This window comes from Mytilus californianus, unplaced genomic scaffold, assembly GCF_021869535.1.
Source record: "Mytilus californianus isolate M0D057914Y unplaced genomic scaffold, xbMytCali1.0.p SCAF_7, whole genome shotgun sequence".
NCBI classification, from domain to species: Eukaryota; Metazoa; Mollusca; class Bivalvia; order Mytilida; family Mytilidae; genus Mytilus; species Mytilus californianus.
In genome coordinates this window covers 61,636,438-61,780,616 of record NW_026262723.1, presented here as the reverse complement: position 1 = coordinate 61,780,616, position 144,179 = coordinate 61,636,438, and the positions used below count along the sequence as shown (strand labels likewise).

The following is a 144,179-nucleotide window of genomic DNA, read 5'->3' as shown; positions in this document are numbered from 1 at the left end:
TACGGATTTAATAAGGTCGAATTATCCACTTGCAAGTGAATAATTCATTTGCGATGTTTCTTTGCTTATTTTGACAAAACTGAACCAAACTGGCTGCTAAAAGCGAATTATTATTTCATTATTTTACTTTCATTAATGATTGAACAAAAATAAATCTACTTTTTTTTCTATATCTCGTAGCTAATGCCCCTTTAACGAGAACACGAATCATAAAATAATAAAAGTATTTGTACTTTTAAAACTTTGCAAAATTCGTTTAGATTTAATTGAATATAGCTAAATCACTAAATGAAATCGTCCACAATGGACAACTGAGAATGAGTATTCAGTCAAATTTTTGAGTTTTTTAAACTAGGCAGTGGCTATTTTGCATCCGCAGGCAAAATAGAAAATATGCTATTTTGTCGTCTTTGATTAAAATATCTTCATTAAAACAAGCAAAATAGAATATTTCGATAGCAATGACTATTTTGCCGGCGCCGGCAATATAGTGAATTTGTTATTTTGCCAGTTCTTTGTAAAGAGTGAATTTTGATATTTACTTGTGAAAAATACTACAAAAATGTGCATTGGCAACATAAAAGAATCAAATTATTATTCGTCATATAGTTGAATAAGATAAATGAGGAGGGTCGGAGGGGTCCTGATCCCGAAATCCCGGGCTTAAAAACATGAAATCCCGAGGTCCCGAATTTAAAGAAATTTAAATCCCGACATCCCGAAAATTTGAAAAAAGAATTCCCAGATCCCGAAAGGATCAATCCCGAAATCCCGAGCTTAAAAACACCCTATCCCGAAGTCCCGATAAAGGTCCTACCCCCTCATAAATGTCAAAATATTTGAGATACATATAATCGTTTAAAAACATTTATGAGTCCAAGCGAAAATAAGAATTTGTAAAAAGGAATAAAGATAAAAACTATTGAGCATCCATTTGTAGAAATGAAATCATATCAAAACATGTAGTTGAAAAAATACTTCTAAAATCAGTCTAACTAGAACTAGAAATCGCGGGCATTTAGAGCTTGGTTGAAAGTATGAAAACTGTTGTAGGGTGAATTTGTGTAAAAGATTTTATGACTGGAGAATTTAAGGAAATGTATCAAAAGTCAAAGGTACTTGGTGGCAGAGCAATTTATTTTAGCCCTCCCCCTTTTTTAAGTTGGATCAAATAAACATATAATAACAGAGACATATATATGTCTCTGATAATAAGTAGCCAAAAAGAAAGTAAAAGTTAAGCATGTAATATATGACCGCCGTTGATGAATGATGGTAAACTTGGAATTGATAGTAAATAGCAAATACAATGTACTCTTTATTTATAGTATATGTATGTTCATAGTATACAGATAAAGCGAAAAAAGATATGTCCTGTCCCCCAAGCACCTATGAACTTGAAGATTCATGAAAACTATGTGTAATTTTAAACGGAAGTCTAGTCTATTACTTAAAAGTCCAACCGATGTCGGAAACAATATCCGGACGCCTTTATTGTCGTTTTTCTCCCAAAATAACCCTAACGGAATAATCATAAGCGAGGATGACAAATGCGACTATGCATGGTACCTATTGGAAACAAAGGCATGATGATTAATTTATTGTGGAAGGAAGAGAAGCGACACACAAAATGAGGTCTTCTCGTTTAATAGTATAGATGCTACATGTATCTGAATGTTGATTTGAGAGTAAGCATGTAATCCTCCGGAATGAGAATGATGTTTATGAGTGCACGTGTGGTTCTGGTGTCTGATGACTTTTGTACAATTATAATGTGTTCTATGATTATTGAAGTACATATAATGATATGTACTGTCTATACACAATGTTTATCTTTATCTGTGTTTTCATCTTTTACTTCTTTACTAGAAAAAAAAATTTCTGTGTTTAAGTGAATCACGGTTTTCTTTCCATATACAAATAAGATGATGTGGTGTGATCAACTATCCTCATACTTTTTTACGACTGTACTTCGCTCGCCAAGATATTTTACAGCTTTCAATCTAAATTCCTTCTACCCAATAGAAGACATTCATTGCTTATGTTTTAAAATCCTTTATGACTTTTAATTTAATCTATGCTATAGAATTATCTTTGTTTACATAGTCTCTGCAACTTCTCTTTTGTGAATATCAATACAGAAAACGAGTATTCGGGCCACTTATACAAAATTTAATTGAAGCGCTTATGTGCAGCTTAAACCTTAATATGAGTAAGTTTCTGTTAATAGAGTTAAAAAAAAACAAGATATATGGACGAGATTCAAGAAATATTTTGTAAAAGAACTCTTGTGGTAAAATGATTATAAAGTTACTAGAACGTTAATGAAAACAATTTTAACGTTACGCGCAAACGGCTAAAATACCATTGTACCTTGGTCTTTTCTGACGCCCTGGAAAATTATACAAACACAGTTACAAGTCTATTGGTTATCGTTTTATGAACTACACTAGTTAGTGATCCTTCTGCAGTAATTTCGTCAATTTCTGGGACAGGGCCGTTTTTAACCCTTCGTGGCCCTACTCCTTTGATTATCTCTCGTTCACTAGAAATATCTCTTAGTAAAAAATAACTCAAATATTCCATCGCCAGTTTAACCCGAATAATACAGTCGTTATATAACGCCCACTATCGATCACTTAATTCCTCGAAAGGCGAAGAGAATGGGAGACGGTAAGGGCTTGAATTATTCGAGTTATCGCCAGTTACAAATTCATTGTTAGTAAGTCTGAAAGGTCTGCTACATAGGTAAAATGATAAATAATGTCGAAAGTCTAGACGTCTCTACTAATTTATCTATTAGTAGCAATCATACAAACAATTTTAAAGAACTTATTATTTTTGGTGTATACATTTTTTGTCTTTCTATATAAAAGTTTTGAATATAAGAGACAAAAAAAAACCGCTAAAATGAGTCAATATCTATCATTATTCAAAATAAACAATTCCAACAAGAAGTCGATAATATGGTTGTAGTCATAGGCCATATTTGTAGTAACAACATTTACATTACCGGCGTCAAATGTTATTGCGCCAGATGCAATGACCCATCAGTGGAGGTCGCCCCGCCTTTTCGACACTCCATTGATCCGACGCCCCATAAGTCCGTTATCCCATTTGTCCGACACCCCATTAGTCCGACACCCCAATAGTCCGACACAAGTCGTAAGGGATTTTACAGCCGGTCGGAAAAAGACCAAAAGTGAGCATACTTCTATACCACTATCACACTAGGGGTGGAGATAATTTGAAGAGCAGTATCTCGTCGTAAAAGAAAATGTCCAGACCGCATTATACTCCCGAAAACGGTAAAAACTGAAAAGATTTAATTTACAATGGAAAGAAACTTATTTTATCTAAGCATGTTGGTTTCCATGTACGTACACTGAACTTGAATTTAAAAATCAAAACCTTTAAACAAAAGATGAAAGTCAAAATATCCATAATAAAATAGTAGACATGTATGTAATATTAATATTATTGATAATATTTTTTTTTTTTTATTGAATACTTTATTAAGGTTTTTAAAATCAATTAAAAAGGATGGCATTTGCCGTCAGAATTGACTTACAGTAAATATATACTTACTATACATTTGCAACTGGACGTTAAGAAAACCAAAAATTATCAATCGTGTAAGAATAGCTGGGAATTTATTCTGAAACATAAAAAAGAACAAAAACAATTTAGCGTAAAACAATATCTTTTTCCATGTCTGAATAGAAGACATACATGACTATCTGTTTAGGGTTTCTCTGCTGGCTATCTTGTCCTATTTATTTGGATTTTCGAACAGAATTATTTTCACAAATCGTGTTTGCTTATGCTATTCAACCGATTAAAATGTTGGCCGTTAATCGATAATTTGTTTAGATGGAAAGAACACCGATACATATTATTTTGTTTTTAAGAGTTTGAGTTTTATTGAATATGCAATACAAAGTCTAAATCACTGCTTTCAGAGTTCACTACCAGCTATTCTTTTACGATTGATAATTTTGTGTTTTCTTAACGTCCAGTTGCAAATGTATAGTAAGGATAAAATTATTTACTGTAAGTCAATTCTGACGGCAAATGCCATCTTTTTCAATTGACTTTAAATTTAACAACCTTAATAAAGTATTCAATAAAAAAACCAAATATTATCAATTTTTTTTAATATATATTAATATAACATATACAATTTTACTATCAATGGATATTTTGACTTTCATTCCTTGTTTAAAGATTTAGATTATTTCAAGTTCGGTGTATATACATGGAAACCAACATGCTTGGATAAAATAAGTTTCTTTCCATTGTAAATGAAATCTTTTCAGTTTTGACGGTTTCTGGAGAATATTGCGGTCTGGACATTTTCCTTTACGACGAGTTTGTTCTTCAAATTATCTTAACCCCTAGTGTGATAGTGGTATAGAAATATGTTTACTTTTGGTCTTTTTCCGACCGACTGTAAAACCTCTTACCACTTGCGTCGGACTATTGGGGTGTCAGACTAATGGGGTGTCTGACAAATGGGTTGTCGGGCTATTAGGGTGTCGGACTTATAGGGCGTCGGACCAATGTGATGTCGGAATAGCGGGGCGACCCCCACTGGGGGTGGGGGCCATTGCATCTGGCGCAATAAATTTGGTGCCGTTAATGTAATTGTTATCATTACAAATATGGCCTATGACTGAAACCATATAATCGACTTCTTGTTATGGCACCCTCAAAGGAGTTGGGGTGACGTATTGTTATTCTACGTTTCTTTTTTTCCTTATTTTTATTCTACTTCCACACATTTTGTCCGCGCTAGTTCTCGGAATTGAATGAACAAATGTTGATGGAACTATGCTATAATGTTGACCACCATGTGAAGTTGTGCACCTGACTTTTGAATGTGCAAGATGGCCACGGTTACCATGGAAACTAAAAAAATGTAAAAAAAAATCAAAATTCTAAATCCTTTATTCTAAGACCCAATCTGATGAAACTTTATGGAAATGTTACCTTGTATGCCTAGATGTGCAGACAGTATTTAGAAGTACCAAAATGGCTGCCATTGTCATGGAAACAGGGCGAAAGTTTAACATTGACCCTATGGGAAAATACATTAAAGTAGCATTTTCTTAAAAAATATTAGATCAAATCCAATAAAACTTTATGGATATGTAACATGGCATGTGCCAATGTAGCATCTGTATTGGGAACTTTGGAAATGGACACAGTTACCATGGAAACAGTAAAAATGACAAAAACTTCAAAATACTCCAAACTTTCTGAAAATTTACAGAAATGTTAACTGGCGTGTCAAGAGTTGATATTTGGCTTTGGAATTTTCCAAATGGCCGCCGTTACCATGACAACAGCAAAAATGTCAAAATTTTCAAAATGCTCCAAACTTAATGCAATTTTACAAAAATGTTAAGTGGCATGTGTAGATGCGTTGTTTGACCTTGGAATTTTTTAAATGGCTGCTGTTATCATGGCAATGGGGGGGACGAGGGTGCCATCCGTTATTGCTAGCAATTACAAATCTAGTTGGAATTGTTTCTTTTAAATGATGATTAATATTGACTCATTTAGCGTGGTTTTTTTGTCTCTTATATTGAAAACTTTTATATAGAAAGACAAAAAATGCATACACCAAAAATAATAAGATATTTAATATTGTTTGTATGATTGCTACTAATAGATGAATTAGTAGAGACGTCTAGACTTTCGACATTATTTATCATTTTACCTATGTAGCAGACCTTTCAGACATACTAACAATGAATTTGTAACTGGCAGTAACTCGAATAATTCAAGCCAAGTGATGGATAGTGAGCGTAATATAACGACTGTATTATTCGGGTTAAACTGGCGATGGAATATTTGAGTTATTTTTCACTAGAGATATTTCTAGTGAAGGGGAAATATCAAATTTAAATACTTTTGCAGTCGCCCTTGCAAATCCATAACATTATATATATCAAGACGTCCGTTACTATAGATTTACTGTATACCGCCATCTTGGATTGTAAAATAGCAGTACACAATCGGTCTAATTATTTGCTTATATCTGCAAATTTTGAGACAGATAGGCAATTAATGTGTAAGACTGTTTAATAAGATAAAGAAAAATAAGTGATTTATTGCATTATTCAGACTGTTTTAACAAATACCAAATATTTGTGTTTATGTGAACTAATTTTTCAACTTAACCATTTAAGGGAGATAACCCAATTAATAAATTTTTTATAAAGGAATGTTATAGAAATTTACATTTTTTACTTTTAGTAAGAAAAAAAGTTCGGTGGCACCATTTTTTCTTGTTATTTTCTTAAAGCACATTATAAAACTTATCCTTTTATATTTAACTTCAAAATTCTATCGATTTCTTTTTATTCACCAAAAAGTGTATTTTCATGAATAATCTATGCAAATTTGGGCAATTTTGCGCGACTTGTAGTTTGAAAAATAGCAAGGTAACCAATACTATTTATCATATTTATGAAAAAAAGCTTGGTAAAATTGACATCTTGGTAAAGTATAAGAAAATTCTGAGGAAATATATATCGTTGATCTACCTTAAATGACGATTTTCGACTCGCTTTAGCAGTTTTGACATCTTTTTACCACCCTCAGAATATGTTATTCAGTCAATATGACTGAAACAATTAATCGACCCATTGTAGCAGTAATAGCCTATTAATAATAGATGATAACAAAATATTTAAAAAGAAACAATGATCAGCAATACATGTACAAGTTGCAAAAATGCCAAAAATGATGAGGGGATGGTGTGGGGATCTTGATAATAATTTTTTATTACGATTTTTATGCAATAAAATTGAGAATGGAAATGGGGAATGTGTCAAAGAGACAACAACCCGACCAAAGACAAAAAGCTTATTTTTCAGATGAGCTATTCAGGCACATTGAGACATATCATTTCATTTAAATATATTTTAACTGTGCATGTTCGAGGAGTATTTCATTTCATTTATATATATTTTTACTGTGCATAATCGAGGAGCACTTCATTATTTTCACTGTGCATATTCGAAAGGCTTTGTCCTTTCACATTACCACTTTGCAAAAATGTTTTTATTAAAAAATTACTGTATGAATTCATCGCTAAATTATATTTTAATTAGTCGAAAGGTTGTTAGTATTAATTAAGTGCAGACTAATATAAAATATGCCTACCATCCAAATCCAGGTATTTACTTCTGTTTAGGCTTAAAGACATTTAATTTTTTACACCGAGTTACGAGGAACACTACTTTAAAAAATGTGACTTTGATCTTTCATTTTCCATCATATTAACAGTTTATAAAAAAAGAGCCTGAAGGGTGCATCCAAAACTCATAAGTCGAAGAGAAACTGACAACCCAATGGCAAAAAAACGAAAGACGACGAAAGTAAAACAAGTGCATAAAACACCACATAGAAAAAAAAGACGGAGTGATACGAATCCCAAAGAAAACTAGGGATTATCTCAGATGCATTCGAATGATAAGCAGATTCTGCTCCACTGGTGGCATCCGTCATGTTACTCATGGTAAGTACAAATTCAATTATTGACCTTCAGCATCTCCGTTAAGAGAATAACGACAGGAAAAGCAAGCTCTGGTACAACGTACCAACTTGGAGATATGCATTCCATATGCAGGCGCTGCCGAATTGTTGTCACACAGAAATAGAAAGTTCACAACTGAGAAGCCGACACCACACCCTTATCGTAAAGAGTGGTTCTCAACCGACCCCCGTTTTTACTATCCAGGTGCAAGTCTAAACACGAGGAAGACACAACTGCGGTATCCCTTTTTAAAGTTCGATGGGACAGATGCGTTCCACAAAACTTTGAATTATTTAGTGAGAGCACACCATCTTTATAGTGAATTTATAAATAATGCTAGCTTTTTTTATTCTTCCTGAGAAGATCCTGCATGAAGTGTGCCTCATATTGATAAAGCAACAAGTCGGCAAGATGAGGATCAGCGTTGGCTCCCATAAATATTGCATGCTGGAAAACACGTCCTCCAAACGTAACAAATATGTTGTCAATGTAAGTAATTTGTTTTTAAACATTGTTTTCATATTTATTAAATTATTATCATGTATTCTGAAGAGATCATAGAAAGTTATTTTTAAATGAGAGAATTTAAAAAAAAAATGAAGAAAACATGATATTAAAAGGACACAATCAAGTTTTGTGTAGCACCGAAATTACGTGTCATTGATTCTGCAGTAAATCAAGTATAAGTATACAGTTTTCTCATCTTATTATATCAGTGGATAACACTTACTGATAAATATACCAAAAAATATTCAAATTACAAGTACACGATAAATTTTTGTTAGAAAACACTTCAACTGGTCAATTAAACAATGATTAGAATTAAGTACTTATAAAATTTCATTATGACAGAAATCCTTAATCAGTATTCCTTCTCTTTCAGTAGGTATTCAAAATGTCCCATTTCACGATACAGATTGTTTTTTTTTTACCTATAGCGACCTTGAAGGAGCATTTAACGAAACTAATTTTTTTACAAGTTGATCAGTTTGTAAAGTTAAATTTAAACTATTATTTAGTGAAATATTTTAGCAAAAAAGTATAACAAACAAATTCAAGGCAAATTCAAAAAGGGAAAGTCCATAAAAACTGACCAAATCAAATGCTATCAATCAACGGAACAAGTGAAAAACAACTGTCATATTCCTGACTTGGTATAGGCATTTCCCGAAGAAAATGGTGGGTTTAACCTGGAACCAAATTGGTTTAATGAAACTTTAAGACTATGTCTTTTGAATATATGCACATTAAATCATATTTTTAAAATTATTAATTCAAGTTGATTTGTTTCAACCATATTTTCAAAATTTAAGAAGTTCTTGTGTATAGTTTTCGTATCTTTTAAATAATTATCTCGACATTTTGTATATTTTTAAAGAATGTATTTCAAAATTTACAGAGCCGCTGGTTTCATGGAATCTGATAATGTCTGCCTTATTCTATTAAAAAAAACATGTTCATTCAGTTTACATTTAGTTATTAGATTTCTAAAAAAAAATGTATTGTGATTTAGGTAAATTTGTCTGCTTAAATTAATCTCTTTGGCTTCAAATAAATAAATTGTATTCCTTTCATTCAAGTTATGTATTGTTTTCTCTATTAATATTTAATTCATTACAGCATGATTTGATAAACCCTTTTTACATGTTTTAATTGCATTTATATTTAAATCTGTAATTTGCGATTCTGAAATTTTATATAATTAAAAAAAAAAGTATTAGAAAGGTACGTTTTCCAGGCCTTATATTCCATCTGAATGTATTTTTACTACGTTTATATATTGGCTCTTTTAATATAGGGTTTGTGTTTTCAGTTTTCTAAATGTGAATGATATTGTAAAATTTGAACAAATATATGCATTATTCCACAGGAAGTATATTAAGCTTTACGCGTGCGCCCAGGGTTGAGGATTTGTCTTACCCTAAAAAGGTGTTTACAGAATGTTAAGTGAACTTTTTCACAAGGGATTTAACGACCTTGACTGGCTGTTTCACAAGGGCATTTATCAATAAATGTTACAAATCACTAATTTGCACAACATTTTGTATTATTAAGACAAGCAACTTATTTTCATTTTTGTGGATTTAATGATGAGGGGTTTACAACGTAAAAAAGAGGCGATAGATACCAAAGGAACAATCAAACTCATAAGTCGAAAATAAACAACGCCATGGTAAAAAAAGAAAAATACAAACAACAGTACACAAAACACAACATAGAAAACTAAAGAATGAGCAACACGAAACCCACCAAAAACTTGGGGTGATCTCAGGTGCTCCGGAATCTTCGCTGGGAACGTCATCACTGAACACATTGATCCACAATGAGGACACTAAGGAGAGATAACTGTGTCTGTATTATATATTTAAGATGTGTCATAGTTATCTCACTCGAGATTAGGTCAGGTCATAGATATAATATATTTTAAAAGTCTTATAATAGTCATACTAGTAATGCATTCCAAACGACTTGCTCTCGGATAAACTCTGATATTCATTATAAAGTCTTATAATAGTCATACAAGTAATGCATTCCCAACGTCCTGGTCGTGGATAAACTCTGATATTCATTATAAAGTCTTATAATAGTCCTACAAGTAATGCACTCCCAACGTCCTGGCCGTTGATAAACTCTGATATTCATTATAAAGTCTTATAATAGTCATTCAAGTAATGCATTCCCAACGTCCTGGTCGTGGTAAACTCTGATATTCATTATAAATTCTTATAATAGTCATACAAGTAATGCATTCCAAACGTCTTGGTCGTGGATACACTCTGATATTCATTATAAATCTTATAATAGTCATACAAGTAATACATTCCCAACGTCCTGGTCGTGTATAAACTCTGATATCCATTATAAAGTCTTATAATAGTCATACAAGTAACGCATTCCCACCGTCCAGAGTGTGGATCAACCCTGATGTTCACTATAAAATCTTATAATAGTCATATAAGGTATGCATTTCCACCGTCCTGATTGTGGATCAACTCTGATGTTCACTATAAAGTCTTATAAAAGAGATACAAGTAATTCATTCCCCAAGTCCTGGTCGTGGATCGGATAAACTCTGATGTTCACTATAAAGTCTTACAATAGTCATACAAGTAATGCATTCCAAACGTCTTGTGTGTGGAATCAACTCTGATGTCCACTTAAAGGTCAAGAAAAATTCATACATGGTATACATTCCCAACTTCCTAAGTGTGGATAAACTCTGATGTCCACTAAAAAATCATTTATAGTCATACATGGTAACTTTAATAATATAGAAACTATGGATATTAATCCAGATCCACCAACCAAAGAATGAAGATTCAAGGAGGCACCCAACGATGCTGAAATTAAAACATAAGCTTTATCCAATGAAGACTAAGCAATAACAACAACAATAAAACATAAAAAACAAAAAAACAAAAAAAAAAACCAACATATCTTTTATGATTTTTTACTACCATTCTTACATGTAGCAATTTAATTACAAAATGTGGGTTTCGGAGAGATAACTGTTTTTGTGGTTGTCTCCATTAAAAAGACTTAATATCTTAAATACAAACCGTTAAAAAAAATATAGAAAATCAATGAAAAACATAAATGAAGATAACATATATAATAGATATTTTCAGGTTGGCTTACTGAAAATTGATACTACATTTTACATGTAGCAGTAATTTTGAAAATCTTGAAACTTCCACTTAAATTACAGCTTGAGCTTTAAAAATTTCTTTGGCATTTTGTAGACTAAAATATTGATTTAATCCATACCTGTTAATATCAGGGATATAATCTGAACATTTAACTAAGTTGCCCAAATTTTTTTTTCTAAACAATGGTTGGTTCCATGTTGATGAGTACCTGGTTTGTTTTAAACAGTAGGACATATGTTTTGTATTCATTATGAGTTCTTTCAAGGTATTTTATTCGATGATTATAGGATGTAGCATTACAATGTATATGTTGTGTTGAAATAACTGATTGGATAACAAGTTAGATAATCAAATACCTTTACTTTTGATCAGTTGATGTTTTACAAGCGGATCAATTTATAGTACTCCGAAGATATATTCTATATTTTGTGTCAATGATTTAGGGTGAACAAAATGTGGGCTATCTTTCTGGCACTTGGTAAGTTAGCTTTTTTTCATCGTATAACTTATGAATTGTTTTATGATATTATTGTATCAAACAGAAACTATTTTTTAAAAACGATTTAGTATTAATAATTTGTATCAGCATACAATTTCGAAAGAAATAAAATAGATATCTTAATTTCAAAATATAAAAAATGTGGTTGATTAATTTTTTGGGGGTTTAATTGAAACTAATAGATTTATTGGAGGAAAATTAGCTACTGAATTTAAAAAAAACAGAATGACGGTGTGTTTCACAATCATCTGACATCTATTGACATTACAGTTAGGATCATGTGAAATTTTCTATAATTAAGTGCACAGCTAATGGTTACAGGTCCTCTAACCCGGCGGAGGACATTTTAGCGAAATAAATCTGACGTTTTAGCGCCAAAGTAAAGCCCATTTTAGCGCAAGTAGTTTTACCCATTTTACCGAAAATTGAAATTCTTATTTTAATATAATGTTGTTGTTTGTAATTTGATGATAAACATTAAACCAGCATAAATTACTGTTCATGGTTTTAGTCACAATGGTGAGTTTTATTCAACCAGGAAAGTTTTCGCTGAAATGGGCTATCGAAAATACATACGAACGGGTTAATCCATCGCTAAAATGGGCTATAATGTCTGTGCTAAAATGTCCCTAAGTAGTTTTAAATGTTTCGCTAAAATATCCTGCGCCCAGTCTTTTAAACATAAAATATTACTTTTCTAATTTTCGTTTGTTTAAGAAATGTCTCATTGATATTTAAACCGGGTCGGGACGTTTGCGCTTTTTGATAGGAACTTTGGGCTTTTTCAATGAACATTTGCTCGTCAATTTTTAGGACATTTGCTCTTTAAAAAAGAGATATTTCAATTTTAGAAAAAAATCGCTTTGTCTGCATGTAAGTTAAAATTTCAGTTCTTTGGACAAAAAAGGAATTGTAAGAACAGGCGAATCAATTATCAGAAAATAATGATATTGAAACGATTTTAATACTTTCTAAAAAAATAAAAGTGCACTTATAAACATTCTTTTATCACGGTGAATAAGTAGTCATTATGTACTTGTCAACACAAAAACTGATTCTTTGAATCCAGAAAGTCTGAGCTATAATTTACAACGCACACAAAATATTTCGACTCGCATCCCTCAAATAGATGTTGGAATGAAAGAATTGAGATTTTTTTTTTTCGGAAAACTTTTTAGATTTTACAGAAATATTTGAGGAGTAACAATAAATTTAAAATTCAATTGCCAGAATAAGATATTTACAATCCCTGGAGGGAGGGGATTCAAATTCAAATAATTTGCTTCACGTGATCTAAGCATTTTATTTTACTGATTTATATTAGTGAACAGCTTTTTCCGGATCATATGGAATTTTCAACAACAATTTTATGATTTTGTTTCAGTACAATATAAAAATAGGGAGATGTGGTATGATTGCCAATGAGACAATTATAAACCAAAGTTCAAATAAAGTGGATGTAAGCAATAAAAGGGAACCGTACGGCCTTCAACAATAAGAAAATCCCATACCGTATAGTCGTCTTTAAAAGGCCCCGACATGAAAAATATGAAACAACTCAATTGAGAAGATTAACGGCATAATTTATAACAAAACAATTTACGAAAAACAAATATGACAGACGTGAACCTTAGACAAACACTGAACTACAGGCTCCTGACTTAGGATAGTCACATTTATGAGACATATTTACCAAATAATTCACATTTATATGTGCATAACATTTACCTTGTTGATAAATATTCCGTATCAACGTCACAAATAATACATGATGGTCTTGACGTATAGATTCTAGGTACTGACATTGTTTATCATCTTAATTACATGTTATAGTGTTATTTTATTTGTCTTTGTAAATTATTAAACTTTACTGTTGAGTCCATTTTTTTGGTAATATCCTTTTGGCGGGGCTCGGTACTTATGCATCCCGCCAATGTGTTGTTGTGCTGCGGTCATTTTTTGTATTCTTGTCTTTCATTTTGCTGATGTGATATATATGCTATTTTGTTTTTCTTTGTTAAAATTTTTGTTTGTTTGTTTTTATAGTGATTAAGATTATAACACAATGTTGACTGCTGTACCCCTTTTTTTGACATTTTTACCTATTATAAAATTGAGAATGGAAATGGGGAATGTGTCAAAGAGACAACAACCCGACCATAGAACAGACAACAGCAGAAGGTCACCAACAGGTCTTCAATGCAGCGAGAAATTCCCGCACCCGGAGGCTGGCCCCTTAACAAATATATTTACTAGTTCAGTGATAATGAACGCCATACTAAACTCCAAATTGTACACAAGAAACTAAAATTAAAAATAATACAAGACTAACAAAGGCTAGAGGCTCCTGACTTGGGACAGGCGCAAAAATGCGGCGGGGTTAAACATGTTTATGAGATCTCAACCCTCCCCCTATACCTCTAGCCAATGTAGAAAAGTAAACGCATAACAATACGCACATTAAAATTCAGTTCAAGAGAAGTCCGAGTCTGATGTCAGAAGATGTAACCAAAGAAAATAAACAAAATGACAATAATACATAAATAACAACAGACTACTAGCAGTTAACTGACATGCCAGCTCCAGACTTCAATTAAACTGATTGAAAGATTATGTCTTCATCATATGAATATCAGGCACAATCCTTCCCGTTAGGGGTTTAGTATCATACATCATAACACATATGAGAAGAACATAACCCGTGTCATGCCAACAACTGGTTTTTAAATAAATGTGTTTAGTGTCGATGCAAAGACCCTATAAGTGAATCAATATTAACGCCAAAATATGCAATCTTTAATGACCTGACAACAGTATCATAACTATATTCCTTCTTAATAAGTCTATTTAAAGGTTTTGTTAGCTTCAGAGGTGAATACTGACATTTTTGTGCTTTATAAAGAATATTTCCATAAAAAATTGGATGTGAAATACCTGAACGTATAAGAAGTCTGCATGTTGAGCTATATTTACGAATGATGTCCTGATACCGATGATAAAATTTAGTAAATGTTTAGACTAGTTTGTGATATCGAAATCCCTGGTGTAATAATTTTTCAGTAATACATAAATTTCTCTCGTTAAAATCTAAAACATTGTTACATACACGAGCAAATCGTACAAGTTGAGATATATAAACACCGTAAGATGGTGACAAGGGAACGTCACCATCTAAAAATGGATAATTAACGATAGGAAATGAAAAATCATCTCTTTTATCATATATTTTAGTATTAAGCTTTCCGTTAATGATATAGATATCAATATCATATTATGTCTGTTTGTTTTGTTCACACATTGCTATCAATATAAGGAATATAATGCGACTGCCATACTGTACACATGTAAAATTTGCATGTGTATCAATTTCAGCATTTACAAATGTAACATTTTCTGTCATTGTGAAAGCCCGAAATGATAACAATATGAAATTTAAAGAAAGAAGAAATATTTTTTTAGATAGTAAAAGGTCTACGTTTCAAATGGAAGTTTCCAAAGTAGCGATAGGATTAAAATACAAAAATATAGAACTATAGAAAAGTAATGATCTTTTTTTTGTTTGTTATGAATAACCCACTGGCCAGGTAGCCATGTGATTTGCATTTGAACCCCAACACACATTATGTAACTATTGAAAATATAACATGTACCTGAATTTAGTAAGCTTATGCGTTTTTTATTTTCTGTATTCCGTTTTCCTGTAATCACCATGTTAGCTTGTATATTCATTCTACTGCACTTATAAAATAAAATAAGTATGACCATGATTAGATTCTGAAATGATGCAGCAAGCCCATTTTAGCATCTGAACAAAGCATAATACCACAATTTGGTTTTAATGCTGGAAAAACGTTAAAAACTCTTTGAATAGAAAACGAATTTCAACAACTTAACATAAAAATGATTTATAAGGATGCATATGAATCGAATTGGAACAGAGTATTCCTAATGAAGAGAAGCCAAACAAAAACTTATCAGATCTTGCGGTTTCTTTTATTTACAAACAAAAGGAACTGAACCAAAATTTATGGTTTTACCATCTTTCCCAAAACTGTAATACATGTACAACTTAAATCTATTACAAGATATACAAATCTACAAGAAATCTAGCGAATTACCCATAATCAATTTTTTTTCATCATGAATATATAAAAGGAGATGAAGGGCATACCTTAATAAGACAGCAGTCTACCGACACACAGAACAAAAAGACATCTAGAGGTAAACAAATAGTTTTCAATATTTGACAGGTGTCAACAAAGTGCCAAGCTCTAAATCGAATAACAGTGAGAGGTTTAGGTAGCTATAAAACCAGGTTTAATCCACCATTTTCTACATAAGGAAATGCCTGTACCAAGTCAGGAATATGACAGTTGTTTTCCATTCGTTTTTTATGTGTTTGAGCTTTTTATTTTGCCATTTGATAAGGGACTTTCCGATTTGAATTTTTCTCGGAGTACGGTATTTTTGTTATTTTACTTTTTACTTAAATTTGTTTTTCGAACAATTTTGAAAAGATTTATCATTTACATAAATACAAATTTAGTTGATAAATTAAAATAATTAATTATATAGATAGAAATTTATTATTATTATTTATTTCATTTAAATATCACATTACTTTAAAAGTAGTAAAGTTAAAAAGGTTACTGAAAACTATAAAAATTAGTATCTTAAACTAAAAATAACATTTGTCTAGTAAAAAAATTAAAAATACTTTTTCTTAAAAAAGTTTGAATTTCATGACAATTCATAATTTCAACTAAGTTTTGATCATCGTCTAAATTTACAAAATATTCACTATAATATGAAGATTCAGAAAATAAAACACATCTCAAGTCGTCATAAAGAGAGCAATTTAAAAGAAAATGATTTTCAGATTCAACACAATTGTTTGTACAAAACATACAAAGTCTGTTATGAACTGAAATTGGTGGCCTGACATACCTTCCGGTTTCGATGGCAAGCGGTAGCGATCCGGCGCGGAACAGAGCCATAACGCGTTTATGTTGTCTATCATGTATTAACAGTGAGACATACGGTTTAGTATTTCGTTCCTCTTTAAACTGTCTCTACGTTCGTAGTTTATTACCGTTTTGGTTTCCACGGCCATTAAAAAGTTCATTATACCATTCATCATTGTCAAGAATGTTGATCTTCTCGGTTACAGTTTTCATAACGTGTTTTATATTCAAAATTACATTAATCACTTCTTCCTTTACATTCAATAAAGTAACAGTTTTATTGACTTCATTTTTTTCATCTTGATGCCCAATGCCAAACCTTAAATATTTTTCTCTTTTGGTCCATTCGTGTTAATTTACATAAACGTCTTATACAAGAAATACGTTGCTTACTGAGACAAGATAGCCATCCCATATCACCACGTGTGGAAATGTTTGACGTAATTATACCAACGGACAAAAAGTATTTACATGCTTTATTTTGGACAGTGTTAATAACGGTATATGATTTTGTTCCCCATATGGCACTTCCGTACATCAATACTGGCTCCATCATGGAATTATACAGTTTTGTAAACCTATTGTACGACATACCGCCTAATGAAATAAATTTTCCGAAAACACTTACGAGAGCACTACTAGCCGATTCTGATAGTTCTTTGGTGGTTTTATCAAACGTTAAATAATCGTCCAACCACATTCCTAAATATTTATACGAATCAGTCATAAGAATGTCGTTGTTTGGACATTTGTATTGGAAAGACGTCAAGTTTAAACGATTTTGGTCTAAAATGTACCAGTTTAGTCTTTTATGGATTCATGGACAATTTTCAAGACGAGCACCAGTCTGTTAAAGTGTCTAGAATTCGTTGCAGGCTCTGTTCGTCGGGCGCTATAAGTGCAATATCGTCTCGTCCATATAAAATAGAATGTTTGCTCTTTGCACGTTAAGAACCCTTGCAACAACTCTTCGAGGGGTCTGTAAGTGACCTATTGCAAGGCTAAATTTCTGTCCCTAACCAATATACCCTCATTTCCCGTGGCAGTCTAAAGTTCTCCGACCTTAATCCCGGACGGCTCTATTACAGTACCTACCTATTGTATTTATTGTTAATTTGTTCTCGTCCTGAATATGCATGAAATATTTGCCACTGAACGTTAAGCAACCAACAATCAATCAATCCTAATTTTCCTATCATTTAGAGTAGACTATAAAGAAAATATATGTTCGTTGCATAGACATTCATTGTCTTCTATCCATTTTCGCAAACGGTTATTTAGAACGGTACAATATATCGTGCATGGTACAGATATAAGGGTGATTCCACGATAATTTAGTGGACACCTGTTGTAGTTCATTCCAGGTTTCGGAATAGGGTTGGTAATACCATTTGTCCACTGTTCTGGAACATGACCTTACTCAAAACAGCCACTGATAATATTGTATAACAATTCAACTGCAACCTAGTTTTTCAAAACTTCGGCGGGAATGTCATCAATTCCTACGGCCTTTCTATCTTTTGCATGGGCGATAGCTTATATGATTTGTGACTAAAACAAACAAAACATAGTGTAATATTAATGACAACAAGAAAGCATGTATAATTATAATAAACAAACTAATTAATACATATAATTATATAGTATAATAGTTAATGATTCAATTATGAGTCCCCTACCCTTAGTCCTAATGACTACTTTATAAAGAATGAATACTTTTAATGAAGGATCCTATGCTTTCTACTTGTTTTTGGGTTGATGGGCAGAGAATAAATTTCATTTTAGCATCATCATTTAGGTCATTAAAATTTTCAATACAATTTGCCATTTTGACATTTCTCAATATGCTTAAAATCAGCATGTGCTTCCTTTGCAATACTTTTTACATAAGTAAACCATTTGTAACATCTGGATGAGTAAAGATTCTTTGATAGTATGAATGCCTCATGTTTCCGCTCAAACAAATGCTAACACAAAAAAAAATATTAAGTGGTCAGTTGGAATATTTAACGAGTGGAGGTCAGCAAGAGCTAAACACGACGACATTGGACAACATTCCGGATTTGCATCTCATGGATGAGGAGAGTATGGATTTCTGCCTTCAGCGGTTTATTATGGAAGTTAATAGGAAGAAGGCAGCCGATTACCCACCCAAATCTCTATATTATATCGTTTGTGGTCTACTCAGACACCCCAGAGACATGAATGTTAACGAAAAAAACTTTCTTGAAGGAAAGAATTGTCGCTTTGCTCCGTTTAGACGTGTATTCGATGCAGCAAAAAATGAAAGATTTGCTGTCAAAAGGACTAGGAACGAAAACACGCAGAGCCGATCCAATATCACATAAGGAAGAAGAACGCTTGTAGGTTAATGCTGTTTTTTGAAATAGCAGTGCCCCAATTTTACCGTTTTCTTTTATAACTGCAATGTATTTGGATAAACGGGCTGCGACGAGCACAGAAATCTTGATTGTGATCAGTTGAAATTGGTATTGATTCTACAGGAAAGTTTCTTAGTTTCATCGGTAGAAATAACAAGACATTCAAAGGTGGCTTTGCAATTAGCGAATAAAGATACATGTTTAAAGCACTATTCAGAGGGCGGTAAGTTGTTTAATTTATACATAATCACAAATTCAAACACGAATGATTATTTGAATAAATTATTTTACGCGTGTATTAGTTGTATATATACTTTTATCAATTTATGTTTCATTCTGAAAAGAAATATTGTTTTTATATTATTTTATTCAACCCCGGCACTCCTGTGTCATCCACCAATAAAAAACGGACCGCCACGATGTAGCCAATAGTACTGAAAGTGGCGTTAAACAGCAAAAATCAATCAATCATTTTCAAATAAAAAGCTGATATGAAAGAGTGTAAGCTTTTTATAACATTGCACGAGATAGCCAATAGTGCTGAAAGTGTCGTTAAGCACAACAATCAATCATTTTCAAATCAAAGGCTCCTATACGAAATTATAATATACACGATAAGTATTGCTGAATACAAATGTTATGAATTTTTTTTTAATAGAAGCAAGGGGAAAACTCTTTTTTAATTTTTTGTAGGTCCAAGATGCATTATTGCTTACTTTGAAGAGTTCTTGAAAGCTGTAGGCTCCGGAATATTTTCGAAAACCGCTCAACATGGATGGGAAAGATCGTTTTCGTTATGGAAAATCAGCACTTGGAGTAAATAAATTACACGGACTAATGCGCGAGATATGTAAAAAAAGTGGACTTATAGGGAACTACTCGACTCATTCCGGGAAACGCACATGTGCAACCGCCCTATACCAGGCAGTAATAGATGAACAAGTAATCATGGCAAGAACGGGTCACCGCTCCACGGCATCAGTAAGAGCTTACAAAACGAGCAATAGGCGCATTCAAAAGAATGTGTCAAAATTCTTGAATCCATCAGTTTTTCGAACGAAGATGAAAACGCAACGGTTGCCAACACAGTAGAACGTGATGAATTGTGTACAAATGATGCATACCAAATGCAAAATGTCAAGAACCACTGTTTTTCAAATTGTAACTTTAACTTCAATTAAGAAAATCGGACAGTATCGTGTCGGTTTATTGACAATGTAGACGGAATTTCCTTTTTTCTTTTTTTTTGTTTGTTTATTCCAGGAGAAAAGGAATGTATTTCTATTCTAACGCCATTTGTATTTTGTGAGAGTTCACAGAAAACTGACATGTAAAGCCTTTTATTATCTTTTAAAAAATAAATAATTCTGTCACCATATTTTCAGCATTAAAAATGATTAGGCTTTATATTTTAATGTGAATGCATGTATTTCACGAGATTTAAAAACTCAACTTGGTATCCTTCGTCTGTCCGTCATAACTTTGTTTTTTAATCTGATATTGCTGTCACTTGGCGTCTATTTTAGTACATTAGTCGCATTAAGCATTGTTCGAGAACATTGCATCTTCAATCTACCAAATATACGACTATTGCATCTGCAGCCCTACAAAATATGATACTTGAAATAAAGAGTGTCAAATTGTTACAATCTCTTTATAATAATCCACAAAATATTAGATTGAAAACAATTAGATTAAGCAATACGACCCCCGTCAAAAAACGGGGTGAAATCAGAAGTTAAGATGTGCAGAACCACTAGCTGAGCCCATCGTGTGACTTATTGCAAATAAAAGTTTGACGAGAAGTCACATACAAAAATGTCTTTCTGCTTTTTTGGAATTTAAGGAAAAGAATAAAAAAAATATGAAAACAAAACAAAAACAAAATTGTCGACATTATATCCAACATTTCGTTTTCTTTATATAAGTTCCAGCTTGTTTGTGTTTACACGTTTGTTGTTTCGAATTTGCCATATCAACAGCTTTTCTGTTGCGTTTGTTGCGTTATGCTTATAACAATTGTTTGACAATGTAATTTCTTAAAGTCAATACTATGTTTAGAATTAAGTGCATGTAAATTGAAGACTTACAGAAGTACTAATATAAAAATAAAAGAAGAAATGAAATGATTTCTAATAAGGCAAATATCCTATAAAAAGGAAAATAGCAAAAATACCGAACTCCAAGGAAAATTCAAAACGGAAAGTCCTTTATCAAATGGCAAAATCAAAAGCTCAAACACATCAAACGAATGGAAAACAGCTGTCATATTCCTGACTTGGTTCAGACATTTCCTTATGTAGAAAATAGTGGATTAAACCTGGAAAAGAATAAAAGAAGCCTACAGATCAACGTAAGGATTTCAGCAATGATGAAAACCATTGGATAGTAACCATAAAAAGCCGTGAATAACAAAATTTGAAACAATCACAAGAGAAAACTAACGGCTTGATCTAAACTAAAACAATTAAACGAAGAAAAAAACAACACATTATGGTTAACGGCAACATACGACCAACCACTTGACCTCAGTCCCAAACTTGAAATATGCTCGTAAAGAATGTGGCTCGCTTCCACATGTTTGTGAGCACTCAACATTTCCAATTGGGACAGTGGGGTAACAGTTCAATATGGCATAAGAACAAATTATAAACATCAGCTGGTTTTCGTAGGATTTAACAGACCGGTTCGTAAGTTGGTTTTAGGTTGGTAAGGCAAATGAATATCAAGTTTAATTAATAAGTTCCAGTATTCTGAATCATTAAAACAAGAAAATATATTTTATATAAACAATAATCTCAATTTATAGGGGCATTAGCTGTCAAATTTATGTTAATCGATTTGACTCAAATTCTCATATTTGTTTTATAACATACTTAAACGTATATCCAAATTACAAAAAGTATAAAGTAAACCATTAACAATGCATGGACTCGATACTATGTATCAACATTTGGTATGTATTTTTGTCTAGACGTCATCTAATTAACAATCGAGATTACCTCCGAAGACTGCCAACGGTCATATAACCCAATACAAACAGAAAACATAATTATAAACAGATATCGTCCACGTGCAATTGGATTTTTCTTGATCTGTTTTATTTCGCATTGTAGGTGAAAAAGTATGTTTATCATCGGTTTTACCTGTATAAGAATGATTTTTTGGTGGATCGAATCAGTCAACCAAATGGTTCATCCTTGCTCTACTTTCTATGTTGACATTCTTTTCCTTTTAATAGCTGAATACATGCGTAATCTATCTCCAGCCAAGGGGTTAAATTGAAGGTCACACAAATACGGATTAAATGAGCTCGAATTATTCACTTGCAAGTGAATAATTCATCAGCGATGTTTCTTAGTTTATTTTGCCAAATTGGACTAAATTGGCTGTTAAAAGCGAATTATTATTTCACTATATCACTTTCATTAATGATGTAACAAAAAGGAATCTTATTTAATGGGTGTTTCTATCTCGTAGCTAAGGCCCTTTTAAGGGGCTGATTTCTCCTAAATTATAGATAACTATTCAGAAAAACCATTATTATAAGTTGAGGGCTTCTGTTTTTCATGATTTTTAAGTTGCATGATTCTAGAACATTAATGTTATTACTGTCATCATATATATCTTTTTTTGTTGCAGTGAAAACTTTGGCATTCGATATTTCCCACGCATTAGCACCTCCAGATTTTATTAGTACCTGGAAACCAATAAAAGCCTACTGTAATCCAGAAGTAAACATTTCGCATGGTTTAAACGAGCTACCTCTTAAGGTTGAAGTACAGGTCAAAGTGTTTGATACGTTCTTAAATAAGGACATATGGTTTTTAGCAACAGGATCTGCACAGAGAGGAAATGATAATGCTTTGCCATTTGGGGGGGTTCTGTACGTATATGATAATGAAACAATAAAGATAATGGCACCAGGACCAAAATATTGTGAAAACCGGTATTATAACGGTTCACTAGTGTATTTGGGTAAGTATGTTTACTAACAGCTTGGATTTACGTACTTTCAAAACAATTTACATATCAGTTAATGCGTATTTTTGGGTCTCAGGTTTTATATTTTACTTGCTGTTCAAAGATCACACACATTTATGTGACTAGCCACGAGATTTCCAGGCATTTCGAGGTATCTAGGCTAAATTGAGTTTATTGCACATTATTAAAGTATAGAGCGAAAGAAAATACCCTGTCACATTTGTCTCCTTTTTTACGGGTCTCTTTGTATTTCACCATGAATGGGATTTTCGAACACATTTATTTATAAAACATTTCTATCGGATTCTTATGAACTTCAAACAACGCATTTTTTTTCATTATTTCAAAAGAATATGATAGTTGTCGCCGACAAATAACAGTTTGCATTATTTACTAGTTCGCATTGCTCCGTTTCGTTAAATGCAATGTATACTAGTTTAGGATGGCTTTCGGTATTTCTGTGTCGTTGTGTTGCCGGCTTATTGATGTATACCTGACGTCTCCTTTTAAAATTATTCGTATAGGATTTTAAACATAATAATGTTGATGTAGATGATGTCTCTGTCATGCCTGCCATGTGTTAGATTTCGAAACCTCTGTCCTGGAACTAAAGCATATTACTATTATTTTTTTGTGTACATTCATTTTCTATCGTAAAGACATTGTTTCTTTTTTTTTTTCTGATTTCATATGTATCAATTTCAGCACCGTACACGTGTAGAATTTTCTTATGTATCAATTTCAGCACTGTGCAAATGTCAAATTTTCATGTGTATCAATTTCAGCACTGTACAAATGTAATATTTGCATGTGTATCAGTTTCAGCATTTACAAATGTAACATTTTCTGTCATTATGAAAGCCCGAAATGATAACACTATAAAATTTACAGAAATAATTATTTTTAGATAGTAAAAGGACTACCTTTCAAATTGAAGTTTCAAAAGTAGCGATAAGATTAAAATACAAAAATATAGAACTATAGAATAGTAATGATATTTTATTATGTTATGAATAACTCACTGGCCAGGTAGCCATATAATTCGCATTTGAACCCCAAACCACATTATCTAACTATTGAAAATAAAACATGTAACTGAATTTAATAAAATTATACGTTTTTATTTACTGTATTCCTGTAATCACCATGTTAGCTTTTATGTTCATTCTACTCTACTTATAAAATAAAATCAGTATGACATTGATTAGATTCTGAAATGATGCACCAAACCCTTTTTAGCATCTGTACAAAGCATAATACCACAATTTTGTTTAAATGCTGGAAAAACATTAAAAACTCTTTGAATAGAAAACGAATTTCAACAACTTAACACAAGAAATGATTTATAAGGATGCATATGAATTGAACAGGAACAGAGTATTCCTAATAAAGAGAAACCAAACAAAAACTTATCAGATCTTCCGTTTGTTTTTTTAATTTACAAACAAAAGGAAATGAACCAAGATTTATGATTTAACCATCTTTCCCAAAACTGTAATACATGTACGACTAAAATCAATTACAAGATATATAAAGCTACAAGAAATCTAGCAAAATACCCATACACAATTTTTTTTTCATCATGAATATATAAAAGGAGATGAAGGGCATACCTTAATAAGACAGTAGTCTACCGACAAACAGAACCAAAAGACATCTAGAAGTTTACAAATAGTTTTCAATATTTGACAGGTGTCAAAAAAGAGCCAAGCTCAAATCGAATGACAGTGAGCGGTTTAGCTAGCTATAAAACCAGGTTTAATCCATAATTTTCTATATAAGGAAACACTTGTTTCATGTCAGGACAGTTGTTTTTCTTCGGTTTGACGTGTTTGAGCTTTTGAATTTGCCATTTGATAAGGGACTTTCCGTTTTGAATTTTCATTGGAGTTCGGTATTTTTGTTATCTTACTTTTTTTTCGTCACGAGTCAATAAAAGTATAGTTTCAAATTTTACTCCTTACAACCAGAAAATTAAAAGACAATTTCAATGTGTCTTTTATTGGTTCTGTTTTGTTACTTAAAATATCCAAATATTTCTTAAATTTGGTGTTCTTTTGAATGCCTATCTTTAACATAAAACACCTCTTGTCCTGATAAATTAAAGACAAAGACTTCGAAATATTTACAGTTCATTTTTGTATTCCAGAAATTTTTTTTTTAAATATGAGAAACGATGTGATGATAAATCAATGTTAAAGTAGTGGTGAATTACTAAATTATTATATACAATATCAAATCATATCGACGTTTTGCGTAAATAAGAATAAATTATTTACTGTATTCCTGTAATCACCATGTTAGCTTTTATATTCGTTCTACTCTACTTATAAAATAAAATCAGTATGACATTGATTAGATTCTGAAATGATGCACCAAACCCTTTTTAGCATCTGTACAAAGCATAATACCACAATTTTGTTTAAATGCTGGAAAAACATTAAAAACTCTTTGAATAGAAAACGAATTTCAACAACTTAACACAAGAAATGATTTATAAGGATGCATATGAATTGAACGGGAACAGAGTATTCCTAATAAAGAGAAACCAAACAAAAACTTATCAGATCTTCCGTTTGTTTTTTTTTAATTTACAAACAAAAGGAAATGAACCAAGATTTATGATTTAACCATCTTTCCCAAAACTGTAATACATGTACGACTAAAATCAATTACAAGATATATAAAGCTACAAGAAATCTAGCGAAATACCCATACACAATTTTTTTTTTCATCATGAATATATAAAAGGAGATGAAGGGCATACCTTAATAAGACAGTAGTCTACCGACAAACAGAACCAAAAGACATCTAGAAGTTTACAAATAGTTTTCAATATTTGACAGGTGTCAAAAAAGAGCCAAGCTCAAATCGAATGACAGTGAGCGGTTTAGCTAGCTATAAAACCAGGTTTAATCCATAATTTTCTATATAAGGAAACACTTGTTTCATGTCAGGACAGTTGTTTTTCTTCGGTTTGACGTGTTTGAGCTTTTGAATTTGCCATTTGATAAGGGACTTTCCGTTTTGAATTTTCATTGGAGTTCGGTATTTTTGTTATCTTACTTTTTTTTCGTCACGAGTCAATAAAAGTATAGTTTCAAATTTTACTCCTTACAACCAGAAAATTAAAAGACAATTTCAATGTGTCTTTTATTGGTTCTGTTTTGTTACTTAAAATATCCAAATATTTCTTAAATTTGGTGTTCTTTTGAATGCCTATCTTTAACATAAAACACCTCTTGTCCTGATAAATTAAAGACAAAGACTTCGAAATATTTACAGTTCATTTTTGTATTCCAGAGATTTAATTTTTTAAATATGAGAAACGATGTGATGATAAATCAATGTTGAAGTAGTGGTGAATTACTAAATTATTATATACAATATCAAATCATATCGACGTTTTGCGTAAATAAGAATAAAAAGCTATAATATAATTGAAAAAAGCTTTAAAATGAATGAAAGCTAATTTTAAGTAATTTTATTATGATTCATTGTAACTTGTTCCTTGCCTTTATTCAGTCGGAGTTCGAACTAATGACCTGCGTCACTCGATGCAAGCAAGACCACTACATAATGTATTTCATTCAATGGAATAACGAACTATACAGAGAAATCGCATGTTAATATCGGTATAAGTTTAAAAACACTTAATTAATAAATTGGTACAGTAAGGATCGGTTCTAATTTCAAAGGCCAAAAGCATCGGAGTCGGAATAATAGGTCAAGGTTACTGTAAACCTATGTTTATCTATGATCAAAGGTGACAAACAGCAATTAATTGAAGTGTCAGGTATTTGTGTGTAAAAAAATAATCTATAATCAAAATGTGTTGCTGGAGTTCTGGATATCATCGAATGATATTACAGGTTTTATAAGATAATTTATTAAATATTCACATTACGCTGATATTCTCACAAATACAATGAAAACAAAATTTCCAAGAAGAGACGGCAGTAGTTGTTGTAAAGTGCTTTTTTTCAGGCTTATAAAGAATGTAAATTATAAGATAACGTTGGATGTGACTGTCAAGTAATCATTTTTACTTGGACAATTGTACAATGGAATAGGCAGAACTTAAACAATTCTGAAAGATGAACATGTTGAAAAATACTTACCCTTAGAGTTTGTTATATTCAAAAATGTATTTGTTAAAGAAAAATAATTGACTATTATCAAGAATTTTGTAGTGAGAAAATGTTTTATATACCTTGGAATAAACTCCAATTGCTTGAAAATAGAGAGATGTCAAGGTAAAGAAAATTTATGTCGGCGGAAAATGTAATACTATGTAAAACTGATGGCGTGCAGATGAGCCCATGGATAGAGTTTACATACAGTATGGATTTTGCTCGTGGATGAAGGCCATTCGATGATAAGCAGTTGTTTTCAACACTGTCCTTTCATGAAGGTAGAGGGTTGTGCCATTGGCAGTCATACAACGTGTCTGTATTCAAATTTTTCTGTTTTTGAATGTTCGACACACGCTAATATTTCTGTCCTTTTAAAATTTGTTAAAAAATAACAAGCAATACTGTTTGTTTAAACATACACTCCTGAACATATTTCTTTTTTTTTTGTAGAAAGTGTACTTACGTTTCGCATCACTTATTGACATCGGAAAAGAGTGCTCTCCGACTCGTCCGCGTTCTAATGTTTTTTTTAGGAGACACATACGTTAAAAATGTGCACTGTTAAAGTGTCGAGCCCACCCAAAATATGTTTGGAACTGTCACGAGAACTGTTCTCCTGCTACCTTTAAAATTGTTTCTGACATAAACTGTTCTCCATGCAACACTTTTGGACAGTTCTAACCTAGAACAGATTCTAACAGTTTTACGCTAGAACAGACTCCGATCGTTCTGTTCCCGGATCACTTCTGGACAGGTTTCTTTCTTTCTTTTTTTTTTATTATCTTTTATCTTATTTGAAACAAATGCAGGATATCGTAATTTATCATAATTATTATTTAGTATTGTTCATCCTTTTAAATTGTTATAAGTTTTTGTTTTATTTATTAACTTTATGAACTATTGGTATCAGCGAATATCAAAATTAGCATACATGTATTATATCTAAACACATTCGGAAAGTTATCATTCGTATTCGTTTTTATTCTGTAGTTAGTCACCACTTCGGTGTTAACATGTATATAAATTATATGGTCATTTTCATATTTACATTTAGTTTATATTTTATAAATTTACTGTTTGCAAAAATATGAATCATTCTAAACACTAAATATTTTCTTATCCCAGGCAGATAACCTAGCCGTATTTGGCACAACTTTTTTTGGAATTTTGGGTCATCAATGCTCTTCATCTTTAGGCCTGGCACCTTTGATAACTATTAGCTTGTCGTAATGTTCTATTGTATTGTTTATTTGTGTGTTTCTATGTCCTGTGTGTTCTTCCATTTATTTGTATTGTAGTCTTATATCTATATCATTAACGGAAAGCTTAATACTAAAATATATGATAAAAGAGATGATTTTTCATTTCCTATCGTTAATTATCCATTTTTAGATGGTGACGTTCCCTTGTCACCATCTTACGGTGTTTATATATCTCAACTTGTACGATTCGCTCGTGTATGTAACAATGTTTTAGATTTTAACGAGAGAAATTTATGTATTACTGAAAAATTATTACACCAGGGTTTTCGATATCACAAACTAGTCAAAACATTTACTAAATTTTATTATCGGTATAAAGACATCATTCGTAAATATAGCTCAACATGCAGACTTCTTATACGTTCAGGTATTTCACATCAATTTTTTTATGGAAATATTCTTTATAAAGCACAAAAATGTCAGTATTCACCTCTGAAGCTAACAAAACCTTTAAATAGACTTATTAAGAAGGGATATAGTTACGATACTGTTGTCAGGTCATTAAAGATTGCATATTTTGGCGTTAATATTGATTCACTTATAGGGTCTTTGCATCGGCACTAAACACATTTATTTAAAAACCAGTTGTTGGCATGACACGGGTTATGTTTGTCTCATATATGTTATGATGGTATGATACTAAACCCCTAACGGGAAGGATTGTGCCTGATATTCATATGATGAAGACATAATCTTTCAATCAGTTTAATTGAAGTCTGGAGCTGGCATGTCAGTTAACTGCTAGTAGTCTGTTGTTATTTATGTATTATTGTCATTTTGTTTATTTTCTTTGGTTACATCTCCTGACATCAGACTCGGACTTCTCTTGAACTGAATTTTAATGTGCGTATTGTTATGCGTTTACTTTTCTACATTGGCTAGAGGTATAGGGGGAGGGTTGAGATCTCATAAACATGTTTAACCCCGCCGCATTTTTGCGCCTGTCCCAAGTCAGGAGCCTCTAGCCTTTGTCAGTCTTGTATTATTTTAAATTTTAGTTTCTTGTGTACAATTTGGAGTTTAGTATGGCGTTCATTATCACTGAACTAGTATATATATTTGTTTAGGGGCCAGCTGAAGGACGCCTCCGGGTGCGGGAATTTCTCGCTGCATTGAAGACCTGTTGGTGAACTTCTGCTGTTGTCTGTTCTATGGTCGGGTTGTTGTCTCTTTGACACATTCCCCATTTCCATTCTCAATTTTATTGTCATGTAATGTTGTCATTTTAGTGTTAAATTTAACATTGCCTTTAAAGCGGGAGGTTTGTCTAGCCACAAAACTAGGTTCAACCCACCATCTTTTTCTTAAAATGTCATGTACCAAGTCAGGAAAATGGCTATTGCTATCTTATTGTTCTTTTCTGTGTGTGTTGCATTTTTTGTGTTCTGTTGTGTCTTTGTTCTCCTCTTATATTTGATGTGTTTCCCTCAGTTTTAGTCTGTAACCCGGATTTGTTTTTTCTCTATCGATTTATGAAGTTCGAACAGCGGTATACTACTGTTGCCTTTATTTATACCCTAGAAATGCTCCTTACAATTCTACCCACGAACAATTTCTATCAGTTCTAATCTTGAACAGTTCTGGGATATTTCCCTTACAGTTCTGATAAGAGGTTAGAAGGTTAGATAGCAGTTCCAAATAAAAGAGAGACAAAATCAGACAAAATAAAACTATATCATAGGAGGAAGCGAGTTCAAAGTCAATTTCTGTAAATTAATATCGGAAAAAAACAATGTCAATTTTGTTCAAAAATAAATTTAAAAAAATCAAATGGACCCATCTCTTGGTATAAGCCATTTTTGAAGAAAGTTATCTAATATAATCTCTCAGACATATATTTGCCCAATATTAGATTTTTTAGGCAAAATGTTCAAAGTAAAAAAAAGATATATTATAATAGCTTCTATTTTCTTAGACTGTCCATGTAACAAAGTACATAGTACATACAGATATTTATATCCCTTTACAATAACCAAATTAATCTTAATCAGAAACGGTTATAATAAAAAAAATTATACAACCAAATTTTGGGGTCTGAGCGTTCCTGATGAAGTTATATCCAGAAAAATGATTCGAAATGCTGTTGGGTTTTAACCAGTTTAACATGCGTAGAATATATATCGTGAGGTAAAATATACACTTAAAAGTGCTGTTTTGATCATTAATCGACATCAGCAAAACGTAAGGGACATACAAAGGACGCAACAACAACCGAAAACTGTCTAAAGTCTGCTTGCAATCAGCTTTTGTCCATTAACCCCACTCACATTCCTAATGGTACCCTCGTACCGATGGGCTAAGTTCGTAGGAAACGAGTTTGCGTTAAATCTTGTATCTTTGACATTTTTCAACGTACAACAGTTGTTAGGGGCTCATATCAATACTCTATATAACAGCGTTGTGATTCATTGTGCCTTAAACTTCCATTATGTACTGTTTATTATCGAATCCCCTCTTACTGACAAGATTTTCTCCTGTGAAAACAGTTTTTTTTAAAATAATTTTAATACAATATTTCAATAGAGTATTGTAAAGTATTTGATTTTGGGGGTACTATGACTTTTTTTATTAACTCTACCGTGTTTTTTGGAATAATACTATTAAAACTATGAATAAAACTTATACACAAGTTCATACTGTACCAACGAAATTATAAACTTGATATGCACTCAAAATTCTTCGTCATTTCTTACAGAATTTATTGAAAAAAAGACAAAACATCCAAAAATATCATGAAAGTATTTAGCGAAGTTGAAATAGATGTAAACAAAACGTTGCTTCTTGAGTGATTGCTTATAGTAATGTTGAAAACAGCTTTGTTTAAATGAAGGAACATGTATGTGTTAAGAAAAAATGGCAGAATAAGATATCATATCCTCCTATTTTTGCTTAAAATGATGGGATTGGCAACAATTAAATATCATCTCAACACTTAACTTTTAAACGAAAACAGGCTGGATTTTTTTCTCTCACTTCTTTGGCGGTAGACGTTACTACTAAAATTTCAACAATTTCTCCAATGATCCCAGTGGTATAGTGGAAACATGATCCAATGCAAAGCATGAAGATTGCGTGTTCGAATCTCTAGCCGGAGGTGAAAAAACTATTTCCTATATTAAATGTATTTTAACTTAACTTTACTTTCATTTTCAAAAAGAATCCTCAATATATGCAAAAGTCAGATTAAGAAAGATTTGTGTTTGTTTCAAAAGAATTTGTGTGCCTAATTGAACCCGCTCTTTTTCTCCACTGCTACGGGCCAGAAAAATAAGTTATTATTGGTAATTCATTGAATTGAAAGGCTAAATTTTGTTTTCTGCTTGAATGAACATGATTTAGCCAGAAATTTTTGTCAGGGATTAGATTATCACTAAAAAACCTTCTGAAGTCCGTTATTGTTCATGTTACGGGCATCTACATTTGGAGGCATATATCACGTATTTCCTCTTTCTATACCATTGTGGCAACCTCTTAGTTTCAAACAGACTTGGGTCATTGCTTTTACACCAAGACTATACCCTATTATCGCAAAAATATGTCTCTCCACGACTTTTCCGCAAGAATTGTGTATTTTATCCCACATTTTTCCCGCAAGACAAGTGACTTTTGGAGAGATACCACGTGACCAGAAAAGACAGTTTTTTTTCAAATTAAATTTTCTGAAATGTCCTATTAATTATTTTTCAAATGAGTCCAATATGGCCTTTGTATGAATGTTCTATTCAATTGAACTTGGAAAGTATATTTTCCATAAATAAAGGTCTAAATTGCCTTAACGTGAAAAGGGTTAAGGTGGCTCGGCCCTTTTACAATGCGCATCTTTCAACGCATGTTTGTAACGACGAGCGCGTGGTAAAAAATTGCTATAAGGGGTATTCTCAAAAATAATTTTGACGACATCGGAACGCGGGCGTGTCTGGGAGCACCCTTACTCGATGTCAACAAGCGATGCAAAACTTATGATCATGACGTATCCACCAATAAAATGTACTGCCTTATACTGTAGGGGTTCTAATTCACATTAGGCCATTTATACTCTTGTCAACAAATTCAACAATCATACTTTTTGGCACCGATATTTACCACCAGGTATATACTAGTCCAAATAATTATGACGTTTTGAAAGGCTATTTTATTTTTTTGCTTTGACGCCTTCCTGGCGTCATAATTATTCGAACTAGATATATACATGTTTACAATTTGTCGTTTTAAGGTCAAATAATATGAACTAATATGAAAGATAGTCAGCCATTACGAATAAACCATGTAAAACAAGGAAAATACATTTAGAATACGTTGGGCAAACACCATGTTTTAACCCATGGTAGTTTTCAGCCGCAGATATTTTCTTGAGCAGCGATTATTTTGAGATAACCCCCCTATTTGTATTTTTCGTGATACTGATAACATTTGGCTGCCTTAAATATCAACTTCCATGTTTTAATATGCAATAACTCTACCTTCAACTTTGTATATTCGCCACTATGTCTGTTATTCAAGTACATGGTCGTATTCACCAGAAGTGTATGCTGCACGACAATGGCGACCCTGAAATATTTGTTGTTCGATTTTGGCGCCAAAATTAATGGAAACAACTCGCGCCTGATAAAATTACCGTATTTCACCAAAATAATCAAAATTTCGCTTTGTCGTTACTAACAATCGTACGTTAAATAAATTTATATAATTCAGATATCGTCCATTAATATAATTGCAAACACTATTTTCTTAAAGCAATCAATAAAGAATTTACAACAAAGTAATAAATGGTGTGCATTGAAATTAGACCTTATGGGATAGAGGGGTAAAACAAAAGCCCGTAACGTTTTTAAAAGTCTGGTGACCCCCATTTTATTTTTACCTTAAAATCCTCGAAAAGTTCATAGCTTTGATATATCCGTTTTTTTTTCTAAATCTACCGGGGAAATTAACGAAAAATCGATTTAACCAATATTTTTAGCCTTAAACTGAAATAAGAATATGGCAAAATTTGAACATAAATCTATAATTAAAAGGAATTTTAAGTCTAAAGCAACCAAGGGAAATGTTTACATTTAGAATTTTAATGTTTTTGCACATAGTAATCATACTGACTTAGTTCTATAAGTCTTTGAAATTGATGTAGCTCTTATTGTTGACAGGCTGGAAATGTTTGAAAATAGGGTCAAAATCGCACAATTCGCTTTCGTTTGAGGAAACTACGAGCCTGGTGACCCGCTTTTTTCTTTGCATTTTTGGATTCAGCATACAAAGATCTACAAAATATGTGAAAATAAAAAGATTCTACCGGGTGTCCTTATTGGGGTGATCCACCTTAAGGGTTCTACTTAGGTATCTTTTAAAAGTGAAGTAATATTATGAAGTGTCAAATTGATTTGAAAATTGTTAGACAATGACGTACTGATTGTATGGAAAAAATCGATTACTGACATTCAAAGTTACTACATGTACGTATACTTTACATTTGATACCAAAGCAATATTACAAGAAAAAACACCTGTTCGGTCAAATCTTTTGAAAATGAATTGTTGCAAAAGCTGATCGCTTGACATTTAACTGGAGTTTCCAAAACAAAAAGAGAAAAGTTGAGAAAAAAAGTGTTTTCTGTGTTTTCTTTATGATTGCAACACCATTTGTAAGATAATTCTGAGACAAATTAATTAAAATGAAAACACAATATCTATGTGTGATTTTTGTCTAAAGTTATTGCAGTTTTTGTCTGTTTCAGGAAAGAGCAGTACATTTGGTGGTTATGATTCAATAGCTAGATCGTTTTCAGAAGGATTTGTGAGAGCAAGAGTTTGGAGAGCATGCTCACTTCCGAGACCTCAGTTCATCTCTGAAGAACTTCAAATGAGCTCAGGTTTAGTATATAAGATATGAAAACTTTTTAAGATTTATCAAATGCATAGACATTTATTTAGAATTTTGACTGAACAATTTTCTCTTTTTCGAATAATCCCCAATCAAATAAAACATATTAACAGAATATTAACTCTTTTTGATACATAGTACATACACGACATGTATCTCAAGTGACTGAAATCAAAATTTCTTCTTATTTCAAAACAATTACCAATCAATCTTGATACTGAGATATTGACATTTTCAGACTCACTAGCATCAGCCAAATAAAGTGCCTCGTTTTGAACATGTTAAAATATGAAGGATTTTTATTTTTACATTCAGTACATGCTTCCTCAAGAAAAAAAATACTTTCCTTTTCATATGCAGTGCATTCCAACAAAATATGAAACTCGTCTTCAACCTGCATTACACAGCCTTAATAACACAAAAAAATTATTTATCTTTATCGATTCTTTTATATCGATTTTTGTCAATTTTTAACTGATGAACCTTTATTCTAAGTTCGCTTTTGAGCTTTTGAAGATGATTTTAAATTTAAAATGAGTATGCAAATTTTTTTTTAATGTTTGCATTATCGTCTGTAGTACTAAATTAAAAGATTTTAACCTTTTCAACGTCATTATTTTCTATATCAACATCAATAAATCTTTAAAAAATTACAATTCTAGAATACCAAAATTTTTTCAGTTTGATACCTTAGCCTATATTCAAAGATCTTATCCTCTAAAAAAAGTATTTATATAAAAAAAATGCAGTTTCGATAACAATATTTCATAGTAGTCTGTATTATTAACCTTATTTCGTGGCGAATAGGAGGAGGCATAGAGACATTTTAACCATAATGGAAATTTAGGTTCCTGTAGCCGTCCCTGTTGTTTATTGCATTTCTCCAAAGATGCATGTGATGAGGACTATTTCATGCTTCTATGTAGTGTTGTGAATAATCGTATGATACCTAATTCCATAGTCACCTTCTTCAATTATGGGTCATAGATGCCTTGGGCATGAACCCACTTTTAAGTTAAATTTTCTTTAATATTTCAACTTTTTTCGCTTATTTATGTGTTCTTGCTCCCATCAATACAATCTCACAATAACAAAATATGATCGAGTCCATGGGCGGCATGTATGAACTAGATTTATTGTAAGAGTGTTTACAAGTCGAAGAAAAAGAGATAACACCATAACCAAAACGAAAACAACAACGAAAAGAAAAAAGTCCACAAAACACTGCACTGAAAACTAAGATTAAGCAACACGAACCCATCTTAAATCGGGTACAAACTAATGTACTCTGGTAGTTCCTACTACAAAAAATTGGCAATCACATGGCAAGTGAAAAACCCGGCGACAGCATGCATTCGGTTATGTCACAATTAGGTAAAAGATGACGGGACTACGCCTACAACAAGTGGAACATAGACGTGCTCATTTGTGACACATTTATTTCTAATGCTCTCAAACGTTATATATTTTGAGTTTCCAATCTGTTTGTCACGATCGTACCTTTGACGGAGATTGACAGTTTGACCAATTTGAAAATTTACAAAAAATGCCCAAATGTATATATTATGAGTTGCATACTTTTACTAATACTTACATTCCCGAAATTTTGAGGCCCCTTGGTTATAACCAGGAATTAATTGCACAAAATTTAAAGCATATTTTCTATGCCTCCCCGACAATCATGATAATTTGAAATGAATGTAACCTGGTACAAAATTAGTCTAGAAAGGGCACTTATGGTAGATCAGATGTCTTTTGCCTTCTTGGATTGTAAAAAAGCAGAACACAATCGGTCTAGATCTTTAATAAAATATGCAAATTTTTTGAGAGAAATGCAGTTCATTTGTAAGACTTCATCTAAATGAAGAAACTTATATCTTTAACAATATTATTTTGACTGATTTTACAAATACAGAATTTTTTGTTTGATTCAATTTTTCAAACTTAGGCCTTACTTTGTGCATAGCTGCTAACCTTTACGTCATTTTGGCTCTGCATGAAAGTTGTCTCATTGGAAATCATACCATATAATTTGTATTCTAATAAAGCCATATAAGAGGAAATAACTCAGATAATCTAACTTTTAGCGTCACTGGTGACATATTTTGTTTTATAGCAAAATCAAAAGTCCCGTGGCCCCAATTTTTCTGTTTATTTTCTGAAAGTACATAATAACAGTTATCAACGAAAAAGATCAACATATATTTGAACCTACCGCAATCGACTGTTTTTTAAAGAAATTTGTCTTTTATTTAAAAGTGTATAAATATGTCGAAGCTCCATACTAGGATTTAAGTAAAAACACGTATATAGGATGCATAAAATTCTAAATTATGCATCTAAATTAAACTTTTATAAAGCCCATAGAAACAGATACAAAACATTTCAAATATTCCAATTCAAACAGGCCTTTCTTACCTTCTCTAATACAGAGTTCCATTTCTTTTGGATAATTTCATAATAAGCATGAATCTTTTTATACGTGAGATCGCAATCTTTATTTATGTGTTATTCTTATTTTACATAAGGTGACTTCAAATCTGTAACAAATGGACATAACACAACGTGGGTTATTGTAAGAGTACATATTGAGCAAGGCTGGGTTTATGAGGCACAAGGTAATGTATTGTCATTGATAAGTATCATATTGTCACATCATACATGTACATGTACATCTATTATAAATGTTTTCGCCATCTTGTCTAGTTATTGATACATTTGTCGACAAGATGTCATCGCACTGAAACCGGAAGCACGTTTTCCAACAACATAAGGATCATAAGCGCTACAAGTTGTGAACTCATTGATTCTTGCAGGTTAATTGTTTGTATTGCGGGGGAAATATTGGCCTGGCAGTCCTATTATGCTTTACCAGCAAATACCATAGCATAGCTCAACCAAAAACTAAGAATGATGAAGTTCTAAATTTTTTGTATTGTTTGTACATTTAATAAATATATACCACCGACTTATAACAATCAGTGTAACCACAATATCGACAATGTCGATGTCAATGCATACATATATTGTAAAGTTTGGCAGTGTCTATAGAATATGATTATAAACATAACATTAGGATCGATGCAAACAAACGTGTTCCCTCTTTTAATTTTGTTGTTGTATGAAGTGTTTATAAATGAATGAATAAGCAGCAATAGAAACTAGCTTGTCTGGCTAAGTTAAATTTTTAATAACTTGTTATTAGGTATATAAAAATCCAATAAAAGCTGTTTTTCGTGTTGTATTATATATAATAATTGATTGTCCTGTGAGGGTATTTCTATAGCCTGTCAACACTGAGGTTGTGAGTTCGAACCCTGCATGTGGCAGGTGCGCTCGACTCCAATCTTAATTGACAATGATTGTCAGTTTTCCTGTCGAAGGGCGATGGTTCTCTCCGGGCACTCTGGATTCCCCACCAATAAAAACTGACCACTGCGAAATAACCAGTATTGTTGAAAGTGGCGTTACACACCAATCAATCAATGTTAAGGTACTTATTAAGGTAATCTTTTCTTCTAAACAACAGGTAGCGTCTTTTATGAAACATCCAGTCATCCCTTTGGAGGAGTCGTTTTTGCATTTAGTGATAGTCAAATCAGATTATGGGTTCCAAAAAGAGGAGCAGGATCGTCGAATGCTAATGGTAGGAATTATTGTTGATAAGTCAAATAATAAACTATCTCTCTTTTGAACGAATTAAATCAATAGCATTCCGTTAACAGCCATTCAAAAAGATTCGTTTATATGGTCATAACAATGGCATAGGAAAAATCCAAGCATGCAGACGTTAGATAATCCTAAAAAACAGCCTTCTTTTTTTTTACATTTTCTTGTCTAAATCTGTAATAAGTTTATTTCATACTTCAATTGGTTTATTCCAATAGGGATTGACTAATAAGGAACAATTTTCACTTACTCAAAACAGTACCGATTAAACATCTACACTTTTTCAGAGTATGAACAATATTTGATTTCTCAACATGTAAAATAGAATAAAAAAAACAAATATATATATTAGCTGGAAACAAAGTCGATGGACTCTATCCATGCCGAATCAAACACAAGACCTCAAAATTAGTATTTGCTTCTTCTCTAGCACATAGCATTTGTGAGTAAGATCAAACGGTGGGCTCGATGTGTGTATATTGTTTCCGGATTGGGTCACATGCTTTTGAGGACTCCTTATTCGTAATCTAACACATAGAATATAAAAATAAGGGGATGAAGTTTGAATTAGAAGTTTGCATTAGAAGTCCGGTTAAGAATGTCAGACTAGTTCACAGCAGGTTTTACATACATTTTAATATCATATCAACCTGTTTTCGTACTTGAGGTGAAACACCAATCCATCTATAGAGAGCGTATCACCAGATTTTCTACATAAGAAAATGCCTGTACCAAATCAGGAATACGACAGTTGTTTGATGCGTTTGAGCTTCTGATTTTGCCATTTGATTGGGGACTTTCCGTTTGAAATTTCCTCGGAGTTCGGTATTTTAGTGATTTTACTTTTTATCATACTTTACCTTGAAGAGTATGACGAAATACAAAATGTTTACACGAGGTTTTATCGCAACTTTTTTTATATGTACTTGACAAAACCGAAGTAAAACAATAGCGCTTTTATTTATTTTCTTTACCTTCAAGCCACAGTTAGGAAAAAGCTATCACCACAAGACGAGTTCCAAGTCAATGAGTCAAAGTCATTACCACAAGTGAAAATCTCATATACATTTGTATATAATTCTTTATCAGTAAATTGTTTTTATGTTAATGATAAATTACTTGTATGCTTTACGTTTTAAATGCAGGTGTTCCGTTTAATGCTATGCATGGTTGGGGAGAATTTGGTGATTTCGGATACAGCAAGACAGTTAGAGTGAGGGCATTTGTATGGGATTTTAAAAGTTTTGACCATAATCCAATCGTCCTGGAGCAAACTTCTTACATAACAAATGACAACTTTATATCTGTTCCACCTGCGTACTCTTTTCATGATAACAACTTACTTCTGTTTTCGGTAAGCGAAAATAAACTATTTCTTTACCTATTCGATTTTCTAAAACATAATTTGTACTTACGGGTGCCATATGTGAAGCAGGATCTGTTTACCCTTCCGGGGCACTCTGATCAACCCCGGTTTTTGGTTGGGTTCGTGTTCCCCAGTCTTTTGTTTTCTATGTTGTGTTTGCAAGTTTGTCTTCGACTTATGAGTTAAAATATATTAGTATCTTCCTTTTCTTTTTTATTAACGGAACATTCTGTATTATTTACGTATACATTGAGACTAGCTCTTTTAATTTTATTTTTGGAAACAAAGTTTTTACCTTCAGTTTCGGTATTGATTGGGTTTTTATGAACGAATTTTAGTTTTCATTGTAATGATTTGTGTACACCTTATTGTTTCTTGGTCTTGCAGTTTTGCTAACTCTTGTCGTCCGTCGTAAAACAATTTCAAAGACGTGGTCTCAAACTACTGAACCAATTTCAACCAAAGTTAAAGTGAATATTTCTTATGGTATTTAGTATGAAGTTTATGATTTTTATTCCGGTTATTCAACAAATATTGTCGCCATGGCTGAAAATAACATACAGGTAAAATGCATTCATTATCTTATCTTGAACACCATAAGAAATAGAGAAAACTAATAGGGTAAAAATCCTAAAAATGTCCATGACTTTATTGTTTACTTTCTCAAAAAATTATCAGATGACTCCATCAAGGAGTTATTGCCCTCAATTGACGTTTTTTGCCAATTTTTGTCTTTTATCTTTTTATAACTTTTAATGGCAACAATGATCATCAATATAAGACCTACACAAATACCAATATGACCGAAACCATTGTCTTGAAATGACAATTTTTTATTAATTTTCTCCCGTCGTCCGGCTTAAACTGCTTTAAAGATCTTCTCCTTTGAAATTATTATTAATACTAATTTCAACCAATGTGTTTATGAATGATCTTTAGGGTGTCCAGAACACAATTTAAGAATTTGATCCGTGCTGACCAACCCACATGACCGGAATGGCTAAAATTAGAAATAGGGGTAAAATATAAATAAGAAGATGTGGTATGAGTGCCAATGAGACAACTCTCCATCCAAGTCACAATGTATAAAAAGTAAACAATTATAGGTCAAAGAACGGCCTTAAAAATGCACGTTTTGTATATCATCTTTAAAACCTTTTCAATAGAGAAAATCTAACAAATGCAGATATTTTCAAAACGTCAAGATCTATCTATGTCTATTTTGACTAAAACTGTCAGACGACTCCTTTAGTAAAAAGTTTGGCTTTGTATTGCACTTAAATGGCTATTTTGACCATTTTTTATGTTTGCCTATAATCTTGTTTTAACAATTATAGATACAGGAAAATGTAATAGCAAAAAGCAGGACAAGATCTACGAAAAAGTCAACATGGCCGAAATTGTCAGCCGACTCCTTATTGAAGTTGTTGCTGTCCTTAATGACGATTTTTACCCTTTTAACGTTTTTGGAAAAACCATAGTCGAATGATAGAAACAGTAAACTTATAAGTCAACATAGTCGTAGGCTCCTTATAGGCGTTATTGCCTTTTTGTTATGAATTTTTCCAATGTTTGCATTTTGTGACCAATTTTGACCAGCAAAGAAATAAAAATAAGGAGATTTGGTTTGATTGCCAATAAGACAACTCTCCACAAGAGACCAAATGACTTATAAGTTAACAACTATAGGTCACCGTACGGCCTTCAACAATGAGCAAACCCATACCGCATAGTCAGCTATAAAAGGTCCCGAAATGACAAATGTAAAACAATTCAAACGAGAAAACTAACACCCTGATTTATGTACAAAATAATGAACGTAAAACAAATATGATATACAGCAACAAACGAAAACCACTCAATCACAAGACTCCTGACTTGGGACAGGCACATACAGAATGTGGCGGGCTTAAACTAGTTTGAAAGCGCAAACTCTCCCCCTAACCTTAGACAGTGGTGATACAGTACGATATAAGAACAAATTATAAAAATCAGTTGAAAAGGGCTAAACTCATCAGATCGATACAAAGCAGAAAGACATCTAACAAAAACACAGACCGGGCGTCTGTCAAACATGTTTAGATGGATAAGATTTGCAAACAGGTCAACATAGCCAAAATTGTCAGTTGACTCCTTATAGGAGTTATTGTTCTTGCATGACGATGCTTACCCATTCTTTGCGTTTAAGGCTAAAACCATATAATAGATATTTTTTCCTAAGTTCGCGCTTACTGAGGCATGTTAATAATACAGTTATTTATTTACCCGGAAAAGAGGTGATAAAACTGCAGACATGAAAAGGCTAACTTATCTGTTTCAGATAAAAGCAGAAAGTGGAAATAATCAAGGCTACCAGTTCTATCCAGCAGGTTCCTCCATGACAGACGGGACAACAGACAGTAATAATACAAAGTTTGGGTCATTTGTTTATGGCTTTACTGATGACAAACTTTACTATTGGACACCTAATGTCAACGCATCAGGGTGTGTTTTGTTATTGGATGGTTTATGGGGTTCACAGAATCAACAACACTGTCTGAGTGAAAGTTCAAATGACGTGGCACTGATGATAACGTTCAATGTGCTCACATTAGGAGGTATGATAAACGATTTGTAGCAATGAGTTCTCTCTTTCGGTGCTATGCATTTGAGCCAATTGGCATTTTTTGGCACCACAACCCGTATTTCATTTGCACAAAGTTATACAGTACATTACGATTGTTCCAAAAATACAAGTTAATAGTAGATTCAATATAAATATAGTTTAACAAATCAGGTTATATTTATATCAAAATGATTGCATTAATCTCTTCCGTTTGCCTATATTACATATAGCACCATATCTAGGCCCGAGTACAGGGTAATTCTGTAGTGCATTTCTTTAGAACAATAAATACAAAAAAAATTACAAAAGTCCTTCGGCTGGTGCGTTTTCTCAATTAGAATTTTTACAGTGTAGTGTGGTGTAGTGTTTGGGACAAATTAAATCAAAATTACAGAAAATTCTACCAGTTCTATCTTAAAAAATAGACAATTTTATGTTAAAATGGTCATTAATTCAGTTTGACAGATTAAGACATACATGGACTTTTTTTTTTAACTGGACCAAAATCTTGAAATTTATAACCCAAATTTTTATAAATTATGAATAAAAAATTTTGGAAGGTGTTTGCAAATAAATGCAAGTAAAACAATGTCCAATATATATAGATATATAATCGCCAATGGCAGTCAGCAGGGTTTAAGAACATCAGTTGTTCGACCTGTTAGTCAAATGCGTTTTGTTAAAATATACTTTTTCACTTTTTTGTTCTTATGGAAAATGTTGTTTGTGCTGTATTTAGACCCTTCTACTAAGAAATTTGTTTTGCATGCACACGTATAAAAATTGCGGTTTTTATCCAACGCAATCATAGGTTTGAACGTTGTTTTCAATTTAGACTTGTTTTTATTTTTTCGTTTTGGCTTGTATTATATTTGCCTTCGGGTTTATATGATCCGTTCATCCTATTTCGACTCTTTCAAAATTCAAGAGTCTATCCTAAATTGAGGTAAATTATATGGCCTTCCAAATACCGTTTCGATTCCTAACATCACTGAAGAGACATTAATTGTCGAAATCTGGATATGGTGTACAAATGTTTGCACCTCATGTTTGCGGTATACCATCTTTTCCGCAAGTTTAGTGTTTTCTGTTTGGTAATAAATTAATTATAAGATCCATTTTGTTATATCTTGTGATCCGTTTATTTGGCAATCGCCAATGGCAGTCAGCAGGGTTTAAGAACATCAGTTGTTCGACCTGCTAGTCAAATGCGTTTTGTTAAAATATACTTTTTCACTTTTTTGGTCTTTTGGAAAATGTTGTTTGTGCTGTAATTAGACCCCTCTATTTAGAAATTTGCTTTGCATGCACACGTATAAAAATTGCGGTTTTTATCCAACGCAATCATAGGTTTGAACGTAATTAATAATTCAATACCAAACGGAAAACAATAAACTTGCGTAGAAGATGGTATACCGCAAACATGAGGTGCAAAAATTTGTTCACCATATCCGGATTTCGACAATTAATGTCTCTTCAGTGATGTTAGGGATCGAAACGGTATTTGGAAGGCCATATAATTTACCTCAATTTAGGATAGACTCTTGAATTTTAAAGAGTCGAAATAGGATGAACAGATCATATAAACCCGAAGGCAAATATAATACAAGCCCAAACGAGAAAATATAAACAAGTCTTAATTGAAAACAACGTTCAAACCTATGATTGCGTTGGATAAAAACCGCAATTTTTATACGTGTGCATGCAAAACAAATTTCTCAGTAGAGGGGTCTAAATACAGCACAAAAAACATTTTCCAAAAGACCAAAAAAGTGAAAAGTATATTTTAACAAAACACATTTGACTAGCTGGTCGAACAACTGATGTTCTTAAACCCTGCTGACTGCCATTGGCGATTGCTAAATAAATTGATCACCAGATGTAAAAAATGGATCTAACATATTAATTTAAAACCAAACAGAAAACAATAAACTTGCGGAAAAGATGGTATACCGCAAGCATGAGGTGCAAACATTTGTACACCATATCCGGATTTCGACAATTAATGTCTCTTCAGTGATGTTAGGGATCGAAACGGTATTTGGAAGGCCATATAATTTACCTCAATTGAGAATAGACTCTTGCATTTTAAAGAGTCGAAATAGGATGAACGGATCATATAAACCCGAAGGAAAATATAATACAAGCCCAAACGAAAAAATATAAATAAGTCTAAATTGAAAACAACGTTCAAACCTATGATTGCGTTGGATAAAAGCCGCAATTTTTATACATGTGCATGTAAAACAAATGTCTTGGTAGAGTGGTCTAAATACAGCACAAATTTTCCAAAAGACCAAAAAGTTAAAAAGTATATTTTGACAAAACGCATTTGACTAACAGGTCGAACAACTGGTGTTCTTAAACCCTGCTGACTGCCATTGGCGATTGCCAAATAAATTGATCACCAGATGTAAAAAATGGATCTTACATATTAATTTATTACCAAACAGAAAACAATAAACTTGCGGAAAAGATGGTATACCGCAAACATGTAGGTGCAAAAATTTGTACACCATATCCGGATTTCGACAATTAATGTCTCTTCAGTGATGTTAGGAATCGAAACGGTATTTTGAAGGCCATTTAATTTACCTCAATTTATATATATATATATATATATATAGACAACGAAAATCAAAGGTCGATTACTGCTTTCACGGACCATCACCACGGCGACAAAATGTTTTATTACCTCAAAGTATGAATATGGAGCATTGTATCAGAATAGGTGACCATTGATAAAGTGTAGATGTCTTTTTTTTTTATTTTTTATTTAATATTAGATATGCATCCTAACAATTTCTTATTGTGTCTGTAAGTCTGTGTTCTCATGGAATCGATCGAAAATTCTGTTTTGAATAAACACCAATACTTGTAAATGAACATATTGATGAAAAGTTGCAACTTACGAGGACTAAATTTTTTCAAAACTGAAAAATAAAAATATGGTTCTGTAGAAAAATTGTTCCGTTTTCATTAATGTGTTTTCAGCTATTTATGTTCTTCATTTTAATAAGTCAGCCCTAATTGAGAATTGTTACTTTATATAAGGAACTGTTCTCCATTTGATTGGATGGACTGCCACAAATTTATCATTTTCAATAATATACTACTTCGTTTCCATCACTTCGTCTTTAAAATGTATATATCATATTCTCCATGGACACTTTTCGGAAGTGCCATAAGTAGTAGTACAATATGATGATTATTTTCATTATTTATTTTTATGTTCTTTGGTATAGAAATCTTTCGCCTTTTCACCTATAGTACGTGCGATTATCTAGATTGAAATCCTCTATATTACTGTGTCACTAATTAACCAATTCTTCCTTTCAGCATCCCATTATCGTCCACTTGAATGACCTTTTTTAACTAAGGGCGTATTTGTTGCCTAGAAACTGATTTCGGTTTCTGATAGGTTTGATAAACCTCCTACATGTATTTGATGTTCCATACCGGTTCCAAACTAGTTCGAAGCTGAAACTGGTCTTGAAGTTACATTTGTTTCTTGAAAACCAAAACAAGTTTTCGAAACTTATCAAACCTCCTCGTGTGATTTGAACAGTTTGACAACCCAATATCACACACACACACACACACACATGCACACACACACACACACACACACACACACACACACACACACACACATATATATATATATATCATGCTGCACTTAACAAAAATGAAGTTGAAATATTCCATAACTTATCTAAAATTGTCTAATTAAATGTTAATACTTTACGTAAATAATAATCATAATTATCCTGTAAATAATTAATAGCTTCCTTTTGGAGAAAACTATTCTATATCATATTCGGATGTGGGTATTATCCATATATGTTGAACGCTCATTTATTTTTTAAATATAAGGAAATATGCGGCTCCTAAATAGATGACAACGTATACACCATTGTGAGCAATCAATGTGTTTTCTATTTCAATGTTCTCCATCGATGCATAGTTCATTTCATTATTTTGATTTTACTGAAAAGAATTATGATATTAGATGATACACTTCTCCAGTGACAATAATATGTATAAAAAATGTATGATTCATTTATATGTAATAATGAGTATCAACTCTACTAAACTATTCTTAGGACAGATCAATAAAATACTATAATCTATATATATAGCCGATATCCCAACAAGACTATACTATCGAACTTTTAGTAATTGTAAATATCTAGGGGTATCGAAATTCGATTATGTTGTGCTTAGACAATCCATAAATAACTTCGGTCGGATTTATGACTTGAACTTTTCCTTCTACCATTCAGTTGTTGATTATTAGTTCTCGTCTTGTATATGCATGAACTAGTTCTACAACTAGGAGTGAATCGACACCCATTATGCATTAGATAATCATATACAGGTGTTGGCTTTTCAAAAGATTTGTCTGATCTCAGAATCTGCGTTGCTAGAACGAAGTGCGGAGTCCGGTAGCCTACCGTTTGATATATATTAATGCATTCTTTAAAGATCAATCTCCGCTACGTTTCACAAATATCCGGCCAAGGAAATGTTTTCCTACACAAACCTACACAAACACACCGACAAAAAGAAAATATACATTAACATTAACAAAAAATAAACCCGAAAGAAAAACCGAACACATATGTATTGGTACCAAATCTTAACCTAAATTAGAAAAGATTTAACACACCGGTGATTTAGAAAACGCCTCATTTCGAAGGTTTATATAATATATCGCCGCAAACAAATCCTCAAAAATACATCAATCGTTTTGCTTAGCCTTCTTTTATGACTCGACTTCAATTTATTTGCGGCATTGACTACTTAGTATTCTGAATGGATGAAAAACCAATGCCAAAAATACCCCAAATAAACTGTAGATATATAATTAAATGTAATATTTTCAGTAATTGGTATAATTGCTTGTCCTAATATTACAAGTTCCTTTTGGGAAGCTTTACAACATGACCCACATTTTTACTGCTTTTTACTGGACAGACACCCTGAGTTAAAGTTTTAACGTGCTATTTCACAATGAAGACATTTTATCCTACACATTTTCTGAAATCGAGCGAACCAATCTTTGCCCTTTCTTCTTTGCCACGTGCTTAGCTGGGAAGCAGCAATTACCAAATATACGACTTTGGTTCAACCCGGTCGGAGACTGAACTCACGATCGACCTTCGGCACTCATGGCGAGCACGCAACCTACGAACCATCAAGACGGTACAATACCTATCAAAATATTAAAGTTATGACTCCTGAATTCCCCCCTAACAAATGTAGTTTTTATCATGTTTTTTTTCAAAAATATAATAAAAAGTATGGGTCACGGGACTCTTTTTACGCTACAGGTTGTGCAAAATTGTCAGATTATGCATGGAAAATCCAATTTTGTGGGATAAAAAGAAAATTAAACCATAGAATTTTAAGATAAAATATGCTTTTAGATAAGAAAAAGAAAAAAATGGGGTCACCGGACTCGTTTGGTTGCTTCATAGTAAAAAATGGTAAATTCATAACACATTCTATTATAACAGTTACTTTATCTGAGTTATCTCCCCTTATATGGCAAATTGAAAAACAAAAAGGAATCAAAAAAAATATTCTGTTTTTCGTAAAACACAGCCGAAAAATATGATAAAACACTTACTTTTCTATATTAACATGAAAAGTCTTACACCTGAATTACATACTTATCTCGAAATTTGCACATTTCATTTAAGATCTAGACCGATTGTTTTTTGCTTTTTCAAAATCCAAGATGAAGGAAGACACCCCAGCTACATTAAAAAGAAATGAACGTTCATAACTTAATATTTTAAAGTGTTCATTCCGACTCATAAAGATTTTCTTGTTTTCATAATTTGTTTTATTCAGAAGAAATAATATGCAAAAATGCTGACATCTTATAAATTATATATGGTCCGTCCTTTGACCTTTGATAATAATGATTTGACGGAAATTGCAACGTTCGAATATTTGAAGACCTGGCAATTATCATCCAGCTATAGCTCTCATTTACATGGTGGAAATAACGAATACGTAGATTTCAGTTACAAATCAGCATCTTACAATTCTTCGAGTTAACTTCAAACATATATAACTGTATACAAAATAATCATACAGTTATTTTTTTCGGTTCATTCAAAAGGTCAAACATTGAACAGAAACATAACGGGTACCATCACGGAACTTTGCGTAAAGTTGTAGTAACTATTGTAATGGTTTATTATTTTTAGATGGAGAGGGTTGATTACAGTATCTCTGCATTTCAACAGTTCAATCAAACTTACCGTAAAAGTATTTAGAGTGCATCATTTTTAAGTTCCCTTTAATAGATTATATACAATTGATATGTACAGTTGAATATGTAAATGTCTCCATTGGTTTCACGTTTCTCTGTAGAACCAGCATGTGGAGTGTTTCCATGTTCAGGTACATCAGACAGAGGACAAGAATGCAACTGTACGGGAAGTGAAAAGGGAGAACAGTTCTGTGATAACGGTAATGATATTATAAATCTATATAGAACACTTTTAATCATTCTTTAAATGTCAAAAATTCAAACAAGATAAAAAGGAATTCGTAACTAGTTATCATGCAAAAACTCAGATTATTTAACAAAGCAAATCAAACCATACAAAATCATTTTAAGCATGCACATTCAATGATAAAGGTATTATTAGATCTAACAATTTCAGATATTAATAAAACAAAAACGGGAGTGAAAAAATCGGATTTAAATGAACATCTAAAATTTCCCCAGAGACAATTATTTGTACTCATTTACAACATATATTTTTATACTTAAAACAGAAAATACAAAATGTCCGATTGAAAAAGGATAGGCTCATATAAATATTTGGCGACAAATAAACAAAAGTATATTTTTCATGCACATTACGTCTGAAAACATAATTATATCTGAAACGTTGACCTTTTTCAATGCAAGGATGACCTGCAGTCGTTTCTTTTGGGACATTTTGAGAACGTGCGTAACAATCACTTGTTTTCCCCATATCTAAGATACAACAAATTTTACAACAGTGGAAAGGTTGTCATCACCAACCATATCACAAAGTGACGGTATGTTCGATTTCATATATGCTGATTTGAAATCAAAATACTGTTTTGTAGTCACACTAGACTAAATATGGACAAAGGCCTTTCTTTAGTGTAAAATGTACTTGCTCGAAATTTTGTTAGCTTTCAGAACAGATCCCGCCTTTCATCATTGTAGTATAAATTGTCCCCTTCGGGGCTCAAACTTATTTCGGTGCTTTGTGACAATATGACGGAGAAATAAAACAATCGATATATGCATCAACCAATTAGTGTTTAGCGGCGAAACTGAAAAGCTGCGTACAAGCGACAATTTTATAGATTTGAATGTGATACACATAAAAAAAATTTAAAAAAATTTGATGACTGACCAAAAGCATCAGGTGGTACTATAAATAGAACCATATTCCTCTACAATGATATACAAAGGGGATGCCCAAAGGCCTTTCTGTTATATTTATCAAATTTAACAAACGGAAATGACCTGAAGTCAATTTGTGTTACTAGTCCTGAACATGTTAAACAAAGGAGATGACCTCTGGTCAGTGAGGTCTGCTTAGGTATACAAATGTATACCGGAAGACATTGTTTTCGCAATGAAGGCCAAAGGGTATTTAAACAAGTTTGACACTATTTTAAAATTTATACTGAGGCTGGTTTTGGGTTTTTGTGTTTAAGCAATTTATTATTTTATACCAATTTTATACTACTAGTACTTATTTTCAACTTTTCTTAATAGCCTTTTTTCAACTCCCTTTAACGTCGATTAAAAAAGGATAGGCTCATATCAATATTTGGCGACAAATAAACAAAAGTATTTTTCTCATGCGCATTACGTCTGAAAACATAAATTATATCTGAATCGTAGACCTTTTCAATGCTTGGATGACCTGCGGTCGTTTCTTTTGGGGCATTTTGAGAACGTGCGTAACAATTAATCACTTGTTTTCCCCATATTTCAGAAGCAACAAACTTTACAACAGTGGAAAGGTTGTCATCATCAACTTCATCACAAAGTGACGGTATGTTCGATTTCATATATGCTGATTTGAAATTTAAATACTGTTTTGTAGTCACACTAGACTAAATATGAACAAAGACCTTTCTTTAGTGTAAATAGTTATCAAAGGTACCAGGAATATAATTTAATACGCCGCGTTGCGTCTACGTAAGACTCATCAGTGCCGCTCAGATACAATATACTTGCTCGAAATTTTGTTAGCTATCAGAACAGATCCCACCTTTCATCACTGTAGTATACATTGTCCCCTCCGGTGCTCAAACTCATTTCGGTAATATGTGACAATAGGAAGGAGAAATAAAACAATCGGTATATGCATCTACCAATTAGTGTTAAGCGGCGAAACTGAAAAGCTGCGTACATGCGACAATTTTATAGATTTGAATGTGATACACGTAAAAAAAATTAAAAAAAAAAATTGGATGACTGATGAAAAGCATCAGGTGGTACTTAAAATAGAACCATATTCCTCTACAAAGATATACAAAGGGGGATGCCCACAGGCCATTCTGTTATACTTATCAAATTTAACAAACGGAAATGACCAGAAGTCAATTTGTTTTACTAGTCCTGAACATGTTGAACAAAGGAGATGACCTCTGGTCATTATGGTCTGCATTGATATACAAAGATATACCGGAAGACATTGTTTTGGCAATGAAGACCAAAGGGTGTTTAAACATGTTTGACACTATTTCAAAATCTATACCGAGGCTGGCCTTGGGATTTTGTGTTTAAGCTATTTATTATTTCATACCAATTTTAGACTACTAGTACTTATTTTCAAATTTTCTTAAACACTTTTTTTCAACTCCCTTTAACGTCGATTAAAAAAGGATAGGCTCATATCAATATTTGGCGACAAATAAACAAAAGTATTTTTCTCATGCGCATTACGTCTGAAAACATAAATTATATCTGAATCGTAGACCTTTTCAATGCTTGGATGACCTGCGGTCGTTTCTTTTGGGGCATTTTGAGAACGTGCGTAACAATTAATCACTTGTTTTCCCCATATTTCAGAAGCAACAAACTTTACAACAGTGGAAAGGTTGTCATCATCAACTTCATCACAAAGTGACGGTATGTTCGATTTCATATATGCTGATTTGAAATTTAAATACTGTTTTGTAGTCACACTAGACTAAATATGAACAAAGACCTTTCTTTAGTGTAAATAGTTATCAAAGTTACCAGGATTATAATTTAATACACCAGACGCGCGTTTCGTCTACATAAGACTCATCAGTGACGCTCAGATACAATATACTTGCTCGAAATTTTGTTAGCTATAAGAACAGATCCCACCTTTCATCACTGCGATATACATTGTCCCCTCTGGGGCTCAAACTCATTTCGGTACTTTGTGCCAATAGAAAGGAGAAATTAAACAATCGATATATGCATCTTCCAAATTGTGTTTAGCGGCGAAACTGAGAAGCTGCGTACATACGACAATTTTATAGATTTGAATGTGATATATGTAAAAAAAATTAAAAAATTTGATGACGGATGAAAAGCATCAGGTGGTATTTTAAATAGAACCATATTCCTCTACAATGATGTCATTATGGTCTGCATTGGTATACAAAGGTATACCGGGAGACATTGTTTTGGCAATGAAGACCAAAAGGTGTTAAAACATGTTAGACACTATTTCAAAATTTATACCGAGGCTGGCCTTGGGATTTTGTGTTTAAGCAATTTATTATTTCATACCAATTTTAGACTACTCCTACTTATTTTCAACTTTTCTTAAAAACTTTTTTTCAACTCCCTTTAACTCCGATTAAAAAAAAAATAGGCTCCTATCAATATTTGGCGACAAATAAACAAAAGTGTTTTTGTCATGCGCATTACGTCTAAAAACATAATTATATCTGAAACGTAGACCTTTTCAATGCTTGGATGACCTGCGGTCGTTTCTTTTTGGGCATTTTGAGAACGTGCGAAACAATTAATCACTTGTTTTCCCCATATTTCAGAAGCAACACACTTTACAACAGTGGAAAGGTTGTCATCATCAACTTCATCACAAAGTGACGGTATGTTCGATTTCATATATGCTGATTTGAAATTTAAATAGTGTTTTGTAGTCACACTAGACTAAATATGGACACAGGCCTTTCTTTTGTGTAAAATATACTTGCTCAAAATTTTGTTAGCTATCAGAACAGATCCCGCCTTTCATCACTGCGGTATACATTGTGCCCTCCGTGGCTCAAACTCATTCCGGTACTTTGTGACAATAGAAAAGAGAAATAAAACAATCGATATATGCATCTACCAAATTCTGTTTAGCGGCAAAACTGAAAAGCTTCGTACATGCAACAATTTTACAGATTTAAATGTGAAACACCTAAAAAAAAATTAAATACTGTTTTGTAGTCACACTAGACTAAATATGAACAAAGACCTTTCTTTAGTGTAAATAGTTATCAAAGGTACCAGGATTATAATTTAATACGCCAGACGCGCGTTTCGTCTACATAAGACTCATCAGTGACGCTCAGATACAATATACTTGCTCGAAATTTGTTAGCTAAAAGAACAGATCCCACCTTTCATCACTGCGGTATACATTGTCCTCTCCGGGGCTCAAACTCATTTTGGTACTTTGTGACAATAGGAAGGAGAAATTAAACAATCGATATATGCATCTACCAAATTGTGTTTAGCGGCGAAACTGAGAAGCTGCGTACATGCGACGATTTTATAGATTTGAATGTGATACATATAAAAAAAAAAAAAAAAAATTTGATGACGGATGAAAAGCATCAAATGGTACTTTAAAAAGAACCACATTCCATTACAATGATGTCATTATGGTCTGTATTGGTATACATAGGTATACCGGAAGACATTGTTTTGGCAATGAAGACCAAAGGGTGTTAAAACATGTTCGACACTATTTCAAAATTTATACCGAGGCTGGCCTTGGGTTTTTGTGTTTAAGCAATTTATTATGTTATACCAATTTTAGACTACTCGTGCTTATTTTCAAATTTGCTTAAAAACTTTTTTTCAACTCCCTTTAACTCTGATTAAAAAAAAAAAGGCTCATATCAATATTTGGCGACAAATAAACAAAAATATTTTTGTCATGCGCATTACGTCAGAAAACATAATTATATCTGAAACGTAGACCTTTTCAATGCTTGGATGATCTGCGGTCGTTTCTTTTGGGGCATTTTGAGAACGTGCATAACAATTAATCACTTGTTTTCCCCATATTTCAGAAGCAACAAACTTTACAACAGTGGAAAGGCTGTCATCGTCAACTTCATCACAAAGTGACGGTATGTTCGATTTCATATATGCTGATTTGAAATTTAAATCTGTTTTGTAGTCACACTAGACTAAATATGAACAAAGACCTTTCTTTAGTGTAAATAGTTATCAAAGTTACCAGGATTATAATTTAATACACCAGACGCGCGTTTCGTCTACATAAGACTCATCAGTAACGCTTAGATACAATATACTTGCTCGAAATTTTGTTAGCTATCAGAACAGATCCCACCTTTCATCACTGCGGTATACATTGTCCCCTCTGGGGCTCAAACTCATTTCGGTACTTTGTGACAATAGGAATTGAAATTAAACAATCGATATATGCATCTTCCAAATTGTGTTTAGCGGCGAAACTGAGAAGCTGCGTACATGCGACAATTTTATAGATTTGAATGTGAAACATGTAAAAAAAATTAAAAAAATTTGATGACGGATGAAAAGCATCAGGTGGTACTTTAAATAGAACCATATTCCTGTAAAATGATGTCATTATGGTCTGCATTGGTATACAAAGGTATACCGGAAGACATTGTTTTGGCAATAAAGACCAAAGGGTGTTAAAACATGTTCGACACTATTTCAAAATTTATACCGAGGCTGGTCTTGATTTTTTGTGTTTAAGCAATTTATTATGTTATACCAATTTTAGACTACTCGTACTTATTTTCAACTTTTCTTAAAAACGTTTTTTCAACTCCCTTTAACTCCGATTTAAAAACAAATAGGCTCATATCAATATTTGGCGACAAATAAACAAAAGTATTTTTGTCATGCGCATTACGTCTGAAAACATAATTATATCTGAAACGTTGACCTTTTTGAATGCTAGGATGACCTGCAGTCGTTTCTTTTGGGACATTTTGAGAACGTGTGTAACAATCACTTGTTTTCTCCATATCTAAGATACAACAAATTTTACAACAGTGGAAAGGTTGTCATCATCAACTTCATTACAAAGTGATGGTATGTCCGATTTCATATATGCTGATTTGAAATTAAAATACTGTTTTGTAGTCACACTAGACTAAATATGGACAAAGGCCTTTCTTTAGTGTAAAATATACTTGTTCGAAATTTTGTTAGCTATCAGAACAGATCTCGCCTTTCATCACTGCGGTATAAATTGTGCCCTTCGGGGCTCAAACTTATTTCGGTACTTTGTATCAATATAACGGAGAAATAAAACAATCGATATATGCATCAACCAATTAGTGTTTAGCGGCGAAACTGAAAAGCTGCGTACATGCGACAATTTCATAGATTTGAATGTGATAGACATAAAAGATAAAAAAAAAGCATCAGGTGGTACTATAAATAGAACCATATTCCTCTACAATGATATACAAAGGGGGATTCCAAAAGGCCTTTCTGTTATATTCATAAAAATTTAACAAACGGATATGACCTAAAGTCAATTTGTGTTATTAGTCCTGAAGATGTTAAACAAGGGAGATGACCTCTGGTTAGTGAGGTCTGCATTGGTTTTCAAAGGTATACCGAATGACATTTTTTTCGCAATGAAGGCCAAAGGGTATTTAAACATGTTCGACACTATTTTAAAATTTATACTGAGGCTGGTTTTGGGTTGTTGTGTTTATGCAATTTATTATTTTATACCAATTTTAATCTCTGCTAGTGGACAATCTGTCCCCGAGGATTCTACCAGTCCGGTAGCCTAACAGCATGAAAACTAGTAGAATAAAAATTATTATACTGGATGACACGCTGCCCAGGATAAAAAGGTGTCAATCGGATGTTGTCAAGGACACAACAACACCGATTTTATCAGGTGTCCCCAGGATCATCTTAAATGATGTAATGAAAATGACACATGTGCAGTCTTCTGAATCCTCATTGTACTATAAAAATTCAGACAAGTTTGTTTATATTCGGCCCTGTACTGTTCAACTTTCAGATATTTTAGATTTCAATGACAACCACCAATATTGCTCTATTTCCAAATGCAACCGTAAAAATTGTAAAACCTGTGATATACTAATATCTGATACCCACTTTCAAAGTAATTTAACCACCAAAAGTTACAATACACACAGTCATGAGGATTTGAATTGCACTGTTTCCAATATTGTGTACGGTATTGAATGTACTCTTTGTGGATTGATCCACGTCGGGGAAACTCGACAAAGACTCAATTTTAGAATGAATGATCATTGGTCTAATGTAAATGATCCTAATAACAACAAATTTCTCTATAAACATTTCAATCAGCCTGACCATTCTATTGTTTCAATGAAAGTCCGGATTATAGAGAAAATATATCATTCAACAAATGACCCCATATTGAGTACACCATATTGTTTACAAAGAGATGACTTTTGGATAAGAGAGTTGGGAACAGCCATTCCCTATGAATGCAATGACAAAATTGATGTTGTAGGTATTTTGTCTAGTCCCAGGTGTAGTACTGTCAATACATTACAATTATTTAATACTTCTGCTCGACGAAATAGAAGTCATGGTCACAGAAAATATATACCACCTGCTGTGCACACCGTGACAATTGATAGTCTGTTAACGTTTGTTCAAAAACCTTTCGGAATTCATCATATCAGAACTAAATTATACTCCATTCCATTGTCAAAACTTTTTTTACTATTTCAAGCGGCCCAAAATACTTCCGTTACTAATTCTCGTTCTGTTTTGTATAGATTAGTTGCAATAATCATGGACATTGCTAGCCATAGACTATTCAAACCCGTATCGACTACATCCAAAAATGAGGAAAAACGTAATTTTTTAAGGTAGAATTCGCCAATAAAGGTTTAGATGCTGTAAAAATAAGCAATATTTTCCACCAGAAATCTGTACAAAAAACTATACCTGGTTACTTCAAAACTTAAAGCTACACCTGTTATTTCTTATACTTACACCAAGTCTATTGCATCCAAGATTTTCAACCACAAGAGGGTTTTAGAGGCCTTTAACCTCAAAGATGTGAAATCCAAGCCCTCGGATTGCTCATGTGCATCGTCGCAATACAATTATAGTCCAGCTGGTCATGTTATTACTGGCGACCTTGGCATCGTTACCAATGAACAACTAAGAGGGTTGTTAGCCAAGGGACCAAAATATAGAATTCCCTAGCCCATCAACTGGAAAAAGAACTTCAGGTTACTGATGGATGCAGTTGAGGACTATGCAAGAGAATGGGTAAAGCGCAAACCAGACGAACCAGAACTGGACACTCTGTCTGAATGGATCAAAGCTATTCGATCATGCATTCAGAAGCGCATTCAAAAACTACGATGTACTATGAGCACAAGAGTTATTAACCCTTTCAAGAATCCGGATGTTGTGGATGCTTTATCCTCTTTGCATGACAAATATGTCGTTGTTCCAGCAAATAAAGCCTCCAATAATATTGTCTTCATATGTAAAAACCATTATTTGCAATGTCTCACAACAGAGCTTGGAATAAATAGAACTACTGGTAATCCTACATATTCTTTAACATCATTTACCAAGGAAGAAATTTTACAAAATCACAAATCTGTCCTTCTTTCTTTTGGTATCAACATCAAAGAAAACGAGGAAAATTTACCATCATTATACTGGATACCAAAACTTCACAAAACTCCATATAAAGAACGATACATAGCTGGGTCATCAATATGTTCGACTAAACATCTTTCTAAAGTACTGACTACTATTCTTTCTACAGTTAAAGATGGGCTTCAAAAATATCGTGATGAGATATATTCTTCCAGTGGTGTTAACCAGATTTGGATTCTCAAAAATTCGAAAGATCTACTGCTTAATCTTCGATCACAATCTTTGCAATTTTGCAGCAACATAAAGACTTTTGATTTTTCTACGCTTTACACTACTATTCCCCATGCTCAGTTGAAAGATCGACTTCACCATCTCATTAAACAGAGCTTTTGCTTTAAAAAATGGGAATCGTAGATACAAATTTCCTGTTTTGTATTACAATAATTCATATTTTGTGAAGAACAACACTGAATCTACCAGAAAATATACTGAAGATGATATAATCAAAATGCTGGACTTTTTGATCGACAATATATTTGTTGAGTTTGGAGGATTTATATTTCAACAGACAGTCGGTATTTCAATGGGTACTAATTGTGCACCCCTACTGGCCGATTTGTTTTTGTACTCGTATGAAGCAGAATTCATTCAGAACCTTCTAAAAGACAAAAAGAAAAAGCACCTTGCGAAATTCTTTAATTTTACTCTCCGATATATTGATGATGTCCTATCATTGAATAACCCATATTTCAGCCAATACTTACATCTCATATATCCCAGTGAACTAGAAATTAAGGATACTACTGATACTAGAAGGACTGCTTCATACCTTGATCTTTTCCTTAATATTGACACAGATGGACGACTTCACACGAAAATCTATGATAAACGGGACGATTTCAACTTCCCAATTATCAATTTCCCATTTCTCAGCAGTAACATACCCTCTGCCCCTTCGTATGGTGTTTACATATCTCAGTTGATATGTTATGCTCGTGCATGTTCACACTATACGGACTTCATATACAGGAGTGTGTTCCCAAAGCAGAAACTGCTCCAACAAAGTTATGAGGAGTAAAGATTAAAAATGACTCTCCGAAAATTTTACGGACACCATCACGAATTGGTCGATCCATACGATGTGTCTTTGTCCAAACTAAGGACTTTTTTCCACGTGTTAGATTGTGGTTTGACATTACGTCGTCTGATCTTTTAATTACCGAACGTGACTTATTCCCGATTGTGACTGTTTTGCTGAGTGTGAATTCGCATTGCTATAAGACGTGTCACGGTACTTTTCTATCCAAAATTCATGTATTTAGTTTTGATGTTATATTTGTTATTCTCATCGGATTTTGTCAAATGTCCTATCGTTTGTAGTTGTAAATCTTATTTTTTTCTGTTGTATTCGTGTGTTATGGTAAAGGTAATTAATCACCCAGTTCATTAATTAGATTTAATTTGGGTCAACTAAATTTATACGATATATTTGGTTTACAGTTTGATTTAGAAGAAACACCGACATAGCTAGATTATACTATTAATTATCTAATTACTACCACATTTTATTTTAATAAGTATTGTAATTTTCATTGTTATTAATAAATGTTATATGAGTATTTTAAATCAAATCTTGAATTCTATCCTAATTCTATCCTATTTTGGGGAAATTTCAGAAATTCAAATGTGACGTCACCTTTTTTTTGTGCGTTGATCTCTTTGGCTAACTCGGCTGTGAATTTTTATGTGCTGGTTTATGTTGTTTTATGTATTCGTTTTTATTCTGTAGTTAGTCACCACTTCGGTGTTATCATGTATATCTATTATATAGTCATTTGTATAAATTTACTGTTTGCAAAAGTATGAATTATTCTAAATACTAAGGATTTTCTTATCCCAGACATATAACCTTACCCGTACTTGGCACAACTTTTTGGAACTTTTGGTCCTCAATGCTCTTCAACTTTGTACTTGTTTTGGCTTTCGAATTTTTTTTATCTTAGCGTCATTGGTTAGTCTTGTGTGAACGAAACGCGCGTCTTAAATTTTAAACCTGTTACCTTTTGTTAGCTATTATTCGTATGTTTCTCAGTCCTATATGTTCTCCCATTTATTTGTATTGTAGTCCTGTCATGTAATGTTGTCATTTTAATGTTATATTTAACATTGCCATAAAAGCGGGAGGTTTGGCTAGCCACAAAACTAGGTTCAACCCACCATTTTATCTTAAAATGTCCTGTACCAAGTCAGAAAAATGGCCACTGTTATATTATAGTTCGTTTCTGTGTGTGTTACATTTTAATGTTGTGTTTCTGTTGTGTCTTTGTTCTCCTCTTATATTTGATGTGTTTCCCTCAGTTTTAGTTTGTAAACCGGATTTGTTTTTTCCTCAATCGATTTCTGAATTTCGAACAGCGGTATACTACTGTTGCCTTTATTTAGACTACTAGTTCTTATTTCCAACTTTTCTTAAAAACTTTTTTTCAACTCCCTTTAACTCCGATTAAAAAAGGATAGGCTCATATCAATATTTGGCGACAAATAAACAAAAGTATTTTTGTCATGCGCATTACGTCTGAAAACATAATTATATCTGAAACGTAGACCTTTTCAATGCTTTGATGATATGCGGTCGTTTCTTTTGAGGCATTTTGAGAACGTGCGTAACAATTAATCACTTGTTTTCCCCATATTTCAGAAGCAACAAACTTTACAACAGTGGAAAGGTGGTCGACATCAACTTCACCTCAAAGTGACGGTATGTTCGATTTCATATATGCTGATTTGAAATTTAAATAGTGTTTTGTAGTCACACTAGACTAAATATGGACACAGGCCTTTCTTTTGTTAAAATATACTTGCTCAAAATTTTGTTAGCTATCAGAACAGATCCCGCCTTTCATCACTGCGGTATACATTGTGCCCTCCGTGGCTCAAACTCATTCCGGTACTTTGTAACAATAGGAAAGAGAAATAAAACAATCGATATATGCATCTACCAAATTGTGTTTAGCGGCAAAACTGAAAAGCTGCGTACATGCAACAATTTTATAGATTTGAATGTGAAACACCTAAAAAAAAATTAACAAATTTTGATGACTGATGTTAAGCATCAGGTGGTTTTATAAATATAACCATATTCCTCTACAATGATATACAAAGTAGGATGCCCACAGGCCATTCTGTTAAACTTATCAAATTTAACAAACGGAAATGACCTGAAGTCAATTTGTTTTACTAGTCACGAACATGATAAACAACCTTTTCAATGCTTGGATGACCTGCGGTCGTTTCTTTTGGGACATTTTGAGAACGTGCGTAACAATTAATTACTTGTTTTCCCCATATTTCAGAAGCAACAAATTTTACAACAGTGGAAAGGTTGTCATCATCAACTTCATCACAAAGTGACGGTATGTTCGATTTCATATATGCTGATTTGAAATTTAGATAGTGTTTTGTAGTCACATCAGACTAAATATGGACACACGCCTTTCTTAACTATAAAATATACTTGCTCGAAATTTTGTTACCTATCAGAACAGCTCCCGCCTTTCATCACTGCGGTATACATTGTACCCTCCGGGGCTCAAACTCATTTCGGTACTCTGTGACAATAGGAAGGAGAAATAAAACAATCGATATATGCATCTACCAAATTGTGTTTAGCGGCGAAACTGAAAGGCTGCATACATGCGACAATTTTATAGACTTGAATGTGATACATGTAAAAAAAAATTAAAAAAAATTGATGACTGATGAAAAGCATCAGGTGGTATTTTAAATATAACCATATCCCTCTACAATGATATTCAAAGGGGGATGCCCTCAGGCCATTTTGTTATACTTATCAAATTTAACAAACGGAAATAACCTGAAGTCAATTTGTTTTACTAGTCCTGAACATGTTAAACAAAGTAAATGACCTCTGGTTATTATGGTCTGCATTGGTATACAAAGGTATACCGGAAGACATTGTTTTTGCAATGAAGACCAAAGGGTGTTAAAACATGTTCGCCACTATTTCAAAATTTATACTGAGGCTGGCCTTGGGTTTTTGTGTTTAAGCAATTTATTATGTTATACCAATTTTATACAACTCGTACTTATTTTCAACTTTTCTTAAAAACTTTTTACCAACTCCCTTTAACTCCGATTAAAAAAATTGGCTCATATCAATATTTGGCGACAAATAAACAAAAGTATTTTTCTCATGCGTATTACGTCTAAAGACATAATTATATCTGAAACGTAGACCTTTTCAATGCTTGGATAGCCTGCGGTCGTTTCTTTTGGGACATTTTGAGAACGTGCGTAACAATTAATCACTTGTTTTCCCCATATTTCAGAAGCAACAAACTTTACAACAGTGGAAAGGTGGTCGACATCAACTTCACCTCAAAGTGACGGTATGTTCGATTTCATATATGCTGATTTGAAATTTAAATAGTGTTTTGTAGTCACACTAGACTAAATATGGACACAGGCCTTTCTTTTGTTAAAATATACTTGCTCAAAATTTTGTTAGCTATCAGAACAGATCCCGCCTTTCATCACTGCGGTATACATTGTGCCCTCCGTGGCTCAAACTCATTCCGGTACTTTGTGACAATAGGAAAGAGAAATAAAACAATCGATATATGCATCTACCAAATTGTGTTTAGCGGCAAAACTGAAAAGCTGCGTACATGCAACAATTTTATAGATTTGAATGTGAAACACCTAAAACAAAATTAACAAATTTTGATGACTGATGTTAAGCATCAGGTGGTTTTATAAATATAACCATATTCCTCTACAATGATATACAAAGTAGGATGCCCACAGGCCATTCTGTTAAACTTATCAAATTTAACAAACGGAAATGACCTGAAGTCAATTTGTTTTACTAGTCACGAACATGATAAACAACCTTTTCAATGCTTGGATGACCTGCGGTCGTTTCTTTTGGGACATTTTGAGAACGTGCGTAACAATTAATTACTTGTTTTCCCCATATTTCAGAAGCAACAAATTTTACAACAGTAGAAAGGTGGTCGACATCAACTTCAACTCAAAGTGACGGTATGTTCGATTTCATATATGCTGATTTGAATTTGAATAGTGTTTTGTAGTCACACTAGACTAAATATGGACACAGGCCTTTCTTTAGTGTAAAATATACTTGCTCGAAATTTTGTTAGCTATCAGAACAGACCCCGCCTTTCATCGCTGCGGTAAACATTGTGCCCTCCGGGGCTCAAACTAATTTCGGTACTCTGTGACAATAGGAAGGAGAAATAAAACAATCGATATATGCATACCAAACTGTGTTAAGGGACAAAACTGAAAAGCTGCGTAAATGCGACAATTTTATAGATTTGAATGTGATACACGTAAAAAAAAATAAACAAATTTGATGACTGATGTAAAGCATCAAGTGGTACTATAAATATAATCATATTCCTCTACACTGATAAACAAAGGGGGATGCCCACAGGCCATTCTGTTATAATTATCAAATTTAACAAACGGAAATGACATGAGGTCAATTTGTTTTACTAGTCCTGAACATGTTAAAAAAACTGGTTAGTGAGGTCTGCATTGGAATACAAAGGTATACCGGAAGACATTGTTTTTGCAATGAAGGGCAAAGGGTATTTAAACATGTTCGACACTATTTTAAAATTTATAACGAGGCTGGCCTTGGGTTTTTGTGTTTAAGCAATTTATTATTTTATACCAATTTTAGACTACTAGTACTTATTTTCAACTTTTCCTAAACACTTTTTTTCAACTTCATTTAACTCTGATTAAAAAAAGATAGGCTTATATCAATATTTGGCGACAAATAAACAAAAGTATTTTTGTCATGCGCATTACGTCAGAAAACATATTATATCTGAAACGTTGACCTTTCAATGCTTGGATGACCTGCGGTCGTTTCTTTTGGGGCATTTTGAGAACGTGTATAACAATTAATCACTTGTTTTTTCCATATTTCAGATGCAACAAACTTTACAACAGTGGAAAGGTTGTCATCATCAACTTCATCACAAAGTGACGGTATGTTCGATTTCATATATGCTGATTTGAAATTTAAATAGTGTTTTGTAGTCACACTAGACTAAATATGGACACAGGCCTTTCTTTAGTATAAAATATACTTCCTCGAAATTTTGTTAGATATTAGAACACATCCCGTCTTTCAGCACTGCGGTATACATTGTGCCCTCCGGGGCTCAAACTCATTTCGGTACTTTGTGACAATAGGAAGGAGAAATAAAACAATCGATATATGCATACCAAACTGTGTTTAGCGACGAAACTGAAAAGCTGCGTACATGCGACAATTTTATAGATTTGTATGTGATACATGTAAAAAAAAAAAATTTGATGACTGATGTTAAGCATTAGGTGGTACTATAAATATAATCATATTCCTCTACACTGATATACAAAGGGGAATGCCCACAGGCCATTCTGTTATACTTATCAAATTTAACAAACGGAAATGACCTGAAGTCAACTTCTTTTACTAGTCCTGAACATGTTAAACAAAGGAGATGACCTCTGGTCATTATGGTTTGTATTGGTATACAAAGGTATACCGGAACATTGTTTTGGCAATGAAGACCAAGTTTAAACATGTTCGACACTATTTCAAAATTTATACCGAGGCTGGCCTTGGGTTTTTGTGTTTAAGCAATTTATTATTTATACCAATTTTAGACTACTAGTACTTATTTTAAACTTTTTTTCGACTCCCTTTAACTCTGATTAAAAAAAATAGGCTCATATCAATATTTGGCGACAAATAAAAACAAAAGTATTTTTGTCATGCGCATTACATCAGAAAACATAACTATATCTGAAACGTAGACCTTTTCAATGCTTGGATGGCCTACGGTCGTTAACTTTGGGGCATTTTGATAACGTGCATAACAATTAATCAATTGTTTTCCCCATATTTCAGAAGCAACAAACTTTACAACAGTAGAAAGATGGTCGACATCAACTTCACCTCAAAGTGACGGTATGTTCGATTTCATATATGCTGATTTGAAATTTAAATACTGTTTTGTAGTCACACTAGACTAAATATGGACACAGGCCTTTCTTTAAATTAAAATATATTCAGTGTAAACAATATTTTATTATGAATTAAACAATTACAACATAAGTTTACATTCACAAAAGGATTCAGAAACAAGCTACAAGTGCTTATGTCAATCTGTCTTTTTTTAAATTAGATACAATATACACAGATAAATCAAATATACATGCTCTGTTACATAATAAAAATAGTAATAATGTCAGCTGAGTTACGTAACATAATGAACTGAAAAAGAAAAGAAAAATGCAACTGATAAGATGAAATGCTTACAGGTATATTGTGTGAATTATTAGTTTGTAAACCTTTTAGATTTAATAATGAACCTTTGTACCATGAGAACTAAACTAATGCTTTCTTCATTTGAAATCATATTTGAGCATTTAAATAGTAATTCGGTGTCAATTGGTACTGTTAATTGTAGGCTACCAAATAATATTATCATTTCTTGTCTTATGTCCGAATATAATGGGCAAAAGAATAAAAAAAATGTAAAATTAGTTTCCAAGTCACCACAGCGACAGTGAGGAGAAGAAACTAAGTTTCTAGGAAACAAGTGACAGTTTAAAGAACTACTATTCATTCTTAGTCGCGCATGAAGAATTTGGCCTTTTCGACATCCAGCATAAAAGTATAAAGGGACTCGATCGTTTTGAAACAAATATGTTTCTTAAATACAGAGAGAGATTCACAATTTCTTACACCTAATGGTAAATGATTCCATAATTTGATGGAAGATGGAAGATACTAATCTGAATAAAGTTTTGTACGGGTTTTCACCTCTAATAGATCATTACTTTGTCTTGTACTGTGGTCGTATCTACCACTGACATAGCCAGGCAATAACTCTTGCAAATATTTTGGGGTTTTGTTATTGACAATTTTATGAAACAGTATTGATTTGTGGCTACTTCTTCGATCTGAAAGTTTCTCCCATTGGGTTTCTTTATATAACATCGAAGTACTTGTGAGTTTGGTCCCCCTGTAACTATACGAGCGGCGTCCAACTGGATGTTTTCGAATTTATTCATTAAAGTTTTTTGATTTCCTGAATCCCAGATAATATCAGCATAATTAATGATAGGTCTTATAAACGATATATGTGTTTTTTCCAAGGTCATTCTATCTAAAGTGTGTTTTATTTTCCTTAAAATATTAAGTCTTATGTAAATTTTCTGTACAATATAATCAACATGTACAGTCCATGAACCATTATTAGAAAATAATACTCCTAAATGCTTGTGCTTTTCGACCAAGTGTAATTCTTCGTTATTCATTTTTAAAGGTGGGTGATAAGTTGTTGCATTTTATTTGAGAAATAATCATGGTTTCAGTTTTGTTAGGGTTGAATTTTACAAGCCATTTCTGGGATCAAATTTTGTTCAAATCGCTATTGAGAATTTCAGCAGCTCCTACTGGATTATCAACAGTTAAAATTGACTTAATTTGGGCTTTGATATCAGGTACTATGTCATTAATAAATACCAAAAACAAAAGAGGACGTAATATAGAACCTTGTGGAACGCCAGCATTAGTGGACAACCAGTCAGAATTTGAACCAATTTTCTATCCATTTAAGTAAGTTTCCAGATATATCATATCTCTGTAATTTAATGAGAAGACCTTTATGCCAAACTCTATCAAATGCCTTACTTATGTCACAGAACACAACACGTATTTCTTTGCCACTATCCAAAGCTTTTCCAAAATCATTCGAAATATCTAATAACTGATTTACAGCAGAGTCCCCCCTGGTGAAGCCGGACTCGTTTGGCCTTAGAAATTTATTCTGTCTTAAATAATTATAAATATGTTTATACATACAGCGTTCCATGCATTTTGATAAAACACTAAGAAGAGAGATAGGTCGGTAATTTTTAACTTCGTTTGGTGAACTATGTTTAAGGACAGGTATGACATTAGCTTTTTTCCATTGACTCGGAAATTCAGCTTTCATTAACGACATATTAAATAATTTACAAAGAGGATATTTTATAACTAATGAAGTATCTTTTAATAACCTTGGATTTAACATGTCAAATCCAGATGCTTTAGAAGGATTTAGAACATTCAAGGCATCCTCAATTTCTGTTTCATTTAATTCAATTTCGTTTAAGTTGTTAACAGCATCGTTAAGGTTACTTAGGTTATCGGCCTCTATATGTCGTCTAAATTAGATTGTGAAGCAAAGTAAGAGTTAAATTCATTTGCCTTTTCAATATCATCAAACATTAATGTTCCGTTTCTTTGAATGGGTGCTATACCAGTATTGCTAGCCTTAATACCAGAAAATTGTTTAACTGTTTTCCACCAGTTAGTGCTAGACAGATTACCATTCATAATTTTGTTTATAAGGTTATTATTGTAATCTTCTTTAGATTTCCTAACTAGTCCAGTGACTTTGATTCTTATTTTTTAAAATTTATTCCAGTCAGAATGTTTATTAATTTTTTTTTTGCCTTTCTGTGAATTCTATTCTTTTTCCTAACAATGTTTTAAATATCATTGTTTTGCCATACAGGACTGTTTTTCGAACTGTGGTAATTTTATTGGGGATACTTATAGCAGCTGCTTGAAGTATCGTATTAGTTATGTTCTCGGTTACTACGTCTACACTGTCAGATGCAATTAGCGTGTCCCAGTCCGCTTCACCTAGAGTATTTCTAGATATATCATAATCGCCTTTGTCATATCACCATATTTTACGTTTAAAAGCCTTAAGTGGAGTTTTTAAGAAATTCAAAAAGCCAATAACTGGGCAGTGATACCGAATTTAGTCAGTCAACGGTGGACCAACACAATAATACGAAATCTCAATTACGTTACTTGTCATTGTTAGATCTATCAGTGAAGTGGAATTTTCGGTAAAACGTGTTGGTTCATCTATTTAAGTTAGGCTGAACTGGTTTAGTAGAGCTTTGACTCTAGAATTAGAGATGTTAAGTTGGTTCTCGTTAAAATCCCATGAGACTATAATGTTGTCTTTGTTGTCATTTAAGGCCATATCTATGCTTGTTTCAACTGTATCCCTTGTTTCGTGTCCGTTATTCGGGGGAATGTAAAAAATACCAAATATTTTTTGTTTTGTTTTGTAATTTAAGCTCTAACCAAATGGCTTCAAGCTCGTTAATTTTTAAATCAGGGCGGCGTCGTACATTCAAGTTATTTTTGACACACACTACCACTCCCCCTCTTGGGTTTTGAGGACCTCTGTCACGACGGAAAGGACTATGAAAGGTTAACAAGTTTATTGAATCGTCAGTATGACTAATATTTAACCAAGACTCAGCAAATGCTAATATATCGAATTCTTCATATTCAGCAATTAGATCTAACTTAGGAGCTTAACTCTGGATGTTTAGATGCAGGAAAGATAATGATTTCGGGAACAAATCGTAAAAGTTAGACAAGTCGTTCGAGTTGATAGAACTATCTGGCGAGGCTTCGTAGTCGGACGGACCTGGATTTGTTTCAATGCCACCAAAAATCAGTAATATTTGTAACACTAGTAATATAAAAGAAATGCCGAGTATTTGTGCGCTTTGTTGGCAAGTTTCAACAATATATTTTGTATTATTAGATTTAGGTTGTTTCCCTTGCGGTACTTCAAAAACGAGATGAATTAATAAAACGAGTGCTAACGCTTGGGGTTTGTTCTTCCTGGTAGCTATCAGCATGACACAAAAAATGTCAAGTAAAGAGAGTTTTCCTTTTAGGCCTATACTATTATTGAAATTGCCGATTCGCATGCGATACTACTCCATGCTCACTGTCATGGTTCTGTGTTACTTCTGTATCAGGGATTGTGTCGCAATGAGAACGACAAAGTCGTGAGAATATACCTATCTGCATTTCATCTTTAAAAAAATATATGTACGAAATAGAGGACAAAATTTAACAAAACTGTGAGAAATAAAAAATACAACAAAGCAAGGTAATGTTATATACAGGTACATGATATGTAGGGGAAATGGGTTATATTGAAGGAGGTTTAATTATTATACAGCGGTATTTAATTAGTTTATGACATTGTACAGTTAATCAATACTATTCAGTGTTTTACCTTGAAATTGTTGATAAATAAAATTGAGAATGGAAATGGGGAATGTGTTAAAGAGACAACAACCCGACCATAGAACAGACAACAGCAGAAGGTCAAAATGTTTCGTCTGGTTGATGTGTTTTACTACATTGGATTGTAGTATATAGTAGATATACAGAGTGAACAGTATAAAACCTACATGAAATATATTTGCTAGAAATTTCATTAGCTATCAGAGCAGATCCCGCCTTTCATCACTGCGGTATACATTGCGACAATTTTATAGATTTGAATGTGATACACGTAAAAAAAAACACAAAATTTGATGACTGATGAAAAGCATCAGGTGATGCTATAAATAGAACCATATTCCGCTACAATCATATACAAAGGGGGATGCCCACAAACCATTCTGTTATACTTTTTTACTAGTCCTGAAAATGTTAAACAAAGGAGATGTCCTTTGGTCAGTGCGGTCTGCATTAACGGAAGACATTGTTTTTGGCATTGAAGGCCAATGGGGATTTAAACATGTTCGACACTATTTTGAAATTGATAACGAGGCTGGCCTTGGGTTTTTGTGTTTTAGCGATTTATTATTTTATACCAATTTTAGACTACTAGTACTTATTTTCAACTTTTCTTAAAAACTTTTTTTCAACTCCATTTAACTCCGATTAAAAAGGATAGGCTCATATCAATATTTGGCGACAAATAAACAAAAGTATTTTTGTCATACGCATTACGTCTGAAAACATAATTATATCTGAAACGTAGACCTTTCAATGCTTGGATGACCTACGGTCGTTTCTTTTGGGACATTTTGAGAACGTGCGTAACAATTAATCACTTGTTTTCCCCATATTTCAGATACAACAAACTTTACAACAGTGGAAAGGTTGTCATCATCAACTTCATCACAAAGTGACGGTATGTTCGATTTCATCTATGCTGATTTGAAATTTAAATACTGTTTAATAGTCACACAAGACTCAATATGCACACAGGCCTTATCTTTAGAATAAAATGAATTTGCTCGAAATTTGATAGCTATCAAAACAGATCCCGCCTTTCATTACTGCAGTTTAAATTATCCCCTCTGGGGCTCAAACTCATTTCGGTACTTTGTGACAATGGGAAGGAGCAATGAAACAATCGATATATGCATCTACCAAAATTGTGTTTTGCAGCGAACTGAAAAGCTGCGTACATGCGACATTTTTATAGATTTGAATGTGATACACGTTAAAAAAAATAATTTTTTTATGATCGATGAAAAACAGTTGTTCTGATATTAGCCAATATAATTCTCATCTTAGTTCTTGATGTACTGCGGCTCTTTTCACAAAAAACCTTAAGAGTAAACATACTCGTAAGTTATGCACATTTTAGTATGACTTACGATCCATTTTAATCGTAAGATTTTTGGTGAAAAGAGTCGCTGTATTGTAGTGACTATTTATTTCAACGAAAGGTCAGCAGTGTTTACATTTCCATAAAAATATAAAAAATAAATATTATTATGAATTAATGTTAGGATATATTCTATCAAGTGAAAACATTTGGAAATTTATATGCAGAAAATGATAAATTTGGAAAAAAACGTAAGATGGCAAAAATAAACATATACCACACTAACACAAATTGCAAGACTTAGTGTAAAAGTAATTATCATACTTTCAAATAATAAATTTTATAGTTGTTTATGCCACTTTAACATAAGTTAGTTCTATTTTGTGGGAAACCTTTGTTAAGCACCTAAGGTGTCCACATTTGTCTATAGGTATTTCTTCTATAAAATCGGATGTCGGTGTGTGTGCTGATCTAACGGTGAAAGTCTTATCGCATTGTACATTTTTGAAATGTCACCATCTAAAGCTATAGATTCTTGTCTGAATTGAATTAAGACAGCAAACAAGTCATTGATCACATTTGACCCTTTCGCCCAATAGTCATTAAGAGTGTGTCACATATAAGATGACGAAGAGTTAAATACAATCCTTAATAGTGTCGATTTTGATTCGTGTTTAAACACATCGGAGTGTGGTATGTAATGCACCGGACCACCATGTTTCTCCATCTCCTCCAACGTCAATTTCCTTGCTATGCCATGTTTCACCATATCCCTAATCTGTTCATTGTAGGCACTTATATTCTAATGAATTTCAAAGTAGTTGTTTTTCAGTAGATCCAAGTCTTGATACCGCTCAGTTGACGTTGTTTGGAAGGTTGTTTGGATTTTTTTATCCAGGGGTAATGTACTATCCATTCCTGCGTTTTTTCATCATGTGTCATGCCTGATTTAATTATATTTAATTCCCTCTCATCTCTTATACTGTGTTTCGATTGTCTTATAGCATATTTGCCACATTGACAAGAGCCACATTTAAAGGTGGTTTGTTTCTCAGGCCCTTCTATGTGAAAAAGTGAATCCAATTTGTCCTTTAATACTGTCTCTGTCCAATACTTAATTATCATTTAACGGAATTATATGCCCGGAAGCCCAGTAAATACGGACATGGTTTGACGATTTTGGCACTTCTAGCAGTGGAAGGCTGCCACGTATGCAGTACTCAAACTGATTTCTCATCAACTGTAGATTTCCAATTTGTTCTTCTTAATTGGGCATCAACATGCAACAATCTGTGCCGATCAATATGTCCACTTGGCCAGTTGGTCTTTTAATGTCCTTTTTACAAATGTATACCTTTGAACAGTTGTTCGACCCTACTCATATCAACTCTCGCAACCTCGGTTGTAACTTCCTCCATGCCATATGCTTTTATTGTTCATATTTTACCTTCAAGGTCAGTCAATGTTAGTACATACTCTTTACTTTGTACGTGTTTGTTTACATTTCTCACCTTCGTCACAGATAATGTTATTATATCTTGTCCAGATAATCCTAATCTTTTAGCAGTTTTGTGCGTAATCAATGACATATTCGCTCCAGGGTCCCTAAGTGTTGTCAATGATCGGTCCTTACACTGAACTGAACTGATCATTGATAGTTCTCCATTCTTGCTTTTATCGTCGTTGATCACCTGTGTAGAGTTATGAAAGGATATGCCATCCATGTGTGCAGTGTGAAATTTTTGTGATGCATTTTCCCACATGTTTGATGAAGCTCATTTTGTATGTCACAAGGTTTACGGCTGAGGCAATGCCTTGACAAATGTCCTATCTTTAAACAACTAAAACATCCACCATTTTTTCTCACCAAATCAACCTTTGTCTGACTATCTAGTCTCGCAAGTATAGAACAATCCCTTATTTCATGATTATCAGATTTGTGATACCAACACTTAAACTTCCCTTCTGTATTTCTATTGTTCCGGTATATTTGTCTAGATTGTATCGGTTTGTCGGTTTTTTCGACATGGCTTGCGCTACCTGTGCAAGACCTTCAACAACCTGTTTCATCACTTGCTGGTTCTCTTGTAATTGTACTTGTAAAGGATTTACAGCCACATCATTTTAATTCTCGTCATTTTTGGATTCATTTGCTTCACAAGTATGTATCTTTCCCTTTGCGGTTTCATAATCACGCAAATCAGACTCCATGTACTCTAAAGCACTTTTGTCCTCTAACAAAAACAACTTTGGGGAATACTTTTCGATTCTGTCTTATGTTTACATAAGCCCATTCACGTTTTTGTATAGGCGGTAGTAGCTTTTCAATCTGACTAACATTGTTGGTGTGTTCATCTCTGCTTCGACGTTCATACGTTTTAAATCAAGCCAACATTTCTCGACAGTTTCTACCACCGAAATAAACTTTATGTTGTTACCTTCTTGAACTTTCTTTAGTCTTTTCAATTCATTTAATATGTGATCGACCAATTTCTCTGCTCTGCCATATTTCATATCCAGACGCCGAAACATTTCTTCGAAATCATTGTCAACACCTTTCACGACAGTTAGGGCTTCACCACTAAAACATTGCTTGAGAGCATATGGATCGTTATCGTATGACGATAGCATGTGTCTTTCATAATCAACTTTGAAACTATGATAATCACGAATGCTGCCAGCAAAAATAGGAGCCTCTAATTTTTTCACCCTTATTGTCATGTTCATGTTTTATCTTTTGTCTTAGATTCTCACATAATGATCATGATTTACAAAGTTCTCTGTACATGCCAGTCAGATCATGATTAAGTTCATTTATCTTTGGTTTGTCGTCTTCACTTTCAGAATCGAATGTTTTTAAATATACCTCATGTATTGCCTTTAGTTCTGTATATGCTGTTTCCAAATCTTGAAGTATATTTTCAACCACAACTCTCCCTAACTCATCCTGTATTCCTTCTAGTAAACGACCATATATTCTATGAAATGTCCCTTTGGCTGTACTTCTTTTCTTCTGTGTTACCTTTATGTTATCTGCATCAACAGACATCTTGCCTTGCGTTGAAATGTATGAATATAATTCGTCAAAGGCTGTAAACTTTTATTGTAACTGATGTTGAAACCTAAAATGCACAATATGACAATATTCAAATAACATACAAGTCACAAGTTTCATATGTTGACATCTCGATTGATAATAGTTAATTAGACACAGTAAGCAGTTCAAACATCCACGAATCAATAATGTTACATATCTGTTACGCATTGACGGCCTATTTTATATCAGTCATTCGCTATTAACTTGGTTTTCCAGGATGAACAAAGCCAGTTCAAAAACCAGTCCAGGGTTAATCGAGAAAGGGGAAAGAAACATGTGTATATAATGTACTTTTTTCATATAATTTTATCCCCATTATTTGGAGTACCACTGCTTTTTATGTAGACGAAACGCGCGACGAAACGCGCGTCTAGAGTATAAAATTATAATCCTGGTACCTTTGATAACTATTTACACCACTGGGTCGATGCCACTGCTGGTGGACGTTTCGTCCCCGAGGGTATCACCAGCCCGGTAGTCAGCACTTCGGTGTTGACATGAATATCAATTGTATGGTCATTTTTATTAATTCCCTGTTACAAAAATTTGAATTTTTCGAAAAACTAAGGATTTTCTTATCCCAGGAATAGATTACCTTAGCCGTATTTGGCACAATTTTTTTGATTTTTGGGTCCTCAATGCTCTTCAACTTTGTGCTTGTTTGGCTTTATAACTATTTTGATCTGAGCGTCACTGATGAGTCTAATGTAGACGAAACGCGCGTCTGGCGTAATTATTTATAATCCTGGTACCTTTAAAATTAATGCTAATATCGGAAAACGTTATCAGATTAAAATAAATCGCCGTACAATCCAAAATTAGTTATCAATCAAAGTTGTAATGTTTATTGATCCGATACAAGGGATATGGAATTATTTTCCAGGAAAGAAGTATTTTACAAAATATTACATAATATTAGTTTTGAATGTTTGATTGAAGAAAAGTTAGGGATAAACTTCTACAAATTGATCATTGGATGGGAGAATTGTGAATGTATATATATTTGTTATTGTTGGGGGATGGTACATGTACGAAGCTTTCAATATAATACATGTGTAGATAGATAACTCCTGTGGTCCATCGTTATTATTTGATTAACTTTTTTTCAAATATATTCTTCCTTGAAACATCTTGGTTTTAGCATATTCTTCTTTGAAACAACTTTGTTGCAGCAAACTATGTTGTAGATGCAGATTTGGGATATACTACTACATCCTTTTATATGGAACCTGATTGTTTTGATATCAAAACTTTATTCGGTACTAGTTATAAAGATGAAAACAGTCCATTACCCATGCTGATAACTAATGATAATACGGTATGTACAATTTATCTTTATTCGCATTTAGTTAGGATCAGTTTATGGTTAATATTTTGTTAGTCTAATCTATACGATTAATATGCATATAATCTACCACGGTTGATATTCTACCTCTAATCTATGACTTACCAAATAAATAAGGTCCTGGTCTGCAGAAAGATGCTTCCTGTTTGTATTTCAAGTGGTCTTTTATTGTTGGAAGAGAAAAATATAATGAAGTTATTAGTCCCCTCCCCCCAACCACCACAACAAAAAAGAGATTTGAATCTAATATCTGTCTTAAAAAGTAACCTGCAAAAATAAAAATTTTCAAATTATACATTTTAAATCATATATACATAATTTATGTTTGAAAAAATTTTCTCTAATTTTCTACAATTTACCAAAATAATCAATTATTATTTATCATCACTGATTTTTTATCAGGTCATTTGAAAGCAAGGGGCTGTCACATAAAACCAAACGCCACTAAATCGTCAAGATCAGACTTGACCTCGGGTAATCCATTTTGTCCAATATTGAAATTAGAATAGCAATGTTTGAACGGTTCTCAAGTTATTGAAACAGTTGGTATTTACAGGTACTCCGTCAACCCACTCATCATTCTGTTACTAGTTACTACCTTAACATATTGTTAAGTGCTCAAGGCTCAAACGATCTCTTGATTGGTTTTATTCAAGAATTAGATTCAGTATCAGTGCAATGTTTATAATAAAGGCATAACTTCCTTTTTTAGGCATTTCATTTATATGATAGTCTTAGTGATGTAATGGCCCCAAGGGTGACTGGGGAATAGAAGTATGGTCACCATTGATCTTCCTCCGACCGGCAGTAAAACCCTTGCTAAAGTGGGGCGTCCGTTTGGCTGTTCTGGATGTACAAATTTGCAGCCACGTCCGGTCAGAATGGGGACGTTAAATCCGATGATTCGTGTAAAGAGAGTGCCACGCTCTTTGCACGTTAAGAACCCTTGCAACAACTCTTTAAGGCCTGTTGCAAGGCTAAATTGCTGTCCCTATCCAATATACCCTCATTTCCCGTGGCAGTCTCTCCGACCTTAATCTCGAACGCCCCTATTACAGAACCTACCTATTGTATTCATTGTTATTTTGTTCTCGTCCTGAATGTGCATGAAATATTTGCCACTGAATGTTAAGCAACTAACAATCAATCAATAGTGATGTAATGAATCACTATAATTTGGGAAGATTTAATAAATTTTGTTGTAGACATTAGCTGTCAACACTGAGGTTGTCAGTTCGAATCCCGCAAGTAGCAGGTGCGCTCTACTCCAATCTTAATTGACTAGGATTGTCAATTTTCCTACCAAAGATCGGTAGTTCTCTCGCGGCAATTCGGCTTCCTTCTATAATAGAAACTGACTGCCACCAACTAGCACAATAGTGTTCAACAATCAATAACGATCAATTGTTGACATTAGATGACACAACAGTACGATGAGATGGTAGGAATTGTATAAGTTTGCTATTGTGAGTATGAATGTATATCATGTAATATTTAAGTGAGTAATTGTCGTTTTGTTAATTTACAGTTCAAATTTATAAATTTAAAATTTGAGTTACAACTAAATTGTTTTCCTCAGCCAACATTTTATCTTATCTCATTACATCAAATACTTCTTCATTGTGTGGGGTATTTAACTTTAATTTAAATGTTCAAATAAAATGCCTTCATGTAAAATTCAAAAGTTAATTTTAACTACCTACTATGATTGTATCAGAATATTGAAAATGTAATTTTCTTACCAACTACAGATCCATTAATCTGAGTTTTGGTAAGGTACTATCTGAACATTTAGGTTATATTCAATTTTAAAACTTTTTCTTTTTTTCAACATTTTGATCAAGTTTATTTTTTTTAGCAATTTTGAAGTAATTTATATTCACAAAATAATATGAATGGTACCCACTGGTAAACTTTTCGTTTGTTTCAAAATTCAACTGTTAGTCAGTTTGAATCAGAAATCATTTCAAGCTGATAAATGTGCTTCGTGGCAGTTGTAACTCATTTATAGAAATTCTGTGTTTGGATCTGTAAGTAGTCCTTAACAATAGTAAAATCCCGTACTGAGAACATGAATTACATTCATTCTTCACAATAACAAAATATCAAATCCTACAATTTCATTGGTCGAGAGCACTTTGCTATATTCTAAATATTTTTGTTTATTAGGTAGAATATCGTAAACACATATCAAAAAGTTTTTGACACAATATGTGGTTTTCAGTGCATTATTATTATATGTATTCAAACGCGTCTTGTGCACTTAAATCGGTATCATTCATTCATAAATTGACAGACTCGTTTCGATTGAGAGCTTGACATTGCTCATTGTTTAGAATGTAGCTTGTCCTCCAGAATGTATCTGCAAAAGGTTACAAAGAAAATGTGTATCATACGTTAATCTAAATATACAATTGATCTTTAGGAAAATATCTATCATTGTTTTCTAACTGTATATTTTTAAGAAAAATGGGGTGTTGCCAATAGTGCAACTGCTTTAAAAGAATTTGTCAGTTCAGATTTGCAGTCGGTTTCTTTGGTCACCTTTATGAATTGGTTGACAGTTATCATATTTTTGTCTAGCAAAAGACCCCGAACAGAAAAGTTTGTCAAATTTTCGGTTTTCATCTTTCTAAGAAAGATAAAGTTTACTCGAGTAAATCTAACTATTATCGTGATTAATGTACAACTGAAATTGTCAAGATTCGGAGGCATTTTAAGTTTTTAAGTTTGTAATCGTAACTCTGAATGTCTTTATATCTTCTTTACATCTCTACATATGGAAATTCCTGTACCAAGTCAGGAATATGACAGTTGTTTTCCATTCGTTGGATGTGTTTGAGCTTGATTTTGATATTTGATAAGGGACTTTCCGTTTTGAATTTTCCTTGGAGATTGGTATTTTTTTATTTCACTCTTTAAAATTTAAAAGAACAATATGTACGTATGTATGTATGTATGTTTAGGATGGATGGATGGAAGGGAAAAAAGGTGCATGGATGGATGGATGGATGAAAGGAAAAATATGGATGGATGGGTGAATGAATGGACGAACGGACGGACGACTGGATGGATTAATAGATGGAAAAATGGATGGATGGATGGATAGATAGATGGCAGAATGAATGGATGAATTGAAGGATGGAATGATGGATGAACAACATTGCAACAAATAGTCCTTCGACTACTGTTTTTTTTTCGAAGAAACACACTTTGGTAATTTTCGTAAGAATCCTATTGTTTTTAAAAAGTGAGAAGCAAATTTTTATTATTGGACTGACCATTTTAGATATTCTTCATGGTTCGAAGAGGGTCTTTTTGTGCTTTTAGATAACAAGCAAAGTGGTTGTAACAAAAACCTGTCAAAACAGTCAAAGGAACTACTACTGGGAGTTAAGGCAACAACTTCAAAAAGCAACCAACAATCAATCAATCAATCAAAAAGGGACATATTTTAAAAACCAATATCATACTAATCCTGTAAATCAACCAAAATCCGCTGCAATTTTCTTTGGAAAAGAGTCAATAGCAGAGGGAAAATATTTGATTCGAATGGTTGTTAATCTAACAGATTCAGATGAATGGTTGGAGGACGAAATGTATGTTGAATTTAGATTACCGCCTATTGTAACAAGTATTCAAGGAGGCTCAGTTAGATATATAAACAAAAATAACGATTTGGTTATAGACGCTGGTCCTGTAACATATGATAAAGTACAAAAATACAAAAGTGTACCTTTTACCTATGAATGGTTGTGTCGCAAAGGTCTTAACCAGTCACAAGTGGACACAGTTCTTGGGAAATTTGGTTTACCCGGAGCTCCTGACATCATAACTATTGGAACAAGTTGCAATGAACCTTCATCAGGAGCAAAGTGGACAATACCATCTGAAAACCTTAGTGTAGATACGTGGTATTTATTACAGGTAAAAACCAAGAAAATAACAAACATAATGGATGAAAAATTATTAGGAATTGCAGACACTATCAGATCAGCAACTGCTCTTCAAGCTGTAAAAGTGCATATTGGGGACACCCCAACGATTAACATACTGTAAGTATTAAAGGTTATATTAGAGTGTCTATATGCCATTTTGTTTTTCTTTGATGATATAGTTGTTTGTTTTTACAGTGATTAAGATTAATATAAGACAGTGTTGACTGCTGTACACCAATTTTTGACATTTGTACCTATTATGTCTGTTTGTTTTGCTTACACATTGTTGTCAATATAATGGAATTATATGCGACTGTCATACAAGTGAGAGGTTTATCTTGCTATAAAACCAGGTTTAATCCACCATTGTCTACATAAGGAAATGTCTGTACTTAGTCAAGAATATGACAGTTGTTTTTCATTCCTTTGACGTGTTTGAGCTTTTGATTTTGCCATTTGATAAGGGACTTAGTCACTTCTCCGTTTTGAATTTTCCTTGGAATTCTGGTGATATTTTACTTTTTGATACATATAAACTTTGCAATTTACGATAAAATTTCACTTTTTCTTGTTCTGTTGTCTTCAGGTACACATGTCTTAATAATTTGAAATAGTTTGTTATGAAAATAATTTTATATAAAAAAAAGAAATGCGGCATGATTACCAATTAGACAATCATCCAACAGAGACCAAAGGACATGGGTGTAAGCAATTATAGGTCACCGTATGCCCTTCGACAATGAGCAAAACCCATACCATATACATGTAGTAAGCTATAAAAGGCCCCGACATGACGAAATCTGAAAAACATCAAATGAATAAACCAACAACCTCAATTACTTCAAATTTTTTTAAAGTTGAATAAATATGACAGACAAAAACAAACAACTACTACTGAATTACAGGATCTTGACCTCGTATAGACACATAAAGAATGTGGTGGTTTTAATATGTGTCTGAGCTCTCTCCCTTTACTTTGGACAATAGTGTAAGAGCACAACATAAGACAAAACTGTTTTGAAAAGCTTGACTCATTAGATACGAAGTACAATAAAAAAAACAACAGACAACAACCAACAAAAGAGAAAACAGAAAAGACACAAAAGTACATGTACCAAATTAAAAGAGAGGCGAAAGATACCAAAGGGATATTCAAACTCATAAGTCGAAAATGAACTGACAACGCCATGGCTTAAAAAAAGACGAACAGACAAACAACAGTACACAAAACACAACATAGAAAACTAAAGACTGAGCAACATGAACCCCACCAAACATTGGGGGTGATCTCAGGTGCTCCGGATGGGTAAGCAGATCCTACTCCACATGTGGCTCCTATCTTGTTGCTCATGTTAGTAGAAACCCGGTAATAAGTCTAATTCGGTAGGTAACATTCAAGGCAAAGGGGACGGAATTGTAGTTACGACATTTGGAACATATCAGCTATCAGTTGTGAAACAGATATTCCATAACGGCCAACCAACTCGTGATGGCGTCCGTAAAATTTACAAATGGATGATTTCAACTTCACCACTTGGGTCTCTTGGTTTAATTTAAGAATACTTGCAGTTACAGAAACTAGTTTAATGCCAATTACAATAAAAATAATCATGTTTACACAGAATTATATATCATTCAGTTACTGTACACAACCAACGGATTTAATGTACAGACGTCATAAACAGTCTGAGAAAATCAGAATATTGTACAATTCCGAATACACGTATAAGTGCAATGTATGAAAAGAATATGGGACCATACGATTACATAATTGTATAGTAATACATAGTTATTTTTTAATTTATCAAAGACAACATAATTGTTAGTACCGATAAAGAAAATATTCAAAAATCTCAAACAGTGTTAAATTGATAACCTTAAAGGATAAGTTTATTTAATAGGATCAACAAGTTAGTATTGATCGAATCTAAATTTACGGGCTCAATAAACAAAATTCTCGTATAACCAAAATTCTAACTAAAAATTAAATCTTTGTACTTTTGGAGGGGTCTTCTTTAAAAGGATTTTAAATGATTTGTTGCAATAAAACCCCTGGCTTAATTATTTATCAGTTATATCTACATAAGTTTCATTGAATTCATAAACGTAACTGTATATGTAGTAACAAGCAAAGCGAGCGAGTTAAAAGACGCAATGGAATGAAAGCGTAACACTTTGCCTAGCGGACATAGCTACGAATTTATACATCATTGGCAGCAAACGACCGACCCTTACGATGATGGATAATTTGGGAATTTCGGAATTTCTATAAGATAGAGTACCTTCTGAAGTTTTATTTCAGGTGCAGAAAAAACTGTCTCCCAAAGTTGTCCCTCAATTCTTTACTGATCCTTAATGCAGATTGTCCAGAATGTAGTTTATCAGACATCAATTACGAGTGGTCAATACTCGTGTACAATTCCACAACAGAAGTATTCGACAGTTTGAATTCTGTACCAAGAATCAACCAGTCACGACTTATAGTAACCAGTAAGTGATTATGTATTATGTTTGTAAAAACTTATTGCATTACAGACATGCAAAAACATGTTCGTTGTGCTAATTTATAGTACAAAATGTAATGAAATTTAAAATAAATTGTACTTATTTACAACCAATTACGCTTTGAATCATCCTACATTTCTTCGTTTTGTTTAACGGTTCTATCTTGTTGCCATTTACACGTGCTCGATGTTTAAACTGTGTTAGCGCTTGATACTTGTACAGACTAATGAGCTGAATATACATCATATAACATCATGCTATAGCTTATCAAGTCGTTAGTCGTTACAGTTGTACAATAAACTCTTCTTGTAGTATTATCGATTGTCATATGCAATTTTATAAAGCACAAGCCTTTTGCGATTTCTCATTTAACTTGCATTGGGTGAACATGTGATTGTTTCTACTAATTAGTTTGAGGAACTATTCAAAAGATAATCCTATACGACCAGAATTATTTTAACTGTAAACGACAATTTCGAATTATACTATATAAGAAGGACGAAAGATACCAGAGGGACAGTCAAACTCATAGATCGAAAACAAACTGACAACGCCATGGCCCAAAAATAAAAAGAGAAACAGACAAATAATAGTACAGATGACAGAACATATAAAACTAAAGACTAAACAACACGAACCCCACCAAAAACTGGGGGTGGTCTCAGGTGTTCCGGAAGAGTATGCTTGTCAACAAATTTTTGAGAAATATACAATCCCTTTGCAACTGTTGTTAGAGGTTAAAATAACATCGGAGGCAAGAAAACATGTTGGTCAGAGAAATACAAAAAAAGAATAATAATCAAAAACACAACAGTACACAAACTACACATGAAACAATATTTTGAACACCATAAACCCCAAAAATGCTCCGGAAGGCATTACGCTTCAAGTGATTGTTTTTATTGTTATCTGTACCACCACCTTTAAGTAATGCAACGTAATCAAAATTTTAAGCAAAGCTGTATAATTATAATGTATGCATGAATACAGTGATGATCAGTGAGTTGTATTTATACTCTAGGGAAATAAAATAAATTGAAATACACATGTTTCTATCTAAAACTATTGGTAACCGGACGAATTATTTCAAACAAGACACAGGCTAAAAAGATCAGCTTCTTTTGATTTAAAAGTTTTCGTTTTGATAACCGCACACTATTTAATAAATCATAAGCTACACATGTACACACACACACACACACACACACACACACACACACACACGACATTGCATTATTACAACATTTAGTACATCACTATCAGATCTGAAAAGTTGCGGTTGCCAATTTGTTTGTTTCCGTCAGCGGGAGTTTAACCTATGCACCCAAGATAACATGGCAACTCCTTCTGAACTGTATCCAGAAACGCATAAGTAGAACCTTGACTTCATCAAGGGCAATACATGATGAAAAATGAGTTTAGTCGGCAAGTTTGTAGTTATTTTGAGTAATTAAAGATTTTTCATGGTAGGCATTAATTGATTCAATACTAGGACTCAAGAATAAGCCACTGCCGTTCGGCGAGCTATGTCCTGAGTAAAATGTAGTTGAGTTACGATAAGTTGTAAACAAAATTGTATATTAACAGTGTTTTAGCGCTTAATGATTATTTTAGAACTAGTCATACTGTTTTATAAATAAAGGCAACAGTAGTATACCGCTGTTCAAAAGTCAGCGATTGAGAGAAAACAAATCTGGTTTACAAACTAAAACCGAGGGAAACACATTAACTATAAAAGGATAACAACGGAACCACAGAAACATAGAAACACTGATGTGCAACAAAAACAAATGCCAAAAACATCGAAACCGGTTGTAAAAAGATTCCTTACATTCTAAGTGTTTTTGCCATTACGAATTTACCACACATTAGCTACATCAGGTAGATTAGCAATATGCTGGTTTAGTAGCCGGCGACCTTAGAATTTTCCGAATAAGGATACTGTAAACCAACTTATTTTCGCGGATACTTTATTTCGCTTTTAGCCCTTATTAGCCCATTTCGCGGCGATTCAATTTCGCGATTTTCAAATTTGATTGATGCAGTTAAATAAGGAAACATCCAAGTTTTACATATTCGCGACGATTTATATTCGCGTTATTTTACTACTCGCGAAAGTCGCGAAAATAAACCGCTCGCAAAAATTAGTTAACAGTATATAAGCCGTTTTAAGGTTCAGCAAATAGTGGTTTATTTAACTTGTTCTTTTGTTAGGGGATACGTGTTATAACCTAATCCACGATAAACCACACACAAATAAAAAGAAAAATTACGATTATGAATTATGATACTTCAAAGCACCAAAGAGCTTTGTAGAAGGCTAGCAGCTTTCCCAAACTTTGGGTTTATCTTATTTCAATGATCTGTTACCTGCAACATGTGCAAAGAGGAATATAAATAGCATATGACTTTTGACACTCGAATAGCAAAATTATAAACCGGTTACTTTAAATGAATTTAAGTCATAAAAGGTCATTTTGATCTTAACATCACCTAAAAAGTCTGTACCATAAATTATTCAGCTATGTTAAGTCTTTTGGTCATTTTTCAAACTTATCCAATGTTGTTAATTCAGTATGATGTTTATGCGAAGAGTTAAATAACAACTACTGAACAATTTGAACATAGATTGAACAGGTCTTAACTGACTGCAATCAAATTGTATGAACAGTACAGTTCAGTCTTTTAAGAGGTGTTTAAACCATAATGACCTTTCAGATCAAAATTTTATACTAATGGGTGTCGTTTGGCATTTGGTTTGTATACATAGACAATAACTGTTTAGTGTCTTTAGATATCAGCTGTATTTGTACGAGGCTAAGAAACATGTGTAATGCGAGCTTCAGCGAGCTATTACTCCTGTTGCGAGCCGAGTACAAATACAGCTGATATTTAAAGACACTAAACAGTTATTGTCTTCATCCTGTAATTAATTTTGTACATTTTTATTCCATCCAAATCGTTGAATTTGTTTATGAAGGGGAATCGACACGACTTAAACGCGGACCGCAATGAGGACCCCAAATTGAACTGTGACGTAAACAGTAATTTGACATAACCGTTCGCTCACAACAGAAGCAAGATACCAGGAGACTATATACGTCTAGTATACGTATATCGCTTCATGTTATCTGTACACCTGTATTAGTATAGAAGAAAGGTCGATTGCAGGATACATTCATATAAAAAAACTTTTTTCAAGTCTACTGATTTCTCATAGTACACAGTTATCAAAAATGTTCGTCACAATATATTTCAAAGACGTTTGCGAGAACAACATTTTATCTCTGTTCATTTTCCTGCTTATCATTAGAATGAGCATATTGTTAGTAAGAAATAGTTCAAAACTCATTGGTACCAATTTGACTGCACCAGATCAGCCTTTCGACAATTATTGTCTCTTCGGTGATACTCGATAATCGAGGCCAAAATATTTGAAAATCTAAAACTTATTCAAAAATTGAAGATCTGAGAAACTAAAAAGGACTAAAATGTAAAGCCAAAGTCGGGCAAGTACACAAATAATTGGCGGTACCTTCCGTCCCAGATAGAATTTGGCACATACAATTATTAAAAAGAACACTCTACACTTTTAACTAACCACGATATTTTTTTTTCTTGCTTCGAAGTCGCAATCCCATGTCATACATATTAGTAGCTAACAATCCACATTCGGCGTTCTACACGATGCTTCACGTAATGACATACTACACGCAGGCAAACTTCAAACAGGTTTAAGATGAATTGAATTACGTAAGTTACAATAACAATGACCAGTCCGTATCATGTTAAGTGGTAAATTGGGTCAAAGCAAAATGGCAGATTTATGAGTTTCGAACAGCGGTATACTACTGTTGCCTTTATTTATAAGATCGTGTCATTTTATTACAACCAAACAGTTATCACATATATAAAAAAATAAAACAAATGTTGTATGATTGCCAATGATTGATCGACGGATTGATTTATGTTTGCTTTACGCCCATCAGCGCAAATAAATGCAATATTGCAGCAAGAACTACTTTAAAAATTATTCGACAAAAGGCAGTGTTAAAAATCAGACAAAAGGTCTATCAATATACTAAAACTTTAGTTTAAAGCAAAATTACTTAATTACAAATAAAATTCATCAATGAGATAAATGAGACAAATTTCCAACAGAAACCTAATGACGAAGAACCTATAGATCACGTTACGAACTAAAACAATGAGAACAATCCGTACCGTTTAGCAGTCTAAATACATGTCTGTAATGGTTAAATATTTTTTTTATCTCTCATAGGATAATTGCAATCAATAGTAAGTGTGGATTTCAAAGGTCTACACATTTTATTTATTTTATTCATCAAATGTGCGAAATACTAGGTATATTTCTTAAAACACGGTAAACAAATCTCATTGTAGTTAATTCAGTAATATTGTCATAAAATCGTAAAAGTGAACCGTGGATCAGCGAACATCCAATTCTATTATAAACCCAATCACATACTATAGTATTGAATGTTATTTGTATATTAGTAATTTTGTTTTAAATGTAAGTAAATGATTTATTGTTGAAGTTTGAATAATAGAAATAATATAGGGCACAATTTGTAATCGCTCGTCCCCTACTCCAGTATCGAAATCAGCGCATTTAACTATAATTAAGAACCCAAACTTACAATTCTATTTTTTTAGGTCTTACTGCTAATGAGATAGGTATCAGACCCGACGCCCTTCGAGAAATGGATAGAATAAGATTTCATCTATTGCTCAGAACTCCCGGTAGATCTCATTCACAGGCAGAGTATATCGTGTCTGTGAATGCTCCACCATATGGTGGTTCCTGTTCCATAACTCCTTCTACAGGTATGAATATATTTGTATAATTTAAAGGTTGCTTGAATTGAAATTTACAATATTCAGATAAAAGGATATGAGAGTTTTGCATGGGAAAATTTGAAAAAAAACACTTTGGTTACTCACCACAGTCGAACCATTGATCACACAAGAATTCATGGTAAAAAAAAAGATAATACTGCTCTCTTGACAATAGAAATATTCAATGTTTCCTTTTTAGGTATTACAGTTAAGACTAAGTTTACTATAGCTTGTAAAAACTGGTTTGATGAAGGAGAAAGATATGTACAAAACAGAGCAGATGATGGAAATGAATTGTTAACATATTCTATCTATCATGTGAGAAACACCACGACTGGTATACTTGAATCTTTGTTGTCCACGACAGGTTTGTACTAGTGTATACGTACTCAGAATATATATTCCTTGAATCATGGAAAAAATAATAATTAAAATTTATAAATTCAGTTATCTCTGATCAGTTTTGACTTTTTGCTGGATCTTGTAAAAGCGAGATTAAAAATAGATTTATCTTCGTCGAACTGTATTTTAGTAATAACAATATTCTTTATTTTAGGAGACAGTAGTATTGTTACAACATTAGCAGTAGGAGATCCAGGAAATAATTTCCATAGCATCATAAGGGTCAACATCATAGATTTCTACAACGGATACACTGAAGTGGATTTACAAGTAACGGTAACTGTCACCTTTTGAAAATGATCTTACCAAATATATAATCAACCTTTTTAAGACTAACTATATAACAGATATTATTTAGAAATGTTGTTCAGTGGAATAATGAATCAGTTCGGAAAAATGACGTTTACCAATCTAGAGTTATATTCTTGTTTTTTTATTTGTGGTGAAAAAAATTTGAAATACCCTGTCTCTTATGATTTTCAGATTAACAATGTAATCAGTACTGATAGAACTACACAATCAGATACAGAACTGATTAAAACTATTACAGAACTGGTTAATGACGGCATGGATGAAGCACGAATCAGCAATGATCCTAAACAGGTCATTCATCAGGCTTCAACTATCGTGGCTTCTATTACATTAACAGTAAGTAGAAGACACACTCACGGTCATCATAACGCTTAACATATGAGCTGCGTCGGATTAATATCAATATATCTGTTAACCTATCTCGGGATGAAAAATCTCTACGGAAAGTCTGTTACTGTTTGAAAATTGAGTTGTTATAAGTACCCTACAAAACAGACTGACATTTATCTTTTATTTCGTATTTGAATGTTTCATAATTAATCAAATGTATCAAATTAATGTACACGTATATGTGTACTTGCATAAGGTCGATTTCTATCCGACGCAGCTCATATATAAAAGACAACTGTCCTTACCGAAATTCAAATATCGAATACCGGATATATTAATGATTTTATGTATTTGGAACATAGAAAAATATTACTAAATAACTAAATTGTAATTGATGGAAAGAAAATGCTGATCATGGTAATAATTTTTGTGGTATCTGAAGATACGGGATGAAACACAACTATAGTTTTCGGCGATAAGACATCTAATTTTGTATCTCATTAACAAAACTATACCAAATCGATTCGAATTCTGTATTTGTAGAATTGTATAATTAAACTAGGTCATAATTTAATTATTATTGGTTGTTTCCTTTGAATTATCCTGGCGATACCAAACTGTCACCTCATAAAATGCATAAACAAACAAGACTAAAACAGAAAGCAAATAACAAACACCCAAACGTTATGAAATGAAATGTAAAAAATCAACTGTATTGAATGAATGTTTTGGGGTTTTTTTTCATCGAGCAATGTCAGAATTTTTCGTGTATATGTACCAAAGCAAGACATTTCGTTTCCACTAATTACTTTAATCCTTTTCTAAATTCTTTCATTAATACAAAAATTGTGTTTGGAAGAAAACTTGTTCCAAACGGGATATTTCATCCTAATTTTTCCGGTAGTTTATATAGTGCCCGTAAATTAAGATACCATTCATGGTAACTTATCGATTCTTTAGATAAACTTATTTCAAAAAGTTATCAATTTAACACTGTTATTATATCTTTGAATAGTTTTTATGGGTACAGACATTGATTTTGTTATCAAATATTTAAAACATTACTAAATATTATTGATGTACAGCTATTACGATCCTGCATTCTGTCGATTCTTATATTTTGGCATTGCAAAAGATCATATATGTTTTTCTCTGACTGTTTATGAAGTCTATAAACTTATTCAATTGGATGTGTACTGATTGATATTTAAGTCTTGGATACATGATATGTTTACTAGTTATTATTGTCTTTGAACTAGCTTTCAGTAACCGCGAGTACTCTTAGATTGATACTTTGTAACTTAAGTCTTTTTTGTTAGTTGTTTTTTTTTTTTGTATCGATCTGATGAGTCAAGTCTTTTTTTGTGTTTTTTTATCGATCAGATGAGTCAAGTCTTTTTCAATTAATTTTTATAAATCGTTCTTATGCTGTGCTATTTCATCACTGTTTCAGGTAAGGTGACCTGAACTCATGTTTAACCCCGCCACATTCTGTACGTGCCTCTCCCAAGTCTGGAGCCTGTTATTCAGTGCTTTTAGTTTATTGCTGTATATCATACATGTTTTCGTTTGTTGTTATGTACATACATTAGTTTTAATTGTTTTACATTTTTGCATGTCGGGGCATTTATAGCGTGTTATGCAATAGTATGGATCTTCTTCATTGTTGAAAGCTGTACGGTGACCTATAGATGTTAACATCTACGACATTTTAAATTTGGTGGATAGTTGTCTCAATGACAATCATACTACATCTCTTTACTTTATATCAGCTCGATTTTGGAATTTATAAATTTCATTTCATAATAAAACGTGATAACTTCTGGTATAGATTTTTAAAACGTTCTGGGCCATAAAATATCCTCTATTCATATAATGCGCCTAGTCTTCCAAAATAATCGTATTTGACGATCACAGGATATTGACCTTAATAAAAAAAAAACGGAAACACTAAAATATTCTGTCAATCTTAAAGTTCAAACAACGGTATGCACCATCTACTTTGTAAACTCAGTCTCATTCATTAGGCTCAGTTATTCTAATTTTGTTCACATCGTTAATACATATCCCTTAATATTTTCTCTTTGCAAACATTTTTTCAGAGCGCATTTTGTAATATCCTTCAAATTAACATTCCAGAAGATCAAAAACATCATTTTTGAAAACTAGTTACGTTAATAAAGGAGTTTATTTTAGCAATCTAGCAAGAACATACATTAAATTTTTGCAATGTTCAAATGAACCCATTTTATGATACTGATATTTTATTTTATCTTTCAACTTCAAAACCTTTGACAAAATATACTTTTAACTGTACATCTTTTATAACCGACGTTTACATTTAAAAAGATATATGTCATTGTTCTTGAGACTGTGATATCATTTCTAGGTTAAGATACGATCCTTGTGGCATATTGTAAAATAAAACCTTATCATTGTTTAATTAGAACAGAGGAAATGAATGAAGAAGAAGAATCGTCTACCTTCTAAATTTATTGGATGGAAAGTCATGAAGTTATCAGCATGTCACTTTCTTTGCACTGGAAATATTCGTGCAGAAAATCAATCAGAGATTATTGCAGCCTTTTCTTTTTCTTTTTGATAATTGCATTAAACATTTTGAAAGTAACATTTTTACAAAATCATTATACAAACACGATATATAGACAATAAAACAAACAAAATACTCGTAGAAACCGTTTTTCTACCTGATGATAAAGCAGTCAATAACGTTGTTGTTTAATTTGAGGAATGGAATATATTGAAATACTTAAAATTGAGAAGATAATAATCGAGTATCGTCATTCCTACAACTTCTGTTGAAGAAAATATCTTGTGTGTCTATTTCCGGAATCTTAAAAAAACTCTGAAATTTTTTGATCAACTAGTTTCCTTCAATGGTTACTTTGTCTTCCTTGACAGATATGATTTTTCTAATCGGTTTACTACCTAACCACACAATCTTATAAAACAGACATTTTACTATTTAGAAAAAAAACACCTTTTGATAAGATTGATTTCAATTAAATTTGTTGCAATCTTTTTCAGTAATTTATCTCACAATAAATATTCAACAGGGAAAGAAATAATTCAATTCTTCAGTGGTTTTCATTTGAAACCTCTTGGCAAATTTAATCTAAATTTCACAGAGGGATGTACGGTGGACTTTTTAAAATAATTCCAATTTTGTTGCAATATGAGATATGACAAAAAAAATAACTTTAGGGAATCTTTGAATCGGATTGGTCAATTGAAAATAAATGAACCTTGAACCTGGAAGCCGTATTGTTTTGACGCTTTACATGATTGATGGTTGGCAGACCACATAAAACGTTCATCAGATTATATAAGGCATTGTAGAACATAGATCCTAAAACAAGTTCTCGTTAAGTTACGATCTAATAAAAGAACACATTGCTAATAGCAGAGAATACAAATTAAAGTAATCATGTCAATACGCATTAAATATATTACTATTAAGATATTTGATATTTTAAAAGATATGAAGTGTTGCTGTAACTGCGTTTATAAGAAAGTAAAACGCACCGTTATAAGACAATAGAAAAACAAAAGAGATGGGGTATCCATCCATGACTCCAAATCAGTACATGCATAGCAAAAAAACACACAAAAAGCAAAGGAACAGCGTTTTTATGGCTGTTTTTCATCTCAAAGTCATAGTGAGGCCTTCAACACGCAACCTAAAAAAACTCTCAGCTCACTGCAAATGTAAGATGTCCTCTATCATCGGTCTTAGCGGAATTCCTTGCAAAAGAATTCGGATAGACTTTGTAAGATGTAACACCACCAAATCGGGCCCGGTCAATAAGATGTACTTATTAATGTTCCAATGATAATATTAATAATAATAATAATAATTATAATAATAATGATTATGATAATGATAATGAATTCTTTATTTCAAGAGGGTAAACACAGTTAGTAACAACAAACTAATCTTCCCTGAGGCCATACAAATTACAATACCATCAAAAACAGATATTTACACATTACAGTTGATTAACAGTCGAGTAGTTCAATGTATTCTTATTTACATGATAAGATATAAAACTGTTCAAGAGGTACATGTAGTATAGAATAAAAAAATAATATAAAATAAAAAGTTAAAAATATACATATCAAAATAATACATTGTAGAAATTATAATCTTATCAGGACTGTGTCAAGTACCTCTTGATACTTTGTTTAAAAGTAAAAGTGTTTTGGGCTTTACGTATTTTGTGTGGTAGTCCATTTCATAACACTGATCCAGAATAAACAAAAGATTTCTTAAACCGCTCAGCTTTTGGCTTAGGAACTATCAGATTACCTTGAGTAACACCTCTCAAGGAGTAAGGATTATTCATGTTATTATCTGATTTCAGTTTAAACTTTTGAAATAGATACATTGGTGCTTCCATACGCACACATTTATATAGAAGTAACATTGAACCAGTAAGATATCAAATGATTAGAATATCACAAAATAGCAGATTATACAAATGTCTTTGAGTATTAATATTTTTCATTATTGCTATATAAAAAAAACATCAAAATTATGAGGTCATAACATGTGTTATCGCTAACACACATACTCATGTTTTAAAAAATGTTGCTTTCTAAATAGTGTGACATTAGATTAGTAGAAATTTATTTGGAAATATTGAAATACTTATTCGAAGTCTGCGATATCCCAAACCGTCTTACGGTGTTTATATATCCCAACTCAAATCAGGGATTACCTCAAATAACTTAAATCCTTTACTAAATTCTTCCATAGATATAAAGATTTGGTTTGCAAGTTTGGCTGTACCTGTAGAAAACTTATTTCAAAGGAATATCACATCTTAATTTTACGTTGCTGTTGTAAGCCGAGCCCGGAAATTTAGATACGATACGGGTAAACTTATCAATCCTTTAAATAAACGTATTATAAAAGGTTACCTATTCAACACTGTAATGAAATCTTTGAATATTGTTTTTATTGGTATAAATATTGATTTTGTTATCAGGAAATTAAAACCATATTAAATATTATTGTACATATATACTTTCACGATACTACAATCTGTCGATACCTATATTTTGGAATTGCACAAGATCATGTTTTTCTCTGACTGTTAATGACGTCTTTACACTAAATCCATTGGATGTTGGTTGTGTACTGATTGATATTTTAGTCTTAGATACATATTTTTTTAGTTATTATTAGTTGTAATTGGTCTTGAACTAGCTGTCAGTAACTGCGATTACTCCCGGATCTGAACTTAGTGTCCTTTTTGTTGTAAGGGATGAGGGATGATATATACCCTACCACGTCCTGTTTGTGTTTTTGTTTGATGTTTTTCTTTGTATCGATCTGATGAGCTAACTCTTTTTCAACTGATTTTTATAGTTTGTTCTTATGTTGAACTGTTACACCACAGTCCCAGGTTAGAAAAGGGATGAGCGCTCACAAACATGTTTAACCCAGCCACATTCTATATGTGCCTGTCCCAAGTCAGAAGCCTGTAGTTCAATGATTGTCGTTGGTTCATGTCTGTCATATTTGTTTTTCGTAAATTGTTTTGTTATAAATTAGGCCCTTAGTTTATTCAACTGAATTGTTTCATACTTTTCATGTCAGGGCCTTTTATAGCCGACTATACTGTATGGGTTTTTCTCATTGTTGAAGGCCATACGGTTCCCTATAACTGCTTACATCCACTTCATTTGAACTTTGGTGGATAGTTGTCTCATTGGCAATCAAACCACATCTCCTAATTTTCATATTGGTACACTAGCAAAAATGGAAACCTAAATAATCCGACAACAGAAACAAATACAACAAAACAGTACAAAGAATAATGATAATAATACAATTAAATAATGCCTTACATTTAAAAAGTTAGAGAAAGAAGATATAATCTTTATGAAAATTAGACGTTATAAAATTGGAGTCACTGGATAAAAATATGCATGTCAACTAGCAATTATTATTTTTATCGGTGTACAAAAAAGTTACTTATAGTGTAACTTATATTTTTTTAGCCTATACAACCAGAGACGTTTAATACCACCGACAACCCGTTAGAATGGGTTTCTGGATTATTGGAAGCCACAAAAAATGGAACGAAACCATATAACGACATATTGAATGATCTGATAAAATATTATCAAGATCCTGTTAAGGTGGTTATTGTACAGGTAGGTATATTTGCTTTGAGCGAGTGAGTATGTTTATGTTAAATACTGATTCAATAATTGTCAACTTTATACAGTTCAAACAAAATCATTATAAGTATGCTGCCTAAACGTATAAAGATCTCCCGTTAATTTGCTTTGATAGGAAAAGCTCACAGTCAAACTTTTGTAAGGAAAAATGTATTTTCAAATACCTAACAGTTATCCGAATCAAGGTCGTCTTATATGCAAATTAGAATTACTAAGTATTTTAAACTTAATCATTTTTTTCAAGGCTGTTGAGAATTTGACAAAAGAAATGGAAGTTAAGTTAATGTCGGATGACTTAACTTTTTACATGACAGAAATGGCAACCAGTGCATTCGCCACTGCACTCAGTAACAATAAACTAGTTAATAACTTTGCCGGGGTAAGTCTTATAAAATGATTTTAATTGCAAAAAATTTAAGAGTTCAAATCAAGAGATGCATGTAGATTTTTATATGTAAGTAAGCATATTTCGCATTCTCCGAAATAAAAAAAAAGAAGAAACATGAAAAGAAATTAGTTCATTCCAAATGAAAGTGTGAATATTGATATTTAGAAATGTTCACCGAAATTATTTTAAAAAAAGCTTTGCATAAACAGCTTAATATCAAATTGTACTTTCATGTTAATTTGACCTATTGACACAATTTGTAATGCATTTCTGTTATTCAATGTTTACTTATTTTGTGTTATATCTCGTCTCACTATGTACCACCTGTATTTAGTATGACGATAAATTTCCACTTCTGTACTCGTACTGTGAACAACAAATTTATTTATTTTGTAAAAAATGTTGCCGTACTCCTAACAACAAAATTATTATATTTGACTTTACCTGTGTACGTTACTTTATTTGACGCCATTTTGTCCCAGGTTAACGTAGTTTTTTTTTTACATTGATCTACATCTTTTTTTATTAATATTGTATTTATATTGTGTCATAGATCAAACTTATTCGTTCAGTGTATATAAATAAGAAAATGTGGTATGAGTGCCAATGAGACAACTATCCATCCAAGTCTCAATGTTGAAAAAGTAATCAAATATAGGTCAAAGTACGGCCTTCAACACGGAGCCTTGACTCACACCGAACAGCAAGCTAAAAAGGGCCCCAATAAGACTAGTGTAAAACAATTCAAACAGGAAAACCAACGGTCTAATCTATATAAAAAATGAGAAACGAGAAACACTTATGAACCACACCAACAACACCTGAACAACAGGCTCCTAACGTAGGACAGGTGCTTAAAAATGCAGCGTTTTTAAACGTTTTAACAGGCGCCAACCTCCACCGATCGAGTTAAGCTATTTAAATTGATATTGTATAGGGTGTCTCTTTATGTTGTAATGTTACACTACTGTTTAAGGTTAGGGCGAAGGTTGGCGCCTGTTAAAACGTTTAAACCCGCTGCATTTGTATGCATCTATCCTAAGTCAGGAGCCTGGTGTTCCGTGGTTGTCGTTTATTGGTATTGTTCATAAGTGTTTCTGGTTTCTCGTTTTTTATATAGATTAGACCGTTGGTTTTCCTTTTTGGATTGTTTTACACTAGTCATTTTGGGGCTCTTTATAGCATGCTGTTCGATGTGAGCTAAGGGTCCGTGTTGAAGGCCGTTCTTTGACCTATAAAAGAGGGACGAAAGATACCAGAGGGACAGTCAAACTCATAGATCGAAAACAAACTGACAACGCCATGGCCAAAAATAAAAAGACTAACAGACAAATAATAGTACAGATGACACAACATAGAAAAACTAAAGACTAAGCAACACGAACCCCACCAAAAACTGGGGGTGATCTCAGGTGCTCCGGAAGGGTAAGCAGATCCTGCTCCACATGTGGCACCCGTCAATTGTTAATTGACACATATTAAACATGGCGGACATTACAACAGTTGTGAAAAAATGTTGAGTGATAAAAAGGCATTAACGCATGATATAAACAGTATTATGAAGCTGATATTGTTGTGGAATAAACCTCATATATTGTGGTGGTAACTGTGTTGTCAAACACCTGAAAATCTAGACCCAACAAATTAGATCCTCAGAAGGTGAGACACCCCGCCCCGATTGTAAACAAACAAAAATGGATAGTACAGACAGCCTTAAAAAAAGTCTACCGCACACGGACGAAGAGAATTTAACGGGTAAAATGAACGAAGTTATACGTAAATTGGGTGGAGATATGTCATCTAGTGTTAACGCGTCTAAAGCAAAGGATACCCAGTAAACCAGGACTTGTGAAAGGCAGTGTTCAAAACGCACAACAAAAAAATAATGATACTACGAAATAAGCACAAGCTGAAAAACGACGAATATTTTAATAACATTTTCATTCAAAGTGCAAAGTCCAGAGTTGAAAAGTTATTGGAAACAAACACGCGTATGATACTTCGAGAACTCTCACAGGGGAAAGCATACAGAATGACGGGAAACGGGTGCTTTACTGCGAAAACGAAATGAGGAAACAAATGACAACGGGGACAACCCAACAGTAAATATGGATGCTCAAAACTCGCAAGGCGGCGCGCACAGATTGTATATTACCCGACGCAATGGCGTTATTAAGGTCAGACATTTGAACGTGAACGCTTGTGGATGGATACAGAACAATAATTTATTAAGAAAAAACATTGTATATAGCATCGATGCTGACATTTTTAGTGTAAGCGAAACACACCTGAAATCAGCTGACAATTTACAAGTAGACGGGTATACATGGAAAGTATTAAAAAGAAATTGCATTCATCGAAATGCTCCAAAGATTCGGGTGGAGTCGAACTCCTACTAAAACAATGGATAATGAACGAATATAACTATGAACTGATTGACGGTAGCTTTGAAGGATTTTTTTGTGTTAATTTTACGTCAAAATCTAGATAAAATTACAAATCAACATGGGAAATCCTTCATAGAATTTTTTAATGAGTCAAAAATGTGTGTTTCGAACGGAAGGTATGACCCTGTACATGATGACTTAACTTGTGTTTCAGGTAGAGGAAAATCAGTAGTGGACTATATTTGCGTTCCGCATGACGCTTTAAAACTATACAGTCATTTAAAGTTATTACAACACGATAAATAGTAAGAAAGTTTAATTTATTGGAGTTTCTTGGAAGAGGAAGTAAAGTCCCTGATCACTCCATTATATTAACAGAATTCAATACTTACGAGGAAGCTAAAGAATCCTGCCAAGCTACATGTTCTTTGCCGAAACGATACAAATTTGACTCGATCCCAAATGATTTCCTAGCGTCGAATATGCGTAAAACTGTCTTGCAAACTTTGATATACAAAATAGAAACCACGAGAGAAACTCAGACTAATATGGATAATATATATTCAGATTTGTTTAATATAATTATTGACGAAATGGCATTTTAAAGTGATGTTAACGACAATAAAGACATTCGTTTTGTGCTGAAGTTGAAAACATGACAACTACATACCCTAATGACTTTTGGGACAAAATAAAAAAAACTTGGACCTCGTAGATGCCAGAAAATCCCGATTGAGGTATACGGCGAAGATGGAACGATTCTCACGGATGATGAAACTATATTGAATAAATAGAAAACGGACTTTCAGAACATATACAATATGAACAATGCTGCTTCAAACTTCGACGATGGATTTCACAGGCAAGCATCAACACATAAATCATCATTGGAGGACAAAATGCTTGACCCGCTTTATAATGAAAAATCTGAAACTAAATACGACCATAACCATCGAAGAAATTAGACGGCTTGTGTACAAAAGAAAAAACCGGCAAAAGTTTCGGTATAGATAGTATTCCGTACGAAGTACTGAAATATGAACCTGTAGTGTCCGTGATTCATTCATTGTTTCAATTGATTTTCGAAACAACTATCATTCCGTCTGTTTGGAGACAGGCTATCCTTTGTCCGATTCTAAAAGACAAATCTTCAGATACACGTGTACTTCTCAATTACCGAGGAATTAGTTTACTTTCTTGTATATCAAAAATTTACAGTGCATTCATCAGCAGTCGAATATCATCCTATATAGAGTCCAACTATATTTTAGCAGACGAACAAAATGGTTTTCGCTCCGATCGATCATGTGAGGATCATGTATTTACTCTTAATGCTGTATCGAGAAACCACAAGACTTCATTCGCAACTTTCATTGATCTTAAGAAAGCGTTCGATTTTATTGACCGAAATTTGTTAAATAACATTGATTGGAAAATGTACAACTCAATTAAAAACATTTACGTTAGTACTTCTGCTTGTGTTCGTGTGAACAATAGACTTTTCGCAGTGGTTTTTATGTAGTTCTGGGGGTAAACAAGGGGATAATTTATCTCCAACGTTATTTTCAATTTTTATCAACGACCTGTTACAGGAAGTGAACAGTCTCGGACTTGGTGTAAATATTGGTGACTCCACGCTTTCGTTATTTTTATATGCGGAGGACATCGTCTTATTGGCATCATCCGAAACTGACATGCAATGTATGCTTGATAAAGTCCACGAGGGGTGCAAGCGATGGCGTGTTTTGATAAATATAGAGAAAACAAAAGTTATGCATTTTCGTCCGTCTCGATCTAAATGAAGTGAATTCCAGTTCAAAATTGGTGACAATCTACTTCAAATTACTAATACATACAAATACCTCGGTGTAACTTTTCACGACCTTTAGGACTTTAAAGATAATGCAAATAGACTATCGGAAGCTGGAGGTAGAGCATTAGGAAGGGTCAGCTCCAAGATTCATCATTTAAAAGACTTCGGAATGAAAACTTTTGAGAAACTTTTTACATCGTGTTTAGTACCAGTGCTGAACTATAGCTTTTCGATCTGGGGATACAAAGACTTCGCTTGTTTGAATCAAATTCAGAACAAAACAATTCGTTATTTTCTTGGCGTCCATAAATTTGTACTGACATTGGCAATAAACGGTGAAGTTGATTGGGTGAACGCAAAGGAACGACGATGATGCAATATTATAAGTTATTGGAACAAACTTGTGTATGTAAAGTCGTCTTTACTTGGGACTACGAAAGGTGTACGAACAATTGGTCATCTGAAGTGAAAAACTTTATGTCATTTATAGGATTGGAGAACAACTTTATTACAAAAAACACATGTGATTTACTTATGTGCAAAACAGTACTAAAAGAAAAATGCTCCGCAGATTTGGGGAAAGGTTTAACGAACTTTCCGTAACTTCGAACATACAGACTTATAAAATCAGAATACAGCTGTGAACATTACATAGAACTTAATCTTAACCGTAACAAATTGTCCATAATACCGCAGCTCAGGTGTGGCATTCTTCCACTCAGGTTAGAAACTGGTCGTTTTGTAAATGAAGCAGAAGATGACAGGTTGTGTAAAATGTGTTATGATAACTGTGTGGAAAACGAATTCTATTTCCTCATAATTTTTACAACAATCTACGAATTCAACATTTCTCACAAATTGAAAATTTATGTATACTCTCAAAAGATGAACAGTTTAAATATTTACTATGTCAACATCCGTGAAAAACTGCTAAATATCTATTGCAAGCTTTCAGTAAAAGAAAAAAGTTTTTATATGAAAATTTTCGATAAAATTGATTTATTTTGTTCGTCATACCATTGCCATTAATGAATAAAGTGACTTATAGACCCAAAGGGTCGGGTGTTCTAATTATTGTTTTTTTATATTTCACTGTATTATATACCCTTTTGTGAAAAACACATGTCACTATAATAAATAATTTAGTTGGTTAGATAGTTAGTGTTTACTTTTTACACATTGTGACTTGGATGGAGAGTTGTCTCATTGGCACTCATATCACATCACCTTATTTATAATATAATTTAATTCGTTGCATTTGTTTACAGACTTCAGGATCCAATGCACTAATAAATCTTGCTACAAGTTTCAAAAACGCAAGTGAAACTGCATTATTAACGAATGGTTTTTATATTTCACTGTATTATATACTATTTTGTGAAAAACACATGTCACTATGATTAATAATTTAGTTGGTTAGTTTGTTAGTGTTTACTTCTTACACGTTGTGACTTGGATGGAGAGTTGTCTCATTGGCAATCATACCACATCATCTTGTTTATAATATAATTTAATTCGTTGCATTTGTTTTACAGACTTCAGGATCCAATGCACTAACAAATCTTGCTACAAGTTTCAAAAACGCAAGTGAAACTGCATTATTAACCAATGGTTTGTTCGATAGTTCAGACCCTCATTTAGACTCGACTTCAGCTGGTGAGAACTATATTTCAAAATGCTAGAAAATTTTATAATAAAAGAATTAAAAGTGATGATACTGAATTATGAGAAGTAACAAACAAGTATTATTCTATTATTTGATAACTTTTGTCTAATATACCGTTATATGAAAGGTTATGTAATATATTGATATTCTATTTATTGAAATGTGAGACGGAATTCACTGTTCAGTTGTATTAAGTAAGACTGAGAAACTTGTTTAAAGAAGTATTTATTAGGAAAGCTCAATTGTGTTCAGCATAAAATTAGAAGATGGGGTAATATTGCCAATTGGACATTTATCCAACAGAGACCAAATGACTTAGATGTAAGCAACTATAATTCATCGTATTGACGTCAACAATTTACAAACCCTATACCGTTTAATAAGCTATAAAAGGTCCTGAAATGATAAAATGTAAAACAATGCAAACGAGAAAACCAACAAATGTACAAAACAATAAATGACCAACAACAACAACTGAATTACAGGTTCCTGACTTGGGACAGGCACATACAGAATCTGGCAGTGTTACACTTTTAGCGAGAGTTCAATCCTCCTAACCTGGGACAGTGGTGTTGCATTTCAACATAAAAACAAACTATTAAATCATGCTGAAAAAAGCTTAACTCTTTATTATTGACAAATAAATACAATATCAAAAACGTTAGGACACAAAGTACATATCTAAGAGTACTTGCAGTTACTAAAAACTAGTTCGAAGCCAAAAACAACTGATAAAAATCAATCAGTGCACATCCAATGGATTTAGTGATAAGACGTTATAAACAGTTTGAGAAATACATGACCTTGTGCAATGCCAAAATATAAGTATCGAGCAGATGTAGAACCATTAGCGTTCATAACTCTATAAGAATATATATTCAGTTATACTATATTTCTTTAATAACAAAATCATTATTAGTAAGGATTAAAAAAATATTCAAAGATCTTATTAATCTTATTACAGTGTTAATTTGCTAATATTTTAGAGAATAAGACTTATTTTGTAAGTCTTGTAGATTATCTTACAGTAACAACTTAGATAAATTGAACAGGGACTATCATATATGTGTGTGTCTTTGTTGGTGAAAGGGATGTTGCGTGCTATACAACCTTGTTCGCCCAATAACTTTTATTTGAAAACTTCTCCTATTATCTCAGTTTATCGCTAATCAGAACCTGTTTTGTTCTTACATTACATATTTAGCTATTATAACAATATGCAATGAATGTTGAAAAAAACATTAATATTTGGAGCTGGTTACTAGTATTAGATTTGATGCTTTTATATTAATGCTAAACTAATGGTTTTTTGCCATCTTGCAATATATTATGAGAAAAGGAAAAACTTGACAATGCACTTCCATAGATAGATATAAAAAGGAGATTTAGTTCATAAAAACAGCTAATTAAACCATAAGACAGGTTCATGCTCTCGTCCCTTATAAGGCATTGTGTCAGTGGTTATCGCTGTTTCCATGTGGGTTTTTTTGTTTGTTTTTTTCTTGTGCCAGTTTTAAAAACTTGTTGTTAATGTCAGATTATTGCGTCTTTTGGTTGACTTTTGTTGTTTCATTAATATAACTATTCTTCAAGTATAGACTCGGGTACTTTAATAAAATTGAGAATGGAAACGGGGAATGCGTTAAAGAGACATCAACCCGACCAAAGAGCAACAAGCAGTCCAAGGCCACCAATGGGTCTTCAACACAGCGTGAAAATACAGCACCCGGAGGCGAGCTTTATCAATACAATAATGTATACTAGTTCAGGGAAAATGGATGTCACACTAAACTCTAAAACATATAAATGAACCAAAAACAAAAAACATATAAGACTAACAAAGACCAGAGTTTCCTAATTTCGTACAGGCGCTAAAATGCAGCGGGATTAAACATGTTTTGTGAGATCTCAACCCTCCTCCTATACCTCTAGCCAATGTGGAATAAACAAACACAGCAATACGCACAGTAAAATTCGGTTTAAAAGAAGTCCGAGTCCGATTTTAGAATAGATAACAGAAGAAACTTAGCAAAATGACAATTATCAACCTAAATTAACAAAGGACTACTAGCAGTTACTTACATACCAGTTTGAACTGAGAGGCCGTTTAAAAAGGTCGTTTGGTCGTCTGTTGATTTCATTTATTTTTAACGTTAGATTGCAATCTTGTCCATGTTGTAGTAAAGTGAATTGGAATCAATTATATTTTCAGCTATTATGACATTGTTGTCTGCTATTGTTGGAGTAACACTGACATCAACTTTTTCGGAAAAGAGTTTGCCATTGATATCTGCAACAACTGCTGACGCAAGAAAACAAGTAGATTTTTTTGCAAACATGTACGGAGATGATGCTTACAAAACAATGGAAGATGGTGAATTAACACCCGAGGAGCGCACTGGACTATATCTATTGAGGGCGAGAATTTCACACGCCGAGTTTGAGGGGAAACAAATATTGGTATTAATTTGTTTTTTAAATATACATCATGAGAAGCAATTATGTTTCGTATTCAAAGAAAAAAATACAGATACATTTACACAATAAAACAATAGCTTTTAATCACGGTTATTATATATACTATGAATTGTTGAAGTCCTGAACATAGATTCTTATTGACTTCATGTTTAACTAATGCTTACATAATTACGGTGTGTGTGACGATTTCTGAATTCTCATATTAAGGTTAACGGTTGCGACTTCCAAAGTTTAAATTCGTGGTCTCTAGAATGTACATTGAAATTTATTCAAAGTCATATGGATCGAGTTTCTGGTTATTATAATGTTAAGGAAGTGATTGAACTAATGCATACATATATATTAAACTAAGTCCTCTGAGCACGTTTTTTTTACATTTATTATGAAACAATATCATATAATCGACAAATAAATATTTCACTCATTTTCGAGCCTTTGTGCCGAAGTTTATCGATCTTTACATATTGATAAACATTCCACATAGAATCATGGAGCATGTAAAAAATAAGTGAGATGATAGAGCGACGTATTTTCTTTTAATTTTTCACGCGTACCCACTTGCTTATTAAATTTGTCATACCAATTATTGAATTGGTGTATTGATTTTTTTTTTGTGTCAGAATCTTTTTTCCACGTTTATTAATTTTCTTTTATCACTGTTTTTTTTTTCCTTTGTACTTACGCTGTGTGGTTGTCGAATTTCTGACGAAAGGTGTCGTGGCTAAGGTCACTGGATACTGAAAAGAATTTGTCGGCGAATAGGACAACGGGAAGACTTTAATTCAATAGCAGTTCATTTCTAAAGATTAGGACAAAAAAGCATAATATTTTAACAGAAAAACTATGTACACATATTTTATAGTAAAACTGGGCCATTCTAGTATATGAAACATATTCAGCTTTTTTGATAAATTTGAAGAGACATATGACTTTAAAGTCGATATCACACACATACACTTTCAATTCGAACAAAACTATATCACATTTTCTGATATATATTTTAATGTTTTAAAAGGAAATTACTAGTAAATAATTCAAAATACAGAAAAAATCAAAGGGACAACCAAAAACTGTTTGTTGAAGAAAGCTAGAAAACACCTTGAAAAAAGACAAACTAAAAAAAAAGCATCATCCATAAGACTCTCCACAGAAAACAAAACTTTGACCAAATCGAAAAGTACCAAAACTTCGTGGTGGACTCTTATGCTGTAGAATGTAGTTCCTGCTCAGTAAGTGGCAGCCAACCTCCGGTGATACGTCACATTCAATGATTTCGAAAATCAAAGAAAAGAGGACGGAATTACTTGTACAAGTGATTATGATACTGATTATCTGTGAAACATATATAATTCATAAGTAAATTTAATGATGTCCGGAAAAACTTTTCAGAATTGACATCAACTTTACAATTAAGAAGACTTGGTTCAGTACATACCTAGAAACCTTTATGACAATCGATAACTATAACCTGAGTCATCAAAATTGTGGTATTGTTACGAAGGTTTCATGACAGAGGTAAACATAAAAAAAAAGAATTGATATGGTATATGTTTCGAATTTTAAAGTGTGCGATCATAAATTAATCAAGGCAACAGTATTTTACCCATATTCAAATCTCGTAGCTGGATTAAGAAGATACAAATTCAGCTAACAAACCAAAAACTGATTGAATCACATCAACTCCAAAAGGAGCGATCCCGGGTGCGTCGACAGGGTAACAATCTCCAGCTATCCATGCCTTAAACCGGTATAAAATCTTAATCTAATTTGTTTGTTTACGAAACTCGAAAAATTTAAAATGAAATTGCTACCGCTTTATTATGTAGATGATGCAATACTATGATAACAATTTTACTTTTCCAATTGTTAACTATTTCATGTTCACTCACATTATGTAGACTTCAAACACAGAAGAGGGACAGTCAAACTCATAGATCGAAAATAAACTGACAACGCCATGGCTAAAATATAAAAAGACAAACAGACAAATAATAGTACACAAGACACAACATAGAAAACTAAAGACTAAGCAACACGAACTCCACCAAAAACTTGGGGTGATCTCAGGTGCTCCGGAAGGGTAAGCAGATCCTGCTCCACATGTGGCCCCAGTCGTTTGCTCATGTTATTACAAATCCGGTAAATAGTCTAAATCGTTAGGTCACATTCGTGGTGAAAAAGAAAGTGGATTGTAATTCCGACATAAGGAACATATCCGATATTATCTGTGAAACGGTTATTCCATAACGGTCACAGGGTGTGCTCCTTACACAAAAACTTCTTAAACAGAATAATGAAGAAGAACATTAGAAATCGGACACTACATAAGTGTAATGACACAATGATCTCTAAAACTCATCAAAGATACCAGGCTTATAATGTTGTACGCCAGACGTACGTTAAGTCTACAGAAGACCCATCAGTTGCGCTCGAATCAAAACAGTTGGAAAGACAAATCGTAAAATTACCGATTGTGCCCTATTCGCAGATTCGACATTTTGACTTAGTATGGATTATCATGGCAGAAAATGCATGCATAGCAGGAGACGCTTACCCATTCAACGCACCAGGTCTCGCTCCTTTTTGAATTCTTGCGATTCCCTCAGTTTTTTTACCTTGATTTGTATCTTCTTAATGGATTTATGAGATTGAACATCGGTGACCTATTGTTGCCTCAAATTTTATTAAATAGGTTTGATGTAATAAGTAATTATTTTGGTCAATATTTTCAGGCATCACTAACAGATACATCAATCGACGCAACGTTGCAAGTGATCAATGACCAAGGATTGAATATGATATGTAAAGGCTGTAAAACAACCTTCAAAACAAAACATGTAAATCTTTACATATTTAAAGCAACACTTCAAGAGAGAGGTGGAAGATACAAATGGGATATTCAAGCCTTTAATGAAGTACCCAATGGTATACTCCAGATTTCGACAATTCCTATGAGACTAGGTGATATGAATGACATAACTTCACTTGGAGTAAGAATACTTAATCTTAACAATTTCCAAATTATTTTTTTATGACAATTGTTTTAAACGCGTTTATCTATTTGGAGTGCTAGTATGCCAAACAACTGAAAATAGCGCTTTTAGTACTGTGTTTATTATTAAACAATTATCATGATTATGTATTTTGGTAAATTGCATGTCAAGTACCAAATATTAATGTATTTTATTTTGTATTGTAGATTGCTAATTTCCCGCAAAATGTGTATATAGCCGGTAGAACAGACACAGCTTTAGTTACGTCAAACGTCCATAAATTGTTTTTAAAAGATAAAAATAAAGAAAATTTTATTCCAACCAAGGTTGCAATTAACCAAACTACTCAAGCTTTGCAATTTTCTCAGAATTTACCTGTCTACACGGAAGGGGATGCTTCTTATCTCTTTTATCACTCTTTTTTCTATCGTGACAATGGGGACTACGTTTGTGTGTCAGTCCATCCAGTACAGGACGTTCCAAATTGTGTTACGTCATATGACGTATATGTCAAATTCGATTCCCAGCCAACTCACTTAAATTATGACGCCAAAGGAAGAACATCACCTGACAATGACAGAATGATATGCTTCCCACCTCAATTGTTTTCTTCTACGGGTGAGATGCATGTTGCCCTTCATGCAAACAGTAAAGTGGGTAAGACATAAGGACAAACATAAATCGTATTATCTATAGAAATTGAGTTAGATGCTTTAACGGTAAAAGAGCTTAAATAAGTGAAACCATTTAATCGTGATGCTACACATGTATTAAGTTGACTTTAAATAGTATTATATAACTAACACATAGTTTAAAGGTTAAAAGAGCATACTGTTGCCCCGAGAAAACAATGTTTTTTCGAGGGGTAACAATCTACTCTATCACCGTCTAAGATATGTGTAATTCAATGTATTATACTGAATGTTCTGTTACCATTGTCTTTTAAATTTTAAATTGAAAGTAAAGGTTCATGACGTCATATGTAACAACGTCATTAAATGAATAACAAAAGAGAAGCAAGATGTATTGTTTTCTTCTGTTGACAGTTTTTGGATCCCTTGGTTATGTTTGGAAGCCAATCACCGGAAGATATGCCAATGGGTCATACAACATATCAGCACCAGCATTGATGCCGTATAATTTGCACATAGTGACGTCAAATTGTAAAGAGTGGGATCCCAAAAGAAAATCATGGGATTCAATCAACTGTGAGGTAATCAATCTAATATCTTTAAATGATTTTTACTGTAACCATAGGATTTAAATGTAGGGATATACTGAAATTACTTAAATCTGGGTTTTTGTCTTTTTTTCGGTGATTGATATTTTTGAAAAAAAACATATACTCGCGACAAGAAAGAGAAATACACATTTTAAGGATTTACAATACTGTTCAGGGCTTCCTAAGGAAAAGTTTCTATTAATGAGTCAGTTTCGACTGTAAAACAAATGTAGTAATATTAAGACTAATTGTAAATATTTCAAAAATTATTAAATGTATATTGATATAAACGAATAAGAATAGACGATATTTGAATTTTGAATTCACAAACATTAAGAAATTGAGAATACAAAAAGCAAATATACACAAAAAAAATCATACTAATATAGTAAGTTAGTGGACATTTATTGAAATTTTACAAATTCATGAATGTCGTTCTAGGTGTAGTATTTGCAAGCATCAAAAATGCCTCTACTGTATATGACTTCTAAGGTCCATTTCATTTTTTTTTTCTATGTTGGTACATCATAATAATTAATCTGTTTACAAGGTCTAAGTTTAAAATGTGCATTTATTAATTTAACGACAATAATGTAATTTTTACTTTCCAGTTAAATATTAGACCAAAGTTTGTTTTTTCTTTGTTTCATTCGCTTGTTGTAGGATTTTTGTGGTCTGTATAAAAAAGTTTACAAAATTCTATACTAAAGTGGTGTCTGTTAAATAAGATAATTGAACAAAATAGATTTTAGTGTTACAATACGACGTAAAACTGTATTTTACACATATGTATGCGTTTTTATTTTTGTGTGTTTTTTAGTTAGCTAATACGTTTTAAAGGTTTGACTGAATATCAATGGCATAAAATAATAGACACAATATACTTGGGAACAATTAAGTCCTTAGGTCGAACGACAACTGACAATATCATGACTAAAATGAAAACAACGAACAGACAAAAAACAGTCTACACCACACCACACACAAAAATAAAGGTGAGAACCTGTCGTGCTGCTCATAACAGTACACATTTGATGATAAGGTGTATTTAGTGATGTCAAGGAAAATGAACGAAATTATGGCGAAAACCTTTGCAATATTTGTAAAGGGATGACTTCAACTTGACCATTAGTAACGCTCTGTTCAATAACTTCAATGTAAACACCATCCTCTATTAAAGGAAAAATAGGTAGAAGATGCAAAGGTAGCAATCGAACATAATAAGTTAAAGTAAAACAGAAAACCCAAGGGTCAAAAGACAATAGGAACATGATGACGTCCGTACATCATTATATAGAACCGGAACAGAGTATTTGGGATATCTGGGAGATACATGTATATTCCATATGCAGGTGCTGATTTTTGCTATATAGCAGTAGGAGGTTCACAAATGGAAAGCTGAGATCATATATTTTCTCGTAAAGTATAATACTCAACTGGTCATTATAGTTAAAGGCTAGATGTTGGTCAAGATATGAAAAAGACTGAGCTCCATCTGTAGTACAGTACTTGCAACCTTAGGCGTTACTATTTAAGTGATCAATCAGCGGTCATCGATCAGCCACCGATCAGTCAAGTTCGCGTCAAACTCACGTCACCAATCCGTCAGACTTATGTTAAAAATATTTGACTGATCGGACGGATCGGACGGATCGGACCGATCTACCTTTCTGACGGATTGAACTCTACTACGTCACATGATGAACTTATACAAATTATGGAATCTTAGTTTCGTTTCATTAATTAAATGGCGCCATGGAAAATACGAAACTTTCATGTACAAAAGCTCAACATATTTTTTAATAATTATTTAGAAAAGGTTTAAGAATTTGAAAAGAAAAGAAATATGCAGATACAACGTAATTTAAATATTATAATAAAAGAATGGTGATTTTCGTTTTTATTTAGGTTATATATTTAAAGCCGAAAAGTGCTAAAACGTTGTTTATCGCGATTGTTATTTTTTCTATTTTCCAAAAATGCTCTGGAAAATGAAATGAAATGATCATTTGTTACAAATTTCGGTGTATTATTTTCAATATTTTAAAGTATTTTTGTCCGTATATTATCTTAAAATTCTTATAAAAAAATTATCGGGATTTAAAATAATTTATTACAAATAACATTGCTGGGTTTGTTTATAAAAAGAAGAAATATTGGTAATTTTTTAATGTTTAAACAATGTAAATGACGTTTAGTATCTTTCCCCCGATATTTATTTAATTTTATGAAAAACAACCCATTATGATGCAAAAAAAGTAAAATAAATCCAATGGTGGTCAATAATTTCCATTAAATTGCAGAAATGATTGCATTCTTATTTAACAAAAACAAAAGTTTATGAATATTTATCCTTAAGTTATTCACACTTCATACAAAATTACTTATCTAAAGTCATTTATAATGACTGATTGCAATTGACATTGCATTATTTCTGATATAGAAGAAGAAACATTTGCATTTTTAAGCAATGTGTACAAAAATTATGTATTTTTTCTCTGACATTCAGTATAATTTATAAAAAACAACTAATCCTGATGTACAAAAATTACTTAAATCAAATGTGGTTCATAATTTCTATCAAAATAAAGAAATAATTGCATTCATATTCAACACAAACAAAAGTTTTTGTATTATTTCCTTATATTATTAAAATTTTCATAAAAAAATCTTATCTTGATGCCTTTAAAAGAAATAGTTACAAAAGACATTGCATTATTTTTTATCAAAAGAAGAAAAAATTGGTAAGTTTTAACAATGCGAACAACATTTTAGTATATTTTTTCTGATATTCTTTTAATTTAAAAAAAAAAACTACCAATCCTAAACTATAAAAAGTCTAAAAATCCAATAGCAGTCAATAATTTCCATTAAAATGAAGAAATGATTGCATTCTTATTCAACAAAAACAAAAGTTTATGCATATTTATCCTTGAACTATTCACATTCTATACAAACATACTTATCTGAAGGCATTTATTGCAAAACAACGAATCCTGATGTACAAAAAGTACTAAAATTAAATGGCGGTTCATAATTTCTATCAAAATAAAGAAATGTTTCCATTCATATTCAACACAAACAAAAGTTTAAGTATTTTTTTCCTTATATTATCAAAATTCTTATAAAAAAATCTTATCATGAGGCCTTTGAAATAACTAGTTACAAATAACATTGCATTATTTTTTATCAAAAGAAGAATAATTGGCTAGTGTTAACAATGCGAACAACATTTTAGTATATTTTCTCTGATATTCTTTTATTTTTTTTAAAAAAAAATATCAATCCCAAACTATAAAAAGTACAAAAATCCAATGGCAGTCAATAATTTCCATTAAAATGAAGAAATGATTGCATTCTTATTCAACAAAAAAAAAAGTTTATGAATATTTATCCTTAAGTTATTCACACTTCATACAAAATTACTTATCTAAAGTCATTTATAATGACTGATTGCAATTGACATTGCATTATTTCTGATATAGAAGAAGAAATATTTGCACATTTAATTAACACGTTCAAAAATGATGTATCTTTTCCCTGAAATTCAGTATAATTTATGAAAAACAACCAATCCGCATGTACAAAAAGTACTGAAATCAAATGGCGGTTCATAATTTCTATTAAAATAAAGAAATGTTTCCATTCATATTCAACACAAACAAAAGTTTAAGTATTTTTTTCCTTACATTATCAAAATTCTTATAAAAAATCTTATCATGAGGCCTTTGAAATAACTAGTTACAAATAACATTGCATTATTTTTTATCAAAAGAAGAAAAATTGGTAATTTTAAACAATGCGAACAACATTTTAGTATATTTTCTCTGATATTCTTTTAATTTTATGAAAAGCAACAAATTCTCAACTTTACAAAGTACAAAAATCGAATGGCGGTCAATAATTTCCACTAAAATAAAGGGTGATTGCATTTTTATTCAAAACAAACAAAAGTTTATGCATATTTATCCTTCAACTATTCACATTTTATACAAACATACTTATCTAAAGGCATTTATAATGACTGATTGCAATTGACGTTGCATTTTTTCTGATATCAAAGAAGAAATATTTACATTATTAACCAATGTGTACAAAAATTTAGTATCTTTTCCATGAAATTCAGCATATCTTATGAAAAACAACCAATCCTCATGTACAAAAAGTACTGAAATCAAATGGCGGTTCATAATTTCTATCAAAATAAAGAAAAGTTTCCATTCATATTCAACACAAAGTTTAAGTATTTTTTTCCTTACATTATCAAAATTCTTATAAAAAATCTTATCATGAGGCCTTTGAAATAACTAGTTACAAATAACATTGCATTATTTTTTATCAAAAGAAGAGAAAATGGGAATTTTAAACAATGCGAACAACATTTTAGTGTCTTTTCTTTAACATTCAGATAAAATAACACAAGATATAAAATCTATGTAATAATTTTATTTAAAAAATTTACTTAAGTTTTCACTTTAAAAGTTCGTGTAGTCTTAATAAACTGCAATAGCAAGGAGCCAGCTAAAAAATGTAACGGATTAATTAGAGCAATGCAATTTTAATATGTGATATTGATATAACTTTGTGTTGGTTATTTTCAGATGGATTGGTTTCCAAGGCAACATATCATAGAATGTACATGTCGTCCAGCTTTTGGTTTAACATTTGGTAACACTTTTTATGTGGCGCCAAATAGAATCGACTTCTCCACAGTTTTCTTACGTTTTGATATAACCAATCAAGGCCCTGTGATCGGGACTCTTATAACGATATTAGTGATTTACGTACTACTACTAATTTGGGCGAGACATCAAGATAAGAGAGATATTGCAAGGGTAAAATTCTTTTCACTGACTTATTTTTTTTAGTGTTAATCTATTGAAAAACATAAATCTTTTTAAAAGTATCAAAACTAAATGCATTAAAGAACAAACACCTGTGTCTTTTTATGCTTTTAAGTTAAGTTTTTCGTTAACCTTTTACAAAAATTGACTGTAGGAAAACACAGTGAAGAATCAATGTGCACGGAATATTTTAGAAATATTTTGATCATGTTGTCTATCCTTCAGTATGAATTTAAAATTATTTTAAGTCTTCAGTGATACAAATGATACAATCTAATTAACAATATCAAAAAATTGGAATGTTACTTAAATTTAAAAACAACTCTTTTTTAGTGGGGAGTTACACCATTAATTGACAACTTCGTGGACGACACATATTATTATCTTGTAACAGTTTATACAGGAATGAGAAGAGGGGCAGGTACCAGGTCCAGAATAGGCTTGATAGTTCATGGAAAAGATGGAGGTACAGGGATACGGGAATTATCTGATGGCGTCAGATCGGTAAGCCTGTATTCTTTTTTCTAAGTTCAAAAAAGTAAAATCTTCACACAACACATTTTTGTCATATAACTTTTTTTGTTTTGATAATGATTAAATGTAATTCAGTTTTCTTGATATCTAAGTTTATAGTACCCGAACACGACGGCTGCGATCTAGATCCTAATTTGTGAAGTGTTAATTTCGGTTCTTGAAAAGAAAACAAATACAATCATATGATATCTTAATCGGTATAATACTTTTCGTGAATTTCATATTTGTTACGTTTTTCAACATACAATCGGCATTCCCATGAAAACCAACTGTGCCCCTCTTCTTGCCGACTTGTTCCTGTATTCATAAGAGGCTGAGTTCATAAGAACTTTTTAGGAAGAAAGAAAACAAGTTAGCAGTATCCTTTAACTTTACTTTCCGCTATTTAGATGATGTTCTTTCACTAAATAATTCAAAAATTTGGTGACTATGTTGAACGCAAATATACCATCGAACTTGAGGTAAAGGATACAAAAAATACAGTTAAGCCTGCCTCATATCTTGACTTAAATCTAGAAATTGACAATGAGGGTCGGTTGAAAACAAAACTTTACCAAAATAGAGATGATTTCAGCTACCCAATTGTGAACTTTCCATTTCTGAGTAGCAACATTACAGCAGCGCCTGCATACGGAGTATATATCTACCAGTTGATACGATATTCCAGGGCTTGTATTTCCTGTCACGATTTCCTTGATAGAGGGTTGCTGCTCACAAGGAAGCTATTAAACCAAGAGTTCTAAGTGGTGAAGTTGAAATCATTCCTTCGTAAATTTTACGGACGCCATCACGAGTCGGTTGACCGTTATGTAATATCCGTTTCACAGGTGATAGCGGATATGTTCCAAATGTCGTAACTACAATCCCGTCCCCTTTTTCCCGAATGTGACCTACCGAATGAGACTTATTACCGGGTTTGTACTAACATGAGCAACACGACGGGTGCCACATGTGGAGTAGGATCTGCTGACCCTTCCGGAACACCTGAGATTACCCCAGTTTTTGGTGGGGTTCGTGTTGCTCAGTCTTTAGTTTTCTCTTTTGTGTTTTGTGTACTATTGTTTGTCTGTTTGTCTTTTTCTTTTTTATCCATGGCGTTGTCAGTTTATTTTCGACTAATGAGTTTGAATGTCCCTTTGGTATCTTTCGCCTCTCTCTTAGGTTCGTTTATTCGTTAGAGTTGAAATGAGGAGTTTCAGTCGTGGCTTATACAATTAGATAATTACAAGAGAGTATTTATTATCAGTTTATCTATAATCTGCCTCATAAACTTTTTTTTTAATATTAAAGGTTATAGTCCCTTTTTAGATTTGCATCAAGCTACAATTCAAAGTGCTAAGAATTAAATGATTCATTGAGGAATCATAAAATATTTTGACTATCCGACATATAGAAAGAGGAACCATGATGATTAATTAAACTATTAAGTGACTGTAACATTTGTAATTGTTGCAGTCCTGTTTTTGCGTTTTATATATGATTAAGTAATTAGTAAAATTTCAGTGTGTTACCTGTACTCAAACTGAACAATTGGTTATAATATTATACAACTACGGACCAAGACTGCACAAAAAACAAGACAAAGCATATACCAAGAGGGCCGTCAAAAATCATATCAAAAGTAAGAAGACGTGGTATAAACGCCAACTAGATCACTTTCATCAAGAGACCCAATGCCATAAAAGTTAACAAATCCAATACTGCAAAGCAAGCCATAAAGGTCCTCAACATGACAAATCTTAAGCAATTCAAACGAGAAAAATAACGGCCTGATATATGTAAAAATATATAAACGGAAAACAAATATGATAAACAGCAACAAACGACAAGCACTGAATTACAGGTTTCTGACAGACATAAACAGAATGTGGCGAGGTTAAACATGTTTGCCCGCGCCCAACCCTCCTTTAAAATATGACATTGGTGTAACATCACAACATAAGAAGAAACTAAAATAACCAGTTAAGAAAGGCTTGACTTGTCAGAGAGACACAGCATACCGGAGTACTCGCAGTTATTAATAACTAGTTCAAAGCCAATAACAACTAATGATAACAATCATGTATCCTAGACTTAAAGTCCGATAAAAACAGACAACCGACAAAAAGATAAACAACAATGTCAAAACACTACATATAAAAACCATAGCTGAGCAGTATTAACCCAACCAGATACCGTGATAAAATCAGCTGCTCCAATTATTGTTGCCATTTAATATCCGAATTGGTTTGAGTATAAAACACTTATATAGATTTTTATAAGGGCGAAATGAAATTACGTCAGGAATAAAGGTTGTCGTTTGTGATCTTGAGTTATGTTATAAGGCGTTGGTGATCATTATCGAAATTGATATTGTTGGTAATAGAATTTATAAACTGACTTAAATATTATAAATAAGAAGATGTGGTATGAGTGCCAATGAGACAACTCTCCGTCCAAGTCACAATGTGTAAAAAGTAAACAATTATTGGTCAAAGTAAGGCCTTCAACACGGGGTCTTGGTTATAAAGGGCCCCAAGATGATTAGTGTAAAACAATTCAAACAGGAAAATCAACGGTCTAATCTATATAAAAATTGAAAAACAAGAAACAATTATAACCACACCAACAAACGACAACCACTGAACAACAGGCTCCTGCCTTAGGACAGGTGCATACAAATGCAGCGGGTTTAAACGTTTAACAGGCGATCCCTTCACCCTAACTTGAATAGTAGTGTAACATTACAACATAAAAAGACACACTATAAAATATCAATTGAAATGGCTTAACTCGATCAAAAAGACATATAAACAAAAACAAGTAAACATACATGGAACGAATAAGTTTGATCTATGACACAATATAAATACAATATTAATAAAAATGATGTAGAACAATGTAAAAAGACAAATTTAACCTTATTCAAAAAGGTGTTAAATAAAGTAACGTACACAGGTAAATTTAAATATAATAATTTTGTTGTTCGGAGGACGGACATTTTTTTACAAAATAAATAAATTTGTTGTTCACAGTACGAGTACAGATAAATGTTCGATTAATAAGACCAAAATAAAATTACAGGTAAAGAACATTGTGTCATCTCAAAATCTTGCAAAATTTAGAGTTTAATGCCAAAATATCGGAATCTATTGAGGAATGTTGATTTTAAGTCTTGTGTGGAGGACTTCAAACTAGATTTTGTTACGAAAGTGATACTTTTCAATTGTCAACTTCCCATTTCCCAGCAGTAGTATACTATATGTGCGTAAATAAAGAAATAGGAAGATGTGGTATGACTGCCAATCTGTTTACACTATACAAACTTCATTGAAACGGATGTTCTACTTACAATAAAGTTTGAGAAGACAGAGTCATGAGGAAGAACGACTGAAATCGACACTACATAATTTTTACGGTCACCATCACCAATTTGTTGATCAATACGATCGTCTGTGTTTCAACTCATTAGCAACATGTTTTCGTGGTCTTAGATTGTAAGATACCAGAATATTATAATCTGTAAATTTACCGAGGGTTCAAAAATTGTAACATTGCAGTCATCCCTTTGTACGTCTGATCTGTTGATTAACCAAATGTGTTCTACTCCTGATTATGACATTTTGACGAGTGCGGATTTGCATGGCGATTGATGTACGCATAGCAGGAGACGCTTACCCTGTTCACGCACCTAATCTGGCTCTTTCAGGAGTTGATGCGAATCACACATATTTTACTTGTTACCTTGATATAAATGTTCGTAGCCTATAGGTAAGATCTGAACATAGGGGAACTTCTATTCCTTTAATTAACCGTCATCATTTGAAAATAACCAATTAAAATTATGCTTAATATTACAGTTTCACCGATTGTTGTATCATATTTTGCCAGAAATTTATATTCAACGTTTACAAAGCTATTCGCCTTCTTCCACTAAATTCCAAACTCGATGCAAGTATAGTTCTTGCCAATACAACTTATCGTCTTCTAATTTTTTTTTAAATGACAACACATTATGTTGATAACTCATTTTGAGACAATTTTAGCAAAAAAAAGTTCAAAATTTAAAGTCTTGGGATTTGATTTCGTTACTAACATCAAAAATCACAACTTGTATCAACGGGACGTTCAACGTTTATTATTGTGCAAATAGTTATTTCTTGTGAAATTTTCTTAAGTTATGATTTAATACATTGTTCACAACAATACAAATTCAGTGATTAGTCTTCTTCGGTTTAGTTCTCAACCTATACTCATTGTCAATTTCTAGATTAAAGTAAAGATCTATATGAAGCAGACTTAACTGTATCTGTGGTATCATTTATTTCAAGTTCGATAGGATAGATGCGTTCAAAAAGGACACCGACCATTGGAATTGATCATGCCAATTTAAAAATGAAAATGATTTACCATTTGCAGAAAAATAAATAACTTTTTAAAACATCTTATCATCTTTTCAGGTTCTTAGAAAAATGTCACCAGGTGAAGGGCAAGAATTGTGTATAAATTGAAATTGCAATCTAACGGTTTCTCACTTGAAGAACCACTTTCTGTTTTCCCCATGTCACAGTTACATGAAATTGTAATATACATTAAAACAGAAATTATGTCCCTTTACGGACTCAATAGGCATTTTGAATTGTTATTACGGTTTTGCTGCGGAAATAAAGAAAGACAATTCCGTCGTTTCTCCATGTATCTTTGTTTTATATTCAGACATTTGATTTTTTTTCAGGAAATACCAGCTGCAAGTGTTGTACATTTCCTGATGTCAACTACATATCCGTTAGGAGACTTGAGCTATGTTTACATATGGCATGACAGTTCTGGTGAAGGCGAGTCTTCATCATGGTATTTAAACCGTGTTGATGTCGAAGACATTCAAAAGAGGGAAAGGTAGTGTGATTTTTAAAATCAAGGTAGTTTATATTAATAAACTGCATTTATTTAAGTTCAGATAATCGATATTGTATCGTTTTTTTATCTTCAATGTGGGATTTTTATGGGCGTAAAGGGCGCATCAAGGAAAATGTTGTACAATTTAGTTTCTTTATATGACGTTTCCTTAAAATAATGCGTGTCGTCTAACAAACACTCGGAAATCTATTTCAAAACCTCCTAATTCAACAAATATGAATAATCTGGTACTTTGTTTTGCAAAAAATATGCATCAGAAAAATACCTTTTATATGATTTATTGTAAGATAAATTATCTCGGTAATTTAATGAATACGGTTATTTTTCATTCAAATTTGTAAATAAGTAAATATACTGTATGAATTCCATTGAACTTTGATATGTACATTTCAGGTTTATTTTCCTATGTGGTAAATGGCTATGCTTAGATACAGTTGATAGCAGTGTAGATGCCGTCCTACCAGTTTGTGGGAAAGAAAATGTCACGACGTTCTCAAATATGTTTTACCTAAATATAAAAGAAAACTTAGCTGATAACCATATGTGGATTTCAATATTCTTCCGGCCGACAAGCAGCCATTATACAAGATGCCAGAGACTAACCTGTTTCCTGTTATTTATTGTTTTAACAATGGTAGGAAACGCAATATATTTTCGCGACGAAGACGAGTATTCAAATGGAGGATCAGATATTCGTGTTGGGCCCTTTTCATTCTCATTGAAAGGAATTTACATTGCATTTATATCAGCATTAATTTCAACACCTACCACCGTATTAGTAATTTTGATGTTCAATAAAAGTAAACACAGGAAAAACACTACAAAAGATTATTCACGAAGATATAGAATACCGGTATTGGATTGTTGGTTTGATAGATTAATGACAGATAGTCATAAGTTAGAGAAAGCTCTCGTTTCAAAGGGACTTTTCAAGACTGAAAGTACTAATTTCCCATATTGGTTTCAATATATAGCATGGCTTTTGGCACTTGCAGGTATAGGAGCATGTTCCGTCTTCTTGACTCTTTACAGCGTCGAATGGGGGGAAAAGAAGTCCGAAAAATGGCTGGTACAGTTTTTCTTGTCTTTCTGTAGCTCGATTTGTTTACTGGATCCATTGAAAGTAAGTAACACATAGTTTCACAAATTTTGAAATGCATTTCATTGTTGGAACCAATTTATTAGATGGATTATCAGTTAAAAGTAGACGGATTTGGATGTTCAATTTGTGTTTTGTTCTCTTCAACGTTCTATATTTTTTGATTTTCGACATTTGTGGTCAAGGAACGTGGTAATGTTTTTTTTTTCAAATATTTTTCGACAGTTTGATATATATTTCGGCCTCGAGCAACATTAAGAAAACATCCGCATGTGTTGCAGTAAAATTGTAACCGTTTTATTACAACCAATGGGTCGATACCTCTGCTGGTGGACTGTTAGTCCCCGAGAGTACCACCAGCCCAGTAGCCAGTACGTTTGTAATGGAATGAAAATATTGAAATTGTTTGATTGAAATTTGCTGCTTTGAAAGGTATTTTAACTTAAAGAATAGATCTCCCTCATATCAGCCTCTGATTAATTGTCCGGATTTGAATATATTTTAGGTATTTTACTTTGATCAGCTCTTCAACATTTGTATTAGCTTTTAAATTTTCAATTATTTTGGCCTCAAGCATCCCTGACGAGACTTTACATGCCGAAATCCGCACCTGATGCAGTAAAATTGGTATCGTTTACGTTAATATGACCCGTTTCCATTCCCTGTCTACGTGCACTTTATTGAGAACTACTGGTTACATAGTTGATAACTTGTGTTTTATTGAATAGGTCATATTTATGTCTGCAATATTCGCAATGTTAGTAAAGCAAACCGACAAGTTCAGACCTACAGGACTGGAAAGGTCACTCATTCTCAAGAACTACAAGCACACTTTTGGGTACGAAAAAAGTAAGTGATTAATGTATGTGAGATGTTTTTGCATTATTTGTGAGCAATATAAACAATTAAAATGTAAAATTTTCTGTCATCACCATTGCCTACGTTTGGTACGTTAATGGGATTCTAAAATCGTGGATAAATTTGAATATAGCCTGTTAGATACTCTCTGCTTACAACTATTCAAAATGTTTTAGATTTGGGTCGATTTAGAAGTAGGCATAATGTATCGACATATACCTATTGTTCTAGACTTTTTGTTGATCTTTAATCGTTATATTTGTTATTAGAGAAAATGAGTTTCGAATTTTTTGCCTGAGACAAAACAATCTCTGAAGAATGAATGTAGGGCGTGGATGTATACGTCTTTCTAAAATGACTTGCCTTACATAAACCTCTTTTCACTGCTTTTTAACAAACGTTTTGCCCACTATACCAGGTTTCTCATTTACTTTGTAGGTTGCACATGTCAATCTGACATGAGTAATCTGACCTTGAACTCGTTTAATGTTTCATGATCAAATTTATTAAACTATAGATGGTCTAAAGAATTAATGGTGATATGATTGTGATATGATTTTTTCATGGTTCAATCATAAATGTTAAGTTTTCGTCTATAGGCAAGTTTCGCTATTATAAAGAAGAAAAGGTCAGCTGTATTTGCTGTTACAAAAAAGGAGAAGATACTTCGTGTGAATAACAAAAAAAATATAAGTACAAGACAATACAGGCAAAATAGAAAACACAATTGTCGCTGCAACAAGTGGATTATTTCGGTGGTCATCTGTACAGGTGTAATACCACCAAATCATAGTACGTCACATCCGGTTGCATACGAAAAAGGGTCGAAAAAAATATTCCCTTAAATTTGACAGTTGTAGGAAATTAATCCTACATTTCATTGCAGTAAAAAAAATCTGAATCATAAACATATATCTTGGGTGTTTCAAAGCACCCTTATTTTTTTATTTGGTGTTTCTATAGAATATTTTGGAAACTTGAGGTTACATGGTTACTTAAGCTTGTACACAGGAAAAAAAGGGGTGAAAATTTGATTGGTTAACTTCCAGTGATGGTTATTTTCTTACATGCAATAAAATGTTATGTGAAATTTTATCTATAGTACTGGACAGGATAAAATTTACTCATGCCAAGTATTTCTTTATTTGAAACAAAGATAAATTATGCACAATTTTTTGAAAAGTGCAAATTTAACAAAGATTTATAGGGGAAAATCAATGGTGGTATTACACCTACATGTGACCCTGATATTCAAAAAGGATCAAACTGGTCCGTCTGTTAATTCGAGTACTTAACCGATGATTACTTTCATAAATCTACAACGAAGAAACAAATCAATAAAACAAACTGAGGGAATCGCATGAATGACAAATTACAATACCGGATAATTCCGCTTTGTAAGCGTCTGCTATTATGAATGCATCACCCGCCATACAAAGCCACGAAGAGACAAAATGTCACAATCGGTAATAATACACAATCGATTAATTTAACAGATCCGACTTGAAACGTTCTAAGGTAAGACGACAACTTGACAATTTCGAACCCGTAGGTCATTTACTTTCTTGTAAGAAAAAACGAGAGATAAGAATTCAAAGGTGTAAATTAACACCCATGAGTAAAAAAACAACCAGACAATTCGAATCCTATCGAACAACATATGGTGAACTCAGATTGTTCTAAAGGGTCGACAGTTCCTGATTCACTAGTGAAAACAGCCGTGTTACTATTGTTAAAAATATTGATGAGTCTTATCCAGTTATTAGGTTTAATAACGGATTGGTAAATGTCTAGTATGTTAGTAAAGCTAGTAAGGTTTCTCATGAAAAAATAAACAACACTTTTACTGGTAGATAATCAGAGTAATCAAAGATACATATGTGATAGGAAACGTTAGCCCTGAAATATTTTTCAACTTGAAGACATTAACAGATAAAGCTGGACTTTTTAGCTTAAATAGTCATTCATGACATTGAGCATGGATCTTAATTCAAAGACAACTGAATGATACATGTTCCGGTTTGCAAATTTCACTTCATGATGCATGCATGGCTACGATACAGACTTTTACGTCTTATATAGGTTTATAAGGACAAGATGATCAATTAATCTAAACAAATTCCCACTTTCTCCATTTAACCGCCATGGAAAACATATCCTATTTCTCCGAAAATTGTGAAGCAATATTGTGACGTTGTCTTATTTGGTACTTGATATATTTCACAAAATGGATTTCTTGATAGCTATGCATACATGTTTGTATCCAAATTCAACGATATAAAAAATAAAAAAAAAACACTTATAAACCAGTTTTGAACTGAAACGATCATTTTGATCTGAACACCCCTTTAAAGACTGAACAACAGATTATTAAGTCAAGTTCAGTGTTTCAGTCAATTGTCAAACTTATTTACTTCGGTAAATTCAGTACTGTTCAGAATCTTGTAGTCAATAAAGATATAAACAGTCTATGTTCAGACTGTTCAGTATTTGTTAATTAAGTGTACAAAACAAAAACATTCTGAATTGTCTAAACAGCAACTGAACAGAACTGGATTGACTGCAAGTCATATGTCTGAACGGTTTTTGAATTTCAAACAACAAAATATCTGAAAATTATCTCAAACTCTTATCAAGTCTTATCGTTTTTAGTTTCAGACTTATAAGATTTTTTTAAAGATTAAAATGAATATTTAAGACTAAAATCTGTTTACTAGTGAAAGGAAAAATATTTATCTTAAAGTTAACATTGTATTGCAGACATACGACTGCCTGCGTCCCCACTCAACCATTCGTCAATGGAAAAAGCTCGCAACGAAAGGCAGAAAGAAATTAAAATGATGGAAAGTATCAAACAAGTCCTCATTACGTGTTTCTGTTTATGGATTATATATAGCATAAGCTACAGTTATAAAGATGACAGATCTTATAATTTTCATCAAAATATAGCCACCAAGCTACTGACTCCTCAAAATAAAACACTGCAGCAATTTGGCAAGGTAAGGTATGCTTCACGGTCAAATTACAAGAAAATTCCAAAAACGTTTATTGAGCAAGGTAAAACATTTAAACAAATCACAATACCTTGTTCAATAACCCTGGAAAGACAAATATGAACTATGACACATTCAAACTAGATATGCGAGTATTGGGTCCTTGACATATTTCCAAGTTTCAAATGATTTGGTGGATGCTTGCCAAAGTCATCGTCCGGAAATTAATTTTCTACTTTCAAGAGCAGAACTCTGGAAATTTTTTTGAAACGAAATATTGCGTGCATAGTTATAAAATAAGGATCTTCATTTTATATTTCATCCCATATATATTTGATAAAATAATTAATATCAATTGAATTAAATATTAAAAAAAAATACTCCAAATTAGACATTTTTACAATCAAAGAATGTGTGTGTCTCTTTACGTGTTATATCTTACAAACTAACTCTGATATTTCTAAATTCATTTGAATAACTGTGTGGTGTTGTAAGAAAACTAGACTAAGTGTCTCGATTTCTTTCTTTTTTAAAGTAATTAAAAGAAAATAAGTTATGTGATAACTCTATCAAATATAAATGCAATTAAGCTCATTTTTTAATTAAAAAACAGGAGCCAGGACATACATTTTTTTAAATGGAACTAATACAGGAACAAGTTTTAGCATGCTCTGGGAGAAAACATATTATCTCTATCTATATTTTCTATTTACATCATATAACAAGGATCTATGACAAACGTGACGATTTCCCGTCAACTTCCCATACTCTACAGAGACTTGCCCTCTTTCCTATCGTTTGGCGTTTACATATCTCATAACGCGCATGCGTGTTTACCTTATACTGGCTTTCTTTGACAATGGTGTGCTCCTGACGGAAAACAACTCCAGTAGGGTTATTAGGAAGAACGACTGGAATTATGTTTTACGGTCACCATCACGAACTGTTGTGTCTGCGTCTCAACTCACAAGAGCCCTGTTATTGCGGTCTGAGATCTTTATATGCAAGAGTTGCGTCTGATCTGTCAATTTACCAATGTAGTCCTGCTTCCTATTATGACAATCAAACTGAATGTAGATTGGCATGGCGGATGATGTATGGACTCATCTGGTCTCTCTCGGTTTGTAGTTTTTTCGAGTCCCTCAGGTTCTGTTTGTTTTTATCTAGATTTGTACATTCCAAAAGGATTTACGAGATTTGAACATCGATAAACTACTGTTGCTTTAAAGTGACCACTGACGTAATTTCTTAATAAGTATAGTTATATTGAGAACAATGATATCAACATGTAATATAAATATTTGGTTTATAAGAAGTTAGAGACAGATTTAAGGTTGGACGATATTGACTGAAGTGTGAGCAAACAATACGGGTTGTTCTTTTTTATGATTATGTCGTGTCTTAATGGTATAGTTTCTATAAAACGCTTGTCATTAGTATTCGTGAATATCAGTATAAATGCGGTAGCCACGATGCAAATATGAGTCTGATATTTTGTGTGATTTAAGTGTAATTACGGGGATCCCTTAAACAAATAAGTGCATAAATGAAGAAACACATGAATTAATATAATTTTTTTTTAGATAACGCACGTCAAGGATTATATGAAATGGCTGCAATATACAGCGTTTCCAGAGCTATATCCTGAAACTGATTATACTGGAGAACGTTTACATTGGAGACTTAGACAAAATTTTCATGATTTGACCAGTTTCAGAGTTGGACCACCACGACTGAGACAACTTCGGGTCACAGAATGTAAGGGCAATCCCTTTATCTTATTTTATTACGTTTATATGAAATTCAAATTACATTGGGACTTAAGGTGCGGTTATATTCATAAATTATAGTAACAAAATAAAAATTAAAAAAAGAATATTTAAACATTTTTGCTAGAAATAATCATTTTTAACAGATTGTTATTTTTTTTTTATTTGCAGCATCTGAAGTCCTTCCATTTTTTGGTAAAATTCGAACGAGACCAAAATACTACTTACCGATGGAAGAAGACAGAGATTTTTGTTTTGGTTGGGCTAGTGGTATATGTGACAAAGAAAGAGAGGCACGTTCATTTTCGTATGCTGGGTGGAAATTCACGAGTGCCGTTGATATATGGGGTATTCCCATACCTGGACATTATAGCACATACGGAGGTGGCGGATATATTACCGAACTAGCTGTAAACTTTGATTTTTCAAACAGAACTTTAAACGAATTAACAGACTATTTATGGATTGATAGAAATACACGAGCCGTTTATCTAGAGTTCAACTTATATGCACCGGATCTCAACCTATTCGCAAACAGCATGTTTTTAGCAGAATTTCCTGAGACAGGAGGAATAGTCACTTCGTATTCTATTTATCCATTCCGAATTTATTTTCACCTTGGTACGAATGGTATCTACACATTAATTTGTGAAATAATATTTTTATCAATTGTAATCGCTTTAACAGGCAAGGTCGTGTCAGGTGTTATGAAGAAGAGGAAAACTTTTTTCAAAAGTGTCTGGAACATTCTTGACTTTTCTTGCATATCCCTGAGTTTTGTGTGCATCTCAATGTATGCTGGGCGTCATATTCTTGCATCACAAACCATGGAAAAATTCAAGGAAGATCCGAAGCAATTTATAAATTTTCAGCATATTGCAATATGGGACTTGTTGTTTAATTTGCTGCATGCTACTTTGTTATCATTTTCAACATTGAGATTAGTCGGTATTCTAGGCTATGATAAACGAGTTGGTAAGATTTTCTTGGTTTTTAATAATTGTGCAAAGGATTTATTCTGGTCTGGTATTTTCATTCTTTACGTATTTCTGTGTTATGCCGCTCTAGGATATTTGCTCTTCGGAAAATATATTGAATCTTATTGTGATATATTTGAATCTATGGGAACATTATTCATCAGCATGATGGGAAAGAGCAAATTCACAGAATTAAATGCGAAGGATCCAATTATAGCACAATTTTATTTCTTTACTTTCATCCTGGTGACAGTATTCACACTGCTGACCATGTTTATGGCCATCCTTGGTGAGAGTATCAGTGCAGTACATACCATTACTAAACGAAGAATGGAGGAAGAATTGATTGAATCTTTGTGGAATAAATTTAAGAATCTGTTCGTAAGAAAGTCAGAACCTACGAAAAATTCCAAAAAGCAACGTAAGTGTTTTTTCATTAACAAAATAATGGCTTGTCTTTCTAGGAATATAATAACGAATTTTAAAAGTATAGGATATTAAAGTATGCAATTACAGAGGGCCCGCCGCATGTTAATAGGTAGATTGTGGTGCGATTTAAAAAAAAATATATGCCATTTAAATATCTGTGATGATTTTATTTATACCAACGGAAGGGATATATTTTTTATTGTCATTTAATTATAAGTAATATAGATTTTTTAGCTGACATAAAGTAAATATGTTCACTATACTTCACTAGATTATGTTACCTTAAACAACAACTTTTGATTATTTGATTTAACTATGTTGAATATCTATATATATATATATATATATACGAAATACATTTACACAGTTTTGGCTGCTGGATCCCAATTTATTTCATGTTAAGTAATTATGTCTGGTTGGTTGCTCTCACAGTTTTGCCAATACGACGGAACTCCATACAACTGTCTTACAAGCGGGAGGTTTAGCTAGCTACAAAACAATAATTAACCCACCATGTTTATCGGAAGTGTCTGTACCTAATCAGGAATATGAGGTTTTTTTTCCAGTCGTTCCGTTGGTTGTTATAGTTGATCGTTTGGTTTTGTCAATTTTTATTGACTTCCTGTTTTGAATTTACCTTGGGGTTCGGTATTTTTGTTATTACATTTTTTATTCACATCAAACTATCAAAAAGATACTAACATTATGTAAATTAAAGTAATATGGACTGAATAAAATGTTTAGAAGTTTGTATCATGCAGTTTTCTTGAATCGTGTCATCCCATTAAGTTTGACAAAAGTATGGGATTTACTTTAATCTTCGATATAAAAATATGAAGATGTGGTTTAATTACCAATGAGACAACTTTCCATAGACCCCGTAACGTAAAAGTTAGCGACTAGTATAGATCACCGTACAGACTTCAAGTTTTTTATATATTCAACTATCTGAATCGTCATTTTATTCTCTAAAACAGAGCCAAAACGATTTGGAGCGTTTTTAACAATGATTTTCAATGAAACATTTTTGTACATGTTATTCACGGAGATCACTTTTTTACCATGACCATCAACGTACCGTTTTTGTCTGCGACACTCATTCTAGAAGTGATGAATTATAATGCCATGTTTCATCCAGAACTTCAAAATAGAAATTTTGTACATATGTGGAGGGTGGTTTGTTGAACTAATCTCAATCATGATTTTTGTGTAAGTGTCACACTTTCTAGTAGAAGTGAATAATGATGCCAATTCATCGCTTAGCGCCAAGGATTTTAATTTGATAGAGCGGAAACGATTTGTAACGAAAGGATTGACGCACACACTCGTGGTCAGACAGACAAATGTATTACTATGCTGATATAGTCGAGCGTTTAACTTTATCAAGTTTTATGGTTTTCCATTTTTTCATTTACCTTGGAGTTCGGTATTCTTCATAATGCTTTTTTACTATAGGCCTCCCGACCACCGATTAATAGGACAATCGATATCCATAACATGGAGAAAACAAAACAAAACCATAGCCAAAAAATTAAGAAAAACGACGAAAAGACAAACAAGTACACAAACACAACAAGTACAATTAAAGACTATGAACACGAATCCCATAAAAAACAGGGTGAAAAAGTATAACCAAGATACCGAACTCCATGGCATATTCAAAAAGGGGAAGTCCATAAAATCTGTTAAAATCAAACGCTATCAATAAACGGAACTAGTGAAAACAACTGCCATATTCTTGACTTGATATAGGCATTTTACGCAGAAAATGGTGGGTTAAACCTAGTTTTATAGCTAGCTAAACCTCCCACTTGTACGACAGTTGATTATAGTCACGTTATAGTTACGTTATATTGAGAGAAAAAAAGAGTGATAACCAAAATAGACATAACAGGTTAATGTGACAATAATTCGGATACAGAAGCCAAAACTTTGTAAACATACATACATCACAGACATACAACACAACTAACTAAATAAATTAAACAAACATCTTTATTGATCTAACAAAGACGCCAACAAAAAAGGTGTAGTAGATAGTAAGTTTGACAATGATGTATGACGTAAAAAAAGTGTTGTCGTTGATAGTACATACCGTATATAGTATAGACTTTCTCAATAAAATGAAAATTAAGTAAATATAAATACAAGGGTAAGCAAAAAAGAAACAACCCTGTAAAACCTTTATGTCCAATCGCAAGGCAGGACCCACCTGGCCTAGGAATGCACAAAGTTAAAAAGTAAAACACCTGATGGCGGGATGCATAAATACCGAGTCACGTCAAAATTAACATAATGGCACGAAGACAAATAACGGGGAAACTAAAGTAAAATAAAAAGATCCACAGCTTTAGCAACTAGATCATCTGCGACATAGATATTCCAAAACAGTCTACCCCTTTTAGAGTCGGTACAACTTTCAAAGGGATTACTTCGACTTTACAGCTTGAAACCCTGGGTCAAAAGCTTCCTTGTAAGCAAGAAGTCTCTGTTAAGGAAACCGTGATAGAAAACTCAAGCCAGGGAATACCGTATCAACATGAGAGATATCTATTCCATATACAAGCAATGCTGGAATGTTGCTTCAGAAAAAATTGAAAGTTCATATTTGAAAAATGAATTCGGCTCTTTTGTCGGAGAGCTTAGTTCTCAACATCTCCTCATTGTCGATTTTTAGACGTGAGCCTAGATTTGAAGGTGAATTAGTTGTATTTGTGGTTCACTTCTATCAAGTTCCATTAGATAAATCAACATACTAGTAGTCACCAAACTTTGAGTTTTTTTAAGAGAGAGGAAATTATTTATAAAGCGGATCGTTAGGTTAAAGGATGATTCAAGGTTCTTATAGTTTTTCGTTAGAAGCTCCTATATGAAGAGTGTCTAATACTAATAAAAAGAAAAACAATCCGGCAAGAAGAGTACAGATGATTCAAATAGGATTGCCGAGTGTTTATTGAAAAATACGTCCTTGAAACGAAACAATGATAATGTTGTTATTTCAAAAAATCAACTATACTGATCAAATCAGTTTCAGAGAATATTTCAGTCCATTTTTTTTTACAATATTTAATTTGCTCCTGCCCAAACAAGATATGTGTATCTGCATTAGCCGTCTTTTTTATGGAATATATTTAGTTTAATTCTTTCAATCTAAGTTTACAATAAGGATACTAGTGTAAAGGGTAGAGAAGTCAACATTGTATGTATCTAACAGATATTTGACATATTTTAGTATCCACATCTTAATCACACATCCACTAGATTAGGTAGATTCGCAGTAACTATAAAACCCAACGGTTTGTATTATTGATATGAACTTTTTGCGATTAATCGATTATCTTTAAATTTTCCATTCAAATAACTTATGAAAAACGTGAGAGGAAATACCAATGGGCAATCAAATACCATACGCCGTAGATAAACAAGGAGGGTAATGACCAAAAGGAAAACTCCGAAAAAAACCCAAAATAAAACACATAACCGACACATCAAGCAACAAAAAACCTTGTCAAAACATAAGTATTGTATATTAGATAGAAATATTTTTTCTCGTATAACCAGGAAAACTTAAAAACGAGTATTTCACGAATAGGAAATAATATAATGTTTTAATTGTTTTAATTATTTGTAGCTTTTCAGAATACATCTATTGGTCTCCTGTACGACATAAGAAAGGCCTTTAATGATGATGATGATGATAAAAAGTTTCCACGAGTAACTACAAAATTCGAAAAGAGAGCAAAACGTATTTTTGATAACAATAAGTAAGCATGATTTTTTTTTTGTGTACACAATGAGTGCTTATTTCTTAAAGGAAGGAAATATTTTAAGAAAAAAATTTTATGTCTTGAATTTGACAAAACCGAAGTAATATAAAGTTTAACACAGCACAGATCTATCATTTAGTAATTTGTTAATATAAAGTATACTGTCTCACCATATTTAAACGATCGAGTTCCTTATTTGTTCCGAAAAAGCAAATAATTCTCTTTCATTCCGTCACACGAGTCACCGTTCGGTCAGAGTGATAAAAGGATGTTTAGAGGGAAAATATTCAATGAAGTCGGATAAACAATTAGTTGAAAGATTCATTGATTAAATTATTAAAAGGTTAAATTCCTATCGATATATACCATTTGAAAACAGACGCACGCCAATATTTCTTTTTTTTTTATCACGTCATAAACAAAGCGAGAAATTTTTTATTGTATTACAATATGTATTTGTGTCACGAGATGTGAGTGTAGAACTGCAAAGTTCTTGAGTATGAACAACATTCCATGAAATATCACGTAACCAGAACGAGTGCGGTCCAATTACCATCTTTGACATTTTATAAACGATAGAATTATTACTTTTATCGTGTTTCCGACTAACAAAGAACAAGTCTTTTTGAAATAAAAGATGTTTCTAACAATTCAAAAAATATCCAACAAAATAAGTTCAAAAGCTTGGCAATATCACAGAAACTCCAAAAATAACGTTTCTTACTATTAATGACCTGGGAATTACAAATATTTTAAATGCTGCAAATGAAAATGCTATAATTGCTTACGTCTATATCCTGATTGGCAATCATATCATATCTTCTTATTTGGATATTTCCCTCGTTTTTCTTCATCGGTAAATGAACAAAAACTTAAAACTATGCAAATTTCAAAAGTATTTTCTACAAAGAAAATGAAATCAACGAGCTGTATCATTATCTGTTTGTGTCAATTAGATGCTGATTTAGTTTTGGGTTATATTGAAGCACCTTTCTTTGAAGCGACAAAAATAGAAAGGTAGCTTACACTCATTTATCGATACGTTGTGTAATAATTGATGACACTCAATTGAAAGAAAAGTTGATTTATTTTACGACATGATAAAAATTGATATGGATAAAATACTTTACCATAATAGAGAATACACACAGGTTAAGTAATAACATGTATTAGAAATGTATTCGAATATGCCTGATACGAAGGGGAAGGAAATTTATCTTTCTTTCTACGAAGGATCGATTGACACAGTCTTTATTTAACATTAGTGTATTATCAAGATTATGAGATGTCAAGATTTTAAGAATAGTGTTAAATATTAATGTAAAGGTAGCGTATACTTTAGCGTACCATAACGTAAGTCAAATATCTAAATTTTTATAAAACGTATCACAAATCAATGTAAAGATAATGTATAACATTACCTACGTCGATATTAAGATTTAAATAAAAAATTATTGTCAATTTCAAATGTAGAGATAGCGTATAACATTGCGTGAAATATCTAGAATTATAGACTATAATACTGTTATTTGTAAATGTAAAACCTACTGTCAATTGTCAATTTGAGATTCAAGTTAGAAGGAGAAATAAAGATGAATATTTAGACTTTCCTATTATTTTATTGCAGATAAACAAAATATCAGCTGCTCTGTCGTCATTTCAATGTGCATGCATGTTAAGATTTACAGAAGAATGATACGTGTATTAACAACTTAGCGTGCTAAAATGACAGTCGAATGTAATGTACAAGGATCTCTCAACGGACAAGTTGTTTTAATATCTCATCAAAAGATTCCACCAATGCAGTTACTGCAGCTGTAACAGAACACATATTATCACTATTTACTTTCCCTTACATTGTAGTTATTTGGCTTTTTTCCCTTATCATTATTAACATGTTGACCTCTAAGACTTGTTCTCTTTTCTGTCACCTGAAATTCCCCATGTCAGTTTGTTTTCAAGATTTTGCAGTATAGTGAATACATTTTTTTGCTGTACTTTGGGGTCTGTTAAAGGGTACTTTGATGGGCCAAAAATAAAGGTGGGTCTAATTATAATATCCTATGTGAATTTTTTGTTTAATAATTATGTTAATGCTGACAACAATATAATGATAAATAAGGCTAAATTTCCATAAGTCAATATATACAACCTTTAAAGACATTTTCAAATGGGTTCCAGAAGAAAAATTGTTGTATCTTTTAGACTCAAAAGGAAATAAAGTCGATTATGTGGGGATCAAAAGGGTTGAAATCATTTATTGGGGTCATTTAATCCCACAAGAGGTTCATGACTTTTGTGTTCCACATTGTTACTTATCTACAATAGTCCTTAATGTCGTCGGTTTTTAATATATATCTAGTGATGATCGTTTATTAATCTTTTCTGTTTTATTGTAAAGCTGTTGCTACCGCTATTTTTGCTATTACATTACAAGTTTGCTACATTAGAAACCAGAGATATTCCCATATTTGTTACTGCTAAGCAATCTATAGTGTCATTATCTTAAACTAAATATAAATACCTAAGCATTTATTACAAAATATGATATTTTTAGCTCACCTGGCCCGAAGGGCCAAGTGAGCTTTTCTCATCACTTGGCGTCCGACGTCCGTCGTCCGTCGTCCCTCGTCGTCGTTAACTTTTACAAAAATTTTCTCCTCTGAAACTACTGGGCCAAATTTAACCAAACTTGACCACAATCATCATTAGGGTATCTAGTTTTAAAAAATGTGTCCGGTGACCCCGCCTGCCAACCAACATGGCCGACATGGCTAAAAATAGAACATAGGGGTAAATGCAGTTTTTGGCTTATATCTCTGAAGCTAAAGCATTCAACAGGTAAAGATCTATCTACCCTGAAATTTTCAGACGAATCAGACAACCCGTTGTTGGGTTGCTGCCCCTGAATTGGTAATTTTAAGGAAATTTTGCAGTTTTTGGTTTTTATCTTGAATATTATTATAGATAGAGATAAACTGTCAACATCAATAATGTTCAACAAAGTAAGATCTACAAATAAGTTAATATGACCATAATGGTCAGTTGACCCCTTAAGGAGTTATTGCCCTTTATAGTCAATTTTTTATCAATTTTTCGTAAATTTTTGTAATCTTTTACAAATCTTATCCTCTGAAACTACTGAGACAAATGTAACCAAACTTAGTCACACTCGTTATTAGGGTATCTAGTTTAAAAAATGTGTCCGATGACCCCGCTTGCCAACCAACATGGCCGACACGGCTAAAAATAGAACAAAGGGGTAAATGCAGTTTTTGGTTTATATCTCTGAAACTAAAGCATTAAGAGCAAATTTGATTCTGTAAAAATGTTCATCAGGTTAAGATCTATCTGTCCTGAAATTTTCAGACAAATCAGGCAACCCGTTGTTGGGTTGCTGCCCCTGAATTGGTTATTTTAAGGAAATTTTGCAGTTTTTGGTTCTTATCTTGAATATTATTATAGATAGAGATAAACTGTAAACAGCAATAATGTTCAGCAAAGTAAAATCTACAAATAAGTTAACATGACAAAAATGGTCAGTTGATCCCATAAGGAGTTATTGGCCTTTAAAGTAAATTTTTAACAATTTTTCGTAAATTTTTGTAATCTTTTACAAAAATCTTCTCCTCTGAAACAACTGAGACAAATTTAACCAAACTTGGTCACACTCGTTATGAGGGTATCTAGTTTTAAAAAATGTGTCCGACGACCGCGCTTGCCAACCAACATGGCCGACATGGCTAAAAATAGAATATAGGGGTCAAATGCAGTTTTTGGCTTATATCTCTGAAACAAAAGCATTTAGAGCAAATTTGACATCAATAAAAATGTTCATCAGGTTAAGATCTATCTGTCCTGAAATTTTCAGACGAATCAGACAACCCGTTGTTGGGTTGCTGCCCCTGAATTGGTAATTTTAAGGAAATTTTGCAGTTTTTGGTTCTTATCTTGAATATTATTATAGATAGAGATAAACTGTAAACAGCAATAATGTTCAGCAAAGTAAGATCTACAAATAAGTCAACATGACCAAAATGGTCAATTGATCCCAAAAGGAGTTATTGCCCTTTAAAGTCAATTTTTAACAGTTTTTCTTAATTTTTTGTAACCTTTTACAAAAGTTTTTTCCTCTGAAACAACTGAGACAAATCTAACCAAACTTGGCCACAATCATCATTAGGGTATCTAGTTTAAAAAATGTGTCCGATGACCCTGCTTGCTAACCAACATGGCAGATACGGCAAAAAATAGAACATAGGTGTAAAATGCAGTTTTTGGCTTATATCTCTGAAACTAAAGCAAAAGTTTAACGGTTGCATTGATTTATGCATCAATGGTAAATAAAAATATCAGGTGAGCGACACAGACTCCTTGGAGCGTCTAGTTCTCCGTTGTGGTTATCTTTAGTGTTTGGGTTTTTTTTTGCTTCAAATAGTACAATTTTTCCTTTATTGATATTTGCTTTACTAGTATTTGATAATTTTTCCGAAATAAAACATAAAAATGTTATAGACAATCATCATTTTTTTTTATTTGAGAAATATAATGTGAACTTTAAATTCTGAACAAAAACTGTTGTGTTTGTATCTCAGATATAAACTATTATAAAGATTGAGGAGATACAAAGGAGCCATATGTCGAAGAAAACCGGCAACATCATGACCTAAAACAAACAACGAAAATACAAATAAAAATTCACAAATTACTACATAGAAAACAAAAAATCAAGCAACAAGTATTCCACTAAGTACTGAGTGTGATGTTTTGGATTTGTAATCTGTTCCTGCTCCACTTGTGGCACCTGCTGTATTGATCATTGCAAGAAAATGTCAGTCATAAAGATTCGGGAGTCTAAGGCGAGATCGATGCAATATGTCATCACAAGATGCCATTATAAAACAGAAGACAAAAAGGTGAATTGTAGGACTTTAAAAAAGGAGAAAGTTCTAGGACTAAGAAAACTGAATGAATTCAGCAGTTTATTCAGTTTTAATTAAAAAGGTTTGCATATCGTGATGTAATTGAGGGTCACAGCATAGAAAATCATCTGTAATTCATTCATATTTCTTGACAGTATACATTATAATGTGTGTTTATTTGAAATAGTTCTCAAACACTTTTTTGAGGGGACTAAAAACGGGCCTAAATGTAATTAATTTAATAGTTTCATTCAGTTTCTGTCAGTCATGATTAATTTTTTTCATTAACATGAAACGGTTTATTCTCGGTTCTCCAACATTTGATTACTTCAACACGTCATCACATAATAATTCTGTGACGGAATAAGAAAAGGTTAATTATTAAAAGAGTTTAATTGGACTTTATATTACACAGATTCCTGACCTAAATCATATTTGCGTTAGATGGCGTAACAGGTCTTTGATGAAGCGTCGTTTTACGGGCCATTCGTGCATCTAGGTAACATTTGAAAGAATAGTCGTAGTTTTTCATTAGTATAAAAGTAGCTCTCAGACTGTTGTAGTAATTTCTGGTTTTGATATATCCATTAACTGAAACTCGAGGCTTTCACCAATTTCCTATTTTTGATTATATATTTTTAAATTTCCTATTACTGTTCCTAATGATGGTAAATCCAGAAAAGCACTTCGGACTCACCAAATTGATAAAGTGTTACTTTTACATACTATTATCACTTGGTCGATGCCTCTGCTTGTAAATTGTTAGTCCATGAGGGTGTCATAGGCCTAAGAAGTCAATGGTTTGTCTTACACATAAAATACAACATACATTTTTTTTTAATACCGTCGATAAAAATTGCAATTATTAAGAAATGAAGTTCTAATTCCCTCAGGAAAAGTAAACAAATGAGACAATTATTTATCGGAAATAAAAGAAATTGAATGCAATCAACTATAATAGGTCAACGATCGGCATTACAAAATAGGCTTGACCCATACCGTATATATTGTGACAAAGGTCAAACAACACAATATAAGTTAGAATTGTAAAAATCAGTTTAAAACGTCTGGAATCATCAGATCGACCTAAAGCATAGAAAAAAAAAATTAACAAAAAAGATAGGTTTGGCTAACCGTTTTGGTATTCCTTTTAGTCTTTTGAAATTTGTATATATATATCATGGTCTTTCAAATGTTTTGATCTGAGTGCTCCTAATAAAGGTGAATCCAGACGCGCAAAATTTATAAGGTTTTATTTTTGATTATTTGACGTAATAGCTAAAATGTAGATGAAGACCACAGGGCGAATTAACTGTATTGCATGTAGCAATAGTTTTAATAGACCTGCAATACAAAATATTATCTGCATAATCATTATCAAAATCATCGATTGTGAGTACTGAAAATCTAAAAAGTTAGAAAGGTTCTTAAATTCTTGCCATATTCGTTTCAATATCATGAATGCTATAAGAGAAATTAGGAAAACACAAGGTTTTTTTTCTCAGGAATCGATCTATTTGTACTTTCATCATCAAAGTAACCATACTTGTTACGTAACGTTATATATTATGTATGTTAAAAAGACAGTCTTCTTGTGGGACACTAGTAAATGTATTGTTTCGCATTAGATGAGGCTTATGACCTACTTACGATATTGACTGTCCATTTGATTTAACAGTCCTATAGTAATAAAAGTTAAGACATGCTTGAAACAGACTTGATATGACAGTTGTTTTTCATTCGTTTGATGTGTATGAGCTTTTGATTTTGCCATTTTATAAGGGACTTTCCGATTTGAATTTTCCTTGGAGTTCGGTATTTTTGTTATTTTACTTTTTGGTACATAATTTTAACAATGTATTTGCCTTAACATGTCCTCTAAAGGAATTTAACATTCAATTTTGCTGAGATTTTAGTTATTTTAATTGTTTTATTCAATAATTATCATCTGTTTTGAGTATGTTTAAACAAATTTTAAATGAACACAAATAAATGTATTTGAATTTGGGAAAATTTTAAATGTTAGAATTTACGCCACTTAATAAAATATGCGACTGTTGTATTTTTTCACTGTAAAAGGAAAGTACATCATTAAAAATTCACAATTGGTATTAGATTTCGAACGAAGTTAAACTTTATGCTTTCAATAAAAATGTAAATGAAATTTGAAAATTTAATTCCATCGAAATGTCAATCAACGAGTTATAAATTAACATTTTTGATAGACATCAAAGGTGATGTTCGCTGTGTCTCTAGAGGCATGGTAAAAAAATATGAATATCAAATATGAGGGTAATATATCAATGAGACAGCAAACTAACGACACAAACAATCAAAAGATACATATATGTTCGTTGTGACACTAAAGGCAAGGTGATGAATGTATGTATAAAGAGAGATGTGGGTATTGTATTAGTGATACAGCAAACCAACGACAAAAGCAACCAAAGGACACATAGATGTTTGTTGTAACTCTAAAGGGAGGGTAATACATATATAAATAACAAGAGATGTGGGTAATATATCAACGAGACAGCAAACTAACGACACAAACAACAAAAAGACACATAGATGTACGTTGTGACTCTAAAGGCGGCAAGGAAATAAATATATCAATAACAAGAGATGTGGGTAATGTATCGGTGAGACAGCAAACCAACGACATAATCAACCAAATCACACATAGAGGTCAACGCACAGTGTCCAAAGGTAGACAAGTGCCAATACAATATGCCAAGCTTTGCAGCACTCAGTTTAAAAAGCTGTAAATAATCTGTATAGAAACTAATTTTATCACCTAATAACCCCACTGAACATAGTCTCTAAATGAAAAGAATTGTTCTCTTTAATTACGCTATAGTAAATAAAATAAGTACAAAGAAAACAATATTAAACAAAATCCCATTAAAGATCGAAGTAATTAAAAACAAGCTAAAAAATCAACTTGTTCATATGAACTCAAATCTTCATACACTGAAATAACGGTTGGTATGCTTCACAGTAGATATTGTACAGCAAAGGTTTATACAGTATAAGAAGATATAATTGTGTGCCAGACCTATAACAAACACAGAGAGTCCTAAACTTCATGTGCATTCTTTTTCGAATCGTCCAGCATAATTCACATCTATGTAATGTGTCCCTGAAATTTTCCTTGTAAAGTGTTCCTGACGTGACAGGTATGTTCGACGCTTAAAGTGTTAGAGTCTGCTCTATCGCAGACAGCTCATACCTTCATCGTAGCCTTGTAAGTAAGTAAGAACTCAACATTCCAGTCCTTTTGACTGAACAAAACCTTTCATGAGGCTCCTACCTTAACATAATGATCATAATCCATACGTCAACCTATACATGTACCCCACCCCCTCACACTCCCCTACACCTCAAGTATATACATCCCACACAGTAAGTTGCAGAATCATTATTTGCTATTTGTTATGGAAACTGAAAATTATTCAATTCCCGAATGTGACCTACTGAATTTGACTTATGACCGGGTTTGTACTTACATTAGCAACACAACGGGTGTCGCATGTGGAGCAGGATCTGTTTACCCTTCCGGAGCACCTGAGATCACCTCCGGTTTTTGGTGGGGTTCGTTTTTTAACTTTTGGTTTTCAATGCACTTCCTACTATTTTGATCCGATCGCCACTGATGAGTCTTGTGTACACAAGACGCTCCTCTGGCTTACTAACTAATAAGCCTGGTATCTTTGATGAGCAATTTTCATGTAAATCTCCACAGATATATATATTTTATCGTTATCCTTTCTACTTTATTGACTTATCGTCAGATTTGTTTTAATAAAAGAGCTAATTCCACTGGTACATAGCCATTACTGGAACATGTACATATAGGAATTTCCGCGGTGACGTCATCATATCACATGATTTTTCGACTGGTTTGACAATATAGCGTGAATGTTATGTTAAGAGAGGTCAGGACCAAAACAAGACAAACAAGGAGCGCAATTCAGATGACATATACAAAAGCGTACTTTGGAGAGACATGTACTAAATACTAAAAAAAATGGCTTGTTTTTAAGGGTAAAAGGTTAGGTATTATCAAAAGATGAAGCATGCGAGATAGATGTCGAAGAGACAACAAGCTTACCATACAAATAATCAAAATATACATCAAGATGAATAATAGGATATGTGCTGAATGTAAGTCAATGAGGCGGAAACTGAAAACACAAAGAATCAAAAAGCGTATAAAAACCCACATGCAATTTTCAGCATGTTGCAAGTTTCAAAGAAGTTGTGATAAAAAGAAACATTGTTTTAAAACCAATTGCGAAGGTATTCTATTTTGCTTTAGAAGATGTTCTTCACATTCTTTCCAAACAACAGGGAAAATATCAATTTATTGATTTATTGTGCTAGAAATTAAAGAAACAACAGACACGGCTTCCTCCGCCTCATTTTTAGACTTATATCTCGAATTTGACATACACAGTCATCTCAGTACCAGAATCTATGACAAACGAGACGATTTTAATTTTAAAATTATAAATTTCCCCCACCTTAGTAGCAATATACCAACTTCACCTGCATATGGGATATACATTTCCCAACTTATTCGATATTCAAGAGCTTGCAGCTCTTACTCAGACTTTGTAAAACGTCACCAGTGTCTGAGCAGAAAGTTGATGAACCAGGGGTATGTCAAAGAACGTCTCGTCCTTTTTCTAAAAAAGTTCATCGGAAGGTACCAAGACCTTGTTGATAAATATTCCGTATCAACTTCACAAACAATACATGATGGTCTTGAAGTATAGATTCTGCATACTGACGTTGTTTATCATCTTAACAACGTGTAATATTGTTCTTTCATTTGTCTTTGTTCTATTATTAATATTACTTTTACTGTTTGGTTTGTTTTCTGTGATATCCATTTGACGTGGCTAGGTACTTATACATCCCGTCAATGTGTTTGTATTATCTTTAATTTTTACTGGTGTGTTTTGTATATGCGACTTTTTGTGTTTCTGTGGTTCTTATAACGTGACTCTGTACTTTAAAAGATCCCGTCATTATGTTATTGTTCTATTATATGTCATTATGTTATTGTTCTATTATAAATTTGAAAATACTTTGAACGACAAACGACAAATTTATTTTACTCGCGTAGTGGTATTTACCATATGTGGATTCTTAAGGGTTCTGAAGAACTTCTGGACAATTATAAATCTCGGTCTATTTCTGAAATTAATTCTAACATAACTTTTGATTTTTTAACCCTGTATACCAACATTCCCCATGTGAAATTATAAAATTGTTTTGAATAGACATTGAATGACAAACTTTTTTCTTATGTGACGTTTACATTTTCTGACGTCAGACACGCGAAGCAATGAATGTGGGTCTTAATTTGATAGATGCTTTTGTGCTTTTTTTGTAAATAATTGTTTGTTTTGATATTGTAACACAGTGATGACTGCTGTACCCATATTTTGACTATTTTATTTATAATGTCTGTTTTGTTCACGCATCGTTGTAAATATAACGAAATTTGATAAGACTGTCGTACAAGTGAGAGGTTTAGCGCTATAAAACCAGGTTCAATCCACCATTTTCTACATTTGAAAATGCCTGTACCAAGTCAGGAATATGACAGTTGTTGTCCATTCGTTTGATGTGTTTTGTCATTTGATTTTGCCATGTGATTAGGGACTTTCCGATTGAATTTTCCTCGGAGTTCAGTATTTTTGTGATTTTACTTTTTGCTTGTGTAACGTCCATTGACAATTATTTTAAGAAGTGTATAGGTTTATCTCATTGTTGAATGCCATACGGTTGCCTATAAATGTTTACATCCACTTCATTTGAACTATTGTGGGTAATTGTCTCATTTGCATTCAAACCACATCTCCTTATTTTTATATCAATTGACGGAGAAAACCTTGTGGAAAGTGGATGAAATGAATGTGTCTGAAATATTCGTTGTGACACGATTAAAGCAGGTATCAGTGCGACAACAACGTCTAAGATCGAATATAATGCGTTTGTTTAAGCTCCATCTATTTTTTTGGTTTTCTTATGAAAAGCGGTCAATAGCGGAAATGAGTAGTGCAATAACTAAAAAAAAACGTCCTGTCAATGCACCGTTCTATATATGACAGAACATAACTCACTCAAATATCAAGGAAAAAATTTACCACTCATGTTACAAATTGATATATAATATAGAAAACGACAAATGTAACAACATACTTTATTTTGAACTCTATAAAAGAATGAATTGGATAGAAAAATATATTTTAGTATGCAACGAATACAAATAATCTACTATAGATCATAGGACGGACAACAGTATAATCTAAGATGATATCAACATCTTAAATAATACAAGAACGATTCTAAAATAGAATATAAGAACACTCTACAATATAGAATAATAACAAATATGAAACAGGAAGTGACATCATATATAAATAGGATGGTAAAATTTGTTTCCCTTAAATAAGAATTAAATGAAGATTATCTACATTATTCGGAATACTTATGTTTTTTTTTTTTTCCTTTTTTGAAGAAAAAAATACAACACAAAATAAAATGAATATCAATGAACAAAGATTGTTTGAAGTGCTGAATTTCAAAAACACTTATGTAAAAGAAAATCACAACAGATAAAATTAACATGTTTGTCATAAATGATTAAATAATGTATTAATATACTGTAGATTGACAATCAGCGGAGCAGCAGTAACAAGTTAGGAAATAAATACGTTTCCTTAATTATGTAACAAGAGTCAGCAAAAATAACGATAATAACAGCTTTTTAAGGTTCATGTGGACCCTTCGTCTAAAATGGCTGCATTTTCACCTCAAAATTTACTCTGAGTACAGACAAACCTGTGCATCTGGAAAAGTTTTAAGGCATAGCATGCCCTAGATAAATAAAATTCAAATATATTTTATGTTTTAGAAAATTAAAAACTTAACCGGATTTTGCAGTGCACTTTTTTTCATTCCACCAGAAGGTGCCAAAATTAAACAAAGTTGGGAAAGAGGTTTGAGAACTTCCCCACAGGTAATAATTGAAGTGAACTGTTTTGATTGACATGGACAATAGATACCTGACAATAATTGGTGATTTAAACTGTGTACCTGAGTGGACCATATCAAGTGAAACCCAACTGTTTGTTAATTTTATCATCTTCTGCAGGGACGAAAAAAAGTGCACTGCTAAATCCAGTTAAGTTTTAAATTTTCTAAAACATACAATGCATTAGAAGTTTATTTATCTAGGGCATGCTATACCTTAAAACTTTTCCAGATGCGCAGGTTTGTCTGTCCTCAGAGTAAATTTTGAGGTGAAAATGCAGCCATTTTAGCCAAAGGGTCCACATGAACCTTAAAAACTTAACATTAATTAACGATTAACACTAGTTGCATACAAAAGATACAAGACAATATGGACGATTTTAAATAAAGCCAATATACACCAGCAAGCATTTTCTCTACCAAAATATCACAGTTTCTGCTTCATCAGTATCTACGCAAAAAATGTATTTAAGACTTAAAATGTAGCTCATAGTTAATCACTTAAACAGAGTCAATAGTTCTTCCACGTGACATCTCCACATAAATAATTCAAATATGATTTTTTTTCTACAAATAAATTCGTTAATACTTCATAAAGTTAAAGTTTTTGATGTTTGAATAAGGCTTGGTGAAATGCTTACGACAGTTTCTTTTCCTTCAATCATATTCCTTATCACTAACTTATGAAAGTATTTTCAGTTAACTTATTTGGAATATATCTTGAGTAAAAACGGATTATAATTACTGAAAAGATTACTATTTTTACAGGGATATTATTAGTTACATAGTGTGCTAGCGACCTAATATGGTATATATGGGGTCAGTAAATTCAATATGAGGTGAGAGCGAAGCTCGAATCCCAAATGGAATTTACTGACCCCATATATACCGTTTTACGTCACTAGCACACTATGTAACGAATTTATCTTACCGACTATCTTAACGTTTGAAATTAGATTAGTGACCTATCAAAATGAGCAAGTCTTCAATACCGTTAGCATTAAGAAACTACTTCCATTGATCCTACAAAAACAGATGCCAACAATAACAACTTGTTAGGTTTAAATGTGTTTTATGAATTTATTTCAATTTTCAACATCAATTTCTTCGTCTGTTGAAACCTTTAAGATTTTTTCTCAGTACCGTTTTGTTTTTATAAATGGACGTAACACCACTACTAACCGTGTATGAAATAAGCCCCGCCTCCCTACTAACCTAATATGAAATATACACGGTCTCCACGTGGACGCTTTTAATCAATCATATTCCTAGAAATGTATAGGAGGTAAGATAATAGAAGATTTGTGAACGAAATATTATTCCCATAATAGACTATCTACATATGTAATATATGTATTAAGGACTTTAACTCGGTCAATACTTTATATATGGACCTGTTATATTAGTTTGACACTTGGACTTCGTCCTGGGTCAATACAATCTGAACAGGTCCATATATAACCTATTGTCTTCGTTAAAGATCCACAATTGCTAATTATTGTTTGTAAAAAGCAGTCCAAATTTATATAATTAATTTACAAAATCATGTTGAAAGCTATATGCAACAGTGTTTAAAAATTCATTACATGATATGAAACTGGCATATTACAAAGTCAATAATAAAGATTATTTTCAGAGACAGTAGGCTTTTTCAGTACCCAGTTCCTACATTTATCAGTTATCAACACGAAGAAAAAGCTAATAGAAAATAACGATTAAAACGAAATATCTCACACAAATTTTATTTGTGCTGTCGTCAGTTAAAACTATGAATAAATGGCGACGTGGGGTGTACGCCTGCGAAACAGTGACCCAACGACAATTACACATTTTGAGATCTACATGCAGTCTTTAACAATAGATATCTCACTTATACAATTTATTAATGTTAACAACAAAATCGATCAAAATTATATATTTCCCTTTTTATTTTTATTTTTAAATTCAAATATAATATTTAAGTTAAGTTAAGTCTTTCAGTTGTTTTTTAATAAACAACTTGCATACATGTAATTATGTTTATAGAATTTTAATGTGTTGTGTTTTATATATACATAATGTGTAAATGTCTAGACTCAATTTTTTAACAATTGTGTTTTCAATATTAAAACTACACAAGCTATTACAATGTAGAATAAAACAAAGAGAAATGTTCAGCAGCTACGAGAAAACAAAAACAGAATGCATAAAAGCATATATCCTGGGAATCTTTCTTCAGTAACATTATTTAACAAATGATTTTTACTATATTTTGGAACCGCATCTCCTAAAATTTGTCTAGTAAAATAAGAAAGATCGTTGTAAAATTACATTCAAGGCTGTCATTTAAAACATATTGTTTATGGTTTTTACATGTAACCTCCGTTTGTAAAGTTCAACATGCACATTGAAACCACGGCATACCATCAAATATATACATTACCTACAAAACAAAAAAGTATAAAGATTATCAATATCTCAGTAAGTGCAGAGTGACCAATACGTTTGTTTTTCCTTATTTGAATCGCTATCGACCATTGAGAGACTAGAATGTCGGGTAGATTTATTCGAAATTTTATATTGACAATTTTATTTTCAAAACGATGCTCAACTAACAAACACAAAAAGAGAAAGATAACCATGGATATCAATATTACACCACACCAAAGACTGTCGTATTATGGTTTACCGTTGGCACCCCCTTCGTAAATTAAATCAACTTTTTTTTTAATCAATGTCGAACGTTAACATAATGTTTTGTTGCATCGTAAATGACAAACAGATACCTTTCGTATCTTCTATTTTTTCGTTAAACAATACGTTGCTTTAAAAAAGATAAATCTCTACTCAAAAATATTTAATAAACTCATTCGCCAAAAAATCCTTTCATTTTCCCAAAGAAAAATCTTACTTTTTGTTATTAAACATACTTTTTGTCAGCAACCAGTTTTGCTCTTTTTTCAAAGTCAATAATAGCAGGTGGTAAAGGTTTACCATCATCAGAATATTGATCAAAAGCATCATTTATTCCTTTTCGTAGGTCGTAGAGGAAACCAAGAGGTTTGTTCTGTAAAGCTGTAAAAAAATTATTGAAAACATTTAAACAATTTGGTTTACGCTCGCATTTTTAATTTTCTAGATATACTGAAGAAATATTATAAAATACTTTAGAATTCACTCTATTAACAATTTTAAAATAATGATTAAATGGTCAGTTCATATTTTGCTATGAATAAAAAAAACAAATATCTTTCAACAAATAAAAGGAACTTTTCAAAGCCCTTAAGGGGTATCGGTGGCCAAGTGATCTAAGTAACTTGTGTACTGTATCACTAGCCGTCGTGAGTTCAATTCCAATCTTAATTATCTAGGAATGTAAGTTTTCCTGTTGAAGATCAGTGGTTCTCTCAGTCTCAGTGCACCTTGGCTACTTCCAATAAAACAGGCCGATAATCAAAGGGCTTATGATCATTTGGTTCAATTTCGAGAATACCTCCTGGGAAGATTTCACAGAACAAGATTCGTGTGCACTAACATTTGAAATAACTGTTTATATATGTATGTGACATTATTTTATTATCTGAAACAAAAGACGTAAACAAATTTTGGAAAATTAACTTACGTTGCTGATTGGATTTTTTCGAAGGTTCTGACTTCCTTACGAATAGATTCTTAAATTTATTCATCAAATATTCAACCAATTCTTCCTCTCTGCTTCTCTTTGTCATGGCATGCACGGCATTAATACTCTCACCAAGGATGGCCAAAAACATTGTTAGCAACGTGTATACTAGCAACAGGATGAAAGTAAAGAAATAAAATTGTGCCATTATTGGATCCTTCTCGTTTATTTCTGTAAATTTACTCTTTCCTATCATGCTGATGAATAATGTTCCGATAGATTCAAATATATCACTATACGATTCAATGTCTTTTCCAAACAGTAAATATCCTAGTGCAGCATAACAGAGGAAAACATAAAGAAAGAAAATACCAAACCAGAATAAATCTTTTGCACAATTATCAAAAACCCTGAAAACCTGACCCACTCGTTTATCATAGCCAAGAATACCGACTAATCTCAATGTTGCCAAGAACACCAAAGAAGCAAGTAACAAATTAAAAAGCAAGTCCCATATTGCAATATGCTGGAAATTAATAAATTGTTTTGGATCTTCCTTGAATCTGTCCATTGTTTGTGATGCAAGAAGATGACGTCCAGCATACATTGCAATGCACACGAAGCTTAGGGATATGCAGCAACAGTCAAGAACGTTCCAGACGCTTTTAAAAAACATTTTCTTCTGCTTGACAAGACCATATACGACCTTGACTATTAGAGCGACCAAAAACAGTAGAAAAATAACCTCGCAAATTAATGTGTAAATACCATTCGTACCAAGATGAAAATAAATTCGGAATGGATAAATAGAATACGAGGTAACTATTCCTCCTGTCTCGGGAAATTCTGCCAAAAACATACTGTATGCGAATAGGTTGAGATCTGGTGTGTATAAGTTACACTCTAGGAAAACAGCTCGTGTATTTCTGTCAATCCATAAATAGTCTGTTAATTCGTTTAATGTTCTGTTTGAAAAATCGTAGTTTACATCCAGTTCTGTAATATATCCGCCCCCTCCGTATGTCCTATAGCGTCCAGGTATGGGAATACCCCAAATATCAAGTGCACTCGTGAATTTCCATCCAGCATACGAAAATGAACGTGCCTCTTTTTCTTTGTCACATTTACCACTAACCCATCGAAAACAAAAATCTTTGTCTTCTTCTGTCGGTATGGAGTATTTCGGTCC

The 144,179-nt window shown here is 32.6% G+C and overlaps 1 protein-coding gene across 26 annotated transcripts; it reads left to right on the top strand.

Moving 5' to 3' along the window:
• Window positions 1–34,155: 34,155 nt before the first annotated feature.
• LOC127707479 (polycystin family receptor for egg jelly-like) lies at window positions 34,156–131,939 on the top strand. 26 transcript variants are annotated; one of them, XR_007984937.1, is made up of 42 exons: window positions 34,156–34,288; window positions 36,828–36,917; window positions 37,829–37,945; window positions 39,114–39,322; window positions 41,655–41,931; window positions 48,330–48,428; window positions 49,949–50,008; window positions 51,031–51,090; window positions 51,993–52,052; window positions 53,247–53,306; window positions 59,513–59,540; window positions 60,196–60,227; window positions 61,164–61,223; window positions 61,819–61,878; window positions 62,800–62,859; window positions 63,770–63,829; window positions 68,820–68,879; window positions 73,587–73,717; window positions 77,075–77,799; window positions 79,985–80,172; window positions 84,865–85,035; window positions 85,247–85,414; window positions 85,604–85,725; window positions 85,933–86,097; window positions 92,122–92,277; window positions 92,549–92,683; window positions 98,428–98,548; window positions 100,771–101,018; window positions 103,769–104,026; window positions 104,236–104,686; window positions 105,076–105,242; window positions 109,853–110,086; window positions 110,429–110,599; window positions 115,344–115,504; window positions 115,919–116,648; window positions 117,353–117,473; window positions 120,243–120,481; window positions 122,059–122,233; window positions 122,416–123,642; window positions 127,282–127,414; window positions 129,045–130,756; window positions 131,259–131,939. XR_007984937.1 is itself a non-coding variant. In XM_052212021.1 (41 exons), exons 1-41 carry the CDS (start codon window positions 34,279–34,281, stop codon window positions 129,046–129,048), a joined length of 7,803 nt encoding a protein of 2,600 aa, XP_052067981.1. In that variant the 5' UTR covers window positions 34,156–34,278; the 3' UTR covers window positions 129,049–131,939. The 26 variants fall into 26 exon arrangements, 25 of the variants coding, with proteins under 25 accessions (XP_052067981.1, XP_052067985.1, XP_052067982.1 ...); XM_052212021.1 differs by having other exon boundaries at window positions 129,045–131,939; XM_052212025.1 differs by lacking the exon at window positions 49,949–50,008 and having other exon boundaries at window positions 129,045–131,939.
• Window positions 131,940–144,179: the final 12,240 nt, after the last annotated feature.

What these genes read in the sequence shown, in the direction of transcription:
- LOC127707479 (XM_052212021.1), top strand. An exon ending in ATCTTTGTTGTCCACGACAG is followed by an intron (nt 85,415 to 85,603) that starts GTTTGTACTAGT and finishes TCTTTATTTTAG; the next exon opens with GAGACAGTAGTATTGTTACA. An exon ending in TAGTTAATAACTTTGCCGGG is followed by an intron (nt 92,684 to 98,427) that starts GTAAGTCTTATA and finishes TTTGTTTTACAG; the next exon opens with ACTTCAGGATCCAATGCACT.